At 45.1% G+C, this 144,179-nt stretch overlaps 2 protein-coding genes, 1 long non-coding RNA gene, 1 other non-coding gene and 2 pseudogenes across 7 annotated transcripts; 3 read left to right on the top strand and 3 right to left on the bottom strand.

The window, feature by feature from the left end:
• Positions 1-8,073: 8,073 nt before the first annotated feature.
• On the top strand, positions 8,074-17,361 carry LOC117025644 (uncharacterized). The gene is made up of 3 exons (XR_004423634.1): positions 8,074-8,215; positions 10,657-10,922; positions 14,741-17,361. It is a non-coding gene; the product is annotated as an uncharacterized LOC117025644 (long non-coding RNA).
• Positions 17,362-34,738: 17,377 nt separating this feature from the next.
• On the bottom strand, positions 34,739-37,355 carry RPL37A (ribosomal protein L37a). Its single transcript, XM_033113014.1, has 4 exons — positions 37,261-37,355; positions 36,759-36,887; positions 36,111-36,193; positions 34,739-34,864 (listed from the first exon to the last, which is right to left on the bottom strand). The coding sequence occupies exons 1-4, from the start codon at positions 37,261-37,263 to the stop codon at positions 34,801-34,803; spliced, it is 279 nt and encodes a 92-aa protein (XP_032968905.1). The 5' UTR covers positions 37,264-37,355; the 3' UTR covers positions 34,739-34,800.
• A 2,850-nt stretch (positions 37,356-40,205) lies between these two features.
• SMARCAL1 (SWI/SNF related, matrix associated, actin dependent regulator of chromatin, subfamily a like 1) lies at positions 40,206-94,083 on the bottom strand. Of its 4 annotated transcripts, XR_004423655.1 has the most exons (19): positions 93,815-94,083; positions 92,645-92,681; positions 91,363-92,246; positions 90,534-90,584; positions 87,219-87,425; positions 84,785-84,835; positions 80,026-80,212; positions 76,234-76,384; positions 74,588-74,746; positions 71,407-71,472; positions 63,196-63,336; positions 58,289-58,507; positions 52,492-52,562; positions 49,207-49,309; positions 47,632-47,934; positions 46,522-46,622; positions 45,518-45,614; positions 44,604-44,968; positions 43,256-44,009 (listed from the first exon to the last, which is right to left on the bottom strand). XR_004423655.1 is itself a non-coding variant. In XM_033111980.1 (18 exons), the coding sequence occupies exons 3-18, from the start codon at positions 92,186-92,188 to the stop codon at positions 43,159-43,161; spliced, it is 2,973 nt and encodes a 990-aa protein (XP_032967871.1). In that variant the 5' UTR covers positions 92,189-92,246; positions 92,645-92,681; positions 93,815-94,080; the 3' UTR covers positions 40,206-43,158. The 4 variants fall into 4 exon arrangements, 3 of the variants coding, with proteins under 3 accessions (XP_032967871.1, XP_032967872.1, XP_032967873.1); XM_033111980.1 differs by lacking the exon at positions 44,604-44,968 and having other exon boundaries at positions 40,206-43,398; positions 93,815-94,080; XM_033111981.1 differs by lacking the exon at positions 44,604-44,968 and having other exon boundaries at positions 40,216-43,398; positions 47,752-47,934; positions 93,815-94,075.
• Positions 45,232-45,305, top strand: TRNAT-GGU (transfer RNA threonine (anticodon GGU)). Its single transcript has one exon. It is a non-coding gene; the product is annotated as a tRNA-Thr (tRNA).
• LOC117025785 (tetratricopeptide repeat protein 23-like) lies at positions 60,747-62,327 on the top strand (annotated as a pseudogene).
• Positions 94,084-108,021: 13,938 nt separating the features above from the next.
• On the bottom strand, positions 108,022-108,442 carry LOC117026208 (60S ribosomal protein L32-like; annotated as a pseudogene).
• Between the last annotated feature and the right edge of the window lie 35,737 nt (positions 108,443-144,179).

The raw sequence follows: 144,179 nt of genomic DNA on the forward strand, positions 1-144,179 counted from the left end.
TCAGGCAAAGTCTCCCATCTCAGGTACAGTGGACGCCTCAGAGAAACTTTGAATGCTCAGGTTACATGGGGGTGTTCTTTGTATGCTTAGTGATATCCTTCCCTGATCACGCATGTGCCAAATATCCCCTCCCAGTTGGTACCTTGCCATTTCTCGTTCCTTAATACACCCCCGTGTGCACCCCTGTATGGACGGTCAGAGGCACCTGGGATGCTGCCTCTCGCCCACGCAGTCTGCCTCTGGCGACGCCCACCCTGACCTACTGCAGCTGACCGTGGCTCCGGCTGGCAGAGCTGTGTGGGGTTCTGGGCACTGGAAAAGCCAGCAGGCCCAGAGGCAGCCAGCATCAGGGATCAGGGAAGGAAGGGAGCTCCAGATGGAAGGAGCAGTGTGTGAAGATGCTTGACTGCAGGCCAGCCCCCCCGCGGGGGGGGGGAGAGGTGCGGGGGCTTGGAATGCCCTAACAGGTTCCAGACCAGTGGAGAAAGGCTGCTAGGAGAGGCTGAGAGCATTGGCGCACTGACCTAAAGGAACGTCTGGCATTCAGCACGTGTTCGTAAGATTTGGGGAATGACAGAGGCCCCAGGATTGAAATCACCCTCACCCCAAAATTCCCATGTCCACCCTCCAGCCTCCTGCCATGATTACCAAAGCAAAGCAGTGTTTCTTGAACAGAGATGGAAATCTGCCATAGTTCTTGGGGGCCATTCATTCAAGACCCCCTAATGCGTCTATTGCCGTCTGTGCAATGTTGAGAAGGATGGTAAATCCAACTTCAGATTTTTCTAGATGACTAGAAGGGAAAAGGTAAAACGTAATGAAGTGGATCAACATCAGAGAACAGAGAGAACTCCTCAGGAGTCTGAGAGGGTGTAACGTACAGACCATACACTCAAAAGTGTCTCAGTGTCCTTTTGTGGAAGAGACAACCACACTGGGCCTCAGTTTCCCCATCTATGAAATGGGGAGACCATTCTCAGCCTTGCCTTATTGATATCACAGAGAGTAAAGCCCATTTGAGATGCTGAAGACCTTGACATGTCGCAAGGGCCTTTCTCCCTAGATCATCTTCCAGAAGCGCGAGATGGGTACATGGAGCCAGAGCCATCTGTAACGTGCTACCAGCCTGTGTTTACCCTTTCAGCTGACAACACTTCTCCTGCTTTCAGATAACAACCTACTTTCCTCCCAGCAAAGGACCTGGCGACTCCCAAGACTTGGTGATGCCAACCACTCCAACACCAGCCTCCACTGAATCTCCCAAGTAGCAGGTGCAGACTCCTCCTGGAGGCAGGGACCAGCCACCTGCCCAAATGGAGGTGAAGAGAGAACGCTGAGGTCTGGCGTGGAGGCAGGGAAGCCTAAAGCACTTTCTCAACCTGCAGGTTTCAGTGCAGCCCTAGAGGAACCCTGGAGTCTCAATGAGGTGTCTCAGTGGGGAATGGGGGAAGGCCTGAACTAGTTTGGGGTCTCCAAGCCCTGTCTCAACTGCAGCAGCTCTGATGTTTAAAAATAAATAAATAAATACATACATACATACATACATACATACATATATATTTCTGTATATATTCTGTATATGCTTTTGTTTGCAAAAGGGGTTTTGAGGCTTTAATAATGTTTATGAAACTGTACTAATATATTTTATAGATAAAGAAATTAAAGCCGAGAGAAGAAAGATTGATTGTACTCAATATTTCTTTAGAATCAGACACCAAATTCCACAGAATTCTACCGGGAAAAGTGCCCACGATGCTGACCCCAAAGTGATGTAATATGCACATAAGTCCCATCTATCCTTATGTGCTTTTTATGTCTTTCTTCAGCTCTCCCCATTCCTTCAATTGCTAAGTACTCCTGGGATAGGCAGAGATGCTACTTAGGAAAATGTCCCCTTTGCATCCTCCGTCTAGGAGACTGCAGACCCTCCCCGCAGCTCTGTGTTGTGCCCTCCCGTCATTAACACTCTGTAATCGGTACATCTAAATCAGGGGTGTCCAAACTTTTTTCAACGTGTTTCACAAAGGGCCATATGCGGTAAAAAGCACCAACAGCCGGGCCACTCACTCGAGGTGAAGTACGTATTGCCTCACCTGGTTTATTTAAGTAAACTAAACATATTTTTGGAATTTGTTGCGGGCCAATTAACAATGGATTGCGGGCCGCAGTTGGCGCGCGGGCCGCAGTGTGGACACCCCTGGTGTAGATGATGAGCACCTTGAGGGCAGGGACCAGTTCTAATTCCATAAATCTGTGTAGACTCCATGTTAAGCACAGTGCCAATAACTCAGGAGGAGCTCAATAGATGGTTACAAAGAGGGAGGGAGGAAGGGAAGGAGGGAGGAAGGAAGGGAGGAAGGAAGGAAGGAAGGAAGGAAGGAAGGAAGGGAGGAAGGAAGGAAGGGAGGAAGGAAGGAAAATACTTCTGCACAAGCATGATCTCCTGGTTTCTCTTGTCTAACTAAGTAAGCTACCTCCCTCCTTTGCCCCCCCCCAGAGTTTATTTTCTTTTGGGTTACAGAGGGCGAATACTGTAAATTCTCTCTAAGGGGAAAGCTGGGCAGATGTACTTGGGAACATTTAAAAAAACTAGGTTGGCATTGGAGAGGAAACAGCCAATATATTTAGCTTCCCATGGCATGCCAAGGCCTTATTGAGACAGAAATAAGCACTGTAGGAGGAATCTCAATTAAATATTTTTCTAAGCAGTCAGTTCTGGGCTTTGCCTGAACATGGATATAGAGCTGGGGTGAAGCATAGGACAGAAAGCCAAAAGGATTCTGACTCATCTTGGGGCCCAGCTACTTACAACATGAAGTCGGTGATTCCAGGGGTAAAGGACTGGCCTACCTTCCATGGTCCAAAGGGCAGGACACCCTCCTTTTAGGCCCTTTCCAGACTCCCCTACATTGGAAGGACCCATCCTCTCCCCCACACCTATTCTTAAGTACCACCATATACCTGAAATATTCTTCCTATGAGCTCCACGCAAACATTTCCATTCGTCAACACTCCCTAAGAATCCTGCCTCATGGAAAGAGTGTTCCCAGAACGAGGGGAAACAATGGAATTTTGGGCATCCTGCTTATCTTTGTTAAAATTCGCAGCACTTCCACCCAGAGGCACAGGGATGATCACTCCCAGCTGACTGGGGTTTGGGGAGGGGCTCTCGTGCCAGGCAAGGTGAGGGTGCAAAACAGTACCTGGCGGTGGTATAGGCAATTCAGTACAGAAGCCAGGTCTGTCTGCCAACGCACACACGTGTGAATAATAGCAAATATCTTGCCTTTTTCATATTTGGGATAACACTGCTTTGAAAACAGCTTTTCTCAGTTAAAAGTGTATCATCAACATTTCTCTATGTCATTGGGTATTCTTTTACAACGTGATTTTGAACATCTCTATAGCATGCTCTCAGTGGGAAGTCAGACTTTATTTAGCCAACCTCCAGCTGTTAAGCATTTAGATTGTTTCCTGTTATTATATCGCTAAAATGAACACCCTCAGGGCACAGCCCTGCCTTCATTTCTAGTCATTTCTCATCATTTCCACAGGCAAGATGGCCTGATGGGTAAGAACAACGGCCTTGCAGCTGTTGTCTCTGGAGCTCAATCCCAGTGTCACCACATTTTTATCGTTAGACTTCACTCACACGATTTAACCTCTCTGGGCCTTATTTTCTTTATTTGTAGAATGAAGATTTACTTGTAGAAAGTATTACTAGCACGCACCATATAGGGTTGTCCTGAGGATTAAACAAACTATTCAATGTAAAGGGCTTGAAACGCTGCCATCCTTGCCATTGTCACTGAGAAAGTACTCCATAAACTTTGACTGATTATTACGTCTTTGGGGTTATGGTCCTTGAAGAATTTCTAGATTAGTAATTTTATACATAGCTAAGGCCTTTGAAACATATTACCCAATGTCCTCCTGAGGGATTGTGCCAGTTTACATTCCCACGAGCAATTTATAAAGACGTCGGGTCGTGCACAGTCTTCCTGCTCTCTTCTCTTAAAATACCCGGGATGTTTGCTTTCACCGACCTGGATTTCTCTGCAGTGGTAGGATTTAGCACTATTGACCCCTCTTTCTTGAAACCCTCAATTCCCTGGTTCTCTCCCTGTTTTCTGGGTTCTCCTTTGATCTCGCTGATGTTTCCTCAGGCCCAGGCCTCAGCAGTTCCCTTCTTCCTTCTCCACGTCCTCTTTCTTGGTGCCCTCATCCACTCCAACATCCCTTCAGCTTTCTAACGGACACCTCTAGGTCTCACCCATCACGAATGTCTCAGTCACCCACCTTGTGGGAGTCCCATCACCTCAAGTCTCCAGGTCGAACACCAAATCCACCGTATCATGCACCCCTTCACCCTCCTCCCCCAGGCAAGCTCCTGGTTTCCGTCTTCCTGTCACCAAAGCCTGAAACTTCAGGGGGCCCCTGACTTCTGCTCCTCCAGCATCTAAGCGGTCATCACGCCCATACATTATTTTTTCTCCGTGTCTCCTGGAGTGTCTCTGCCTTCCCATCTCAATCAAACACTATTACTCTTATTCAAACTTTTATCACAACATAGATCCTCTTGCCAACCAGCTCTCTCCTCCTGCACACACCTTCCTTTGCTCAGCTTTAACATGGATCTTTCTAAACGCCCAGCCACCCCCTACCCCTACTCAAGGACCCTGAGCAGTTCTCACTGCCTGAATGAAACCCACGCTCCTGCATTTGGTATTCAAGGACTTCAAAGACCTGATCCTACTCTGTATTTCTGGCTCTGTCTTCTGGACGCTTTCTTTCGCAATTCTCTCTGGAATGTCCATTTGTTCTAAATCCCATCCATCATCCTTCGAAGCATTCTCTTCCCTGAAGGCTTTTCTGATCACTCTAGTCCACAACAATAACTCCTTTTAGTTAGGACAGCTGGGCTACAGGTAATACTTTGAGAAACACTCAAACTGGCTTCAACCCTAAGGATATTTGCTAGCTCGCATCGAAGGAAATCTAGAGAGTAGCTAGTGGGGTCGGCTGTAGCAAACACTGCCACTAACTATCTATTTCTTCCTCTTTCCTTAAGAGAACTTCAATTTTGTTCAAGGTCCCACCTCTCCTTCACAACAATCATGTGCTCCGGGGAGGCTGATCTCATCCTTGACTTGAGTAAGTGGTGATTAAGGGCACAGGTGCTGGAGCTTGAGTTCAAAACTTAGTTTGCTGTTTTCTAGCTGTATGGCTCCTGGGCAAATTATTTAAACCTTGTATTTTCATTTCCTCCTGTATACAACAAGGATACTAATAGTACTTCTTCTAGAGCATTACAATACGTGGAAAGACCTTAGAACAGTGTCTGGCACATAATAAAAGTTGTATTATGGAGTGCTTGCTATTTGCACCCCAACTAAGATGATAAGACAATCGAAGCATTCCCAGGCCACTTGCCATTGCCAGCTTTGGGGAAGCCATGGGATCTAGTGCTCAGCACAAAGTCGTGAGGGCCATCTGCTGGGGACCTTCTGGGGAGGTGATCCTAATTCTAAAGGAGACACAAGGTTTCCCGACCCTTGTATTTTCACGACTGTGCCACGTCTGAAGTCTGAATTCTGGGACGTGCAGCCTGAGGGGAGTGGGCCTCAGTGTTGGTAAATGATGTCGTCAAGGTCCCAGACTCTTCTCTCTTTGCTCATCCCTCTGCCATGTGCTGGCTTCTTCCAAGCAGCAAGTTGGTTGCCGCAGGCCCGTCATCCTGTTCCAGGCACAGAGGGATAGAGAGAATGCCCCCTTCTGTGGCTCTTTAGGAGCGAGAGAAAGTTTCCCGTGGGCTACCGAGCACACCCCCATTCCTGCCTCATTCGCTAGAACTGTGTCACTTGCTCTTTCCTGAACCAACCAATGGGGAAGGAAGTAGGAGTTTCTGTAGGTGGGGGGGGGGGGGCAGGCTTGCTCCACTGGATGCTTTGTCCCCTAGAAGTGGTGTCAAGATGAAAGATTTCCACGCTGGGCTCAGCACTGGGTTGTAGTCCTGGCGGCTGCAGGCCAGCTGTGTGACTTTGAGCAAGTCACTTAACTTCTCTGGGTTGGTGTGCTCATCTTGTAAGTGGGCATAGTAACCCTACCTTGTTATAAGAATCCCATAAGGATATGGGGGAGTGTCCCTTGTGAGCTTGAAGTTGCTCTATAAATGTAAAGTGTATGAATTTTAAGGGGCCGTTGACCTCCTTTACAAGTTTACTCTTAGACAACAGAGCTCTAAAGCCAGAAGCCACTTTGGGAAGTGAGTGGGGAATCTCTGTCTCCTTCTTCTCGCTGTTCTTTTGGGCTGCCTCATCTCATAACCCGCCACGGGTCATCTGTCCATCTCCATCCCTGTAACCACAGGCCTCTTTTGGACTGGAGAGTCTTTAGGGAAGGAAAATGTCCTGCCTCCTTCAGATGCCCACACCTACCGGCCCCTAATTTCACTGCCAGGAGGGCTACGATGTTGCATTTTCATCTAGAAGCTCTAGGCCATCTTGCTTTTGACCCAATCTCCTGGCATCTGTAAAGGCTAGGCAGGAAAGGTTTTAGAAAGCAGCTGTCAAGAGCATGAGCCCCAGAATCAGGCAGGCTCTGAATTAGAATCTCAGGGGGCTGGTTGACCGAAGCAAATCATTTAGCCTCTGGACCTCAGTTTGCCATCTTTAAAATGAGGCTACAAATGTCTACTTCCTCGGCTGCTCTGAGAGAAGATAAAATAGGTAAACCAGTTAGCATCGTGCCTGGCACGTAGCAAGAATGCACCAAGGAGAAGCTAGGCTTTCTGTCATATTTATAGCAACTGTTGGAGGAAATGCGAAGAACATAATTCCAGCTCTTCTCTAGCACTTGAGCAGGGAGGAGCTTTGGAAAGAGAATAAAGAGATCTGCGTTCCCGGTCCTGGTGCTGCCACCATGAACTGTGTGCTCTTAGGCCGCCCTAGCCTCTCGGAGCCTCCACTTCCTCATCTATACAGTGGCAGGGGCGGCATGAGCTTACGCAGAAGCTCATGAGTCTTCTTTTTGTGGCTTCCAAGTTCTTCCATGACAAGACTTTCAGAGTCTCCTCCTGTCTATCTGATTTTCAATATTGGCTCCCAGGCCTGTCCGTGTCCCGGCATTTACTCCAGGGGATTCCTCACCGTTTCTGGCATAGACACTTGTCATTCAGGGTCTCAGTTCCCGCTCCCCACATAAGAACACAGGACATGGTGAGGCCACAAAGGAACAACAATGAAGCCATCGATAGGGGAGTCATACCACTACATTAGTGATGGCGGCTGGTCGAGACACAAAAGCAAACATCTGCCAGTACCCCAACAGGGGTCTTCCTGTACCCCAGTCTCACTGGCTGCCTGGCGAGACACAGGAAGTAGGATCCACATGATCCGCAATTCGCCATCCACGCTTGTTAACCAACCAACCCACCCCCTATCGTAGCCACGGCAGTTATATTAGTGGCTAATGGCTAACTGGTAACAGCTGATGGCCACCCAGCCACAGCTGACGGCCAACTAGCCACAGCCGATGGCCATCTACTACCCGAGCCAGCACCTTTCCACGTGAGGCCAAGACCCTGGAAACTGCCCTCTGGGACTCTGTCCCCACAACACTGAATCTCCAGATCAGTGCTGTGGCTGTCCTCTTACTTCCACCCTGGACTCCTCCTGCGTTTCTGGGAATCTATCCCTGGCCCCCACCCCCCTCGGCTCCAGGCCTTTGTGTCCTCTCTCTTTCTTGTCCCTTGCCAAAATTCCTAGTTCCCTAAGCCAGGTAGGAAAGTAGTTTACTTTGACCCAATCTGGCACTTTCTCAGAACCTCCCCTGCCTCTGGAGTATTTTTGGTGTTTGGGCAGGGCCCAGAGAGCTAGAGAATTCCTTTCCCTCCTTAGCGTGGGTCCCTGTGTTGGCATACCAACAGCCCCAAATATTTAAAGCAATCATGAAAATGAGCTCAGAGTCTCATGCCAGAGCCTTGAAAGGAATTAGGCTAAAAACAGGACAAAGGACGAGGTGAGGCTGAATGGAAAATGCCATGAAAGGCACTGCCCGGCACAGCCAGGGCCCAGAGCCGTCCTCACTGGCTTCATTCATCTGTAGCCAGGCACTGCGCGGGGCACAGGGGATGCAAAGTTAAATGAATCATCGTGCTTGACCTTGAGAAGCTCCCAGTCCAGCCAGGGAAGCGACACAATCACTGTACAGTATGGTAAGTATGGACAAGATGCCATCAAAGGGACAATGGAGCCCCCAAGGAGGGGTCATCAGCTTCGGGGGAGGTCAGGCCTGACTTAGGACAGGTGCTCACTAGGGTACCAGGCAGAACATGGGTGGGTGGGTGGGGAAACAGCAGATGCACAAGCACAGGAGCGTGAGACAGGGGGGAGGAGAGGGACAAAGTGCTCATGGTGAGGCCATAAAGGAACAACCATGAAGCCATAGATAGGGGAGTCATACCACTATATTCTGCCACTGCTTTGTAACCTGTGAAGACCCAGCCTCTCCACTGGGCATGTTTATGCACATGTAATGCACAGGACAGACCGTGGAATGACCCCAGCCTTACACTCTAACATTTTTTTAAAAAAATGCTGACAGAGATGGACACTTGGACGCACGTAGACAGAAAGTCCTGAGCAGGAAGCCTTCATCAGAAGGGGCTTTGAGTGCGAGCCAAGGATTGTGTGTGCAGGGGGTGGGGTGGTGGGGCTGTGTGTCCATACGGCAGCACCTTTCCTGTGATCAATCCAGGAGATTGGTCCCCTGCTGGAGGGGAGATGGGATTTCCCAGATCACTGGCATGATAGAAGAGAGTCAGCTTGGCAGGCTGGGAGAGCTGGCAGGCCCCCAGCACCTGGCACAGTGCCGGGAAAGGTGCCAAGGTCAAAAGTGGTTGCCTGAGTCAGTGAGCTGTGATTAAGGGAGCCCCAGGGCCTCCTGGTTACCAGGAAGAGATGGAAGAGGTAGGGCAGGCCCAGCGCCTCCTCCTGCCAGAGCACTTCCAAGTCGTCAAGGCAGGGGTAAAGAGTAGCTTTGACCTGAATCTTGAGGTGCTGGGCAGCCACAGGGAAGCCTCTTTTGGAAAGAAGTGAGCAAAATGAAAGTGATGCGAGCAAAATGATCACCAGGTGCTATAAAAAAGGAAATCTGTTATGACCAAGACATCTGCTAATAACAATGGTGTTCTTCTTCTTCATCACCATCATCTTTGTTTATTTCAATGGCTCTAACATTCACTGATCATCTGCTATGAACCAGGCTATCTTAAGCCTCATAGGCACGTAAACTTCAAGAGATTACGCATCTTTACCGATCTCATTTTCCAGGAAGGTCCAAGATGCCGTAAAACTTAAAAAGTGGAAAGTGTTAGGGGCTGAATGCGTCCCCCTAAAATTAATATGCTGAAGTCCTAACCTCTGGTACCTCAGAATGTGACTGTATTTGGAAGTAGTGTCTTTAAATGCAGTCCTTAGGGTGGGCTCTCATCCAATATGACCAGTGTCCCGAAGAGAAGAGGAAATTTGGGCACAGACAGGTGCAGAGGAAGTACTGTCATGCAGGGTGTCATGTGGGGTCTCTGGTCCCGCTCCGCACATAAACACGCAGGACATGGTGAGGCCAAAAAGGAACACCCACAGAGCCATAGATAGGGGAGTCATACCTGTATATTCTCGCTGGTGCTGGGTTGGAGACACAGGAAACAGGATCCACACGATCTGCAACCTGCTGTCTGCTTCTCTGCCAACCAACCTCACTTGTTAGCTGCAATCCGCGGTGCTAACTGCAATCCCCCTCTCTGCAATCCACAATCCACAATCCGTGCTTGCTAGCTCAGCCACCATCTGCTGCTAGCGTAGCCATGGCAGTTATATTAATGGCCAATGGCTCACTGGTTACAGCTGACGGCCAACTAGCCACAGCTGATGGCCGTCTGATCACAGTTGATGGCCATTTACGACCTGAGCCAGCACCTTTCCATGTGAGGGCGAGATCCTGGAAACTGCACTCCTGGCTCTGTCCCCACAAGGACCATATGAAGACGCAGGGCGAAACAGCCCAGGAGAAAGGCCTCAGAAGAAACCAACCCTGTCAACTCTTTGACCTTGGACTCCCAGCTTCCAGGACTGTGAGACAATCCACTTGTGTTGTTTGAGCCGCCCAGTCTATGGCCTTCGGTCTTCGCTAGGGCAGGCCAAGCAGACTCAGGCAGGGAGCCGTGGCCCAGGACTGTCTAGAGCAGGGGTGTCCAAATTTTTTTCAACGTTTTTCTCCAAGGGCCATATGCAGTAAAATACACAAATAGCCGGGCCACTCACTTGAGGTGAAGTACGTATTGCCTCACCTGGTTTATTTAAGTAAATATATTTTTGGAATTTGCTGCGGGCCAATAAAAAATGGATTGCGGGCCGCAGTTGGCCCGCGGGCCGCAGTTTGGACACCCCTGGTCTAGAGGAACCGGGAGAATGCTGTCTGCAGGGAGCACAGGGTGCCGCGTAGGGGAGCTGACTGCCACATGCCTTTGTCTTGCCCTTGGCTGCAGGGAGCCTGAGGATCCTTCAGCATCCTCAGCAGAGCTCTGAGGGTGATAGCCCCCATACACGGGGTGGGGTGCTGCAGCAGTGGCACAATTGATGGTTTCTTCTTTCACAGGACCAGTGCTTGAAATCAATGGTATGAAAAACTGGAGTTTAAAGAGATGAAAACACAAGACCTAAGACAAAGAAAAGCCGTCATAATCTTTCTACTCTACAGACCTTTATACACCAATCGCCCCGAGAGGTTGGGTCAATGGGGCAGGCCAATATTTCCACCTGGCTGGAGAAGCAAAACTGGTGCCCCAGAGGAATCCACGCTCTCACGTGAAATGGACCAGAGCCCTGAGGATGTGCCTCATGTGACATCATCAGGCTGCATCAGTAAGTAGCAGTCACTCTGTTTGGGCTCTTGGATCCCCAGAAGCAAGTTCCTTTTCACAGGCAAGAGGCAAAATATATTGTCTTAGGTTTGGTGAAACGAAAAGCGATGTATCCAGGGAGTGGGGTAGGAAAGAGGCTTTCGGGAATTCCAGCTGGCTCCTGGCACAGGTGCTGTGGAGGACCAGCTGGCTCTGGAATCTGCAGTCAATATGGAAATCACCAGAAGCACAGAAGGAGTGACGGCTTTAGTTTTACAGCATGGCGGGGCCTGAGGATGTGGGGAGAGACAGGAGGCATCCTGAAACTTTAAGAAAGTTGGGTTTCTGTGTTGAGAGCAGACTTTAAAATAGGTTAGGACAAAGAGAAGGCCTGCTGAAGACAGGGATCTGAAATAAGGAGGACGTCCTGGAGGAGGTATGCTGAGAGCTGGGCTCCAAAGGAGGAAGAAGATGGAGCTTGAAGGACAGAAGGAGGTGCTTTTTCCCATGGAAAATGTGAGAGAGAAACTCAAGAAGGTTTGGTGGACAGAAGGCAGGAAGCCATCAATGAAGAGTTTAAGCTGGAAGGGGAGCCTTGGGCAGCAGTGAGAGGGGTGTGTGTGTGCATGTGCGTGCGTGCATGTGCGTGTGCGTGCACACGTGTGCGCATGTGTGTACGTGCATGAGTCCTGGGACTTGAATGGGGAGAATTACCTGGTCACACATCTCCTGGGAGAAGTTGGGCTAACAGCGCCAGAGCTAACAGCTGGGATTTGAAGAGGGCTGGGGGAATTAATTCAGCAGGCACCTTCCCTGGTGAAGGGGGAGCAGGGAAAAAGAGTCATGAAGGAGGCCTTCTGGATTTTCAGTCAGACCTACAGTGTCAAGTTTCAACTCCAGTGATATCCAAATGCCTCGTATTTCTATTTTATCATTTCCACACTTACTTCCAATAAGCAGAGCACGCCATCTGCGCAATGTTGGGCCAAAGAAATAAAACCGGAGAGGAAATTGCACTACGGTGCAGCATAAGCAGTCCGATATGCCTGGGGCATTAGCTGAGACATGTGTGTCTTCACTTACGGTATCTAAGTGTTAACATCCTGACTGTTCCGAAGCTGGAGTTTCCCATTTGCTCTGGCTGAGGGACAGCTCCAGAACGAACCGTGGAGGGGTAGCTTTCCGGACTCACCGAGCTTCTCTCCCTGCTCCTAAGTCACGTGGCTCCCCAGTCCCTGCAAATGCTTCTCATGTGCTGACAGAGTATACAGTTCGAGACAAGACACCAGCAGGAGTCCGGGTTTGAGCAAGAACCAAATAGTGCAGCAGGGAGGCAACGCGAGATAGATGTCAAGTGATAAGGGCAGGAGGTGACCTGCCTGCTCTTCCCAGCTGTGTCCCTTCTTAGCCCTGTTGACGTGTCCTCTGCAGCCCATGGGGGCAGTGGCCCATCTCAGGCAAGTCGTGTAAACTCTTCAGTCCTTAGTTTCTTCCTGTGAAAAGCAGGCTTAGTAATGCCAACCTTGCAGGGCTGTAGGGAAGGTGAAGATGTTACATAGGAAAAGCTCCTAGCGGCGCCAGGCACACAGCATGCACTCAGGAAATGCTCTGAATGGTAGTACCAAGAGTGAACACTTACATCGTGCTTACTACATGTCAGGAATGGTTTTAGGTAGTTCACATATATGACCAACTTAATCCTTCACAACCCTGTAAGGCAAAGTCCATTATTACCTCCCCTTTACAGAGGAGAATGCTAAGGCACAGAGAGGTTCTGTAACTTGCCCCTGGTCACAAAGCTGACAGCTCTGGATTTAAACGCAGGTGGTCTGGCTCCAGAGGTTAGGTGTGAATAAACAGGTGAACTAAATCAAAAGTCGTTGTGTTGGCAGATAGATGGACAAAGAACGTGGATCCCCAGGAGCTTCAGGAAGAGGTGGGTTATCCAAGTAGCACACTGACAACTTGAAGACTGGGGGTTCTAATCCTGGCCCCCATGCTGTCCAGTCCGTCATCTTGTTGCTCTGCAGTGGCCTCACCTGCTCTGAGCTACAGGTGAAGGCTGCCTCCTTAACAGAAACAGGGACAGCATGCCGTTATTTGGAAGGTCAGACTGGAAAGGACCCGGAGATCACCTACCCCTAAGTTTATGTTTGAGGGAACTGAGAGGAGAGGGGAAGTGACCAGCCTGGGGCCACGCGGTGCCTGCTGAGACAGCCCACGTCCTGGCCCAGCACTGTTTTTACTATACCCTGTGGCTTCTTCTTCACACCAGGAAAAGTCACATCTGGAAGCTGGGTGAGAAATTATGGGTGAAAAAGCAAGTTTTAAGAATTGAATACATTGCATGGCAGATTGTTTTACAATGAGAAGGTCTTTCTTTGTTGCAAGCAAGTTCCAGTTTGAGTCAGGTGAAGTCATCAGGCCTTCCTTGACTCTCCCCTACCCCTGCTTGAAGGCACAGGGAGATCACAAAGGAGACAGGACTCTTGTACAGAACGCAGCTGCCTTGGGCCACTTGCTGTTTCCGAAACACACCTAGAGCATTCCACATTCCCGCCCAGGGACACTTGCTCATGTCATTCCCTCTGCTTGAATCCTCCCTCCCCAATCAGTACCTGGAGAAACCTTCCCCAGCTTCACGGGTGCAGCTCCACAGCTGTCCTCTCTGTGAGGCGTCCCCAAGCATCACAGCCAGAACGGACGTTCTGAGCTCCAGAGACGTTTCAGGCCAGCACGTGAGCCAGACCTGGGTGGGAATCTCCGTGCTCTGCGGGCCCCCGTGTGACCTCTGGCGAGTACCTGAACAGTCCGCCTGGCTCCATTTTTCCACTTATCTAGTGGGGATGACAATAATCCTCTCCTTGTGGGTTAACATATATTAACACAGAGCACAGGGCCTGGAGCACAATGAATGGCAGACATGACTGCCTCCCTGGGAGGTCTTCCTGCACATGCTGTGTTGATTTATGGCTGTTTGGGTTTGCATTTGATCTCTCCTCCTACGAAGATACCTATCTTGTCAGGAGCTCGGCCAAGTTCATCCTTCCACCCTCGCTGCATCCTGAGCCCTGCACAAACTCAGTGCTCAGTGAGCATGTGTTCGATTGATGTGAACCGGACACAAACAGGATGAGTTCGTTGTAGCCCAGAGCAAGGGGTTATAGCTTTTGTAAAAACCTTCGGTGACTGCCTTTCTAAATGAGCTTCAGACGTTCTGGGTAGAAAGGGAGAGTGGGATGTCACTCCCAGCTCTCATTACTAGTTTTCTTACGAATGATAAAAACAATAACAATGATCTCCACCCACTGAGGACTTCAAATAGTCCATGTCTCAGGTTCTTTGCACGCTTGGCCTCATTTGATGCTCACTAAAATCCCGTGAGGTAGATATTATTATTCCTGTTTACGGATGGGGAGACTGAGGCTCAGAGAGATTACATCACCTCCCAAAGCCCAGATGCCAAATGTACAGCTGAGCTGGGGTCTGAACCCGAGGCTGTCCAACTCCTGAGTCCACGTTCCCAAGTCCAGGGGTCTGAAAACCCTCCTGTAGTCTGCCCTGGTTTCTGTAAGGCCATTAAGCCAAGAAGGGTGTTTACACTTTTAAATAGTTGGGGGGGAAAAAATCAAAAGGAGACTAATATTTTGTGACATGCAAAAATTACATGAAATTCAAATTTCAGTATCCGTGAACAAAGCTTTATTAGAACACAACAACATCTGTTCATTAATGTATAGTCTGGCTGCTTTTGTGCTATAAAAGAAGAGTTGGAATATTTGCAAGAGGAGGCTAAATGGCTCTTAAAGGCTAAAATATTTACTATCTGGCTTTTTACAGAAAAGGCTTGCCGACCCCTGCTCAGTGCCATGCTGCCTCTTAAGGATAACCCTTCCTGCAAAGACAACTTTCTTTTCAGAAAAGTTATGCTACAGAACGGGCGCCCAGCCCTGCAGCAATCCATCTTGGTCTCGGATTCTGACGTTCCCTCTGCGTACTGAGCCCGCCCTGGGCTCTCCCAGCTGTCACCTGACTTCTAGTGCAATTTGAAAGACAGAGCTGAGGGCAACCTTCAGACTCTGCCAGGCAGGGACAGGCCAGAGCAAGCCTGGGAGGAGAGAGAAAGGGATTTAGACCCAGAAGTCAGCTTGACTGCTTTAACGCCTTCACCCCTTGATTCATGGTTTCCTGCCACATCTTGTTCAGCTGTGAACGTGCCTGGGCTCCAAGCAGGGACAGGCAGGCTGAAACCGATGAAAGTACAGGGGCCTCATACCCCACGATGTTTTAGCTGGTCTCCACCCTGGCCAGCCTGAAGAGGCCCAGCTCAGCAGAGCCGCCTCTGGGGACCTTGGGCCATTCCCTCCTTTTCCGAGCCTCAGTCTCCTGATCTGTAAAATGAGAGGTTAGCCTGGCTGTTCTATTCCCCGCATGGCCCCCACACCTGCAGAAAGCAGGTGTTCCCCTTCAGATTGCATACAAACTCCAGGAGATTCTACAACAGCCTCTGACCTTCCTGTGGGGTGAGTTCCAAAGAGATTTCACTCTTTGTGGCATTCTTTCGTTCAGCAGAAATGTTTGAGCACCGGCTGTGTGTCCATCTCTACAGAGATATGAAGCAAGTCAAAGTAACAGCAGAGCTCTGCATTTGTGGCAGGATACAAGATGTACCAGATGAGAAGCTACAGAACCATCCCAGCGAGTCCAGATTCCTCGGACAATGCCGAGTGCCCGCCGTACATTGGGCACACACGCTCCAGGTGCATCCCACCTGCGTGCGTTCACTGAAGCCACAACACACTGCTGTGGCCCAGGCAGCCCCAGGCCCATTTACAGATAAGGAAACTGAGGCTCTGAGAGGTTGCTTGAGATGGAAAGGCTGTTAAGAGGTGAAGCGAGGCTTTCACTGCAGGTCTTGTTGGTTCCAAAATCTGTGCATCCTGAGTGGATACAGGATAGGGATGTTAAGACAAATCTCTTGGAGAAGAAAAATCTTCATTCCACACTTATACAGCAGCAGAAAGAGCATGGGACCAGCAATCAAAAATTCTTCTAGGCCTACCTCTGCCTTTCAATGAGCCACACAGCCCTGGGGAGACTTTTTCCCTCCCAGGGTCTCAGTCTCCCTATCGATAAAACTCCAGAGAAGCTGGACAACGTGATCTCAAAGCCCCCGCACTCTGCTTCTCTCTGCGCTTGCTTCACAGGCATGTTCAGCTCTGGCCCTGAACCGCAAAGCTCAGCCCTGGTGCCCATAACAGCACCTTGAAAAGACAGAGAAGCACTAATGAAACTCCGTGCTTGAGCTATATGGGTTTAAACCACAAAACGAATTTTTTTTTAAATGGAGACTAAAGATGTTATATATAGATGCTAGTTCCATCACCTTGGCTTTCATGGAATTCTTTCCAAGAGTAACTCGGAATTCTGTTGAATTTGAGTGTTCAGAGCCTCCTGCCGCCTCAGAAGCGAGACACCTGGATGTGGAAAAGAAAGCTGGGAATGGGGTGAGGTGGCAGAAGGGGACTGAGGCCTGAAGGATTTAGGTGACTGTGGTCATGAGGCCCTGTGCCAAGAGCTGGTGCAGAGAAACACCGCACAGACCTTCCAGCTGCCTCCCCAGGAGCCCTAGTCTGGTTCCTATTAATTAATTGCTTGATTATTGATCATCCTTTCAATCTTATGGGCTGAAAACTAACATGATAAGAGAGGAAAAAAATAGCAAGACTATTCACAGATTTTTAGATGGAGAAGAAAATGAGGGCGCTTCTAACTTGGCACCCTTACCAAACAAAGAGCAAGTGTCGGGGAAGGGAGGTGACTTGTCAAGGCTTGCTGGCAGGGAGCTCAAGTCTTCCCTAGGCCCTGGGCCCTTGTTCTTTGGAGGCTCTCCATCATGTCAAGCATGTCTAAATGTACCCACATTGAAAGAATTTTGTCCACGTAATCTCTAAAGCATATTTCTAATTTAGCTTTTGAAGTGTTTTGACTATCAGCAATTTATTAAATTTATGGTTGCTTGTGCATCCCTGGTATTTTAATAAATATTTCTAATTTAGCTTTTGAAGTGGTTTGACTATCAGTAACTTATTAAATTTGTGGTTGTTTATGACTCCTTGGTATCTTAATATTTGTAGTCCCTGGAATTCCTGCAAAATACAAAAACCTCAACTAAAAGTTGTTTTCATAGGAAAATTTTAAATGCTAAATTTAATAGTTAATGAAGGTGACATAAGAAGTTTTGGTTAAACATATTAATTTTGATCTTGCAATTTCTTTTTGGTATCTTTTTTTTGGTGGGGGGGATTCAAAGTGTCTTAACGCCTGCAAAGCTCAGAAGTAATAGGCACTGAGAGCTAGTGACAGCAGAGGTAGAAACTCACACCCACTACTTCTGAAACCAATGCACCCTGCAGAATGCCCGTCCTAAAAGGGAAGAGAGATCTGCGCCCCCCACCCTCATTGGCACTGTCAAACAGAGCGTCTCCTGCCCATTCCCACCTGCACAGGTGCTGCTGAACTGTGGAGGTGGTGGGAGCCAGGGGGTCTAATGCCCTCCTCCCCACACACACCATTCCTGAAATAACCTGCTGAGCAAAGGGCTGCCCCTCCCTCTCTTGGCACCTCCCATGAACCCTTTTTTTGGGTGACTCCATAAATCATCGAGGCTCTGACGAAACCCCCTTTCAAGGTTTCCCAGAATCACCATTAAGTAAAACAAATGGGGGAGGGTGATGCTTCTTGAAGGCTGACCCAGACAGAAGCAGAAAGAAACTGACAATGTGAGCTAGGAACTGCAAGCGGAGGCCAGTCAGATCTTTGGTTTCCATAACGGAGCACAACTGCTCTCCTGCAGCCTCCTTTTCATTCCGCTTGAAGTTGGGGGGTAGGGAACAGAGAACGCTTTGGAGGGGCCAGGGGGGTGCGAATGCGTCCAGATGAAGGTGAGTCAAGGCTGGAAGCAGCCGGATGAAAAGCTTCCCCGTCATATCACAACTTCTCTTTCCCTTTAGGGACCCAAGGGAGGGCTGTTAGGCAAGACAGAGTGTGTGTTACACAGGTGTGGCAGCACAGGGACTGTGTGTGACCGCTCTTACTCCTACACCTGAGAGCACACAGCAGACAGAGCCAACCAATTAGATATGCAATTACCCATCCCTGCTACGTACAAGTGTCAATGCATTATTTATTGACTGCACCCCTTATCCACTTAATTAATTCCTGGACTCGCTAAATGTATAGCCTGTGTCCCTCAGGCCTCTTCAGCACAGGCCCCATGAGCAACCAGAAAGCACTGGATTGAGCTTAGTTCTGCAGTCAAACATAATAACGATAATAATAACAGCTAACACTCCCAGGCTTCTCTCTTGTACCAAGTATTTTGCTAAGCACTACAATTTTGTCTCATTTAAATCTCAGAGCAACTTGCTGAGCTAGGGATCGTTACTATGTTCATTTTACAGATGTGGACACTGAGGTTTGAAGATGTTAAATACCTTCCCCGAGTCACAAAGCTAGGGAGAGGCAGAGTCAGAAATACCCAAGTGGTGGGGCTCAAGCCCACCCTCTGGGCTAGCCCCCTCCACTGCCTTCTGATTGTCATTACAGGTCAGCTGGTGACCCATACTCATGCCCATGGTGGGAGGAGGTAAGAAACCTCCACTGGACGCGGAGTGCTCATTCATAAAGCGCCTGTCCCCAGAGACTCCATATCTCCATTCTCACTCCACACCACTCCCCCGTGGCACGTTCATGCCATGCAGCTGGAACTAGCTTAGCTTCGCATACCCTCTCCTTTGAGTGTGTAGCCACCCTATGGGGTGGGCAGGGCAGGCAGGCCCCTTTGCTCCCACTCAACACATGGGGAAAATGAGCATCACAGGGGTGAAGAGACTTGTCAAAGCCACCGCAAGCATTTGGTAGACTTGCGATTCTAGCCTAGTTTCCTAAAGCCAAAGCGATCTCCTACTGCTGGTACTGGGTATCTCACGGTCATGACAAGGAAGGGAAGGAGACTCTCCAGGGTCCTTGGTTCCATGGCTTGTTCTCCTCTCACCAGAGGTCAGAAACAGCTCTCTGGCTTTCTCCATAATAACCGACAATGGCAATTCCTTCCCAGCCTACACTCGCCCCTTAATCATCTGTTCCTTTGGATTATGCAGTTCCCCAAACTGGCCTTATGCTTAAAGCACAGCGTGCCCCTGGAGAGAGTAACACACCAGCTCCCTAATTCTTTCATCTTGAGAGAGATCCCAGTCCCTTTGGGACAGGAAGGAGACCACTGAGCTAAAAGGCGAGGGGGCAGGGGTGAGGGAGACAGCTGAGGGGAGGGGAGGAGGACTGCAGGCCATATATAACGTCCCAGTTCTGCCAAAGTTGGTCCAGCATATTACAGGCAGCCTGCTGACCTCGGGGAGCAGGAGAAGGACGCCTCCATTTTCTGACCTTTTCTTTGACCCTGTTTCTTCTCCCTCCCACTTACCTGGACCACCTCTTTCTTGTTGATCTCGCAGTGTTGAAAGGATGCCAGGATTCACTGGGGGGATCAAGGGATCAGGATGGGGTGCATGGGGAATGAGTTCTCTGTCAGAGGCAGCCTGCTGCAAATGAGGCAACCTATTTACGCAGGGTCCTCAGAGTCAGAGGCCTCGTCCCAAAGGCTCAATTCCCAAAGAAGCCCATCATTTCTCAGCGCAGCTAGCTTACCAACTACCTTGTGTGACCTTGGGCAGATTGCCTATCCTCTCCAAACTCAGTTTCCTCAATTGCAAAATGAGGCTAGTACAAGACCTACCCCACAAAACTGGCTGAAGCTCAAATGAGACACTCCGAGTTCTTTATAAATTCCAAGCCAACAGGTGTCATTATTCCTCATTCACCAATCACTTTACCCCTAACTGGCTGTTGCACACAAAGTGTTTCCACCACTGAATTGTTTTATTGGAAGAGATAAAACGGCAACACAAATTTAAAAAAACAACATGTTAGCATAAGAGAGTAGGCTTGGAGCGAGTCCTGAACTGAAGTCAACAGCAGCCTGGACAAAGAAATGCCAAGTTCTCTAACCTTTGTACCACACTTCAAAGGGCATTGGCCCCTGACTTACAGGTAACACAAATATTTATTACTCTAATGTACTTCTTTGTTCAATACACTCATCCCGTTTTCCCTGGATCTTCTCCACATTCACCAATATTATGGCTGCCTTTTAAGCAGTAACCCTTAAATTTTGAGTGTGACAAAACTATGATAGTCATTTGTTTAAAATGCCAGTTTCTGGATTTCACACCTAGAAACTCTGGGGTGGGCCCCACAAGTATGCACCTGTGGGTGACCCCAGACCCATTCTTTTAGATTAAGTCCCAAACGGCACGAACGTGTCATTTAACTACCCAATGTATTGCCAATGCCCAACATTTGGACAAGATGCTTGCTAATAAATGAGAAATACCAGGAAGTCTGAATACTTGCTTCTTAAAGAATATACATGTTGTTCTCAACACTATTTCACAACTTCAACCAGTTGCATAATTCCCACCCCGCCTTAAGAATGAAATTCCAGCAACGTCAGCTTTCCTATATGAACTTTTCTGGCTCCTTTGTGGCTCCTCAGCCCCCAGCACTCACTTTACACTACTGTGTCTGCTGACTTTACTGTTCTTTTCCCCACCAGTAGTCTCCTCCCATTCCTTGAGAACAAGGGCTTGTCCCCTTCTCTTTCCACCATCTGACCGGTGGTCAGCACTAGCTCAGGCCGGTTAATGGAATGACCCCCACAGGGAATACAATGGGACGGCTGGGTGGTAAGCACTTCAGGATGGGAGAGGGAAGTGAACCCTCTGTGATGTTCTAGTATAAAGACTTCCTCATCCTAGGACGAGCCATGTGACTGTGGGGTTGTTTTTTAAAAAATGGAGACTTTGATCTTGTCCATGGTTTGGGGGTTTTGAGAAATTATTTCAAGGACTGGTCATCAGTAGATGTTCCTTTTAATGTCTCTTAGTCTTTCATACCTGTTTGACATCTTGGGGCACGTGTTTCAATCGGCTCATGTCAGACATCACTCACACTAAGATCTTTGTTTACAGAGCAGATTATCATAAAGTGTACAATTCTTCATCAATGTCTGGCTAGCTCGTCAGGAGAGCATGCTTCCCACACTGCTGACCTCCCACAGGGCCGTGTGGCTTGATTTGGTCAAGACACATGTGCAGCAGTGAACAGCATCCCTTCCAGACAGATGCTGTAAGAACAGGTTTGTGTTTCGCATGTCCAGGTCCCAGAAGGCTGACAATGACGAGAAGAGCCCCGAGCTGACCCACAGTGGACAGAGAGGATGGGCAAGCAGTGAACAGTTTTGCTATAAGCCCTGGCATTTGGGAGTTGTTAGGCCACATAACCTGGCCTTTCCTGGCTCGTGTCCAGATGCCTGCATGTCTTTTTTCTTTTCTTTTTTTTTTTAACTTTTATTTATTTGTGTTTTTCCAGAACCCATCAGCTCCAAGTCAAGTAGTTGTTTCAAACTAGTTGTGGAAGGCACAGCTCACAGTGGCCCATGGGGGGATCGAACCGGCAACCTTGGTAAGAGCACCGCGCTCTAACTAAATGGGCTAACCAGCCGCCCCCTGCATGTCTGCTTTTTTTAATCAGTGAAAATGTTCATGCACAACTAGCCTGGTTTTGTGATTTTAAGAAAATATATTTCTTAAAAATACCTCCATGAGCCTTAGTTTCCGTTCCTGTCAAGTGAGGAAAAGAATGATAACAACATAATAATATCAAACGTTAACTGGATGTTTATAATGTGTCAGGCTGAGCACTTCAGTCACAGCCCTAGGAGGTGGTGTGATCATCATCCTCGTTTTGGAGACAAGGGGCCAGAGGCCTGGAGCGCTTAGGAAAGTTGCTCAAGGAAACACAGACACCAAGAATAACCAGTGACGGAAGGATGAAATGGCCTTTGGGAGCCTCGTCTCTTGACCTCTGTGCTGCAGCTATGGGGTCATGGCGAAGATCCTCTCCTTCTGACTCACCAGGACTGTGACATTGCCGTATGGTAACAACTACCCTAGGATTTCAATTTTGAAACCGAAACCCATTTTCACCACTGCCCTACTCTTGTGGGGTTAAGAAAATCGTTTCTACCACTTGCTGAATGTCCTAAAGGAAGGACTGGAGAACCGGAGTGAGTGCCCCAGTCCACACAGGAGGATGGGCCCCCTCCCGGGTTCAAGAGGTCCCTCCAGCTACTTCCCTCTCCAAAGTCGCTGTCTTGCTGTGTGAGAAATGTGCCGCCAAAGCAGAAAGCCTTCCTGATTTTGCCAGGTTTTTATATATGGATGAAAATCGCTTACAAAAGTGGTGGCCAGGGAGGGGGACCTCTCCTGGTGGAGGCCAGGGTGAGGGGTGTGGCCTCATCATGTGGCTCTGGACTCAAGGTTTGTAGCCCCAGGCCCTAGGGAACTTGGTTCATTTTATTCTGCTAATCCTTACAACAGGCACTCCTTAGCCTCTAAGAAAGGAGCAAGGCATAGGAGTTTTCCCAAGAGTGGAAGCCCTGCTCCTTTCATAGAACGGCGTTGGCAGAACACAGACCTCCCCTTTCTTGAGACCACTTAGACCCTGCAATAAATGGACCCTCCTGCATCCATCTCCCTTCTTCTGTTAGGCAGAAACCCAAGGCTTTTTGAAAGGTCATTTTCACTCTCTGTGGCCTGATCTCTTAATGACCTTGCTCTTGAGAATGAAAAAAAGCTCACGAGTCCAACTAACCTGAAAAGAGACTGGTTCCTTCAAAGGGACAGAAATGTCAAACCAAGGGCCTCCAGTCTCTCAGCCCCTGGGCAGTAATGGACGTCTCATCCACAAACCTGTGCCCACAACCCTGAACTCCAGAGGCCAGCTGAGATGTGAGCCTGGGGCCTCGTCCTCAGGGAGGGCCCTGAATCAGGCTCTGGCTTTGTCGCCACCTACTTGCAGGACTGTGGGTAGGTCACTTCACGGCTCTGGCTCTGCACCTCCTTCTCTTGAGAATGAAGGAACTGGATGCGATAACCTCAAAGTAGCCCTCCCAGCAATGACTCAGGATGCTCTGAGGTCTAGGATTCTGGGGACCACGTGGGCTTAACTGTCCTGCCTGACCGTTAGCAAGAACGGCGTCACTGGTTTACCTCTTCCCATCCACTCCCGCCTGCTACATGTTACTGGAAGGCTGATTTCTTAATTTCTGTTCCCTCTACCTACCTGCCCCCAAATGTCATCAGCCACTTTGTTTGGATCCTCAGCAGCTCTGGCAAAAGGACATGGCTGAATGGCTGTTGGGGTTTACCTGAGAATTTCACTCATCTGTCTTCTCCTCAGTAGAGGAGAGTCCGTAAGTAGAGTTCATGGAGACTGGGTTCCATTTTGGCATCTCTAAAGGAGTAGAGCTGAAGCACGAGAAGGACAAGACTGGGACTTTTTAGGGTCCTAGCAACGTGATTTGAGTAACTCCTTGTGTTTTTCTACAAGATTGTTCCACCAACAGCCAGTGGCCAATGGCAGAAACAGGTCAGCCTCCTGCTCAGGCTCGTCTGACCACAACCTCAGTGCCCTCCGTTCAGATGTCCCCAGCCATGTCTTCCTTTGGCCTTACTCCCTTCTCAGTATCCTGCAGTACGCCGCCTACCCCCAGCTGATCTTGGCCCTGACTCATTGGTGCTGAGTCAACAAAGAAAAGCAGACCCTCGGGCAGCTGGATGGCAGACCTGGGCCAGAGCCTGCCCGAGTGGATGGCAGGGCAGGTAGAGGCAGGGACCCATCAATCAGCCTGTCACCAAGTCTTTGCTGAGTCCCCCAAGGACTTGGTCCCCTGCCGAGCTGTATGGTGAAGTCCCAGAAGGGGAGAAGACAGGAGTCTTTATTTTAGCAATTAAAGATATGTGGTTGGAGCTGTTTCATTTTTGGGGTTCCCAAATGTGCTAACCCAAGGTCACTCACAGGAGGGAAGTTTGCATATTGCCACTAACAGCTGCCACCATGGAATTTAGGGAAAGTCGGAAGGGGGCAGCCAGGGTAGGGTTTTGAAGCTGTATTTGCAAAGCTTTGGATGTAAGATTATGTGAGCTGTTCATAAGAAACAGAGGAGGTAATGGAAATTACAGGAGGATTTTAAAGCCCAAATCCACACCTTTGCTACCTCCACTGCCACCAGCCCCCACGTTTCTCTCCTACGGGATTGCTGGGTGTGGGGCACCTCATTTGAGTAAAAGAATTGTTTTTAAAATGTCCCTGCTAAAATGAACCAACTATGCTACTCTCCTTTCTAACCCCAATTTGTACCCAGGGTTGCATTTGCAGAGGGGGCTATAGGTCCAGAACAGAGTCAGGGGCACAGAGAAGAGACTCTGGGTTGAGGAGGTTGCACTTTAGAATCCCAGAGCCCTAAGACCTGGAACCCTGACTCATTGACTTATCAGTTGTGTAACTGAACTGGGGGCAGTTATTCAATTCCTCTCAGCAGCTTCCTGCTGAGGATTAAAGCAACCTCACAGGGCCTTGTGAGAAGGGGAACAGCTGCTAGCACTTCAGTCACTTGTTAGGGAAATGGTACCTTCATAAATGGTATGAGTAAGGATGAGAATGGGAGAAACAAGCTAATGGGGGTGGGGGTGGGGGGGAGGCACCAGAGAAAACGTCTTTCTCATTCTTCTGAGTCCAGACTTGATGAGCAAAACGTATCCAGGGCTCCCTCTGCTGTCCATTCTCCGCACTCGTCTTCCTATATATCAACCAAGACACGCCCGGATTCCTTAGTCCCAGGCACAGGCTGTGCACTCGCTGGGATTCATCAGTGCAGTCACGTTCACACTGTTACCACCACCTCTTGAAAACATGGTTTCCTTTCCATTCTGTTGCTCTTCCCCTAGTTTCCTGCCTTTGTCTCATGCCTAGGTTGGCACTCCCATCATCAAAACCCTTCACAACATGCCACTCTCTGAGAACCTGTCTCTTTATCTGTGAAAAGAGAATAAAGATTCTCGAAGTTCAAGCCAATAAACGACAGAGCGGAAGATGGATAACATAACTTCTGGATCCAAAGCTCACCCTTTTTCCAGGAACATTATCCCTCTCTGAAGTGTGTCACCATAGACATAACGTTTAACTTCTCTCAGCTACTTTTTCCTCTTCGGCTGTAAATGGGGAAAACAATCAATCACATTAATCCCATGAATTTGGTGTGAGAAGGGTAGACACTGCGGGAGAAACGGAGAACTGGCAATAAGAGTACAATCCAGACTCGCTGTGATCTTACAGCACGGTGTGCTCACGTCGTGGAAAGCTGAGCATGGCGAGTGCTGAGCAAACAGGACATGACAACAGATACAGATGGGAAGGTACGCAGCCGTAAGGTCACAGCCAGCATTGTAAAATAGTCTCAACCCCAGTGCAGGACTGTCACGAGGAGTAAATGAGTTTACGCAGGTCCAGCCCTTAGAACACAGCCAGGCTCACAGCACGGTGCACGTGAATCCCAGTGAATTCTCCAACTATTAATCACAGCTTAGAAACTAAAGCAGGGAAATAAATATATGAGCTGAACAGCCTCAAGTTGATGAGTTAAAGGACAGTTGCTTGGGAGAAAAGATTAGAATAAAAACATTAGGAAAGAAGTGAAGACCCAAGTACCACCCCTATAATATTGGCCTTTGAATCTTAACATATTACACCATTTCATGTGCATGTGTACAGATGTACACACACCTCGCTCTCCAGAGGCGCCCCCCCGCCCCTGGCTCCCTTCCAAATCATATTTCCACTGAGCATCCCATTGGCTCTGCCCAGTGGTGGCACCATTAGGGCGTCTCCCTGAATTAGTGTAACCTTTTGACCTACTTTTGGGGGGCTGCGCTCTCACTTAGCTCCCCCCATTGGTTCATGTCTTCATTACTCTAGTTACTCAATTATGAAGGGCAGTGTGTATGATGGTATATTTAATACTTTTATCCTGTATTGAGCTTTTTAAAAGAGAAAAAAATCCTTGAAGACTCTGAAAATGTGGTCAGAGACCTGCACACCCTAATTTGAGAACTGCTTGATAAATAAAATCTTATTTAATTAAATATATTTTAACAATGCATTATCACTGCAGAAGAGTTTTGTTTTTCCAACTGGTAAAAATAATTTTTAATATCATTAACAAAATGAAAATACTAAATTAAAATTTAGCAGACTCTAGAAAATATACCCAAGTTCATCTTAATTACGTGTTAGTAGGTTACTTGTCCCAAAAGACCTATACTTATTAACTCCTTTTGATCTCCTTTACCTTCGCCCGCTTGATCACATTATGGAAATTTAAAAATAACGTGGTACTTACTAAACTGTTACACCAGCTCTTAACCATCTTATACTTGCCCTCAAGATGAATCTGCCAAACCTTATACTTGTCAGGCTATGTTCCTTTCTTCTAGCAATCCTGTATCACCCCCTAGCGTTATACACGATGCCTGCAGCACGATGCGTGCTGACCAATTTCTTTGCTTTATTGAAGGAACGAATATCTCTGTAGGTAAGTACTTTCCTGATTTACAGATTAGTTTCCAAAGAATGTATGTAAATCCATTGGGTTCCGACGCCAAAATGCACTATACAAACCTTCGAAGATATCTAGAGAACTACTGACTATACCGTGACATCCTATGGAGGATGCTTTCCGAAGTCAGTACAAAACCAATAGTAAATACAGTAACATACACACGACGATTACTGTTTTCCTGTTGACATTTTTAAGGTACATCAGTGTTTAATGTCGATCTAGGAAACAAAACAGTGCAGCAGACATCAGTAACAGAACAAACCACAAAGGGGTGGCTCTAATTCAGCTCGAAAGGTTAAATGTTTTTTAATGATTAGCATCTGTTACTATTATACCTTGAGCTGCTGAAACATTTCTTGGTATTTTAAGTTTCTGCTTCATAGAAATATCTATTTAGAAATTAACTCCCGTTTTCCAGCTTACAACGATCCCGGAATGCTGGGTCTTCTTGGTCATCAGTATTGACTTTGCAGAATTTGTCTGCTCTTGATTTCCTCTAGTCAGTGTTTCTCTAAGTTCTTCAATTAATTCAGTTTGCTCCTCAAGAACATTTTCAGAGCCATCACCACCTACTTACCGAGTGCTTCATATCTTCGTCAATGGCCCAGAAATGCTGAAAACTCATGTAGTTTTTTTCTGTATGTTTACCAATATTAATGTCCCTCTTTGTCTCTAGCAATGCTTTTCTGCCTTAAACTCCACTTGGTCAAGTATTAATACAGCTTTTGTTTCATGGCTTAGTTTGCAGGTTGTATCTTATCCTTTTACATTCAACTTTTCTGTAACTTTGTTTTCAGTGTGTCTATGTCCTTATATTTTTTTTTGTATCTGATTCCTTTATCTTCAGGTATGCCTTTCTTTAATCTATATTTTGTGTATGTAATCCCATTTGACTATTTTAACATTTTAATTGAAGCATCTAGTCTATTTATCTGTAGTTATTACTGATACATACACGTGTATATATGGATATGCTTAATCTACCATCTTACTAGGTACTGTGTCCTCCGAGTTCTTTTCTTTTCCCTTCCAATTGCTTTTTAATTCTTTTCCCATTCTATTAACTTGTTAGTTAATACATTATTTTCTACTCTTTTAGTATTTTTAATTACTAGACATTACAACATGTATTTGATTAGTCGTTTTACCTCTTCCCCAACAGTGTAGAACCTCAGAACACTTAAACACTATTTACTCTCTTTAGCAACCTACATGCAACTGCTGTCATACATTTTTTTTTTTTAAGTTTTTTTGGGGAACAGTGTTTCCTCAGGGACCATCAGCTCCAAGTCCAATTGGCGTTTTCAATCTTCAGTTGCAGGGGGCACAGCCCACCATCCCATGTGGCAATCGAACTGGCAACCCTGCTGTCCAGAGCCCGCGCTCTAACCAACTGAGCCATCCGGCCGCCCGTAATACATGTTGATGTAGCCCCAATGTACTGTCATTTACAGTCTACATTCACGTGTGTTTACTTACACATTTCCCTTTTGCTGACTTTCATTCCTTCCTGCATCTTCAAGTCTCTACCTTATTTACTTCCTGTCCAATGGGTGGGTCTGTGGTGATACTACTTGTTTGAAATTGTCTTCATTTCACCTTCATACTTTAAAGATACGGTGATGAGCAAAGAATTTGAAGAACTTTGAAGACATGCATCTATTGTCTTACAGTCTATTGTTATTAAGAAGTTGATTATCTTAGTGCTGCTTGTTTTTTACTAGCTGCTTTTAAGATACTACTTTTCTCTTTGGTGTCATACTACTACGATATTCTTAGGTGTGATTTTCTTTGTTATTTTGCTTAAGACTTACAGGGATTCTTGATTCTGTGGCCTTATAGTTTTACTGGTTTGGGAAAATCCTGAGCCATTATCATCCTTTCTTTTTCTTGGACTCCAATTATCCATTATTAGAACTCTTCATGCTCTCTCCTATGTCTCTTACATTTATTTGTACCTTTCCATTGGTTTTTTGTGCTTCTTTCTGGATATTTTCTTTTATCTTTCTAGTCACTAATTCTCTCTTAATCAGCATCTAACTTGTTGTTAAAGCCATCAATGGAGTTCTAATTGGTTTTTTAATTTTTTAGTACAAGAATCTTTTTTTGTAATGAAATTCTTAGTCTTGTCTTTTATTTCCTTGTCCATATTAAGCAGTTTTTTTAAGTCAATTTCTGATAACTATTATTTGAATACCCTGGGGATCCTTTTCAGTTATCTATTGTTTCCTTAGATTTTAAAAATCAAACTTTAAAATACTGTCTCCTTGTATACTTATTTTTACTTGGATGTTCAGACATCGTATGTAAAAACGTACAGAGATAAGTTGAAGCTTAAGATCTTTTTTTTTCCTTCCCCCAGAGAGGATTTACATTTGCTTCTTATAAGCACTTAGGGCACTAGTAATTCTAAATGAACTGAACCCAATCATGTATGAAGATGATTTGGAACTCATCTTTAGTCCCTGTGAGGATTTATTTGTTATTCACTTCTACTCTCAGGGTGTATGTAGACTGCTGGAGTCTTACTCCATATTGGGATCTCACCAAATCAAAGGAAGAGCTCACACCCAAGCAAGAACCAGGGCAACTTCAGGGAACCTGAGGCAGAAATTCAGGGTCTGTCTCTTAGGGTTCTTGCCCTAAGACTCAATTCTAATTAGCCACTTCTCTCTGTGTCTGACTGCCCAATTTATAAATTCCTGAAATAAATAATTCGCCCTCCACAACTACATTGAAAATGACTTGACTTGGAGCTGATGGGTCCTGGCAAAACAGTTTCCCAATAAAAATTGTTTAAAAAAAGCCTTCAATGAGTCAACTGGCCTAATTGTGTGATGTGACGTGAGCCCCACTTCCATACCTTGATGCCTTGACTCATGCATCCTGGCTATGGGGGAGAAAGCACCGCACACTGACAGGTGTTAAGGCATGTACTGCAGGACAGGAGCTAACCTCAGTGAGCTACCTCCTAGCTGGCCCAGCCGTTAGCAAAGCCTTAAGTCCATTAAACAAGCTCTCTCTAGGTGATGGGGCACATGCTGAAACGAATGATTTCCGTTTGAGGCAACTGCTGCCGTTCCCTCGCTTCTTTTACTGCCAGACTATACCGTATGCGGTATCACAGTGATGCCCGAGTCATTCTGTTAAGTCCCCGAATGGTGATGCTGGCAGACATACATAGGCCAAGACAGACAAACTGCTGTCCTTTGCGTGACGGAAGCCACCTAATGTAATCACTAGGTTAAATGGTACCACTAGTTGTCATAATGGTGTTCAGCACTGGCCTCTTGTTCCAGTTTGCAACTCTGCAGAGATAACAGTACAGGTACAGGAGGTCCATCTCTCTGAGCTCATACACAGGCTGTCTCTGCTATGACTGTTTTATTCATGGGCCTAGCGTAGTGGCTGACACCCACGGAACGGGTTACTGAATTTATCTGGTTTGGGACAGCGATACGCATAGTGTATGCTTTCTGCTGTGCATTTACATAGGATATAACCATCAACTCGACACTCATTCTAAGAGTTCTATCCAACAATTCCTGCAACATCTTTGTCACCAATCTTTGATCCTTGTTCCTTCCAACTTTGACCAGCTGGCTAACCCATTAGCCACTGCTCATGAATCAGTAAAAAAATCTATGCCCAAGCCATCTTCTTGTACGCAAAATGGGTATTACCCTAAGTTTTGCCCACTGGATTTCCCTCCACTATTGTCTTTCAGGGTTACCTTTGTCCACTTTCAGCTAATGCCAGTATAGTGATTGCATGTATCCATAAAGCACTTTTTCCTTTCCCATTAGCTGACAGATACTCCCCAATGAGGCCAACTGAATTAAGGGAGAAACAGTGAGGCAGTAGGAACATATGCCTGTATATACCTAGCCATTATGTCATTGGTATAATGGATCAATATGATCTTGAGTTATCAACACGGTCAAGATCCTTCAGGATTGTAAGTTGATAGCCCTGAAATAAAGCAACTAAAGCATACTGCTGTCCCTGTAAACTAATTTTGATTACTTTGCAGATAAGGATGAAGGGAAAAAACCACCAAGCCGGTGGCGGGTACAATTCTAGAGGTTTGCACTTGACCTTTCCAAACCTAATAGCCTTTCCTCCACTGGCCAAGGGACAAATGAAGAAACTCCCCCAGTTTCTAAGTACATATCTTCTCATTCTATATTCTGGGCATGGGGTAACAGGACAGGAGCCATCATTCCACATACCCACTGATGACAGTCCAAGACATCACATATCATTTGACCTCCAGAAGCTCCCACTCTGACCACGGTAAATGGCCTCAGGTTTCCATGGGGAAGAGTTGAGAAACAATTAAGTGTATACTTGTGGCCATGTTATAATGTTCTTCCAAGAATAATAAATTGGCAAGGTGGTTTGAGGGACAAAATACAAGTATTCCTTTTAAATTAGTGGTTTATAGTAAGTAGTAAAAATACAATACAAATAATTCCATTTTGATGTTAAGGACACTTGCCCTCCTAAAATCATAGGCAATCCCTGACTTCCTTTTGGAGATTTTTCCTGTCCTATGTACTCTTGGTGAGACTAAGGTGCCATGGCATGGAAATTAACCCATTAGGCCAAGTGGATGCAGTTTTCAGGGTTTTGGACTCTGGAAGTGTCAGAAAGACATGAGATCTGATCCCACTGAGGATTGCCTTAGTTCTTCCCATTGATAACTGTGAAAACGCCCTGGTTTCTTCCTCTTACAAATCTAGTCCCATTCTTTTATCCTGTGAAGCACTATTACCCTCCAATAAATCTCTTCTGCTTTACTTAGCTTGAATCAGTCTCTATCACATGCAACCAAAAAACTCTAGCTGAAAACAGGTGGGAACTGGGGCAGCAGCTCATTAACTTTTCCTGAAGCTTAGTGCTCTTACTTAGTGTAAAACTCAGTTCCTGTTATCATTTGATTCCAATTCTCCGAAGAAGATTGGTTCCATTTACTCTATCATCTGTTCCTTTCCCCATAGTGCTTGAGGTAATCCTATTACGTATGGTTCCTGTATCAACGGTTCCTGCTAACTCATATTTTCTCCAGACTGGAATGCTAGAATTTAACCCATGGCATACAGGTCCACATGATTTAACATAAACAAAAACAGCACAGGCAGATCAGATGCAGAAAAGCAAAATAAACCTTCCCCTTACAAGGTATAACACAAGAGCCCAAAGAAAACTTGAACCCGAGTGCTCTATCATACGGGCATGTTATGTGGTCGTGTGCATCTGCCTACACACAGGGTGATGGATTCCTATTAAAAATCTTGCTTTAGCTCCTCTTTCCCCTTAGGCCAAATACCTACCTTTAAAAAAGCTTCCACCACCAGAACATCACATCTGTTCCTCCTTTCCCATCATAATCTATCCTTTGTCAAAGGCAGTTTCCCTCCTGATTCCCTCGGTTAGCCTAACATCCCAACTGAAAAACAGAACCAGTATCTCCAAGATTAGTATTCTTCCCGCCCAAGATCAAGGACTCTTATTTACCTTGGGTTCCTCCTGGACCCCACCCACCATTAGTGAGTGTTCTGAAACCCAATTTACCTTATTTGTTGAGAGAAAAACTATCATACCCATTTTACAGATGAGAAAACTGAAGTTCAGAAAAGTAATAAACTTGTCAAAGGTCACTCATAAGAAATTTAAAACTCCCACTTATCCATGTTCCTAACTACACTACACTGACTTTTCTCATCCTGATGTTTCAAAAAAAATTTAGAAACATTTTGCAGTTCTGGGGAAAGAAAAAATAGCATTTTGATTGAAGCAGGCATATAATTCCTTTGGAACACTCTCACCAGTTCTCCACACCAGGAGTTTGTAAGTTTAATGAGGCATGCTGTTTCAACCCTGCTGAGTGGTGATCACATCTGTACTTCAGGGTGGTCAGTGCATACTGGTTTAATGAATGGTCTCTACCCTCAACTAACCCTTCATTAACTGAACCCACAAAAAAGACCTGTGTCTTTGGTGTCAGCTGTACCACCCACTCTCCTGACACTCTTTCAAGGGCCCTGGTCTACAGGGTTGACTGTGGCACACCAATTTGAGCCTTGACTCATTTTGACTACGTATCCCAAAACACATCAAAATTTCTTTTCTCTGTTGTTGAATTTTGGCCCAAAGTGCTAACAACAAAATGGCTCTTGGCTTTCCAGAGGAAGACAGTACCAGTAAAGAATTTTTAAACTCCTTGGTTCTGGTTGCTGTTATTTCAAAATTGCTGTTGCAGATGTATTATTTCCCATCTTAGTTGGGTCTTCCCCAAATCCCTTCTCAGTTCTCGGTTCCAGATCTTGGTCTCTAATCCTCATCTCTTACTAATCCTTAAAACAAAGCTTAAGTATCCCCACCCCACATCTCCACACCCAAAACAAAACTTGCAATTAAATGTGCTCCAATTTTGGCTTTGCGGTTACCTGTACATTTATCAGAGCACACACTAATATTTAGGATACAATGAGATATAAGCTTAGAATCTAGCGAAGAACACAATTTATTCACATTTATATCCCTACGCAAAGTCAATTAAATGACTCGGACTCAAAACAACTGTGAAAACAAGCCAGGGGGTGGCTGCTTTTGTAAGAGTAAAACGAAAGTGGGGAATCTTTAGTCCATTAAGATAAAGAAAGAACATATTCCGAGCCCATAAAATGTAAGGCAGCCTCGTACAGACTAGGAGCCAGAAACCTAATTTTCAGCCCTACTGCCACCAGCCGCCTCCTGTAACCTTGAGATAGACATTATTTCCTTAGCCACAAAAATATTTACTGTTTCAATAGCCTCAAACTGGTCTTTGTTCCCCATCCACTCTTCTATCACAAAAAATGTTAAAAGCAATATAAAATGTCCACGATTATCAGTCTGGACCAAGAACACACAGGTTCAAATCCCAACTCCATCATTTACAAATTACATAACTTTCTCAAATGTAAATGGGTATTGTCTACAATTCAAAAAGTTATGGGATTAAATGAGACTCAATATTCAGAATACTCAGGCTCAACAAATGTTAATTACCTCACTGCTTACAAAATTCTCATTTCTCTGCACTGCTTACAGAATCAAATTCCTAAGCAAAGTAACACAAGAGCTTTCAAGTAAGACTCCAAATTAGTAATAGAGGTTAAGGAACTTAACCTAAACCATATAGCTACCTACCTAAGCGTTTGGCTGAGCTGGTACCTCTTGACCACAGCCACCTCATGATTATTCAAAACTCCCCATGCTGATGTGGAATCCTAGCACCAATCTGGGGATTCCTGAAGACCTGTCAAACATTTCTAACAATCCTGATTTGTCAGCTCTGGTCCTACTCCTACTGCCTCACAGTACTTAATGATGTTTCACAGTACAAAATCAGTTAGCACCATTTTGTTACAAACTTCAGATCCACACATTTACTCATGAAACACTTAAGCCTACTAATGTGCAGGAATTATACTAGGTAATGAGGTTACAATAGTAAACAAAACTATTAGGGACAATAACCCTAATTAAAAACCCTACAGTTATTACTACTGGTCTAATAGGAGCTTTGCACAGGGTGTTACTTAGAGAGGTATTGTTTGTGCCAGAGCCAATACTGAAGCGAAGGGAAAAAAATCTTATGTGCACAGGCCATATAGAGCATTTAATAAAGCTGGAAATGGGCCAAAGAGAAAGATACAGGAAAACTGGCAGACAATTAAGTGACACATAAAGGTGATGAATATTAATCATCTTAACTATTCACAACTCTTAAATACCTTGAAGGAACTTCTTTTATTAGTGTGACTGTAACAATTTGAATAATTCAAGCCTGCAAATCCTTGTGTGCAAACTGAAAAACGAAGTGCAGCTACTTGCAAAATTTGTTCTGAAATTCTAATTGCTTTACACTGATTTCTGCACTGATACAATGGTCAAACAAAATACCAAGAGAAAGTATGTCATCCTACCTTTAGAAACATTAAAAAAAATATTAACTGTGATTTAAAAATAAGTTTCCACTATTTTAACCAATGTATCTCAAAGAAGTTGAATTGGTAAAAACAAAAAAGCAAAACAAAAAACAACTTACAAAAAAGCTAAGACATACCTAATCTGTAAGGCTTGTATTTTTATGTCATGTATCACTTGGCTACTGAAAAATTAGGATTTTAATTTCCAACTCTTTTTTGAGAAAGCAAAATCAATGCCATGCAAACCCGGAACACCTAATTAATAAAATTAACAAACCAAAGTAATTTTGTTACATAAATTAACCCATTTATTCTAGGCTAGCAAGGTTTCAATTGTGGAGCTTCTACTGGTCTTTCAATTCCTTCAGTCTTCTGATGGCAGACTTTACTGTGACAGCAGAAGTGGTGCTGGAAAGAAAAACAAATTTGGTTCCAACATAATTAACTATGTTAACATGTGAAATGGCTAATGAGTTTATCTGCCTCATTTTTACATTACAATCTTAATGATGGCATCCTTTAAGAGTCATATCTTCACGCTCTTGCAGAATTAGTTAGGCAATATCATGCATCTGATTTCTCAGACAACAGAGCATAAAAAACAAACTTGGAAATACAGTTGCAAGAGGCTGGCCTAAACTTATTAAAAGGCAATGAACAAAATGTCAGAAGAAACTAATAAATTATAAGATGGTACAATAAATAAGAGTTATCAAGAAAACATCTAAGGCAGTACAGAAGACTAAAGTACATTTTGGAAAGAGCTATTAAAATGACTACAAAAAATTTTACAAGATTCAGGAACTGTACCTGAAAAACACAAGCCCACCCCACCCCATATGGTGGGTATATGAATGCTAATTCATTTTACTATCACAACCAAAAGCACTCTAGCCCCCATTTTCCCTTCTACTCTCATCAAAACCTCACAAGGCGCTTATATATCCATAATTCATTTCAACATTTTCCAATATTTTACAGTGTTTCAGTTTTAAATGTAAACATTCTTCAACCACATCAGCCAAATCATTTTATATGAAGGTGGTTAATATATTAGACGGCACAAGTCGAGACAATGGCCAGAGAACATCTCAGCCTTCAGGGTCAGCAACGAATTCCAAAATTAGAGGCTTTAGCTTCCAGAAATGGACAACCTAAGAGGCTGCTCAATCAACCACCAGCATACAGAGGTCAATCTCAGCCATGACCACCTGGACCTCGTCAGGATCACAAAGCGGAAGAGATCCAACCAATACTGTTTTGAATGGCAAAGGTGTGGTGGTCCAGATAGCCTCAAGGTTCCTTGGACAGTAATAAGCCTACTGACCTCTGTATTTTCTATAAAAACTTGCAATGCATGTTAAGGTTCCGTATAATTTCAGTCCCACTAACGGACCTGTACAATATCATGACAATGATGGCCCTCCCCTAATTATAAAATTCAAAAGTAACATGAATCAGATTTTATTTCAGTAGTTTCCTTTCTATTCTTTGACTTAACTGAAAACAAACCATAACTCTCGAGTCCTGAAGAAACAAAAGCATCCCTACTTTATTCTAGTCGTTTAAATTGTTAAAACCAGCCCATGCAGCGTTAAACCTGGAATACGACATGGTCCGCACACTTTCAAATACCACAAAGAAATGGACTTACTTGTAGGTCCAGGCACCACCAGCTACTGTTTTCATGCAAGAACCACAGTGCCAGATCCCCACAGCTCGTCTCTTCATCTTGGTCTGGAAGAGACAATCAATTTCCCCTATGAACCAAATAAAAGCCTTTTACCTTACAAACATGCCGGGAGTCTAAGTTACAGTAGAAAACTCAAGTTGGCGCATTTAATTGCATTATGTGTTTCTAATACCCCTGAATTCTCTAACGCAAAATTCAGTCATCGTGCTGCTACGGCCAGGGGTTATGAATGGAAGAACCCCCTCCCCGCAAACGACAAAAACAAGACTGCTGTTAACAGTACTTTTGCACACAGTAAACATACAAGTATCAAACGAAAATCTCTAGCAACGCCACTAGACTAAACTGACAATTATTATCCACAAAGCAGGTTTGGCTCACGCTGGGACTCTCTGTCGAACACTTTACCCTTTAGTTCCCAAGCGTCTTTTTTAAAACGAAAAACGTTTTACAAAATCTAAAGTTCGCAGCAATACTGCCTCCTAAGTGATGAAACAGCATGAGCAGTTCTAACTGCTCAACAACTCAGAACCAGCAGTTCCTGTACCACAGGCCTCACTACGGAGGCCATCTCCGCTCCCCCTCCCCCCCGCCCAGAGACCACCTTACTTTGCCACAGAAAGAGCAAGTGTACTTGGCGTGCTGGCTGATTTCAATTTTCTTCACCATTTTCCGGAGGGAGGCGCCATAACGGGTCCCGTATTTACCGACGATTCCGACCTTCTTCGTGCGTTTAGCCTGGTAAGAGAGAAACCAGCGACTTTAGGACCCAGATACGGAGACCCTGTCCCCACGTCCCGGCGCCTCCGTAACCTTTTCTCTACCTCCCCAGGCCCCTGCCTGTGCCTAGCTTCCCCATTCCATCCCGACGAAACTTAGGCCCAGGAACAGTCCGGGTCCCGAAGGCTCCGTTAACGCGGCCGGGATGGACCAGGCCCCGCCAAGCCGCCCCGCCCCTCGCCTAAGTCCGCGTCCGAGACGAGTTCTGAGGGCACAGAAGCCGAGGACACAGGACAGGGCAGGCAAGCAGAGATGGGTTAGGGCGAAGAAGCCAAGACAAGAACAGATGCAAGCAGATAAACTTCTAGGCCTCACCGGGAACAACACTCACCATGTCGCCTCAAACCAGGCCGGAACCCAGAAAGGAAGTGGGGCAGTGCGCAGGCGCAGTTTAGGCGGACGAGCGGAAGTGGCGAGGGGTGGGCCAAGCTAGGATCTCAGCTCTATGATCCGGAGGTTTCCTCAAACCTGCGGCCTTCCGGGGAATGTGGCAAGCAGTCTCTCCGCCAGGTTTACCGTGATTCACAAATAGTAGCAACAAGCTATAGTGGAAGCACCTTAACCCATCCACATTATTTTACGCATAGCTCACAAAACCCTGCAAGGCTGCTACTATTTCCTCCATTTTATGGATAAGGAAAAATGCAAGTTTTAAGTGACTTGCTCACTGGCTCTTGGCTTAGAGAAGTGCTTAAATCTTATGATTCCAAGTCGCATTTCTTTCTACATTATACCTTCTGTAAGCAGCAGGCCTTGTGCAGGGGGCTGGTATAGTGTTGACTAAAAACCAAGGCTCCACTCCAATGTACTATACTAATGTAAGATGTTACCAATATGCGAAATTGGGTGAGAGTGTATACAGGTACTGTCCTTACTATCTCCTCAATTTTTGTATAAATCTAAAACTCTTCTAAAAAATAAAGTCTATTTGGGTGTGGTGACACCTAAAGTCACCACAAATCACCTCCACGAGGGCAAGGCCTATGTGTCCACCTCTGCAACCCAGGCCAGCAGAGCCTGGCACTGCTCTGTAGCGCGGATACTTGTTGAATGGAGAAATGGTACCTTGCACGGTATGATGTTGAGATGGGTTTGTAAAGGGTTTTATTTATCTGGGCTTCTTTGCTTTACAAGGTCAATCCCCTTATGTCAGAACTGAAAAAGGCTTTAGAGATAATCCAGCCTATTCTGGAAACCGAGGCCCAGGGAGGTTAAATGACTTGCCCAAGGTCATGTAGACCATAAATGACTTCCAGACCAGTGCTCTACTCTATCACAAGATTCAAGCTGTTTCTTCAGTTTCAAAGTGGGTATACACTTTATAAGATTCTTGGGAGGATGAAATAACATTTGTGAAGTGCCTAGTGGACATTTCTAAGCAATTGTTACTGTTATTGAGATGATGATGGTAAGACCTGATTTCAGTGTCTCTTGATACCTTTTCAATCCTGTTTCCTCTTCTGCCATACTCAGGGGACTACAACAGATCTACTTTCTACATTCCCTTAATAATACGCCCGTCTCTTTTCTCAATTTCTTTACCTTGGATAAAATGAACCTATTACAGTCATAGCTACTGCTACCTAAGTTTCCCTCGAGGAAGCAGGATGCCCCCACCACAGGCTTCATGTAGCCTTTGCTTCTTTAGGGTGAAGAATAGCAAGGGGCCCAGGGAGCAAGTCTCTCCTTCCCCAATAGAGAAATACACTGCATTTGGCGGTATGGGGGGGGGGGAGCTGATTCCTGGAAACTCCGCCGCCAAAACTATACCGTCTCCAGAAAATTATAAATTAAAACAAAAATGTATTCACATTGATGCAAACAAATGGGACTTGTGGAAGGAGGGTTGAGAAACGAGCACGCTAATGTTCCAGTCTGTGCTTCCTGCCAAGCAGTGGTGGCTCACTTGTCCTGGGTGAGGGGGTAAGCACGGCCAGCCTCGCGCTGGGGCAGCCCAAGCTGAAGCGAGCTCTCCTGAGCTGGATCTAGAGTCTAGTTCAGATCATCATTTAGCACATTTACCACGTCCCCACCCCGTCTCCTGCATGAATAAGAATGCAATAGACTGGCTAAAAACGAGACTGGCTAAAAACAGGAGGACGTTTCACGTTCAAAGCAATTTTGTCAAAACTGAACAATTCTTTTTAAATAGCAAGCTTGAGGGTGTGCAAATAGCACTCTCATGAATCAGCTCTCAGTGGCTTCAGAGAATTGTGCCTCTCATAAAATCTCCATTTGTCTTGTCTGTAGGCTAGTATATCTCCACCCCTATTAAAGGACCATCAGGTGTAGAGATTGTTAACTGTAATGTGTACCCATAAAAGTCTCAGTGAAAATCTCTATTGAGTCACTCCTGCTCCTCAGAAGCACTCAAAATTCACTTTCACCTTTAGAAAAATAAATACGTTAAAAGTTGGCTGCAGAGAAGAGTTCTTTTAGCTGTTGAGTCAACCAGTTCTCTTGGGGTCACATGGAGCATTATATTCTTGAAGGAAATCTAAGGTGCCAGCATCATTGTGAATTCACGTCATGCTGGTGATAGAAAGGGCTTATTCTGGAGACCCAGGCTCCATGTTGTTCCTTCACTTCCTGATGAAGGGCTCTGGCTTGCCCTTCACTGAAGTGCCTGGTGGCCACAGAAGAGCAAAGTCTACACAGAACTGTTAAGAGCCTTTTGTCCAAGCTCCACAGAAAAGAGCTGACTCAGCAAGAGGGGGAACAATGTTTGCCAAGACCAAGACCTGGACACCTAGGAAGAATCAGGTGTCTGAAATGAATTCAGCATGAGGATTCTTTTCTCTCACTTCTCTCCACAGATTTACTTTAAATGCATTCTAGTTCTTTTTTTAAATGGAGATTTCACAGAGCATTGACACAGGTAATGCAGCCATCAGGATGGGAGTTACTCTGCAACTCTTAAAAGAGATAAGATAGCTCAATATGAAACAATGGCCAAATAGTTTATGTGAAATAAGCCATTTTCAGTACGAAGAGTTGGATACAATTTTTGTAAAAACAAATTCTATGTAAAGTCCTCACTTAACGTCATTGATTGCTTCTGTGATTTTAAGTGAACAGATGTATAAGGACACCAATTTTACCGTAGGCTAATTGATATAAACAAGACTTAAATTCTTATGGCATCTCAACATTATAATGAAGATGTTGCATGAAGCGATGTTTATTCAAGGACCTGTTGTATATTTCTATATAATTGTATGCATAGGGAATGTATTACCAATGGCTCCATCCCAAATTGTTTATATTGGTTATTACGTCTAGGAAGTAGGGCCACGAGTAGGAGGGATGAGAATGTAAGACTTTCATTTTTTATTTATACATTTCTAAGTTAATTTTTACATCAAATTTATAACAGTGAAAAAGGCACTGCAGAGCAGTATGTGAAGGGAAATTCTTTTCAATAAGCGGTGCTGAGATAACTGCATATTCATATGGAAAAAAAAATTAACCTTGACCTTACCTCACCTCATGTACAAAAATAACCTCCAGATGGAATGCAGATATAAACATTAGAAGCACAACAATAAAGCTTCTTGAAGATATTACATTCATAACCTTGGGGTCATGATTATACAGGTGTTTATTTTGTAATATTTTGTAAAGCTCTAAATTTGTTTTATGAACTTTTTATGTATTATATTTCATCCCCAAACAGAGGGATTAAGAACAGAGGAGGAGTACCTGGTACTCAATTTTTAAAATCTGTTTAATGGGTCGGGGGGGAATGTGGCAGAGAGTCTTACAAAATCAAGTAACTGTTGGCTGTCATAATACCCAAAAGACTGTGCATCACAGGCCTCTCAATGATTTCCACTATGATTAGGCATCAATTCCTTTGCTGAGACCCCCGCAAGAAAACGCACAACCAAAATAAAGCATAAGGATGAGAGACTACTCCAACGAAACCCCTTTAAGCTTCCAAGCCATGTTTTACCTTATAATCTTGAACTTGGTAAGAAGTGAAACCATGGGGTAAAAAATAAGGTTAGACGTCTTTTTATCCTCTTTTCAGTTTAAATTTCACCTAAATAAAGCTTCAGAAAGCATCAAGGTTCAATAGACAAGAATGCACAGAGAAGGCAAAACTTAGCCGGCGGTGAGGGGACAGCACCTCCAGCTCTGATTCTCAGCTCTCCCTCTGGCCTAGAAAAACGCTTGTGCGAAGCCAAGAAGACACAATTAATTCAAGCACAAGTGGATCAAAGCTAACAGGGTCTTCCTTACGCTGGCCCCAGGGACAGAAATTAACCAGGGTCACTCAGGGTACAAGACTCCACTTAATGACCCTGGTAAGGGGAAGCAGAGACAGTGTGAGTGGACCTGGGGAGACTTTTAGTAAAAAATTATCCCCTTTATGGGGATAATTGATGACAGGGACAGGAGTAGAATGAGATGGGCTCAAATTTTCTTCATTCTAATTGACATTTCCAGAAAACATGCTGGCTGCTGGGGTGTATATGTCTGGATCGAGCTGCCAAGTACAGGAGGAAAAGGAGTTAGTGTGGAAATCCTTCCTTAAACCCAAAGGTATCCACTCTCTATATAAATAAATCCAAGTGTCTTTTACTGAATCACAGAAATGGCCGGATGGCTCTCTATAAATTTCAGAGGTACATTTCAGATGGTATAGTTGAAAATATATAGGCTACAAGGTATAAATAAAATTTACTTTGGAGGACCTCAGGGATATCTCAGAGAAGAGTTTTTCTCCAGAGCAGCTGAAACTGAGGTTCAATTAGAGGCCTCAGATGCAGGCTCAACAGGCCACATTTACTAAAACCACAGAGGAATAAATAGTGGTTTCAAATACAAGCACCAAATTGCAAGAACAAAGGGCAAACTCTCCAATGACAGGCACTGATCTGGCACTTTGCAGTATCACAAGGGCCATTCTGTATGTCAGGCTCCGAGGTGAATACGGCCAGGATTTGTTCATTTAACAACCATCAGTGAGTCTCCTAAGCAACAATGGGTATGTGTGTTTCAAAATCATCTACACACTTCACTTTTACTTTTGAAGCAAACCCATTGATCTATAAATAGGTCATAGATTGCCTAGCTACATTCCTGGAGTAAGGGGGAACTATTAATAGAAGTAAGGAATGAGATCCTATGATCTCATTCTCTAAGCCATTTAAAGAACCTGACCAAGCTCCAGTGGAAAAGCTGTACCCAAACGTCTCTGGACACCCTGAGGGGGGTTGAGTGAGCAGCAGGTGAGTATCTATTAGTGTCAAATACACACTGGATTTTGAAGTATAAAAAAAAAATAATGTAAAGTTTCTCAGTGACTTTTTAGTAGTGATTATACATTGAAAAGACAATATTTTGAATATATTGGGTTAAATATTACATATTTGATCCCTCTTTATCTTTAAAAATAATTTACTAGAAAATTAAAATCACATATGGGGCTTATGTTACTGGACAGTGCTGCTGCAAACCAGGGGTAAGCCAATTGTGCTCTGCAGGCCAAACCCTGCCCACTGCCTGTTTTTGTATGGCCTGAGAGTTAAATATGGTTTTTACATTTTTAAATGATTGAAAATAAATCAAAAGAATAATAATTTGCAACACATAGAAATTATACGAAATTCAAATTTCAGTGTCCATAACAGTGTTATTGGAAAAGAGCCGTAATCATATGTTTCCGGATTATCTATGGGTGATCTGGCATAACAGCAGCAGAGTCGAGTAGTTCCAACAGAGCTCTCTTGGCCCTTAAAGCCAAAATTTTTACTATCTGGCTATGCACAGAAAAAGAAACCCCTGCTCTAAACCCTTACTTTTAAATTTTTCTTCTTAGGATATGTAACTAACTATTGCCTCTCCCATGACATGATAACCTCTGCAGAGGTGCATACTTTTTCTTGTGTTTTGGCGAGTTACTGCCAGCACCTAGAACAGTGCCTGGTACGTATTTGTTGAATCAATACATTCTAAAAGTCCGTATTTTGGGGAAGCATCTCACTATTTAAAGAACATGAATTACTACTACTACAACCTACTGTCTGCTAACAAGGACCCAAGCAAACCCACACATAACGAGGTTGGAAAGCAAATGCTGATCCTTGGCCTAGTCACTTGCTACGGATGGAGACAGAGACCAGCACCCCAGTAATGCCAAGAGGAGCACAGGCTTTATAAACAAAATGTCTTCGTTTATTTTAATGAATTCCGTGATTTTCAAATGCTTTTTTTGCCCCTCTTACAGGGGAGAGGTAAAGCTGTCCCAGTTATCAAAAAATTCAAATCTCCTTTTCTTCAGGGGACTGCCTGTCAGTGTGCTTTCGTCCAGCGGGTCTTCTGCGTCCTGGGAACTACTTCCTGATGTTTCCGAAGCACTTCCGGGGTCAAAGGACTCCGCGGCCTCGAGGAACAACTTGTCGTTTCCATCTTCCTCAAAGGACTTCTGGAATAGGTCATAGATCGCCTGCTGCTTTGGGTCCTTCATCAGAGAAAGAAAAGGAAAGATAAAAGAATCCCGGTTCCAACACTGACTTCCTGCCACTGTGGCTGTGGAGAGAACACACAGGTGAGGGAAGGGACTGCACATTTCCCGTCATCAGGGGCTGTATGATGCTGTGAGCAAGCCAGCTCAGGAAACTCCTTATCACTCAGGCAACCTTACTGCCTTCCTGTCTGATCTCTTCTCTCCTGCTCTTTGGGTAAAGAAAAAAGACGAGAGAGAGAAGTGCTTGTCCTTTCAGATGGAAGCGATACTAAAGACCATTGAGGTCAGCCCCACGCCATCCACATGTCCTCTGGGGTCTTCTCATCACCTTCTGAACAACTGCGAGGTCAAGGAAATGCCACCGCGCAAGGCAGCCTATTCCACGTAGAAGTAACTGTTACTGTGCATTTGATTATGATGATGGTAACTCTACGTGCTAATATGGGCCAGGCATAATTAATGGAAGCAAATTCAAAAATCAGATTAATATTTCACTTCCCCTCTCAGAAGGCAGGGTATCGTAGTGAGACACAACCTCTTTTGCTGTTGTCTCCTACATAGGAGGCAACATTTTCTTTTTCTAGTAGTTGATGAAATTTTCAGCCCTATTTTAATAAAAAAAAAAATTGACATAATTATTGGTCACAATAAATATCGATCAACTCCATTTATATTATCTTGCACCTGAAATTCAGAGTAACTGAGGGTAAGGCCAGTATGAATTAATGAATTTCTATTTGTAACTAAATAAATAAACTCATTATCAGTAGCTGAGAATCCTTTAAAAAAAAGGCTCTTTCTTTTTACAGGTCATATAATAACCAAGGCTCTGTTAAACATTTACCATTCAACTGAATTCAACTCTCCATTTAAACCCATGATCTCCGAGTCTTAGTCATCCCAATAATTACATTCGGAAGAAAGGATTTAGCTGCTAAGTAAATGTAAATGAAAGATCGATCCTCAGACTCCTAAACCTTAGTGTCACCTATAAGATTTTGTTGATTGAACTCAGCCTCTGATGCTTGGCAATTCCACAGGAAAGACACGGCACCTCGGCTTTCTGACAAGCAATCCTAGGGCCCCTTTCTGTGTGAGGCTCAGACCTCTGTCCAATCTCTCGTTAGAAATGATTCCCCCTCAGGAGTCGCCCTCCAGCAGGCAGTACCTCCCGGGTCCTCACATTCCACGTCAATTACCTGAGCAGGTGAAAGACAAGGCTTTGGAAGTCTTTGTGCCTCTTGCTTCTCTCCAGGAGTGACATTGAAACAGAGAAGAAAGAGGCTGTGGCAGCAATTGGGCCGGAGTGCTAGGCCAGGGCAGGCTTCCTGGGCCCTGGGTGTCCTCTCTGGAGGCCAACAAACTTCCTCTCAGCATCTCTGACAAGGCCCACCTGGCCATGGAAGGATGCTCACTGGCCTCTTACCTTCCTTGATAATAAGAAGGAATGCTGGGCCGAGTTGGGAAGCTGTCTACCTTGGGATGGCTTCACAAGGCCCGTAACTGGGGGCAAGTCTCACTGTTCTGCATGTCTCAGTTCACCCTTCTATAAAAATGGGAGGCACTGAGGATAAAATGCACCGACAGAGGGAAAAATATGTTATAAAAAAGCAATACCCGATTTTGAACATTCCTTATTCTGTGCTGGGGACATGTCCCCAGGGCCGCCCTGCTGTGTGGTATTGCTATGTACTTTCTGCAACAATTCAACAGTTGCCACGGGGTGTTTTCTGTCAGTTCCTAATGGCCTGATGGAAGAGGAGCATTTGGAACCCTAGTTTTATGAGAATCTCTGAGGGAAGGTCAGAAGTAGGAGTTGTCGGGGATGGCTGGTTAGCTCAGTTGGTTAGAGCGTGGTGCTGGTAACACCAAGGTTGCCAGTTTGATCCCCGCATGAGCCACTGTGAGCTGTGTTCTCTTTAAAAAAAAACAAAGTAGGAGTTGTCAGCGCCATCACTTCTCCATAAGGATGCACAATGGATTAAACTGAGAATGCTGCAGGCTCCGGGGCAGGGCGAGGCCCCCAGGAGTGATTCATATCTTCCCCTGGGCTGGGCGGGCAGCTTAATGTCTCCCTGTGCCCCAGTGGCGAGGAAACATGTGCTGCTGTTACCTTGTGTACGTAATCAGTGGTTTCTGTCATTTCTGAAAAATTGCCCTCGGAAACCCCGGCTTCACCCAGAACTTTCATCTTCTCTTGAATCAGGGGCCTGGTGGAGAGACATGAGCAGCAGTGAATCCAACCTGCACAGACTGATGAAAATGAGACCACCCTCCCTGTTCTTGGGGCACAGCGCCCATCCTGAACTATTTGCCTCCTCTCCATGGTCAGCCACCCCATTTAGGGCTCAGACCATCAGGTTCAGAATACTTTGAGGGAAGAGGTGTAGGAAATAAATGTTGCCTCATTGCAACTAAATCTTGACCTTGGTGTTGTTTTGAGATGCCCAGCTAACAAGTCCACTAAACCAACACCGGGCAGCAGGGACGACCTGCACACCCTGAAGTGGTAAGACCCCTCAATCACAAGGCTGGAAACAGATGAGTAGTGGAAACTGAGATAATCAAGAAACTTAGTATCAGGAAGGGGGAAGTGGGGTTGGGAAGGAGAATTTTGGGATTTTTTGCTTAGATAACAGACATGAACCCGCAGCTCTGTTAATGAAGCACGACATGGCCCAGAGTGAGCCACTTTCTCCTGATGACCCAGCAGCTATAAGATGGCCTTATCATACCAACGCACAACATAAAGGGGCAAAGGGGGCTGTTACCTGTTTCAACATGCCTTCGTGGCTCGGAACAGACTGTTTTACAAATGCCATCTACATTCCATCACAGCCATTTCTCCTCCCTTGTCTCAAGACAGTGGGAAAGGAGCCACAGTCCCTATTCCCACAAGATATGCTTATGCACCCTGCAGGTCAGCAATGAATGCTGTGAAGGAGCCAAACATGGTCAAGATGAAAGTGGGAAAGTGGGAGGGCAATCCTAACAGATGTCCTGTGGGGATCCCTGAAGCCTATTGCAAAAAGCAGACGCAGTTAGAGAGCAAAGGAAATACATCATCTGTGTCGAGCCTTGCTCAACCCCAAGTGCCGGGCCAGTGGCCGGCCATACCAAATGTAGTCGTCAGCCGTGCCTCTCGCCACGAGGTAGTGGATGCCCACGGAGCTCAACTGCCCAATGCGATGCACCCGGTCCTCAGCCTGCATCAGCACCTGTGAGGCCCGGGGATCAGGTTGTTTGTAGGTGAAGGCCTGAAGCCGCTCAGCCAGCGCAGCAGGCAGCTCCTTGCCCCGAAGCCCCACCACAACCCTTCTTCCTCAGAGGACTTCACTGCCGTGTCATGTGGTGGGGGACCCAGGAGCCTCTCCCTACAAACGACCTGCCATCTGACAAAAGATAGAACCCGACAAAACACTGGTCAGGGAATTAAATCTGCAGCTGGATAGCTGGGGGTGACCTTTCTGTGTCGGGCACGGTACTAGGTACTGCAAAGGGGACGCGAGCTTTGCTTCTGCCATCAGGCTGGGAAGAAGGGCAAACCAAGGAAACGTGGCACACGTCCATTCTCCCTCTCCGTGAACTAAAACCAGTTATCTCCCAGCTAAACAAACATATTAGGAGGTAGGGTAGTTTTTGATATGGTGGACGCCCTACAACCAGGAGCACTGTCTCGGTTATAAAATGCCCTCCACCTGGAAGTCCACTCATCATTAAAGCTATCACCTATGTGTGGCCGACGACAGCAACACTATGTGAGAACATGCGAGGGGGAATAAATTCTTTCTGGAGCTCAGGAGAAAACTTAATGAGTCCAAACAAATGTCTTCCGCCTGCTGTCCCGGTTCTCAGCTGATCAGATAAGGCCAGTGGCACGATGATCATGTTCAGGGAACAGCCACAGCGGTCGCCCTGTTGTGGCCCCTGTGGCTAAGGCAGCTCACAGGGATGGTTAATAAAGGGAGCACAGGGTGGAAAGCCAGAGGGCTGGGCTGTGGCCTGGGGCTGCCACGAGCTCCCCTTTGGTGACATATATGCACCTGAGCTGTCTGTGCCCCAAATGTCTCAGAGAGAGGTGACTTCTACGATTCCTCCTAAGACTTCAGTTTCCCATTCAGTTTTCAGGCGGAGTCATCCTACTACTCAGGGTCGCTGTGAAGACCTAACAGCTACCCAACAGATGTGCGCGTCTTCACTTAAAAGAGGTTGGTGGAAAGCACAAACCTGTTTACGAGGGCTAATGGAAACAGACAGGAGATGAGACTGGCAGCAGGGACAGCTCACAGAGCCCTGTCTTCCCCACTGACACCAGCTCCGTCCTCCCCATGGCCATGCGTCCCGTACCCCTGGGTTCCAGAACAGCTCGGCGAACACCACCAGGTTGGCCGAGGAGAAGGTGAGGCCCATGTTGGCAGCGGTGATGGACAGCACGGCCACAGCATGCCTCTCGGACAGCTGGAACTGCTGGCACAGACTCTCTCGGTCTGCCGAGGACGTGGAGCCATCGATGCGGATGTACTGTACCTTCTGCGGGACACGGGAGGGAAGTGAGGTGGGCCGCCGCGGTGCCCAGAGGCTGCAGCCACGGCTCCCAGGGCACGACCACACTGCCGCTCGGCCGCGAAGCCGGCTGGAGCGTCAGGCTGGTTGCTTGGTCTTGTCCTGTCTTTCCTTGTCTTTCGAATTGAAATTTGTGTTGAGATAATTGTAGATTCCCAAGTAGCTTAGGCAATAACACAGAGCGATTCCTTGTACATTTTGCCCAGTTTCCCCCAATGGTTAATATTCTGTAAAACTATAGTATAACATCATGACCAGGATCCTGACTTTGATACAAACCACGGACCTTCCTCAGATTTCCCGTTACTTAAACTCGTGGGTGTGTGCTCTACACAATTTTATCACCAGTGTGGGTTTTCATGGATCTGCCTTCACAGTCAAGATACCGAACAGTTCTAACACCACCAGGATTCTCTGTCGCCCAGCTGACCATGTCCACCTTCCTCCTGCTGCCTTCAGGCCCTACGACTCCAGCCTACGTTTCTAAAATGTCTCATTTCAAAAATGTTATATAAATGGAGTTATACAATGTGTACATCTGGATAGGGGACACATAGGTGTCTGTTGTTTTTTCCTCTGTACTCTTCCATATTTTTGAAATATTACATTAAAAATGAAGGAAGACAAAAGGTAATTTATGGTCCGAAATTGAACCGAAAAATGAAAAAGGGGGTGAAAATATGATGTGTTTAGTTTTAATGAACATCCCAGGAAATCCCTCCAGATATTTTTCACTCAATTTAATGAGGATCATAAAACTCTGTATTGAAGTTGGCACACGGCCACGTATAATGAATAAAACCACCTTGATGGTAATAAGGAAGAACAAAAAGAAGAAAGAGGAGAGGACTGTCATACAAATACTTGTCTCCACCAAGGAGAACAATTTCTGCTACCTCTTTTCTTGTCAATTTTCTAATTATTTACACAGAATGATGGGGGACCCCCTGGGAGATGTTCCCGAAGCAAGATTTCTGGGATATCTGTACAGAGCACAGAGGAAGTTAAATGACACTGCTGGGAAGGTATTTTGACCGCACTGTGGTTCCACAAGCAAGAAGAATTCTTCAGGAAGTCTTTAGCCATGTTTCCGGAAACCATCAGGAGTGCTGACCACTCCTCCGACTGAGGAGTGAGCAGCACTCCTTTGCTGATGTGACCTCAGACTACTCAGAACAACTTAGCAGCCGACACACAAACAATAAAAGCATCCTGTGTGAAATTTCACAGGGAGCTTACCTTTCTCTCAAGCTCATTGGTAATTGCATCCAGAACCATCTTATGGTGGGCAAACACTAGAAACTTCTCTTTTCCACTTTCCAGCAGGTCCAGGATATATTCACTGCATTTGACAATGAGAACACAATAAGTTAAACCTAATACTCATCCAGTTTAGGTTAATTACTGAAAAGTGACTGTATCTGTAGCAGACACCTTCGGGGTACCTGTCTTCCCTGGCCCATTCGGTCCCTTCTCTGAGAGTACCTCTCCCCCTTTCCCGCCTGCCAGGTCACTTGAATAAAAGAAGCAAAGTTAAGAGCTGTAGGGAAGCAAGCTATTTTTTGCCAGGTGCAGAAGGAGTACTTCCATACTTTTTAGTCATCTCTCATACACAAATAAATTGAAGTATCTGCATGTTTTATGTGTCTTTGATCTGTTACTGAAACATTCTTATTACCTGGGATCATAGAAGATAATTAACAGTTAGCACTTTGCCTGCCACTCTCTTTATAATGAGTTTGCAATACAAATTGAAATGTCTATAGATCTGAAAATGCCTAGGCAGGGGATTTAGGGATTCTTGACAGTAATTGAATTTCTTCAGTAATCATACCGAAGAGATGGTCCGGGAAAGCTGTCCAGCTCCTGCCCACATCTGGGCCAGCAGTTAAGTCAGCTGTAAGTGAATTCTTTCCCGAGGCAAAGGAATATGCGGTGAAGCCTCGTCTTCATTCTCCCTTTAATTTACTTCTCTCTAATACCTACTGTTTTGTTGTTGTTGTTGTTGTTTTTGATTTCCTGCCCCTTACCTTACCTGGGGACTACAGCGGGGAGAGTTACCCAGTCAGCATACCCTGGAAGCTTCCCCGGGACAAGTGCCCTGCAGAAGGTTCACAGTCCCGTGCAGCTCACCGCTCTTGCAGGGTGGTGGGAAGGTGGTGGGAAGGTGAGCTTCCGTGGAGACAAGGAACATTTGTTCCACCAGAGGCCATCCCCACACATGGTCGTGTCTGGGCAGAGAACAGACACTGCCTTCCTCGGAGAAGGACACGTGTCAAAGGTTTCCTATTACAGTGGACTGTCCTCTACACATCTAAGAATTATTTTCAAACAACACTACGGCCAACCAGGGTATGGATTTGAGTTCAATTTGTGAACTAAATAGACTCTAATTAGCTTGAGACATAAAATTTGCCATGATCTAAGCAAAAATGTTGATTGCTACCACATTAACAAGTCGCAAGGCCATGAAATCCACACGGGAAACTCAGTCACCAGAGGCCCCCATTTTCCTAATGGCTCTCTCCCCTTTACAGCTCAGACATGGCTTTACTGCTCTGCCCTTCCCTGCGTCCCTAAGTTACCAGGCTAAAAGTATTTGTCTAACCACAATAACACTGGCTTTTGTATTGAAAGATGTCCCTTAAAATGAAAACAAACAATAGCAAAAAAGGGAAGAAAAACAACCAGCAGAGGAAATTGTGGTTTTAAGAATTATAATCTAATTTCCACCTCCTAGCTGTGTGACTGTGAGGTCCAGAGATTTTCATGAGATTTACTCAGTTTCTGCACTTAAAAAACTGTGCCAACATGACTCATTCTACTGATTTCACAAAGAGGCTGTAAATATGAAATGAGTTAACAGATGTCAAAATTGTTGGAACGATAAAGCACTATATAATTTATAACGGAATTGTGAAATAGTATGTGTGAGGTGTGGTATGGAATGAATGCTTGTGTCAAAATATTCCTAAATGGGATGGTATGGAAAGGTAGAGCCTATGGCAGGTGATGGACTTAGGGGTCTTCTCATAAAAGAGACCCCAACAGAGCACCCATGTGAGGACAGTGAGAAGAAGGCTGTCTGCTAGCCAGGAAGACAACCCTCACCAGACTCTGAATCTGTTGGCGCCTTGAAGTTGGACTTCCTCGCCTCCAGAGCTGTGAGAAACAAACGTCTGTTGTTTAAGCCACCCAGTCTACTAGTCTGGAATTTTTGTTATGGCAGCTTGAACAGACTAAGACAAGGCATTACCACATTTATTTATGAGGTGGCAAAATGATTAGATTTGTAATTTCTAAGAGACATGGTCGGTTCTGGGCCTGGCACTCAATAAACCCTGAGTTGTGTAGGTCACACGCTGAGAGAGTGAGGGGAGAGACCGACACCCCTGCCATCTGTTATTCGGCAGCATGTGAGAAATGGGTCAGTGGGGACAATTCAGATTCATTTCTGAAAGATAAGTTTCCAGGCCATAAAAACCACATCTGGAGTTCATTAGTCTCGTAACAGTACCATAAATGAAAAAAGGCAGTGCCCAGAGGGTGAAGGAGAGCTGGCCAACATTCAGCAGCCTTTGTGGAGAATCTTAGATTTGAATACTGCAGAGAACTCACTCTCTTATCACATTTAGGGGCACAGAGGGAGAGGGGAGAGGCTGGGAGACATGGAGGCTGAGTGAGAGGGTGGGGTAGGCTGTGTCTCCACTTGTCTACAGATCTCGGTCCCCACAGACAATCTGGCACCGCTCAACCCACACCAAACCCATTCTCATTGTAATTTAATCACGTGGGCCATTATCCTGCCAGGATCTCCCATGAATGTTAAACAATAAAAAAGTCAAGCAAACTGCACATCATTAGAATTGTCTCAAGTTTCCAAGAACCACAGGGATACTTGAACATGAGTGGGTTTTTCTTTCTTTAAGAAAGGCAGGCAATTGAGATTTTTTTTCCAGTCAGTGAATAATTCTTAGAAATTACTTCAGCTTTAGTTTATAAGGTGGAAGGAGAATTAGGCGTGACAATGACCCCTTGCTCGTATCTTTTGAACAAACTTTGAAATTCTCCTTTCTCTGTAGGTAAATAATGGCTGAAACATCATGTCTTTGGAGAAGACCAAAGAATCACCCAAGGCAGCTTCTCGGTCTTTCACGAAAGCCCTCAGTTTTTTCCTACAGGCTAGTGAGCACAGTTCCCCCAGTAAGAGGAAAACTCCCCCTCAGTGTTTGGGTCACCCCACCCTCCTCATACGTGGCAGCAGCTCCAGCTCATTTGGGTTAAGACAGGATCTCACAGGGACCCCAAGCACATCCTGGCAGCACTGCGGTGACAAGCCTACTCATGCCTGTGGGCGATGAGGCTGTGATGCCCTAAACCTTATATATTGAAAGTAGCTGTAATTGGAATCTGATCATTTCTTACCGAGCGGTAAAACCATTCTGGCAGACTAAGATATAGGTGTTTCTTTCAAAGACGAAAGAGAGAGACAGACAGACAGACAGACACTTGGTGACTACTTACATGACAGATGGGATTTTAGCTTCGGCTGTTCTGTTGAAGAACAGAAGGAGGGCTTCTCTCTGCTGTCCTTTCTGTGGAAAGAGAAGTCGAGAGTTTCAAGTCTCCTACTCTGAGAACTGTGTGCTAAGATGACATAAGCTTTACAAATCCTAACACCAATCACCAGAGCCAGGAGACCCTGACTTAGGCACTCACTTTAGCCAAGCCACAGGAACTGCCTGAACTCTGGATTTGCCATCAGACACATGGCATAATAGTTACTCTGTCAGCCACTGAGAACTGTTGTGAGAATACAATGAGGCAAGGAACATGAAAGTTCTTTGGAAAGGCATTTCAGGTAGGATTCACCATACACACCTAGCTCACGTGATCAGCTGAAATGCAGCCTTACTATAGCCTGGGGACAACTTACACATGACACTAACCCAACATGGTTTTGCCTCCCCCTGTTCTGCCAACTTGTGTCCATACCCAACTGACCAAGCTCACCTCCATCAAAGATTTGCTGAATCAGTTCCTACCGACTCCAACTAGTTTATTCTAGCATCATCTCAAAACCATCGCTTACGGTTTCTGGCCTGTTTCCCACATAAGGTAAGTGACTTCTCAGAAGAAACCATGTTTTCTCTATAGTTTGCATCTAAATAAATCCTAATAAAGAATGCTAACACAGGAGATGCTCAGACAGTTTCATAACGAGGTACATTGACTATCACCCTGGGCTCCCAGAGAGAAAAGATACTCTCGTTCCCATTGGTGGGGCACCATCTCCTTCCGCTAGCAGGCATGGGTTTACAGAGGCCCCCATCTTCTCGTGCCGAGGCCTATGAGGCCAGTGACTGACACGACAGCCTCCTCATGGAACAAAGAAGTGAGCCAACAGGAATAACATCTGTGGTCCAGAACTCCTTATTCCTGGGCCCTTACTAAGTCAGGAAAGCAGCCACAGCCAGACGGTACCTTAAATTATTGATACCACAGATGGTGGACAATGCTGCCTAGTCAAAAGAGCTTCTTGGCTTTAAACAGCGTCTTTCCTTTAGGTCTTGAGATGAGAAGGAAGGAAGATACCCAGGAACCACAGGAATCCGTGGGGGCACTGACCCCTTTCACTTCTACATGTATCGTGGCAGCAGAGGCCACTGCCCCTCCTGTGTGGTGACAGTAGTCCAGCTTAACAACTTAAACTTCCTGGGAACCCACATTGAAGATGCAACTCCCTGGAAGTGTATCTGAACTTCTCAGCCACAGACCAGTTTAGACGGATGAGGCTCTGGACACACAAACTTCATGAAGCCCGTTCATGTACCGTCACAGGGTCCCTTGCAGCAGGTTAGGCCCTCTAATCTAATGTAGTGCCTAGTCAGATATGCTAAAGGGACAAGCCAGGGTCCTTATGAGGGACCTCACCGCAGTAGGTGCAGCCTGCCTCGAGCAGACCGCGCCTCAGGCCCCCTCAGGCTACGATTTCCCGGCTGTGTCCTTCGGAGACTGTTGTTACTCTTCTCCTCCCTCCCACGCACATTCACTCACTCCCCACTTGCTAATAAGAAAGGGAGAGGGCAGAGCAAACAGAAGGAGAGACACGGTGGAAGGCACTGTCGGAAACCTTGCCCCAAGATTTACCACCGAGCTGAGGCGAGTATGAGGAAACTAACCCCTTTCCTGCACACGGTGGCCCCCGTGGCTGACCTTTTTGGGAATCATTTGTCAATGTGTGCCAAAGACTTCAAAATATGCCCAACTCTACGATCCAGCAACATACTCCTTAAAATTTATCCTCACGGTACCATCGGATGCACACAAGTTCACACGGAAGCCACTTTTCCAGTGTGGTATGACTTAGAATAGTCAACAATGGATTAATTTAAATGCCCAAGTAAAAATGGCCGGCCAAATTATAATACAGTCATGTGAGAACACACTATGCAGTGTTTAAATATTATGTTTTAAAAGAACATTTAACAACATGGAAAGTGTTCATGATATAGTTTTGTAACCTGTTTTCTTCCTTGCTCGGTGTATGTTTACATGATCCCAATTCTGCTTTTAAACTATACCGGGGGCGCCAAAAAAATGTATACACATGATTTGTATTCATCATTTGTTATAGGTATATATTGAGTATTACAATTTTAATACAGTTTTTTCCTTTTTTAAAATGTATGTACATTTTTTTTGGCACCCTCTGTATATATTGCTTATTACATACATAAGTTTATATATATAGTATATGTTTATATATGTATATATATAAATAATATATTTCAAAGCAAAAAATATTCATACATTTTATAGCAAAAATATGCTGATGATATATGCAAATGATATGTGCTGAAGTTATGTGATATAAAAGATAGGTGAATCATTTTTATAGTGTAGTAATAAAAATGTTACCTATGGTAAGTACTTTCTTTTATTTTTCAGATTTTATACAATAGACACATTGAATTTTTAATGTGAGAGAAATCAATAATTTTATCTTTAAAAAAAACAAACACCAAATACCTCCCCAAAACTCAGTAGACAGAATACTAGTCCATTAATGATCTCACTTCTTTTGCCAGCCATGGACCAGGAAATTTTAAATAACCTGCAATTCTTTGTTCCTGCTTCCTAGACTTTTACTAAATTGACTCAGTGGGGTTTCGGATTTATTTTTCTATGTTGGAAATTTGAATGGACTGTCAAACGGCAGAAGGGTGAACTGACATTGTCACCAGGAAGTCTGCACGGCCGTGTCCCATTTTGCTGCTTGGGGTCTCGCTGATCAAAAAAAGGCTTTAGACAAAAGATGATTAGAGCCAGCTTTGCTTAGCCTGTGAGGAGATATCTATTATTTCAGCTGAAAAGGAGAAAAAGCTTTCGTTGTACATAAATTGGCGGCTTCACCTTGGCTTCTGTAATTTAAAGCTTTTAAAAAAATGTCTTCCTCCATGTGGGAAGGTGTGAGGGAACAAAGACAAAAAAAATCAGTTTTTGATAGGTCAGCACTGCTTTGCTGGAGCCACCATAATGTGCAAAATTGCAGGGAAACTGGGCCTAAAAAGGAACTATAAAAATGGTGGGTGGAGGAGTGATTTCCTATTGATTCACAGGCCTCCTTATTTGACTTAGACCGTAAAACCATGAATCCCCATTTTAACTCCTGGCTCCGGATTCCATTGCTGGTCCAGGCTAAGAAGGAGCGTTGATGGCCACCAAGTCCAATGGCTGCCCCAGCTGACACTGGCTCCCCTTCCTGAGCTCAGTCAGTGCGGTACTCCTGAGCCGACACCCAGTGTACAGAGGCACCAACTGGTGGCTTTCAGAGTAAGAAAGGTTCTGATGGTCCATACCGCACAGCTCATAAATGTATTTTCTCCTTGGATTTTCCATTATAAAAATGAATTTAAAGAACACAAAGGAGAACCATATTTTCAAGGATTTATCTTACTATCAGAAAGAACTCAGTATCTGGCTTCAGCATCGTGCTGAAGGTAATAATCTGTACCAACTCAATTTCTCTCGTTCAGGGACAACCCTTAATTTTCCTAAGACTCCATGGAAGCAGATAGCAATTCTCAAGCATGGAACTGAGAAGAGCCTAGGTTTTTTCTCTACTGGATTCTTGAAGAATTACAGTGCAATTTAGGCTTCATTTTCATAACCTGCAAAACAGCATTAAGACTCTGGGACGTTGAAGAAGTAGAGATGATAATCACCGTATAGATGGGGTTCTTTTTTGAGCAGTTGGTACTCTCCTTATGTATTTTTCCAGCCCCAAGCCCAGGACGCAGGTCATGGCTTCCTTTTTTAGGTAAGAAAATACCAAAATATACCAACTAATTTAAGGGATTTGCGGAACTACCAAAAGTCATAAAACACCCAATATTCCTGGTTTCCATGGCTCAGGCTAGTCAATCTCACATCATTGACTATAAACTCAGAAATGCAGCCTTCTGGGAGATTACAAACTCAGAAACGCAGCCTTCTGATAGCCCTCTGCTATCATCTTTGGAAAGAGCCACTCCCTAACTTGAGGAACTATGCAAGTTGGCAGAAAGTGTAACAAATGCTTTCAAACCCTGCTGCTCTAAGTACAAAATTTCCATACTTCTATGTCTTTCTTTTTCTTTTTGGCCACATTGCACAGTCAACGGTTGCGTCTTAGCCAGTTAATAGTATTTTTGTCCTCAATTCAAAAGCCCACTTTTTTAGTTGTCTACACTGGCTGTTTTCAACATGATTCAGGAGGTGGACCAGGTATAGGTAAGGGTGTTCTTTCTCTGGGAAAGTCCCATGAAATACCGGCAGACTTAACTTCTATCACACACACGGGGACTAAAACATAGCATTTGATAAATATTCAGATCTTTGCATCTAAAGGTATGACATATCTGAATTTTTTCTATTAATCTCATATTTGCTATACTTACTCATTGGCTTTCTTATCTGGTAGAGTTCACGAGTGGGCAAAAACTAGTAGACATTAAATGTTTAAGAAAGTTATAAGAAAAACTTAACACTGAGAAGAAATTTTCCATTTATTGACTTTTTATCTTTAGAAATAAGAAAAGACCACCAAGACTGATTCTAGCAACAGAACACGCTGGTTCCACTCGTGGATCCATTGAAATATAATTTCAGGACTGTTGGTCTGTACTTCCGCATCAGCGTTGTGGATCTCTGTTTGGAAACTCCACAGCAAAAACAGATGCCTGCTCATTTCCTCCAGACCATCCAGATTATTGTATGTATGTAATACGACATAAATACAGCTTGACAATTGACCCATGCATCCTCTACCCTACCCTCTGTTTTCTTCAAAGTTACCAGTTAGTCTGGTTCATCACACGGTAAAGTAACATTTAAAAAAATCATAAATTCTGTCTCTTGTTATTTTATTTATTTTGTAATCTCCCAGAAGGCTGAGATCTCATTTAGGTCTAAGTTTTTTTATATAGGGTAATATCAAGCCTAGATAATGCTTTATGATAATGCCAAAAAATGTCAATGATTGTTATTTTTCTTGGCAATGAAAATTGCAAGGTTTGTCCCAAGAGGACAGAGAGAGCTGGTGTAGATTACTTTATGGTACTTAGCACAGTAAGACACTAACGACAGATATAAAATGAAAGTGTTTGAAAGAAATAAAACCACCATAGTGGAAAGAACCCTAAAATATAGGGGTAACAGGCTTGGATACAGCCTCAGCTCTGCCACAGAGAAGCCACAGGACCTTGGGTGAATCACAGTTTCTATGAGCCTCAGTTTCCCTGTATTAAAATGGGGATCCTGCCAACTTCCTACCAACCATATATGACTATAATTAGGAAGCAAAGGGTTAAGAGGGGTTGAAAACTCGACTTCGTTAAGTAACTGTCAACTTGTTATTTTGACTAAAGCAAATGACATGGGATGGTTAGAGGGTTAACATATCTATCAAACAAACATAGAACTAATTTCTAACAACTATTTCTACACCACGGCATTCTTAAAATATACTAAACATAAATTCCAATTTTCTTTGAGGGAGTCTGAATATATATCACCATCCTGCACTTGCCCTGGGGCTTATTTTGATGACCATCCATCAACAGTGATCTACAAAAAACTGCAAATTAATAAGAGATTTTCGAAATAGACTAAGTAGGCTGAGAAATGAAACGGGCTCACCATCCTTGCCCAGGGAGGTGGGAAGAAGTTACAGAAAGGCAAGTTCAGAGCACTCTGGGTAATCTCCACAGAGCCCCTCCCGGGAAAAAAAACCTGGTGAACACAACTTCCAAGTCCCCAGCTTCAGCCCCGGACTCACAGATTGGTTCTTGGTGGTCATTTCCTTGGCGGCGACATCCAGGGATGCTCTGAGCTTGGCACTGATCCGACCTGGGATGACCACCACCATCTTGCGCTGTTTGGCTGGGAGCTGGGACAGGACATCAGATTTGAGGCGTCGCAGCATGACCGCCTCCTCCAGCAGGAGCTTCAGCTCTCCCAGGTTGGAGGAGCCTGAATAATCCCATCCCCAGGCATGCTGTGGAGGAAGGACAGACATACAGCCCGTTAGACTTTCCCAGGGCCACGCTAACAGGGCTGTCACCTCCAGGTAGGTTTCTCTTTGCACACCCTTCTCTTCCCCTGGCTTTGTTCAGAGAACATCAAGTGGCTTTAAAGAATGAATAAAACCCCATATGCGAAACAGAAGGAAAAGGGAAAAAGAAGTCAGGGATGAAGTGAACCAAAAGCATGCATCACGGCGTTCTCCAATTTGGCACTAAGCTGTCTAGCAGCGAATGCAAGATGTCAGCAGTCTGGTGTCCATTACATTAAAAAACAAACATGACACCAGCTTGTCAGACTATTCCTGCACACTAAATACAGAAATGCCCTTCCCTAGGGCTTATACTCAAGAGTCCATCATGTAATAAAATAACGAATGCTGTCAGTAATACCTTCATTGGATTTGACTTCCAGGGATTTAAAAAGCTGTTGGTCCTCAGAGCGGGTCACACCAACCCAACCAAGAGCAATGTAATAAACACAATTGCAGGGTTGGTGGTGGGATGAAAGGGAGAAGCCCAGAACACAGGTGTTTGCCAGTCTGGCTGAAACGAGGGGTGGGCTTCAGAGTGCCCAGGCAGTCCTTCATAAACCCGGTTCCCTCATTTAGTAGCTCATGGGAGGCAGTGAGCAAGAAATGTCTACTCCCGGCCACAGAGCTAGAGGAGATGTTATCAAATCAAATAAAAACCCTGTCTTTCAGACTGATTTCTAGTCTTATAAAGAAACAAACAGGGAGCCAGGGCGTGTACGTCCTTATATTTTTAGCCACTCATCTGCCCTCCTGCCTCACCCTCCCCTAGACTGTGAACTACCGAGGGTAAGGCCGAGCCTCACTCACTTCCGAGGGCCAGTGGACCTGGTATAATTGTGGAGACGTGGCAGGGGTCCTGTAAACCTTTGTAAAATAGAGAATACAAAGAGACACTCAAAGGTGGGGAAATAAAACGATCAAAAAGTGCTTCTTTTAAAAAAATACTCTGAAATCAACTGGAAGTTCTCAGCAAATGTCTTCATGGTATGTGGTCGAAAATGAGCTCAGCACGGGCGCTCTCTTCAGTGGCTTCTGCTAACGCACAAAGCTAGCCACAAACACACACACACACACAAAACAGCCCTGGCCTACCGGCGCATTAGATAAAAATCATGCTGGGAACAAGTGGGTATCGTAATTAATTTGGATACCATACCCCGAAGTTCTAATATTATCCGCTCTTAATCTTGCAGGCGAAAACCCAATAACACCAAAAATTTTAAATTGGACTTTGGAATTATCACAATCCAACAAGCTTTTATTGAAAACTTACCATGCACCAGGCACTGGGAGAGGTGGAAAAAAAGACACAAAGATGAAGAGGGCATTGTCTATGCCTGTTTTATTGGATGGCGTGTGTGTGGGCGGGGGGGCAGCCAAAAGGAGGGAAAGGGTGAATTTGAGAACGGATTGAGAAACTGGCGCGATGGCAGGAGGAGACTAGAAGCACAGAGCGGGCAGTTTGGGGAGTAAAGGCAAAGGCCTCCACCTTGAGCCCCTCCTCTCACCAGTTGAGCATTATTACCCCATGGACCCAGGTAGTCGAGGAAGAGAAGATCCTTTTTCAGAAAGTGGATTATTTGCAAATAGGACAAAGGTACAAATCACACGTGAAGGTTTTGTGGGACCATGAAAACTATATACAATCAATCTAACCTGGATTGATCTACGGGGAAAGTGCATTACAGATGTTGCTAAAGAAGTATATGGCTTTAAGTACATTTAATAACTGAGAAATTGCCTGTCTCGATAAGAAGCTAAATATAGTTTGCAATTAACTTTGCGAAGCACTACAATTTACATTGTAAGTGCTTTGTTTGAATTTAAGTAGATGTTTTTAAAGTAATGGAAAAGTTTTATTTTCTTTTAAAAATTATTTAAAACTAAAGCAAAGCGTCTTATTTACCTCATGAACTTATATAGCAAAGCTCCTGATCAAATGGCATGGGCAAATGGGTAAGTAAGCTGCAGCCACTTCTCCAAAGCGTCAGGCTCTTCGATGTACATATAACAGCAGCTCGGTATGTTTGTGATTTTATCACAAAGCCGGAATCCTTAAGGTCTGAATTAATGAGGATTTAGAGCCCTCTAGTCCTCTGTGGCAGGGGCACTCCCCACAGGAAAGAAGCCAGAGGAACTCAGGATGTGGCTTTATTAGGGTTTACAAAGTTACAGGAGACTCAACCTGCACTTGAGAAGGGGACCAAGTTTGGTGTTGGAATTCAGGGCCACTAGAGCCTCACGGGAACAGAGTATAGGAGTGGGAGAAGTCTGACCTGGCTGTACTGGTGAGGGACGAATTCACTGCCTTGGCCTGGGTTTTGAAAACAGACATTAGAAGAGAAATTAGTGAAACTTCCGTTCTGGTTTTCAGATCATGGGTGTTCTGGAGCCTGGATTAGAGAGTTATTGGAAACTCAGGAAGAAGACGGGAGCCAGCCACACCCACTCCCCAACTGTCAGCAATGACACCAACTGGGACTTCTGCTTCTATCCATCATAGCAAATTGAGTCCCCAGCACACCAGCAAACAGCTGAGCCGTGTCCCACTGGGAGGAAGAGAGTGACGAAAGCACTAAGCCGAGGAGAAGGCCCTGGACTGTGTCTCTTCCCAAAGAGAAAGCAGCCCAATCCCAGAAGAAAGCAACGCAGCTGACTAAGGAAAAAATGAACACCCACGCAAACAAGGAGCCGGTTCGCTGGGACATCCTTTCTCAGGTTATTTTTGAGGAAGAACACTGGAAATGCGCACAGACTTTGGCCAATCTGGCTATTGCTGCCTGACACTGAGTGACCCCAGCTCAGGCCAAGAAACATGCCAGCATGAACACACTGCTGACCTGGAGGGGAGACAGGCAAGGACAGAGAGGACATCCTAGGAGCTCTGGCCATCTGGGGATAGCCTGGCTCCTGGAGATACATGGCTGCGAGGCCTAGTTCAACCTGTAGAAAGCAGAGAGAAGCGCGAAGGAAATGAAAGAATTATACAAGGGAGGCATTTGTGGGTTACAAGCCTCAGAGAAAGACCTCTCAATTGCTTGGGGCAGAGCCTCCTTGGCCATCCACAGGTTGAACCTATACTTTGAAAAGGCAATCGGCAACGTCATTCCTGCCAGGGGTGACAGGATGTCAGCTCTGACGAGTCTTTGTGAAGAAACCGAAGCTGCAGGAGGATCCACGTCCAGGTTCCTCGGCAGGTGCAGCAGCCCATTCTATCTGTGTGTCTTCGTTCACTGACATCAGCCCCCAAACTCCAGAGGCGAGTGTCTTACCAGCCAAGGATTATGCCTCGTCTGGAGAAGCCCAGCGCAGGCATCTGCAAAATTCACTGTGCAAAGTGTGGAGATCACGCACCCTGTGCATGTGACCTGTGATCTATTGGTTGATGAGGAGATCCAGTGATAAAAGAAAAACACGGGACCTTCCTCTTCCTCTTCTACCTCTCAACCTCCTTGACGCTTTCCCTCTGGCTTACAAGAGAGATATTTGTAGCAGGTAGAATTGTTATGACCTATATTCAAAAGTGAGGTACTACGGGATCTAGAGGAAAGCCAAGCAATGAATTTATCCTTCAACAGTAGTCTTTTGTTTGGCAAGGTCATCCTTTTGAAGTGGATGGCTTTGAAGGAGACATAAAGGAATCTGTGAGGAGAACAGTGTCCCATGCTCAGCTGGCTCGATAAGGTTAATGAACACTAATGAATTCCAGGGCCCAACAGGAGGAATTTAAGATTTATAAGTATTTTTAAAATGTTTATTTTCTCTGCATAGAAAAATAATCCATTTTGATGTACATTACCTTCCAGTCGTATATGAGAGAGGAAGAGAGAGGAGAGAGCGAGAGAGGAAGGAAGGAAGGTAGGAAAGAATGAGGGAGGGAGGAAGTTTTGCATCCTCCTTTTTGCACACTTGTATTGCCCACTGTCATTAAATAAACATTTTTTTTCAGTTTTAAAAAATGAGGTTTCAGAAATCAAGATTTTGGTTGCAATGGCATTTATGTCTATAAGGCTTCCGCTGCCATTTTTAGAGAACAGAAACCGCACAGATTGTAGCTCCTGAGACACCTGCCCCACTGGCACCGTATTTATAGAAATAACACGTAGGTCAGAGGCTTCCGGCCTGCCAACCAAGCACAACTCGCTACAAGGAGTCAACATTTACGAGCCGAGGTTCAGTGATGGGAACTCACCCAAGGCCGCCCGAGACCGTGCTCCCCTCTCCACCTGTTGAAAAGCTTCCTTTGCCTTTTTTGCATGGAGTATCTTCACTTTTTCAGAGGATGTTTTCATACTCCTCCCAATCCAAGTGAACTTTAGCTGCCTCATCTACTTTCTTCCCTCTGCCTAGGGCCTCGGCCTCACCTCCAGCTCGCCTCAGCACTCGATGTACCTACCCAACAGCCACTGGTCCCTTTATTGGAAAACACTAACCTGGAATCACCACAAGGGTTAAAACTAGGTGGAACTGTTCTCACCTTCCCCCGAGGACACCCCTGGGTCACAGCGGAACTAAAATCTTGGTCTGGCTCCCTGGCCAGTGCTCTTCTGATCATACCACGGCCACAGAGAAGGGACAGAAAGGTGGGTGTCAAAATCACGGTGAAGGATGAGAGAGAGAATCGGTACCCGCTTGGCATCACAGTAGCGAAGTCCAAAGCTGTGGAACTGAGGGAAGAAGGTTGGCTTGACGGCGATGACCTGAGTGTAGAGCTCTGATGGCCGCGACATGGCTGGAGTGCCCGACAGTAAGATCACCCGCTTGGCAACCTGGAAAACAAAGAGCCAGACGTGCTGAGAACACACAGAGGAGCACATGGGGAATATCCCGAACGCCCCAATGACACAGGCGCCCCAGGGACCGCGCAAGGCCCTGGAAACTAGCACGAACAGCTTTCATTCCTGGGTACTCTGATTGCTGGCAGTTCTCAAGTTTAATTGTCCTAGAACCAAGGCAGATCTAGATTCCAGAGACACTAAGACTGGACTCACTCCAGAGCTTTGTGTGGCCCACGACCTGGGATCTCGAAGCGAAGGTACCACGACCAGAAAAAAAGAGCACGCATGTCCCAAAACTTCACAGGGTGACCCCTGGGAGTAGGTGGATGTCATCCCCTACGTGGCCTTTGTAGCACGCTCTGCCCAGCTCTACGCTGGCACTTAGCACATGACACTCAATTCTGCCTTTTCTGTCTCCCTCACTAGACTGCAAGCCTCTTGACATCATGGACTAGGCTGTGTTCACCTTCATTTTCTGCTGCACCGTGCCTGGTACAAAGTAAGTAATGAAAACATGTTCGTCGTACGCTGAAAAATATTCAGAAGGAGGCTAACTAGTGTCGTGCGCACCATGGGGTCCACCCAAAGAATCCAGCACCGGAATAGGAAGTGGAAGTGGTGGAGACAGCAACAGCTTGGACCGTGCAGCATGGATTTCTGACGTTCAAGTTGAACTTATGAGCGGATAATGACACCAAGAACCAACCCTCTCTCACTCCCAGGAGGAAGTGCCAGGCATTGCCTGGTATGTAAGCCACAATTCGATTTTCCTTGGAAGAAAAAAAGACGCCATCACTAATTTTGCTGCCCAATGTTTTGAGCCTAGAGATCCCGGACTCAAGTTCACTGTGCAGTGAATAAGGACTTTCAAAGAGGGACCCGGATCCATTTACCCTAAACTCAGTCCGGGTCAGCAGTCTGTTCAGCAGTGAGTAGGGTGGAAATAAATAGTTGCTCGGTTCCAGTGACGAAGTTCAGATTGCTCACTACCGTGACACTAACCTGACCCAAGGGGGTGAGACCCAAATATCCCATCTCTTATTAAGATGGAAAAGAGGGTGAGAATAAAAAAGGAGACACTTCCCACCATATTAGAACATGTAATCACCAAAGATTACTGGAGGTAAAATTCACTTCAGCCCTGGGAAGGGACCCTACTGTGGAGCTCGGTCGTCTAGAAACAGCTTGTTAACCACTGTAACCTTGAGTTAATGACAGTGGTATAAAGCAATCACATGCAGTAAATCACCTAGGGGAGGAAATTAAGTTTCCATATGGATACACTTGCCTCATAAAAATAAATAAATAAAGGTGCAACAGAGGGAAGAAAATGATCCTTTATAAATATACAGTATATGCAATTCTCAAGGTGCACTCTTGCCCTCTCCACAGCCACCAGTACCAAATTCCATTATGACAGGAGAGCTATGAATTTCTCCAGCCATAGTTTTCCACAGTTCAATTACCCAGGCCCTCTAACTTCCTGCCCGGTTTAATGCAGGCTCATTACAGTAACAATGAGCTTCTTGAATGACGTCTGTAGCACTGCTTGCCTTGGCTCAAGGCAATTTCAATGAAACAGGGAAAATGAGAAGTCTTATCGATAAGAGAGAATCGGCCCATCATCCCAAACCTATTCCCCGGTCTTTGCGATAGTTGTCTGGGGCTGAGCCAGGGCAGCGGCTCCCAGGTCAGGTGACGGAAATTCACTCCAGGGTCCTCTGTCAGGTACTTAAAGGGTAGAATTAACACTGAGCCAGTTCTCCCACTTGCTGCCCAGACTATGGGGTGATGGAACCGTTGAAAATGGACATTTGTGGGTGTTGGAAAGCGGAGGCAGCATTATGGAAAAAGAAAAAGGCCAGCTTTAAAAAGAAACAGAATGGTGTCTCGTCTATTATGGGCTGACTTAGCCTGCTCTGTGCTCAGCCCTAGGATGTTTATATTGTCAACACTGCCACACATAATACTTTTACTCATGCCCAGCTACACATGGTTTATATGTCACCCTCCACCTTTGAGAACTTCCACTGCAGGAAAACATAAATGCACAAAACTGTATAAAGGAACACTTCACAGTTAACTCCTCTGTCTAAGAAGAGAAAGCAACACCCAAGAAACGTACAATGGAACAATGTAAAAATTCATTTGTTTGGTCTGAGAGAAATTATGTGATTGACAGGAGCAGACATTGTGAGTCACAGGGGCAGACGACCTTCAAGGCCATGTTCAGTTGCTTCAAGGGTCACAGGTGGAAGAACCCCACAGGCTGACAGCGGGATAAGTTGGTATATGTAATTTGTCAAGGAAAATCCAATGGAGTAATTCAAAGTGATAACTTACGCACAGATTTTAAAATACGAGCCAGAGAATGTTCTATTGTAGAGAAAAGCCTGAAGTTGTTTTAAGTTCAGACAAGAAGTGGTATGGGAATTCTTCATTACTTTCTTCTGCTGCCTCTTTTTTTCCCAACTGAGCTAATAACTTGCTTTACTGAATTATTCTGATTGACTATAACATATGTCACCAGGACCCCAGACTAGGAACAAAGTCATGCTCCCCAAATCTTAGTGCCATTCTCATACGCAATATTATTGTGTAAGAGACTGTTAGCATGAGAACTGCTATCTTTAGGTCAGGGTTAACAGCCCCTAGCCTGAAACAACATAATTATAAAATTCCAGGATGTGGGCAGTTGCAGCATGGAGACTAGAAGTTCTGTAGCTTATCTTATACTCCTTATAGCTATGCAAGTTCTATAGCTTATCTTATACTCCTGGTCTCCTTGTCCTGTAGTAAATCTTATACTCTTTGAAGCTATGCAAGTCCTGTAGCTTATCTTATACTCCTGGTCTCCTTGTCCTGTAGTAAATCTTATACTCTTTGAAGCTATGTAAGTCCTGTAAGTTTATCTAGTACTCTCAGAAGCTATGGAAAGCCTTGAAAATGCTATGTAACCCCTTGGCTTTAAGTGTTTGGGGTCCTTGTTAAAACCCGCTGCGTCGGGCAGAGACTCGGACCCCAGCTGGCTGGAAATAAACCTCGCTGTGTGACTTGCATTATTGTGCGGGTTCTCTGTCTGTCTGAGGGGGACAATTCCAGACCTTAACAATTGCTAACAGTACTCTCACTAAAGTTGACACTACAGGCAAAGTCCCCTGTGATTTAGAAACGGGACGTGAGAAGGCAGGTGACACCAAAGAGAAGGTCAAGCCTATACCACCCAAGTGTCCCAATACTCGGCAGCCCTGATGTGGCAGAGACATCGGAGCTACGTTTCAGTCCGTTCAGAAGTCAATACAGAATCTTCAAAAATAAGGACAGTGGCAAGCACAGGTTGGGGACAAGTCGCCAAAAGTACACAGAGGAGGAATGCAGGATGATGGCCACTCCCCAGGAAGCACCAGAAGAGTCAATACCTGAGGACTAAGTGAAATCCAAAGCTTGAGAAGAAGAGGGAAAGGTCAGCGTTCAGGAGGAATCTGGGGACTGGCGTCTGGGGAGAAGATGGGATTCTGTCCTTCACTCACTCTGCTCCTGAGATGCTGCTCCCGTGACAAACAAGCAGAACCAAGACAGACGGCACGATCATGACCACTGCTGACCAGAGGTGCCCCCAGGATCAACACAGGGCCACGGCCAGTGAACGGCCTTTCGGAGCCTCCGATTAGGTCAGTATATGTCACATAAAAATGGTTCCTTCTAGGTTCTACCCTTTCCCCACAAAGACACAAAGTTCTAGTCACAAGTCTGGATGGCACTGCTTTTACTAAACTGATCTGCATGATAACCATAGTGCTTTCAAGCTAAGTGAGTATCGCTGCTTTGATAGAAATGGCATTCTGATGCCACATATCAGGCAACTAGTTCTTGGGTATAAGAACAGACAGGATGAAGGCTGTGACTACAGGTGTACTGGTTGAAAAATGCCAAAATGTTCTGAGACTACATCAAAGGATATAATTATAGCTGATTACAGTTATGCCATTTCTGACCTCCAAGGCATGCAAAAGACTTGCATATCGGTATTATCAAGATAGCACACATGTTAAAATTAACACTAAAGTGGGTATTTTTTTTCCCCTCTGGAAAAAAAATAGTCTATTTTAACTTAAGTATAAGATTCCAATCATCTCATTTTAAGACTGATTCTGTGATAAATTGAGAAAATTTACCAGAACAGCTGGACCACAGGGACTTCTCCTATCGCCTGGTCATACTGGGGTAGAGAGCAGACCCCCCAGCTGACACTACTCCTCTCCCCTCTGGCTTGAGGGGCAAAGAGCCACCTGTCCTAGACACAGAGGAACTGGGTTTTCCACTCCCCGCTTGTATACCGTAGGAAAAGATGATCACTGTGGTACTGTACGTAACAGCCAAAGCCTGGGTACAAATCCATCAAAAGGGAACCTGCAATGCATATTATGACAGACTTATATACTAGAGTCCTAGTTGTAAGACTGAGGTCAACTCACCTGGAATGAGGTGGAATGATTCCCAAGAGACACTATTAAGAGAAAAAAGGAAGGTGCAAAAAGGTAGTTGTCGTTCACTCTAAGAAGGGAGAAAGGAAACATACATGCACATACTTATGTGGGCATGGGCTACTTTTTAGAGGAAAATCTGAAAATCTGGTAACTACAACTGCCTTTGGGGAAAAAGATCAAGGGACTAGGACCCAGAGGCGGGAGAAAGTTGTTTTTCACTGTATACCCTTCTGTAGTACTTGATTACAGCATCCATTTTAACTATTTTAGTGAAAACGGGAAAAGCTCATCCATTTTAGACCACTATTCTCACCTCATCTAGCCAATCAATAGAGAGATAAAAAGGATTCTGCTCACACAGAAAGAGAAACAGTTATCAGGAAAGGATTTATGGGATTCTGGGCGCTTTTCCCTCTAAAGAAATAATCGGATACTGCTAGTAATGTTATAATACTTGGTTAACAGTAAAAAGCACGGTAAATAAAACACAGCTAAAGGAAACCCGAACATATATCTCGTTGCTCAAAAAGGAAGATCACTGATAACCTTCAGTGCTAGAGTTGTGTAGAGAAAATGACCTTGCGATTCAGGCTGAGTTCAGTTATGAGCTCAGTGAAGATGGTTATGCCTGCACAGACTGGACTTCAGAAGCATCTAGCAAAAGGTTAAATTATGACACAGCAATTCTGAGTGCAGAAATTTGTCTTATAAGGACAAAGTATGAAAGTTATGAATAGGTGGATGGTAGTCACTTGCAGAATTATATGTAACAGCAAAACAATGTCTAACACTAAGGGTTCAATTACGGAATGTATCCATGTAATAGACCACTCCGAAGCCATTAAAAATTATGATCTTGCCTTATACTGGTTAGAAAATAACCAAACTGTTAACAGTGGTTTTCACTGTTGGGGAATTTAAAGGTGATTACAAAGATGTTCTTTATAGCTTTCTGTCTTGCCTACTACATTTGTATATAAAAATAGAACCTTGCTTAGTAGCCCAGGCAAATGCTGCTCTGGGAAAAGAGAGCTGTCACACTTCCCAGGGGACAATGACACCACTTTCTTATCACCTAATCCACATGTCCAACGCATGTGGCTGCTGTCGCCATTTATGAACCCCACATCTTCTGGACATGATCTGGCCTGGCTATCTCAAAGACTGCATGGCATAATCTCACTACTTCATCATGCACATTTGCTGAAAAATCTTAAAATATTAATGACCAGAAAACAGTTCTAAGAGATGCACAAGTCAGAGGAACAATTAAGTGGTAATAAATTAGGTCCTCATATAGGTTTATTTTATTATGTAATATTTAGGTGTACAACTTTCTAATTCGACATCTGTGTACACTACAAAGTGATCATCACCCAAAGTCTAGTTACTATCCATCACCACACCACTGACTCCCTTCACCCCTTTATAAATGGCTTTTTAAGGCATATTTACTTCTCAACTGTCTTATTCCAAACTATTTAGATTCATTTCCTTAGATTACCTAGGTCAGTGGTTCTCAATAGAGATGGGGAAGAGTGAATTGCCATCCAGGGGATGTTTGGTAATGTCGAGACAATTTTGGTTGTCACAACTCGGGGGTACTACTGGCATTTACGGGCAGAGGCCAGGGAAGCTGCTAAATGTCGTACAAAGCACAGGACAGTCCCCACACAATGAAGAATTATCCAGCCCAAAGTGTCAATGGTGCTGAGGTTGAGAAACTCCAATCCAGATGAAAATACAGCAGAGAGATGAAAGCCTCGGTTAACAGTGTCACACAGAATGCCTCACCGCCACCTCCACTCAACCCTGCTGACAGTCCAGCATCATGTGAAGTTACCATTATGGAAGAGAATGGCTTCAAGACACCCTCATCAATAGGAGACTATATTCACGGCTCCTATTTTAATGTTAATTCATCCCAGTTCCACAGCAAATGCAGAGTAATATGTACTAGTTAACAGTTAAAAAAGAATTCTTTTAAATATGTCACTTTGAGATACACCCAAGATATTAAAGATGTAAACGCTGCTTTAAAAGGTCGGGCTCAGGAGCACACATTTCAGAAACCAGCGTGTGGTCCAGCGTGCTGATCAGGCAACAGCGGCATTAACAAGATCATTGCTAAGAAGCTTCCCTACTATATCTTTAATGACATAATCTACCCATTCTGTAGTTTCTTTTGTCTAAACAACCAGGGGTACAGATTTTAGTTATGGCTACAAAACTGGAATCACGGTACCCAGGTGTATTAACATTTTTCAAAAGAAAATATATTAAAGCTTCCCCAAAGGAGGGTCACCACTCTGGGAAACACATCTAAGTGTGTCCATAAATGGCCCCTGACCTATAAATATTTATGGGTAAAATGAGCAGAGGATCAAGGTTTTTAAGTAAAGAACTTTGATTTTTAAATTTGGAGCCTATGACATAATCCTGCTTTGGACGGTGTGTCATATTACTTGTTATTATCATATTACTTGTTATGCCTAAAACAAAACAAATATGAAGTGAGTAAGACACTTGTGTGTGTGTGTTGTGGGGAGGTGGAAAAATCAAGTTCATTTTCAAATGCTAACAAGCTTCACTGACATTTAGCATATTTGTTTTCTCTAGTTTGTATACAACTTAAAGCTTCTATTTTAAACAATAAAATAAAAGCTGCAGTTTTAAAATGCTGGTGTAACACAAAAGCTGCTTTAATGGAATGGAGCACAACATAAACACAGACTTTTGCTTGCTCCGTCTACTCAAACCGAAGTCAATTCCCTCAACATCTCATCTCTGAGATTTCTACCTTGTTACGAGAGAAAAAGCTACTTTTCTAATTGTACTATATTTCCCCCCAATATTTAGAAAAAGCTCACTACAAAAAGATGCAAGAAAATCTAGGGGCCTTCCCTCTGTCGGGACACAGGCACAGGCATGGAAGTGTGTGCAGATGAAACACGGAGCTTACACATCATGCATGTCAGAAGAGAATACTTTTACATGAAGATCTGAAGTGACACTGTATACACACCCCCACCTGCTCTGAGGCCAGGACTCAACCAGCCAAAGTGCTCAGGCACAAGTTGGTGCCCCAAGAAGAGGGCATCAGCTTACACGGCACGTCTCAGCTTTGCCAACGCTTCTTGCTGATACCCACTGGCCTGGTTCTAAGCCTGTACAGCTCATATCCCTCAGCACCATGGGCGTTCTGCCCCAGAAGCGACTTGGAAGACAGGCAGTTTCTCCTGAGCTGTTCAGGACACGCTGCTGGAGGTCGTCCCTCTGTCTGGTCTAGGAGGAATCCAGGAGGATGTGGATTGCCATCCCAACCTGGCCTGTGACCTTCCACAGGTCTTCACCTTTTGAGAGACAGACGACCGCACCGGCCACGAGTTCCTCAGCAGGACGTCAGGAAGAAAAAGGAATCTAGCACCCCAGCCCTAAGTCAATGCTAAGTCACGCCCACAGCCCCGGATTGGCAGCCCCTGCTCTCCTTGACCTCTTGGCAGCCTGAGCAAACTATGCAGGATCTCAGTGCGGAGAGGGCTCAGGCTCCAAGTCTGTGCTTGGCAGGACTTACCTTGAGGAGGGGCATAGCTGCGCGACAGCGAGCAGTCTTAATGTTTTTGAGGAAGTGAGATTCATCCTGAAAAGAAAGTCACATAGGTGAATAAGGTCAAATGCTGAGTGGACGGAGACAGAGCCCAGGCAAAGCGTGGTCCTGGCACGGCAGTGAATTGAGGATGCTCCCTCAGCACTTTCTCATTCCAGGAGACAGTGGTGGGCCTGTGGTAAGGACCCAGGCTCTGGAGCAGCTTCTCCCACTACATTCTGGGCAAGTCAGTTTTCCACCTATAAACTGGGGTTGGCGACTGCCCTGCCCTACTCACCTCACAGGCTGCACTGAACAAACTGCTGAAAGATGGCTTCTGCTTTGTTAAGATACACCTGACCTTTGCATGGCACTGAAGCAAAGTGGGCTGAAGACCTACTGTGTGCCCTGCCCTGGGACTCAGCCCTCACCCCCAGGGGTTCTCTGTACAGGAAGGATGTCAGCCACACTGACAACTGATCAGACGATGCTATAAGTGCTGTCACTGAGGCAGGTGTGACCAAGTACTGTGGGAACTTGGAGAAAGGAAGACATGACTCCTGACTGCCATGTTTAGAACATGGAGTTTGGTTATTCATAGCTCTGCATTCTGTGCATAAGCAAACTAGAATATGTCATATTTCCAAAGCCAAATGAGTAACTAATATATTCTTAGTATGTAGAGAGAAAATTTCTATTTTGGTATACAATTTAAATTACTTGCTATGTGACCTGTCAACTACTTGACCTCACTATAGTGTCAGTTTCTCCATCTGTAAAATGGGTATAATTCCAGTACATCACGTATTGCGTTGTCCTGGATCTTAAGCGGGGTCACACAGATAAAGCCCTTAGAACAGTCCTGCCACTTAGTAAGCACTTAGTGGTATCAGTCACCATAGGATGGGAATACCGGGGAGATCCTAGCTCAGTCACTAAAGATGATCTATAAGAAAACCCCCCTGCTTCCATTTCAGCTAAGATGAACTTAAAAAGAGACCTCAAAAACACAATGTAGGGGAGTGTGAGATGAATCCCCAAATGTCACTGTATCTACTCCCAGAAACCTGGAGTGTAACATTCGTACTCCTGTCTGATGATGAGCCCCTACGACAGCCAAGAAAAAGGGGTTTATAGAAAGAAATAGCACAAAGTCCAGAGTATACGGAAGGGAATGGACCCTTTTAACCAATGGGTAAAAATGCACCACAATTATAACGAACCACTATTATAACTCACCACAAGGAATGGCTTGTATCTTCATATACAAAAGTGTGACATCTCAGAACTGTCACTTTATTCCTTTCTACAACATTTCTCTGAAGTCAGAAGAGGACAGAGATCTTAATTAACTGAAGAACAAACTGTCAATGGTGGTAAGCGGCTTGCCAAAAATCATATGGCAGATTAAATACTGAGTTGGACACAGAAAGACATGAATTCTAAAGCTAGATGCAATCCAGCTTTAATCACTGACTCTCTATCTTGCCAGCTTCGGGCCTATGGGCAAATTATGTAACCTCTCTCATTGTCAGTCTCACCAGCTCTGAAATGGGGATAATGTCTGCCTTAGGGGCCATCGGGAAGATCAGCGATTATAGGTGAAATACCTGATACAAGGAAACACTCAAGAAATGAAGGCATCATTCCTCCTACACATCGTAGAAAACCATCGTCTTCACCCCGGAGTACTTCTTTCAATGTTTTCATTTCACATGCATGCTAATATTTTTTCAAAGCCACACATGAATTTGTGCCAAACCAGACATGACTCCTTCAGACTCGTTACCCTTTTAGTTTTGAAACAAATAAACATTTAAGTTTGCTTATGCTACGAACACAGTATGGTCCTCATGTTCAAATCATAATCATAGATCCCCGAGGTCAGGACCTGTGACTGCTCCTTCCCTTCTCTGAGCTCCCATGATATTTGGTCCACACAACTGTGAAAACACTGCATCACAGTCTGGTGATCTGTGCACGTGTCTGTCTGTCCTACTGGACTGCGGTACTCTGGAGGGCAGTGGCTGACTGTCTTTTCTCCACACCCTAGTTCATAGTACTGTGTAGGGCATAGAGCTGGCACTCAATTGTTGGTTAGATGAACACAGATGGATGCACCCTCCCCGGCCTCCAACAGCCAGCCCCGTGCTGGGAAACCCAAGGCACAGAGTCTTAATCTCGTTGACCTATGCGACTCAGAGGCTCTACCCTTTTAGGGCCTCCTATAAACTCTTTCCTTTCTCTACTGGTAGAGAAGATATGCACTCTGACTTTGAGCATCGAGAATTCTCCACTGCCAGTCGACAACTCTATTTTTAAGAGAAGGAAAATACCACTGGCTCTTAAAGTTCACACATTTGAATCAAGAAGAACCTTTCACATCGTCTGGAGGCATCAGGTTTCACTGTTTTTCCAAAAAGAAAAATGGAGGTAAACATCCACTGGAAATCATCCACCACACACTTCACCCCTGAATGTCTGTCAGCGGTTCCCTGGCCTGGGGCTGGGAGAAACTGCACACCTTTCCTAGTTTTCACTTCTGAGCCACGCCACACACTGAGTACTGATGGAGGTGCCAGCACCAAGTCTTTTGAGAGGCTAAAGGAAGGCAGGCCAGTAGCTGGAAGACATGCCATCATATACAGGAGCAGGACTCAAGTAAAGCCATATTTAAAAAAACAACTTAGAGTAAAAAGTACTTTCTTTGAGGTTAGGGGGAGGGAGTGCCTACATATTGACTGGAGAAGAACTTATTAACTGTTTGAACTCCATGTCTGAGACACTCTGACAAAAGGGCCCAGGTGATGGCACATGGTCTTGCTGTCCAGGTTGCAGTCACTGGAGCCCGGGGCGGTCTGGAACCCATGGGCTGGCATCTATCCATGCCCTCACATTGGGGAGAGATGGGCTAGCAACCCCCAGTGCAGACCTAGTACGTCACACTTTTCAAAAAGCTCCCCAGGAGATTCTAACATGTAGCCAGGGCTGAGACCCGCTAATTGAGAGAGATGAAACATCAGCTCCCCACGAAATAAAGACAATGACTTCTGTTCTCCTAGAGACTGAGTGGGGCTCCGTAAGAGTACAGATATGAAAGTTCTCGGGGCTTTTAAGAAGAAAGTTTCCAAGGAGATAAAGTCCTTAAAGATTTTGTCAAGTCACTTACTACGATGACAACTTTAAAAGGGGTTTTTAGCTGTTTTTCCAACTTGCTCAGAAGGTCAAAACTGACAATGTTGACTAAGCCAGTGGTCAGGCGGTCCTTGCCGGTCACCACGACATTGATTTGGTCTGGGCTCAGGGACGGCAGCCACTGAAGGAAGGCCTGGGGATGACAGGAGAGAACAAACCAAAATGACGATCGAACCCAGCAGCGCCAGCCGTGACCCCAGCCAGCCCATCAACTGCACTCTCTCCGTGTGGACCAACGTTAATACTCCCTGAAAAACAAACTCGCTCTGTGTCCCTCCACGTCCTCCTGCGTTTGCTGTAACCCTGTCCCCACGAACAGCAGCCACCTCCATCTTCCTCATCCATCCACTCCCCTTCACTTTCCACTAACAGGACGCTTCCCTCCTTCACGAGCAAGTGCAGTCAGAGCAGTGACTTTGTGGTGTCTGTGGGTATCCTTTTTGTAATCTCTAACTAGATGGCACGTTTCTATAGGGAAAGAATGTGACTGTTTTAAGAGAAATTTTATACAGGAATTTGTAGCAGAGCTTGGTACACTGACGGCACTGATGACGATGAAAATATTTATGTCCGTATTTTCTATAAAGCTACCTGCTCTCTCCAGAGAACTTGCCATTCCTAGCCAAAGCCAACATCTAGAGCCAACAGAAGGCCACCAGGTGCCTCCATGTCAGCGTTCAGATGCTGTGCCTGGGCCAACACTATTCTGATACCAGGAGTGCTGGCTCTTTCTCCAGTCTCATCGGACCATGTGACTCTTCCCCAGAATTTTTGAGGGTTCTGTGGGAATCTAACACACACAAAATAAACCTGTGTTGAATCACTAGTTTCTAAAGGTACTAGCAGAATTCAGGTCACAAGCACAGGATAAAGGTGCAGCATCCATTTGTAAAGTTTGGGATTCTCTTCACTTGGAAGGGCGTGCCTGCGCACACGGCTGGCTGACGGGCTGCCTCTAATCCAGGAGCAGCTCCCAGGGGCTCAGGAAGAGGCCACGGTCTGAGGAAGCCAACACCACCAGGAATAGCATAAAGCTGGGAAAAGCTGCAGACGATGAACTGGGGCTTCCTTCTACTTCAGGGATTTTTATTCCTTTCACAGAAGCACTCTGGTCCCTGGATTTATGGCAGACAAAGCTCAAGGCTGATGATAATACAGCTGAGTGCACGTCAGAGTCTTCAGCCATAAAGGTACCCAACACACAGCGAATGCCCTGCCCTGCCCACACCACCCTCCACAGAGCGCAAAAACTCCGAGCCAGGAAGTCGGGGGACGCGACGTCCAGGCCCTGCACAGCTGCTCAGCAGCAGTAGTAGTAAGCGTAGAGGTTGACCTCTTTGCGATTCCGTCTTCTCATCTGTAAAAGGGATTAATATCTAGTGTGTCTACTACACATGGCTATTATGGGATTACCGAAAAATGAAGGAGGTCAAAACAGTTTGAAAATTCAGTGTGGTCCAGATGAGAGGTGCTATTAGCAGGGGTGCAAGAAGAACTCGGGAAGTGTCTACTGATGGACTGAAGCAAGCCAGAACACAGACGCCCCTCAGGCTGTTATTTGATTACTCTTACCCTGAGGGAAACTTTCTTTGTTAAAATCACAACACAAAGAGAACCGACCTGCTCCCAGGTGAAACGCACAGACGATGGCACCACCACCAGCAGCGGCCACTCCTTCCGGTAGAAGGCGGCGATACAGATGGCCTGGACCGTCTTCCCCAGGCCCATGTCATCAGCGAGTAGCAGGCGGCCTCCTTTTGCTATGGCAAAACTGAAAGCAGACAAGGGAAGGGCAGTGACACAACTCATGTCCCAGGGACACGAGTTACCTGCCATCACGCCACCACGTACCAAGCGGTACATACGGCCCGGTGTGGGCTACCACGCCAGCCAACACGGGCCCTGCTCACAAGAAGAGGCCTGCTCCCCAAAGAGGGAAGAGCAGGAGCCGATTAGGGGGCAGAATAATAATAATTTTAAAAAGAGTCAAAATAGGGAAAGTGTGAAATGGTGGCCAAAAGGTAGGCAGCAGCTCGATAAGGTAATTAGGTCATGGAAGCCAAGGGAGGCAGTTTGTAAGAAGGGAGTCACCTTCAGCCCAGTGCAGGTGAGGCCCAGGGGGATGTGAAAGGTGGAGAGCGGGAAGAGTCTCTAATGAGGGCCAGGGAGGGGAGCAATTGTTTACGTGAGAGACCTGCCTAGAAGGGGAGGAAAGAAAGAAGAGATGGCGGGCTCAAAATACAGCTTTCTGAAGACCAGAGAGGGTGTCGTGTGCTAAGGGCAAAGGGAAGGAGGCAGCAAGGACAGAAAGTTCTGGAGAGGGGGAGGAGGAGGATGGCCAGAGGAAAGGGCGGGCAGGCGTTTGTCTGAGAGGGAGCAGCACGCTCAGCCAAGGTTCGCACTGGCAGGCAGCCTCCAGGGTCCCACGGCCTCCAGTGCGACAACTCTTGCTAACCATTGGTGAGTGAGGGCACATTGCACTCCTCTGGAGCCCGACTGGCCTGGGTTGGAACCCCGACCCCACCACTTAGATGCTGTTCAACTTGTGCGAGTCAACTAAGCTTGTGCCTTGGCTGTGGGTGGAAATCACAGGACCCAGCCCTAAGACTGTCGTAAGGATTCAAGAAATTCACATGGAAAGCGCTTAAAACATGCTTGACGCCTTCGTGTTAAGTGCCAGGGGGAATGTTCCTCTATTACTCCTATTACTCCACAAAAAGGAGGAAAATAACCGAGATGCAAACAGTAAAAATGTCTCGCTCAAGTCACCTGATGACTCAATGAAAAGTTAAAAGGATCCTGAGTGCCAGATGTCTGGTCTCCTGTTCCAAACACCAGCCGTCTTTCATCTGAATTCCTGAAAAACCGATCATTTGCTCAGACACTGGAGAAGCCAGGCAACTGGCTTTCTTTTGTTCCTTCTCACACAGTAAAGACAGAGAATGTAACCTCTTCTCATTAGCAGCTGGAATGGCTGACAAGAATGCGAGGCTGCATGTGACTTTTCTGAATTGCCTGGAAAAAGCATTTCTCTCCTTGAAAGGCCCGCGTTCGACAAAGGTGGGAAATGGAGTAGCAGATCTGTGGGTGGCGTGTGGCCAGCATGCCCGGGCTCCCAGCGCATGGAGACAACAGGTGCTGTGTCCCGGCACTTCTCTGTCCTTCCAGCAGCCACAACAGCCCACCCAGTGAGAGGGGTCATCCCTTCCAGCAGCCCTCAGGCCGTGGCCACCATACTCCCTCAGTGGAAAGGCAGGGTGCCACCTCACCTCTCTGAACAGGCCCAGCCCCTCTAGGCACACCTGCCTCGGTTAAATCTTTTGGACCATTTCCGGGATCAACCCACGACTCAGACAGACGCAGGGAGGGCAAGTGTGAAAAGACTTATTTTTTTTACCTCCCTTTTTGATTTACGAAACGGACGCCCAGGGCAGACAGGGAGCACCCAACCCAGAGGGCCTCCTGTTTTGGCCTCTTGAGCACAACCGTTTATAACGCGGTTTAGTCCATCTGGTCATTCTCAAAGCAGAATGGACCCTTGAATTTCATGGTCTTTCCTTTTTCCCTGCCCTGAGGTAGGTTGCCCAGCTGAGGCAGCAAATGACAAAAGTCAGAACAAAGAAAACACCGGGATGATAGAGAAACAATCACACAGCTGAATGCCATCCTCTACAGGGTGGTTTGGCTTACCAGAAGAAACACTGCACTCATCATTAGAAAGCACGGATTTAAGCCCCAGTTCCACTTTTGCGAGCTGAGTGTCGTTAGGCAGACGGCCGTCTTTCTGAGTCGCGACTCACTCGTCTCTTGAGAGAAACCATTTACTTAGTCATTAGTGGAAGCTGATGTATATCGAAAAGATTTTGCTCTGTAAGTTTAAGGGAGTTTTTGATTGTAGTTCTTACATATGAAAACAAACAAACAAACAAACAAACGTGGAACTGATAGCCCTCTTGAGAGAATAAAAGATAAAATCTAGATTTAATTAGAAAGTGTTGAAGAAGAAAAAGTATAAACACTGCTAGCACTTTCAGAGCCATAGAGAAAAGGCTGGAAACTGCCGGCCACGCTCCGCGCTGACGCACACGGCCCTGGGAAGCCTCGCACACAGAGCCGCTCAGTGGAGACAGGATGAGCCGGCCTGGCCGGCACACACCACACGGGCCCAAGGATCTCTGCCGGAGCCATGAAGAACTTGACACTCCAGGCAGGGTGGACGAGCTCTCGCTCAGCATTAATGAAGGAGCCAGATGAAGAAAGAGCAAAAGAGAAAACCACCCTGAGCCCGAGTAAAAGGAGGCCCAAAGGACATCACAACAGATGAAGGACTGAAATGGCAAACAAAGCGTGTTACTAAGAGGAGGGAAGCCAGAAGGAAAAGAAGAAAGGGTACGGGCAGGTCGGGGGCCGTGGGACTGCAGGAAGGTGTGACTGTGCCCAAACCACACAGAGAAGAAAATCCTGTCCGAGACAGTAGCCAAGCTTTAACCAAAACACCACAGGAGGCTGCACGCAGGCAGGCTGTCTTCACTTGTCAGTGCCATTGACCAGTTAGTTCCTTCCCTTGCTCAGGACTCTTCTCCAACCACACCACCTACTAACAGATCCAGCTTTTATTATTTTTTTCTGGATGGATTATCAAGACCCGCTCTTTCCTCTTCTCAATCTCCCATATTGTCACCAGAAAGCAAATCAAACCTGTGATTTTGCTTCTCCCAAGAAACTGGAAAAAGGGACAGGTCAGCACATGGGTTTATCTTTTTTCTTTCTATCACAAGAGCGCCCTGACTTTCTGTTGGAAAACTACCACCTCCCACTCTCGGTTCAGGTAATTAGTGTGGGGCAGGCCCCCCCGCCCCTTGCCCAGGGGTAGCCTATCACCCGCGTCACCAACAGGACCTCCAAGGCCCCCGGCCCCAGTGACTGGCTGGTTCCAGCGTCAGCACCAGATTTCACACATTTCAGTGGTGGACCCATAGGAAAGGCATGCTTCCACTGGGCTGCTGAGCTGATGGGTACGAGCCAGAAACCCCTGGCAGCCACAGCTGCCACACTTGAGGAGCGTCTGGCTGAGAACAAAGCAAACCAAGAAGAGAGGAGAGCTGAGAGATGGACAGAGTCCTGACGAGAGCTTTTAGAGACCCTGGGTTTTCTATTGCACGCCCCCTGAGAAATCTCTTTCCTTAAGCTAGTGTGAGTTGGGTTTCTGCACACCGGTAATACGGTCCTGATTAAAGCATGGAATTTAAAATCAATGGTTACAATCAGACTTTGGTAACTGCACAGCTGGCTGTTTAATGCCTAGATGCTTCTAGACGCCTGTGAAAGACAAGAATTCATAAAAGAAGGAGTATCTGAGCCCAGCTGGTGGTGAGTGATGAACTCTGAGCAAGTGGAGGATCAAGAACTTACTTGACTCCAGCTCTCTGAAAGGGCAGCAGACTAGACACGAGTTTGGGGTCCACTCTGGAGAGGTCTGCCTCAGGGATGTCTGCCGTGGGACAGAGAGACGTCTTCTCCATCTGAGAAGCGAAAGCCAGGGTCAGTGTCTTGGGCAGAGGACTCAGCTGAACTTGTGGAAGGCAGCGTGCCCTTTCAACTAGGAAGGAGAACAGAGGCATGTGAATTGGAGTGTTATGTCCAAGAGATCTCGTGAAAAGAGAAGGGGCTTCAAAATACAAAGTTCAATGGCTGAAATTCTGCTTCTTCTCAAAAAAGAAACTGGAGAGAAAATCAGGGACTGACAGATGTATCCCAGAGAACTAGTTTTCCCTCTCTATTCCTTAATTTCTGCAAATAAGAGGGCAATCAGTAATACAAAATTGCTTTTCTACACTATACAAACACCGGAAAGAACTATGAAGTGTTTTCATCACCCATATTTTTTTAACCTACAGTAATTTTAAAAATCATCCTAGTATGCCCATTCCAATAAATAAGGACCCATATTCTTAAAAACAAAAAGATCAGCCCAGAAAAAGCAAGACTTAGAATGAATAAATTTTGTTTCCATTGTCGTTGTTTTATTTTGGTTTCGATGTTTGAGAAGTCAGAGAACTCTAAGTCACCTGCTGGTAACAGGCAAGGAAGCACTGTGCTCTGTACAGAGAAGGCGGTAGGTGTTTCCGAGAAAGACAAGGATGGATGGTAGTGCTATTTACAAACAGAGGGCCGAGTCCATGCAAAGGCCACATATAGTGTAACAATGCATGTGGCCCTGCACCCTTCTGACTCTTTCCATAAAAGAATAATGATTTCCCCTTGAGAGGTGAGATTTACAGTAGTGAACTCAGTGGTGAAGCAGCTAGAAAATCCATTAGTCTGGAGGTGACCTGCTAGCTCCCTACTTATCCTCTAAAGCAGGTGTTGGCAAGTGAAGGCCTGTGGGGCAAATCGGCCTATGGCCTGTTTCTGTAAATAGTTTTACTGGAACACAATTGTGCCAATTTGTTTATGGTCTACGGCTGCTTTCAGGCTACAATGGTGAAGTCGTGTAGCTGGGACAAAGACCGCATGGCCCAGAAAGCCTAGAAGATATACTATCTGCACCTCTACAAAAAAGTTTACCACCCCCTGCTAAGCTCAAAGTCTAAACTATTGCTAAAAGTGACCATGACTCTGACTCTTTCCATTAAAGTTTATATGTAGGGGTCTTTACTTTCCTTCCAAGTGTGCTGCTGGTTCCAGACCTCTATCTAATGGATGGGGAAATCTCTTCCTCTAGTCAGAGGCCATGAACCCAAGTGGGAAAAAGAAATTACCTGATATCTCCATGGAAATGAAAGCAAATTCATTTCATTGATTTTGCTCTTTGAAAGAACTGATTTTAAAATTAAAGAGGGGGGAAAAATAACTTAATCGAGAAACAGAAAAAGAATAACCCAGAGATACAAATAAAACATACACTTGGGGGGAGGGGCAGGGAAAAACAAGTTAAAAAATGACCAAGTTAGAGAAAAGATGCTAGACCTAGAGATTGGTAGAAGTAGCAGTAAACTACTAATCACAGCCTGCTGTCCTATGGGTTGTAGCTCTCTACATGTTCCTCCTTTTTAGTACTGCCCTTTGAAAAACCTAATTAGAAGAGTGAGCATTGTTTACAGGTCCTCAATCGCTCTTTGTCCTTTATATTTTCAGGAGCACCCTGGAGAATCACGGTAACCAACTGAGGGGACAATTATCCTCAGGAAAGAAAAAACTGGGTATGTTTCATTTCTACCCAATATTACTTGAAATTGTAAGGTTGTTCGTTCTCCATTCCATATGGTCATGTTTTTCCTTCATATCTTCACAAGGTATTACAAAAGGCTTTTGCCACACCATCAACTGGCTACCACTGCAAACACCGGTGTGCCAATGGAGGGCTGAGCCATCTACTGGTCCCTTAAATTGCTTTGTGTTTTCAATCCATTTAAATCCATTTCCGTCCTTCACTAAATATGTACCAGCTATTTCTGGAAATAGTCTGCAAGAACAGAATCACCAGGATAAAGAATTAGGTAAGGCTGACAGCTTTAATATAAAAGAAGACTGTCCATATTGACGCAGAAATACATTTTATGCCTCCAAATTAAATGTGAGCGTGCTGATTTCTGCACACTTCAGGAGACTGCACACTCCATGTGCTTTCAGAAACCATTTTCATTTTAATCCTACTGATCTTCAGAACTCACCTGATGAAAACTAAGAAATGGCTGATAATCCAGCTGGTGTGAAATGTGGTGCTTTATAAGCATTATGTTCTTTCAGCCACTCAAGAGGAAAAAAAAAAAAAAACTGGTCTCCTCTGTTTCCTACCAACTGTCTCCAAAATCCTATGCTGCTAGGTCAGCCAACTGGGTGTGTTTCTGAGAAAGCCCCCGTTCGCTGTCAGAGACTGGGGCTACTGTCCTTTCCCCAAGGTGGGAGCTGACAGGAATGTACTGCCTGGCTCCTGAGTCATCTAGAAGTTGTTTCTGTGAAACGGCTCCTGGACAGCCCACCACTGATCCATGCAGCAGAGCAGAGACATGCATGTTTTCAAATAGCAGCTGACGAGACGAAATCACTGAGGGGGATACAGAACACTTCTGGATGTGGCACTCAGGGGAAAACAAAAGGCCTTATGCCAGTTTCACTACGTGGAAAGGCCTAAAGTCACTTACAAAAGAGAGAGAGGAAAAAAGCTCTTAGAGTCCCCTGATCTGGAGAAAACAACTGCCACCATGTCATCAATGAGCATTCGTATACTCAGAAGGTCTTATTGTCATTTTTAATTAGGCACATGTTCATTAGCTCAGGGTCAATAACCTAGTTTCACACACGAGGAACCAGCCCGAGGGATGAGGAGAGGCGCAAAGCTCCCATTTCCTGTCCGCGCATGGTGGGATCAGAGCTAAACCGGAACTGCGGCATCCCGAGATGCCCGGTCTCCCTGGCCGCTTAGTTTGTGCATCTGACTTCTACATTCCCAAATGGATCACATTACAAACTCAAAAATCGCAATTTCAGTCTGATTTTTGTCACTGACTATCGTGACACTGGGATGCTCCCAATAAGGAAAAAAATGGTTTCCTTTCTCGGGGTCCAAGCTTTTCCCGATTTATGAGCTGGGGGGAGAATCAGTCTTCTCTTCCACAAGACATTATAATCACAAGACAGCATGTAGAAAAGCTATCTGAACCCTAAAATCGAGAATTCTTAACTCCAGATCCATGGTATAATTAATACCCAATGCAAAACTTTAACTGTGGCCATTATGCGTATTTTTCTGGATGAAGACTCCATCATTTTCACCAGGTATTTCGAGGAGCCACAAAAGAGCTGGAATCATTATATAACCATGAGTCACAGTTTTTCAATATTACATTCATCTGCTAATGCTGTAAGTATCCTGCTTTTTGTCATTCCATGGAAGTCAAGTCTTTATAACTAACATATTTACATGTCTTTCTGTGGTCGAAAGACAAGGGGACGAGAGAGAAAAATTCACTCCTTATCGCTCATCAAAAATTCAGCTTTGGCCAAATAGTTCACCCTGAGTCACAAGTTCCGAACAGCAGTAGCCATGGAGTCTCAGATCGACGTCAGCCATCCTTTCTGCTTCAGCTAGTGTTTCCTGACACCAAGTATCTTATTGTATCCAAACTTAACCTTGAGTTTGCAACAAGTCTTTCCTCAAGGAATTAAAAGCTCTTCCCTTATATTTAACTTCTGGTAGTAGGGCAGATATGGATTAAAGAGCCCTTTCTTTATCAAGGGACAAATGGGACCAGAATGCTGAATCATTTACCTGATATTGCATAGTATGTCATATAAGGAGACAAAGGAAAGAAACCCAGCTTTTCCCTCCTCCTTACAGCCCGGGCCTGGTGAGCAAGAGGGCCAATGATTTTGAGCTCCCGGGCTGGATCATGTCTCTCCTGGCCTGACTGGTCCCACCACTGCCTGGGAGGCCCACCAAGGCTTCAGGTGGGTCAAGGGGGAGGAACATCAGCTGTGTCAGCTGCACAGGCACAGCAGAACCATGACAGCTTGGCAGGCAGGTGACACACTAGGATCCTAGGACAGGCTAGGCTCTGACCATGTCCCCCTTTGTCAGGCACATTAGAATGTATTGCCCCACTCAAGCAGGGCACAGAGAAGAAAACTGAGGAGCCCACACTGGCTTCTCCTTCTTGTAGTTTTATCTGTACACATATCCCTTCCCTTGGTCGGTCTCCAAAGTGCTCACTAAAAGCTTTCGCACCCTGGCCTAGGCTTTCGCCTCTGGTTGCCTCTGGTTGATCGTCTGGTTCTAGGAGTAAATTGAGAGGCTCTTCTTAGAGGGAGTCTAAGTAGATTCCTACTGAGCAATCCTCGCTCACCTCTGGGCCCCAAAGCCCACGTACCCTCACTTCTAATACTTCTGTGATGGGTGGGAGGTTTCACGGCCTCAGGAATCTGACTGGTACCGCTTCTCCCTGATGGAAGAAGGGGCCCTGTGTCCACCTGGGCTGTTGTAAAACCACCATCTCAGCAGACAGGCACGCAGCTGCCTGAGAACACCTCTGCCTTTACTTGTTCTGCACACAGCATGGGACGTTACCACAACGCAGGGAGGAGGAGGTTCTTTTAAAATACATCCAACTTAAGGCAGGTAATTAAAGCTTGCCGATAGCATGATCTAAAACAAGCAAGGTGGGCATCTCACTTAGTTTATTGTGGTCTTCCAAGAGAAAGTTCCATTTCCTGGTCTTGACGTCTGCAATGAGAACAAACAAACAAGCAAACATGATACTCTGCCCTTTTGCTACAGCCCCACACTGAGTCTTCCCTGGTTTCATAAACCTCCAGTGAGCTCGGGGGACATTGCTGGTCCTGTGCCTGGCACTGGGGATACAGAAATTGAGGGTACCTGCCATTGAGGTTTTCACAGGATTCAGGACGAAAGACAAACGGTCACGGCGACAACACTGGGTTGTAAGGGCGGTGACAAACTGTGCTTTGGGGATACGCGACGGGGGCTAGCCCAGCAGGTCAGAAATGCCCTGAATTTCTGAGATCGGGGGTAACAATTATAGCTCACACTTACTCGGCGCCTCCTTTAAGCCAGGCATGATGCCAGGAGATTCACACGCACCTCCTCCTCACTATGCTCTAAGCTGGGCGCTACTTCCAGCTCCATTTTACACATGGCAAACACGCTGCACGTGGTAGGAACAGTCACACAGCCTACGTCCAAATCCCGGTTCTGCCACTTCCTGGATGTGTGTGACCTTGGGCAAGTTGCCTAACTTCTCTGTGCCTCAGCTCTCACATCTGAAAAACGAAGCTACTAAAGCCTCTGCCTCACAGGGTCCTTGTGAGGATTATAGGAAATTTAAATATAAAATGCTTATGAAAGTGTGCCTGCGACAGTGAGCACTCAAACTAAAGCAATTTAAATTATGACTATTGTTATTATTATTATGAGGCCATCTGGTTGGGATCGTATAGCATAAACTACACACAAAATTAACTAAAGGGTAAGCATCTCACTACCCAACAATGGCTAATTACCTAAGAAAGGTTACCCTCCCTACCAATCTACCTTCTGAGAAAATCAAGAAAACTTCAACTTGACAAATGCTTTCTGAACAGCAAAACTTAATTCTTCCCTGTATGACCACTGGAAAGCACGGTGGTCAGGGAAAAAGCATTATGGACATAGTGGGTCCAATTCCAGAGAAAAGCAAGGTAGCCTAGGTGCAATCTGACAGAAAGCCCCAACGCTGACAGACTACTCTTACTGTGGGAAGAGGGCAGGAGACTCTTCCTGACAACAGCTTGAGCCTGACACTGGCTGAGCAGCAAAGGGGAAGTCTGCAAATAGGAGTGACGGCAAAAACTCCAACTGTGGGTTTGGATGTCTGGGTGTGGGCAGGACTGGGTGTCGCTATTTCAGCTGTGTGTATTCCCACAACAGCAGGCTGTGTCAGGAGTGTGATTTCAAAGGTCACACTTTTCAGAAGACCCAGGTCATCTGAGATTGCCTGTGAAGGGCCACCCCAAGCTGAAGCCGAACTTCAGAAGGGGGCAGGAGAGGCAAAGAATCCTGGCCCTTGTGTGAGCAGCTGTCTCCATGACTCAGGCTGAGCCTCGCACATCCCCTCGAAACCCTGCTCCCTGGCCTGCTCTTACCAGTTAAAACTCTGTACATCTAAAGGATAAAAATGTAACAGGCAGAACCGTCTTCCTCCTGAAGGAGCCCCAAGCCCTTCGATGAAAGCTCACCGAGCAAGTAATTCTACAGAGGCTTCTTCCACGACATTGCCTGAACATGATGTTTCAAAGGCAAGAGGTGTTAAGGGTTTGCTTTCTCCTTGCCAAGGGAAAGGCTACAACCATTTCAAGAATGGGAATATTAATCCATAAAAGCCACAGTTTTGTAAGACAACACGACCCAAGCTAAGAATGAAACCCAGGAATTCAGAATTCTAAAACTGACTTCTGCACCTTATTCCAACAAGGCAGCTTTTGAAGAACCTCCCCCAAAATAAAGCAAAACTGCTTAGCTTTGGGCAGGGGTTGTCAATCCTGGCTGATTACGAGACTCACGGAAAGATTTTAAAAATACCACTGCCTAGGCCCACCTCAAACCAATTAACTTGGTGTCTCTTGGGGGGGAGGCAGGCATCATATTTACTCGGGGGCAGGGCCCAGCAGTCTGTGTTAGCAAGCCCTCCACATGGCTCTGGAGCATGTTCAAGTTTGAGAGCTGTTGCCTCAGTCCACACAAAGGCATTTATTTTTATTTTTAGGGTAAGCATCTGTTTTTCAAGCTTTGCTAAGGACAAAACATAAACAGGTAGATTTAAATGGCTGAAGCCGGAATTTACCTACTTTTACCAAGAAGACACTGACGAGGGGACTGGGGAAACTGTGGGGTCTTCTCTTTGGGAGACCCTTAAGGTCAAGACAGGCCCCACTATGTGTCCCCGACCTGGCACAATGTAGGTATCACCGTTCTACAATAAGAGGAGCAGATCCAGTGGGTTCTACCAAGAAAAGCCGTTTCTGAATATTGAAAGAGAGAGAAAAACACCCTCCTCTGACATCACACACCACTATGCATCCTGGGAATCAGGCAGAGGCCAGTAACTTGCCGTAATTTCCGGAATCCATCTGTTTAAACAGTGTGATCAGCTCTTCTGAATAGTTGATGTCGGCTTCGAAGCGGGCCCGGGAGATGAGCATGCACTGCCCTTTGACAAACCTAAGGGAGGAGGCTGAAGGCAGGCTGGTCTGCGCCACACTGCTGGCCCCTTCCAAAGGCTGCAGGGCGACCGTGCGGAGGCGCTGGGCTGCTCTCACTGCCAAAGAAGAAGAGGAGGACAGAAGTGACAAGCTGGGTGACTTCCACGTGCCCTGGGACGCACAGGCAGGCCGAGGAGGAGGCAGGGCCAGGGGCAAGGCGGAATTTTGTCCGGCAGGTGGGCAAGAAAAGGCACGGCTGGACTGGCAAGGTTTGCAAGAGCTTTAATTGGGGCTTTGGGAATTTCAGTATTTGTTAAACATAACTCTTCTGCTCCTTAAGTTTTCAAATTAAAACACTTAGAAGTCAGAAACTAAAAGGAGGAATAGGGATCTCACCACAAGGAGTCAATTTATTAGATAATTTCTGCTGCTGTGTCAGAGAAGCCACTAGAGTCAACACACCAAAAATCACCCATTTAATCCTATTTCCAGGCCACTTCTCTGCTTGGAGAACAAGGGAAAGAGACAAAGGACTGTCAGGCCACAGGAGCACAGTTTTGTACCTTATTTTACCTATTACTGATATATTTTACAGGTTAATAGATTTGACTACATAAAACTAAACTGTCAAAAAACACAAACTGAATTGAAAGGGAAAACTACTGAATAAAGATAATTCCAAGAAAGATAAACAGAACTCAAACTTAAAAAATACCAAGACCACAAAAGTAGAGATGTCTCTATCAAGAGAGGGGGGAAATGGCTATTAAACATTTGAAGAAACGTTCAACTCTACAAATCATCACAGAAATAAAAAGACATTTTTTTTTACTTATCAAACTTAAAAAATGACAAAAATAGATATCTGTATTGCTAGTTGGGAACAAAACCTTTTGGAAAACAACGTGGTAATATATAGCAAGAGCCACAAAAAGTGATCATAATGACTCAACTTCTAAGAATCTCTCCCAACTAACAATCGAAAATACAAAATTTATGGATAAAGGTGTTTCATACAGCTTTAATGTGGAAAAAACTGGGAGCAAATTAAAACAGACAAAAAGAACCTGAAACTACTATAAAATAATAATGTCAACTGTAATTGACAAATTGAAAAAAAGAAACAATAAAATAGAAGAAAATGATTTCAGCAATTTATGACACACTCATACAATGGAATATCATATAGCCATTGTTTTTAGGAAGAAATTTTGGAAAAGGCAAAAATACAAAAAAACAGTGTTAAGTTCCACAATATGAAATCATTTTTTTAGAGGTCAAAGTGGTCCAATAATGGACACCCACATTTTCATCACTCAGAATTAACTGTTAATATTTACCATTAAAATAAAAACGCAATGCTGGAATACTAAGTGAAAAAGGCAAGATAAAAATTGCATTACATATATAAAATTTTGTATATTTTAATGCATAAATAAAAGGGTGGAAGGAGCAAAACCAAAATGTCAATAGTGGTTAACTGAGCGGGGAGGTTATGGGGGATAGTTTCTCTTTTTTGCACATTGATACACTTTCCATATGTTCTACAACGAGTATGTGGTGGGGTTAAAAAAGCAAAATCCGGAGGTACACCCAAAATGACAAAAAGACTGATAGAGACTGTCTTTACATATTATATTGATGAAAAGTATAATCTACTAAGAAGACACAACAATCAGGAACCTACCTGAAAATTTAAAAAGAAGGATAGGTGAACACACAATGTAATTTATAGATGATGTGATACAGAATTGTACACCTGAAATCTATGTAATTTTACTAACAATTGTCACCCCAATAAATTAAAAAATAAATAAATAAATAAATAAATAAAAAATAAAAAGAAGGATAAATGCACAAATCCATAATCATTTAGACTATTCAAGATATAGCTTGGTGGACAGCAGATCAAGTGTGCAAAACACTGGTAAGGAGCTAAACAATTCATAACCAGTAAAATTCATCTAAAACCTATATAGAGACTTTTGTGCCCATTAAATGGTTTTCAAAAAATATGTGGAGCGTGACCAAAAGCAATCACACCACAGAGAAAACCTAAATGAATTTGCAAACGCCGAAGTCATACAGGTCACCATGCATTGCAGACAGAGAACAGGAGTAAAAAGATGATAAAACAGATAAAATCATGACAGTGGAATTCACTGGTTTAATCTGCACAAACATGAAAACCAGGTGTCAAGACCTGTAATTCTCACCCAGAGGATGGGCTCTACCCCTCCCAACACCTTACAAATGGATTAAAATAACAGTAAAAATGAGCCTCCCAAAAAGGTCACCAGCAGATACCAAAGAAAAGCATACCACCTAATACCATACGTTTTAAGAGATGGAGGCCAAGGAGAGAAACAGGAACTTCTGCAGGGAGCTGTCCCATCAGCCCCCAGGAACTGTACTGGTGCTCCAGAGAATTCTACTTCATGTCCCAAATCTGTGCAAGAGTGACCTCACCATGCATCCTCATCTTTTTCCTTTTTGAATGGGGGGGAGGGAGGGAAGAAAGGGCATAGAAATAGCTCCTGGGAGAGATGAGAACACGCAGGGAAGAGGTGCAGGCTTAAGGCATCAGGAGGTGACAAACTTTGGTGTAGGACAGTCAACAAAATCTCAGAAGACAGAGTGGTGTACGCAGGGTCCCGACGACATCCTGACCTGGCCTCCCCAGACCTGGCCTTGGCTGGAGCCTGCCTGGGTACTGCCCTGCACTCTCGAGTCAACTAGCCACTTGGAGAGTGCTATGAGGATTTGGGCTGTCTGTTGAGACGTAAACCTTCCTGGGGGCAGGGGCTGGCATAGCTGCCTGTCATGGCTGGAATCAGCAGGCCAGTGGGAACATGTACTCTGAAGTCAACACTGTCTGGGATCGAATAACAGTTGTACAACTTATTGGCAATGTGACCCTATGTTAGTTACAAAGCCTCTCTGGTCCTCAGTTTTCCCATCTGTAAAATGGTTCTTCTAAGGAATAAAAGACTTAGCTTATGTAAGGGGTTTAGCACAGCCTGGAACGTAGCAGGCTCCATTAAGTGCCAGCTTTTGTTAACATTATCAGTGACTTTTACCCAAGGAGGTGACTCACTAGGCTGGCCATAGTGAGAAGGAAGAACACTGGGATGGGGCCCACAAGCGAGACCACGTCGGCTACTCCAGAGAAACTTTTCAATTCCGGTATTTTCTGCACGAGGGGTGACGAGACACCTACTTACTCAGGGCACTGTAGTCGTTCATGCTGAAGTTCCACGTCTTGGTGGCAGGATCTGAAATGAAACAGAAGTACATGGTCTATCCACAGTAAGGTTGATGACAGTTGTTATGATTTGTACTTGAACACTCAATAAAAGCTGAATGAACGAATGAATGAATGTATGCTACGTTCAAAATGGGTGACTGACAAGCCCCCACTGATTTACAAAATCTTTGTAGAGGACAAACAGCAAATATAAATAAGGATAATGCTATTTATATGGTGAAATTCAAGTCAGGCCCTGGGATGCTAAGGGCTTTACCTAAGAGGGCTGAGGGCAGAGGTGGGACTAGAATCCAAGTTCTCTGAGACCCGGTATAGTCCGGCAAAGCTCAGGTATGAGAATGAGTGTGCACGGAGGCATGGCAGAGCTAGCTAGCTACATCCTCGCTCTGCCCTTCAGACAAACCAACCTGAGCATGATACTTCACCTTGCTGAGTCAGTTCCATTGCCTTTAAAATGAAAACATCTACTTTCATCAAAAAATACTTGTTAGGCTTAAGTGCTACAATGCATATATAGCACCTGGCAGCGGAGCTGGCCTCTCGTTACACATTCATCCATTCTCCATATGGCCATGCAGCAGCCCCCAATTTTGGCAGCTGTTTGAAGGAATGTCTATGACAAAAGGAAACACAGGCTAAAATAGAAACATGTTAACAACTGGATGGACAGAATGTGCCAATGAACCCTCTTCATATATATGAGGAACTGCTATATTAAAAGAGACTCTAGAAATAGAAAACAAAACAAAACGTCCACAGAACTAGACTGAATGAACACTCATTACCGAATCTTCTGCTGGGCAGACTCTTAAACACAGCAATAAGCTCTGCATTGTATCCAATCTGCACCTGGAAACGGTCTCCATTCCTGACACATATTCCCTCCTGGGAGCTTACTGCTTTGGGGAGTGAGGCCCCCAATTTCTGTTGGAGTCTTCCCTCTGTTCTGGGCGTCACTTGCCCTGAGCCATAATGGACATCAGAAATGTTCTGCCCGGAAGTGGAGGGTTTCGCGGCCGTGGTCTCTAATTCAGGATCCTTGGGAAGCTGTCCAGAGGAAGAAGCTGGTGTATCCTGGGAACTCTTTGCTTTGGCCAAAGACTCATGAGTTGTGTTAGCAAAGGGTGTCGATTTGGTCCCGTGTGAAGCCTGAGGATGACTCTGACCTAACTCATAACCTGAGAGCTGCGGGATGGAAACTCCTGGAGGACTTTGTGCCAATGGCGGGGAGATCCCAGTGAGAGGCATTTGACTTGGTGGGCTGTGGTGTGGGCAGGCTGTGGACATCTCTTCTTGCCTCTTCCACATCCCTTCTGCCTGCTCTGAAGTACTAACATGAACACTGTGGGGATTATGAGGTCTTTGGTCACCAGGAGATGAACTACTGGGATTCTGTTGCTTGAAAATGACACCATGGCTCACTGGCTTAGAAGGATCCCTGGGCAGATTTTGGAAAGCGCCTGGCTTGGACTGGGAAGGGTGGGTAGTAATGGAGGAGCCTGAGCCGGCGTTCTGATGCTGTTCTAATAATTTCTCGGCTCTACGGGCCAGAGCCTTTTGTCGATTCACTTCAATCTTTTTCCTCTGCTCCTCTGTAAGAGGCAAGGACATTTTAACAGGGAAATGCTTATGCAGGAACGGCAATCTTTAATCAGAAACGTGGCAAAAGCTGAGGAAGGAAAAAAAAAAAGATTGAAATACACATGAAATGTATTTATTTTTTCTGTTCCAAACTTGATCTTAAAAGCTTTTGTCCCAGGAAATACACAAGGAGAACAAAAGGATATATTAAACTTTCTTTTATAATTACAAACACACACACACACACACACACACAGATACTAAAACAACGACCCTGACAAAGAGCAAAAAGCAAGATCGAATCCAAAGCTGAAGCAGTATTTCAGTGGCAATATTTTTCTCTCTCTTATCCCCTAGACAAAGTGTGTTATCAGATCCCAAGGAAATTATGCAGTGGAACCTAATTCCATCAGATAACGAGAAAAACAACATTTCAAACTAGAAAGGACATGGATTAGACCGACATGGATCAAAACAACTACATACCATGGTGTGATACTTGCTAACATAGACTCTTCCCAACCTGGAAGAAGGAAAAAAGCATTAGCCTCGCAGACTGCACACTAAATTCACCCCTTGAAGTCAATCCTCTTATCATTCCTGGCAAACCAATCTGCAGGTGGCCAGCTGCAACCCAGAGCGCAGCTGGCCTTACGGCCTGCATTCCAAAATGCACTAGTACGGAGCAACCCAGTGACTCTTGGAAAAACAAGGGGGAAAAAAAAAAAGTAATACATGCTCAGTGTTACGAATTCAGATGCTACATAAAGATGTAATGATGAGTAAAATTAATCTGTAACCTCACCATCCATCAGTAACTACTGTTCAGAGTTTACAGTATGGTTCTGATTTTTTTCAATTCATATCCATAGACACATCCCACGTATTTGGAAGATGTTATGTATTTATTACAAAATAGGATGATTATATACGTTGTGTTTTGTAGCCTGCTTCTTTACTCAAGTCATTTTTCTATGAGCTGAGCCACTTTTGCAATATTCTAGAACCAGGGAAGTTGGACACCAATTTCTCTGGCTGCCTTGGTTCAGACTAAATAGCCCCCACCCATGTAATAGCATGTAATGCTTATAATGCTGACATAGGGGGCACTCCAGAGCACTCTTTAGGCCTCTGAGGAGCCTGAGGGTTCAAAGGTTTCCTTCCTGCTGCGATTCCCTTTGGCCAGAACCCCAAGCAATATCCCCAGAGACTTTCCACTTCCTCCAACCAGCAGCAGTTAGGAAAGGATTGGGAAAGGCTTTATTCCCGGGGTACAGATGAAGCCCTGAAGCTCCTTGAGTAACTTTCCCACCAGGGCTTTCCAGCAGCCCCGAACTCTCCAGGTCTAAGGCCTGAGGCGGCAACTGCTTCCATTAGCCAGGGGTAGCAAGACCATGGGATGAAGTCCCACTAATTAGCCCCAAACCATAAAGCCATTGCACCATACGGAGGCCTCTCTTCCTCCGGTTGCTGGGACCTCTGTTTCTACCCCATTTGGGGGGCGCGCCTCACTTCCGCCCCGCAGTAAGGAAGAGCCACGCTCCATTTCCATCCCTTAGTATCATCTCCACTTGGATTCATCCTTCCCCTTGGCTCACTCCCTGCTCCAGGATGGCATTTGGTCTCGTCCGCCTTCCTCCCAGTCTCCCTTCTCACCCGGTAAGGCCTAGAATGCGAGCCACATTCACCGCGGACCCCGAATCCAGGCGCGTCTCCAGAGGCCGTCCGAGCCAGATTACGCTTCCGGTGGACCGTTAGGAACCGGCATTCGAGCGCGATCAGTCCGCCAGCTTTACTGCAGCGGCTGGGCCTCAAAGGGGAAGGGTGCTTGGTCACCGAGGAACTACACTTCCCAGCGTGCAACGTGACCACAGTTACGCCTCAAAACGTAGGAGTGATGACCCCGAAGACTGCATGAGTACTGGAGTTTCTTCTGGGATTTGTAGTTTGGGCCAGGAGCCTGGCGAGCATTTGGAACGACGCATAGTCGTGGGCGGGGCGAGGCTGAAGGGACGCACCCTGGGAATTGTAGTCCTCGGTTCCCCCAAAGCTTAAGCCCAGCACATTGAGGTTTCCAAAACTGGAGTCTCGTTGTCAGAACGGTCTGCAGAAGGCATCGCAGACGGCCAGACTGATTTGGTAGTTGATAATAAAAAGTATTCCCTAGGGTATCCATTCCTGGTGTTGATAACCTTGCAATTTAAGTTCCCATCTCAGGAACAAAGGCGAGTTGGCATCATCGTCGTCATCATCAGGCATTGTTCTGAGCATTTAATGTAAATCATCTCCTTTAACCCTCACTACAACTTTATAGAACACACATTATTGGTATCCCCATTTTACAGATGGGAAAACTAAGGGCTATTCTATAACTTTTTCAAGGCCTTGTTAGGCGATTCGTGATCCTGAATCTGAAGGCTCCCCCCACCCCCAAGAACAAAATTAGTAAACTGATACTATCGGAGTCAGATTAACCCATTTCTGAGCACTAGCACCCTTTTCCTTCCACAGTCAACTCCAGTTTACACATTGGTGGTAAATATAATATTCCCCTATAGTCAGTCTACATATGAATGCTATTTTGTTTTCATACATAGCTTATTTAAAAACAAATAGGTAGATCTCTACTTAAGGATTTTGGAAAATGGTCAAGACATATTGTTAAGAAAAAAAACAAAGCACAGCAATGTATATAGTTCAATCCACTAAAAAAATTTCTTACCTATAAGAGTATGTAAACTTACAGAAAAAGGTCTGGGAAGGAAATTAAAAAACTTACCAAACTCTTCAGGATCAGGAATATATAGTTTTTTGAATTCTTTGAATTTTCTTATAATCATCATATAGAACTTGTGTAACTTTTGAACCAGTAAATCAGTTTTGTTTTGTTTTTTTTTTTAAATAACAAAGATATTGGCCTGTCTTATTGGACTTGGCTGACATTTAATATTAGAAAGTGTTCAAATCTCAGCTCTACCCCTTTTACTGGCCACATAAACACAGTGACTGTGCCGCCTTGTTCTCATCTGTAAAGTAAAGATGGAAAACAGTACCATCTTGCTAAATCTTGTTGTGAGAATCTCAAAGCAAGATGATATGGGAAAAGCGCTTAGTGAACTGTGAAATCTCAGAGCAGATGGGAGAGGGATGTTGCTGTTATTTGAGATAAATCTTCTTAGGTCTTTCATTTCTCTACACCAGGCACCCATTTCCCACTATGTAATATGAACAGAAAAGGATGGACAACTTTTCCTGTCCTTCCTGTTTCCCACAGAATCAGTTAATTTGCTAAGAAAGCTGGGTGCTGTGCACTTCACCCATGCCTGCCATCAATTCCTATGACAGTCACTTCATTTGGTTCTGCTCAGTCGTCTCACCTGTGAAATGATATATTGCCCTATGGTATAGCTAAAAGGGCATATGGATGAGTGGACCTTGGATCCTAGAATTCCTATGGATTCATGAATCGTATCCCCCAAATCCCAATTTGGTAGGTCTGGAATTGAACTAAAAGATGTGATTACCTTTCTTGCTGTAAATTTCTAAGAATGGGAAATTTACATAAGAATTTAGTAAAAAAAAAAAATAACAAAAACACCTTCAGAAAGTAAACTAATTGGATACCACTCAATATTCATCTCTGCTTTGCCAACAGCATCATTTATTGAGGTCTTACCATATGCAAGGCTTTAAAAAAATAATTTCTATACTTCCGAAGTTCTTGAGAAAACTTACGGTGAAAATTCATTCATTAAAAGGTTTAAAGACCTGGAAGAAAGCACAGGAGCCAAGAAATGAAGGGAGAGGAGAGGAGAGTTGGAGCAGTTGAGCTCCAGTTTAACTTGGAGCTTCCTGGCAGCTAACGCAAAAAAGTCAAAAAGTCGTGCAAAGCCTTCAAATAAACAGTGCACAGCTGAAGCTCCCAGGGGATCAGCTGGGCAGTCCCAAACTGGTTTGAAGTGTCACCTGGTTGCCTTAGAAATAGTTAAACAAAAGGACAACGTGATGAGTATTTTGTAAAGTTAAAATATTTAAATGATTTATAAAATTATATAAATTACAATTATATCGTTACATACAGTTAACATAAAATGACGAGAATTTGTCTCATAGTTTTTAATGTTTAACTGGCTTTTCTTTAGTAAAGTTGTGATGGTTATAAATGCCTTTATTTACCAAGGTAAAAAAGTTGTTTTCCCCTCCAAAAGAATCCAATAATGTTTAGTCTGTGAAATCCAAAAACCTGGCAGACACAATTGTAAGGTATTCCAGAGACGCCTAAGACGCAGTTCCTATCCGTTGAAAAGGTTACAGTATTTGCAGGATAGAAGACAAGCAGCTAAAATTGTCAGATTTAGCTAACGTCCCAAGATATCCGTCCCAAATATGGCATGGCACATGCTTATACTAAAAAAGTGTTTGTTGTTTCTCTGAAATTCAAAGTTAACTGGGTGTCCTATATTTTATCTGACAACCGTGGAAACAGTCCACTTCTATTATCAGTGGCTCAGGACTCAGTTGAGCAGCAGACAAATAGACGTTGATACAATAGATAGATGATTCACAGATATATTAATACATCAAATTTTACAGCTGGAAGAGACTTCAGAGACTATCTGGTTTTAGAGGTGAGACCATAGAGGCCAGATCAGCTGCTAGTCTATGGAGAGCACTTTTGTGTAGTATAAAAACACACCCGGAGAAGTCAGCTGGGCCCGATGTCACACCTCAGGCAGAGAGGCCTGCTGGAATGGGGAAACTCAGTTGCAGTGCAGGGCTCGTTCTGGACACTAATTAAACACACCTCTAGTTGTTGCACGCTTGCCCTTGTATGTCTGGGCAGCTACACCAGATGTAAGTCCCTCTCGCTGGAGCTTCTGTGTTAGCAATGTAGGTGCGGGGCTTCCCTCTTTCCATTTCTGATTCCCCCGACAGGGCTTGGCAGCCCTTTGGGGAGGGAGATTGGACAGCCTCCTCAAGGGCACGCCGGCACTCAGGTTGATTACATCCAGAGCACTGTGGTCAGATTCTGGAGCAAGTGCAAGACTTTGGAAGGAATAGGTGGCTCTGCTCTCCTCAGTGCCTTCAGTGGGCCCGGTATTTGCATATCCAAAGCACAGAGGAGCAATGAGAAAGTTTATAAGCCAAGAAATTCACCTTCCTGAGTGGTTGTTCCTTTCTGATGAATTTAATAGCGTTGAGTCTGACACTTCCGTTTTTCTCCCTACTGTCATCTGCCTCCCCTAGGCCTCCTCCCCGCCTCCCAACTCTAAATGCGTTATAAAGACAGAAACTCCAGTATTATTTCTACACGGTGCATTCCATAGTTCGGTGGGAGGGTTCTCCAAGCGTCTTAATGTCTCTGTTTGGTCTTGGTGACTGTGATTACTTCACAAGCCTCTCTCACAAATCTGGCACATTTTCTACTGAGACAGCTGGCACATCCTTTGCCAAAAGCACCCCCTTGACACCCGGCTCCAGTTTTCTTAAACCTGTAAAATTTTCATTTTTTTTCTGTTCCTCCAATATGTCAAGTTCCACTGTATTCATCCATTCATTCATCTATTTATTTAACAACAATTCAAGGATCTACTATGGGCCACATATTGTTGTAACAGTGAATAAGAACCCCAACATTTCACCCTTTCTTTATAAAGCTTATAGTCTAGCTGGGGAGGCAGACCAAAAAAAAGGAAACAAATAAACTAAATGATAAGGGCTTGAAGGACCTAATCAGAGGGCCCAAGAAGAACTATTTCAGAGTGGTGAGAAATGGCCTCCTTAAGGGGAAACACTGGAGCTGAGATCAGATGGGAGAGAGGAGGTAGTCATGCAAATATCAGAGGGCGGAGGGCTGTGAACCGGAGGCAAAGGCAGCACACTGCACTCAGGCAAGAAAGAGCTGGCTGGGTGTGTTTGAGGAACAGAAAGAAGGCTAGTGTGGCTGCAGGGTGGTGTGAGAGGAAGAGAGGGGCACAAGACGAAGAAGCTGGAGAGGCAAGTAGGACAGATAATTTCAGGGTCCTGCAAGCTCTGAAAGGAAGTTTGGATTTCGTTCTGAGAGCTGTGGGAAGCGCTGGAATGCATTCATGCTGCAATGGTGTGATCTGATGTGTGTCCTAAGAAGGCTGCTCTTGCTGCTGAATAGAGCATGCCCTAGAGGAAGGCAAGTGGGCCCACGGGAAGGACTGTTAGGAAGCCATGGCAGGAGTTTGAAGAAGAGATGACGGTGGCCTGGCTGGATTGTCACTTCGGAAAGATGCTTGGAGAGAGACTTCAGAACCACATCTCCTTCTCAGGAAGCCTGAATGTATGAGTCCAGCACACACACACACACACTCAGAGCCCCATGGCTCACCTCCCATTGGCCCGCCTCCCAATGGACAGGAAGGTGGCTTAGAAAGTTGGGAGAATGAACTGAACTTTCTTATGAACTGCTTTTTTTTGTAATATACTAGGCAGCTTCTTCACAGAAGTATGCATGAGAACAATTACGTTCTTTCATGATAATTGATGGAAATCAGAGTCAAAGAAGAGCTAAGTGGCTTGTTCAAGGATATAGATAATACTGGAGCTCAAACTCCATCTCAGATGTTCTATTTCCTACTCTTCATCCAGAAGTTCCTACAGCAAGGGGAGAGTCACCAGACTGTGCTCAGGATTCTACTCTTGATACAGTTTTGTTTTTTTGTTTTTTAAGATTTTATTGGGGAACAGGACTTTATTGGGGAACAGTGTGTACTTCCAGGACTTTTTTCCAAGTCAAATTGTTGTCCTTTCAATCTTAGTTGTGGAGGGTGCCGTTCAGCTTCAAGTTGTTGTCCTTTCAGTCTTAGTTGTGGAGGGCACAGCTCAGCTCCAGGTCCAGTTGCCGTTTTCTAGTTGCAGGGGCCGCAGCCCACCATCCCTTGTGGGAGTCAAACTGGCAACCTTGTAGGTTGAGAGGACGCGCTCCAACCAACTGAGCCATTCGGGAGCTCAGCGGCAGCTCAGCTCAAGGTGCCGTGTTCAATCTTAGTTGCAGGGGCACTGCCTACCATCCCTTGGGGGACTGGAGGAGTTGAACTGGCCCATATAGGAATCGACCCGGCAGCCTTCGGAGTTAGGAGCACGGAGCTCCAACCGCCTGAACCACAGAGCCGGCCCCCTCTTGATACAGTTTTATCCATCCCACGGGAAATTGCCCCAGTGGTGACACCCCATTTGTGTCTACAGATGGGAAAAGTTAACGTTGGATTGTCGTTAGCTTGGTGCAATATCCCTGAAGGCCACCAGGGGGAACGTAACAGTCCATGAAAGCCAGTCAGTGTTACGGTTACCTGTCCCTGTCTGAGCCCCTTTACCTCTACGTTCTCTATATTTATGCTTTGTCTCTTTTTATGCCTTTCTTTTTAATTTTATGCTACATTTATTACTTTTTAAATTCTTTCTTTTCCTCTTTGTTCCTTGAACCCCATATCCAGCCTGCCCACATCTTGGAACTAAAGCCATTTTTAGTAGTTTGTTGTATATTGAATTGCTCCTGGTTTTCAGTTCTCAAAGAGTACAAGTGAAACGCTTTATATTTCCTGTCCCTAGCCTTTCCCCACTCTCGTATGTTTGATTTTTTACTTATATGGCCATCAATTGTCTTCCCCACTTCAAAAGGAAAAGAAAAAGAAAGGGGATCTACTCCAACCCTAATAAAACGTAACATGACACAAACAAACAAAAGGTCATTCAATTGTTAAGGAATTTCAAGAGAAGGGGAAGATTTAAGAGACCTTGAGGGCTCCATCCTGTCTCCACTGTAACTAAGACAGCATCTAACTAACCATCCAAAGTGTGGGGTTCTTATGGATACAGGAAAAGGCCATTTGTTCCTTCCCTGACTCCAGTATTTCACATTTCTTACTGTCAGAAGATTCTCCTTAGGGTCCACTCCAAATTCTCTCCAAGGTCAAATTTGTCCTGTCCACAGGAGAAAGATATATGGCGGGAGCTGCTAGCTAGTTTATGTTTCTGTTGACTTTAGGGGCTTGTGATCAATTCCTTCCATGGAGACATGCTGCAAGCTGCAGGCTAAGGAGTTAGGGTGGTGAGGACAGGAGGTTGACCACCTGCTACAAACAGAGTTATTTACCTCTGCATTAGATAGAGGCACACGCAGACTAAGTCCGGGAGAGGGAACCGTCTCATTCATCACGAGGATAAATTATCCTAATTGAGCGGTTAAGAGAATGAATGCTTTCTAGGTAGTTTACAGGAAGGGACCTCCTACTCCTGGATGCAATAATAGAAAACCACGGGCCATCAGATCCATTTGGGAAACAGCATTAGCATCCAGTCCACTCACCTCTTTGGTCCTCCAGCACTTGTTTCCAGGAAATCAGCTCCCTCTTAGCAATCAGTTCAATATTCTTTCAGGTTTTATTTTCTTTTTCTCTTGTAAACTTCTGAAAGAGCAGGGTCTCTCTTCTTAACCCTACTTGTACAGCAAGTGGTGTGTAGTTCAGTAAGTATTACATACTCGAGCCTTTTAGACTTCCAGCACGAGTCTCTACTTCTGCAGGGTGGAAGTAAATCCTCCCCTTCCGCTGCCCATCCTGCCTTAAACAGACAACTCCAGAATTCCTTCTCATCGCCCCCTCCAGCTTGCTGCAGGCACATCCTTCTCTGCTGTAAACAAATCAAAAGTTATGTGCTTTTGAAAAATGTAGAAGTTCTGTTTCATGCTGTCCATTGGAGAGATGGCACTTAAAAGTATTAATTTTAAAAACTATACATTTGTTGAATAGGCAATGCATTCACGTGATTCAAACTCCATATACATGCAAGAGCTCAGCAGTGAACTGTTTACTTCCATCCGGAGCGGATTTAATGTGAAGTTATATAAGCTTTGCCTTCAGGGATCTTTATTTGCATAGGGCCGTTCAAGGTCCTGTACCTAATTCCGTATTCATCATTTTGTATTATTTTTTTTTCTTTAAAAGCTCCCCACCCCCCAAATTGTAGGAGCTTCAGTGCCTGCAAGACTTGAATCTGCCCCTGCCCCTGTCCCTGACTCTTGGTCACCTTATTCCCTCCCCACCAGGCAGCCCGCACCATTGCTTTCTTGTATATTTTTATGGATATTTTTCATGCACATTTAAGTAAGAACATTTTTGTCCTTCCATGCTTTTTATGTGTGGTAACATGCCATACACACTGTTCTGCCCTTTGCATTTGTCTTAAAGTAAGTTATTTTCTTTATATTTTGGTTTCCTCGTCTATAAAATGGAAATAATTGTGCCCATCCCAGAGACTTCCTGTTAGGATTAAATGAGATAATGGAAAGCTCTTACCTTATCGCATGGAATATAGTAAGTTATTATTCCATTGTTCTTATTAAAAATACGCTACAAAGCTATAATAATGAAAACAGTGTGGTACTGATAAATAATAGCCGATGGATGAAATAAAATACGAAGCCTCTGCAACTCAGTCTTTATTATTTGTGTGCAAGATGCTGTTGTCCAGGAGTGGAATACAAACACTAGAAAGAAAAAGTTTGTCTCAAGGAACTTTAAGTCTAGGGGAAGAGAGAAGACATGTGTCAAAAACAGAATACAAAAAGAATAATTGCTATGGGGATTGGTGAGCTTCTTGCGGCTGGAGTGCTGGGGGATGGGCATACAAAGAGTACAGAACCAGGAAGGCTAAGCCAATGAAGTGGGATCTGAACTGGCCTTGGAAGGATAGGTAGGAATTTGACATCCAGAAGGTGGTGATTACAAGGATGATTCAATTGGACGGAATTACAAACACTGAGGAAAATTTGGTTAATTAAATGAAATAACGTTTAAGAGAGAAACTTATAGATGGACAGGATATTGTCCAGAATCTGGCGTCCTTTCAACAAGTCTGAATGAATAAGGGAGGGCCAGGAATCCCTAGGTGGGGGGTGTTATGTGGACTTAGATTGAATTTGGCATCTCTAACTCTCAACTGCAATTAAAGTGGGGGGGGGCAGCGGCGTATCAATATTAACAAAACTAATCCCTCATGAACAAACTCAAAATCTAAATTTTTAGCTAACACTTTATCAATAACACATTCTAACTACATCTGAGGTTTTGAAAATATGCCTCTGTATGATAATTGCTATAAAACAGATTTTAGTCACAGGGACTATATTGTACAGAAGACATAGACAGCTTATTAAAGAGTATCATTTGATTACAACTACAGTTCCAACAATGCTGGAAACAATGGGTGCCCCCCCCACCGCTCCTGCCAAGCGGCCCCAATATATCAAGTGTATAAGTAACATTACGTATGCAAAATGGTCCAGAGGCCATCTAACCATTTCCAAGGCCAGATGGGACTTTGGGGAAACTGAGTGCCAAGCCACGTGTCAGATAAAATGGAGCTTATATCTTGATCCCAGAAATTCAAAAGCCTTATGGTGAAGTCAGCTTCCAGACAAACACAGCGCCCAGAGAAGAACCAGCTCCCCAAGGCTCTGTCATGGGATTAAGCACATTTCAGACATGAAGAGAGAGAATGGTCCTGAAGCTGGCCCACCCGGCCTATGTGGGGTGGGCTGCATCTGCCCATCTGGGACCTCTGTATCCAACTCTTCCTCTCAGTCTAGATTTCCCTTGGCGCCCCCAATGCTTGCCCAACCAGTGTGTGCTGCTTGTGTGATCAGCAAGTCATTTAGGGAAAAGCCTTTTAATTAAGAGGAGAGCAACACATTATTAAATCAGATTCATTTATTACCCTGCCATCTGGCCAGAACTCTTCCCAATCCCCTTCTCCTCTGAGGCTGCACACGCAGAAAAAGAGACAAAGAGAAGGGAAAGAAAGGGGACCTCTCTCTGCCTGAACTTGGAAAGGACACTTGGCCCTTCCCAGAAGCAGGGTGAGGGCTCTAGGAAGATTTCTTGGCATCTTTTCCATACTGTAGAAACTGAGTCTCAGTTTCCTTGCTTAATTCAATGCTTGTACGATGCCGGGTAAAATGGCTGGTATAGTGAAGCCACTAGGGAAATGTAAGTTGAATCCTAAGAATTAGGAGCTTTGTTATGAAGGTGGGTGGTGAGGATGGTGGCAATCACGGTGGCAGTGGTGGCAGGAGTGAGGCAACAAACATTTCCTCCTGGTAAGCTCCAGCTGGCTCCCTTTCTGTTGTGACCCAAAGGATCGTTTCCTCATCCTCTCCTCCAAATATCAGGGTTGCTAAGAAAATCCAGGTCCAATTCTTGAGCCTCCCCACTCCAAATCTGGATGTCAGGCATTATCCTAAGGGAAATGCCGCTGGAGACTTCCATGTCTGCTTTGGGCATGATAAGAAGACGAGCTGAGAGAGGCTTAGAGTTGAAAGCCTCTAGGCTAGGAAATGGAACTGAGGGTGTACTTCAATAGGTAACAGCTAAAGGAAGACTACACCAGGAGACATAATGAAATAGATGCTAGTTCCTAAAAGTGCAATTACCACACATGTGACAGCTATGAATGAAGACTAGTACAGGGACATTGGAGACTCTGTTACCACCAGAAGCACTGGTGTAAGGGACTGTGATCTCCTACAATAGGGAACAACTCCTGGTAAAGCATTGAGCAAAATAAAGTATAATCTTCCTGTAATTTACATACGTAGTAGTTCCATTCTTAGTGTATACTTAGTGTGTATTGAAAGCCTTTAGAAAGTTCTTTTGTTTACGTATAAGGCAAAGTTACATTCTGAAGCTCTGATGATTATAAATAAGTTGCCAAACCTATCGATATCTACTGGGACATTTGAAAGTTGTGCGCAGCATGGGGGAGGGGATATGCAGGATTATGCCACAGATTGCAAAAGAGCAAGCTGCTCAGGTCCCAGCCTCCACTTGCCAGGAAGGGGACCTCTGTCCATCACTGGATCGACCCAAAATGCTCCCTGGGGGGGGTGGAGAGGGGGATGATCCCGAGCTACAGTAACAATTAACATGTGAATCAAATTAAACTAAATGTAACAAAATTAAATGACAACCAAGAAATTTTAAATGTAAAAAAACAAAAACAAAAAACTCCCTGAGATAATCAAGCACTTTCAGACTGGATATTAGATGATATGAAAGAATTTCTGTTCATTTTGCTTGCTATGATAATGAAATAATTTTACATAAAAATACAGACAAACGTGCTCTACAATAATGCAAAAAAGCAAATCTCAACAGTGACCATCGGAATACAATACCTCTACCAGCGTGATAGTAAATATTTCTTAGGGTGGCTTCTCAGCTCACAGAGACTCACTCTTCTCGGGGTACTTCCTCCATACAATACTCAAAGTGAGCCCTCAGTTGTGCAGTTTGTATCACATACCCCCTCCCCCACAATGGGGGGTTGGTCTAGGTGGGGTAGGGCACACCTGACCCAATTCGAGCCCTTCAGATGCTCCTTCACAGGGACTTGGCATTTTGAACTGAGATATGAGCTTGCGCTGTGAGAGCTGAGTCACATTATAGCAACTCCTAGAGAAGAACCCTGTACTGCAGGTACAGAGGTCTCCAGATCCTGTTTACTACCCTTCTTGGGGTTCGGCAATTCAGTCCTTCTATGGTTTCTATGAGACACCACAGAATCCGTCCGCACATTTCCATTTCTCTGTGCTCACGCCAGCTGAAGTTGACGGCTGTTATTTACAACAGAAGAATCTTAGTAAGATGTTTTCATTCTGGAGACAAATAACATGTCAGGATTTACAGATTAAAGACTGACTACCATAGATCAGGTCCCTTGGAAGCCAGAATTGCAGATTATTTGGTTCCTCAATGTGGTTATATTTAGATAAACCCTTCAAAGTGGGATGCAGTTGAATTTGGCAAATTGTCTGTCTTTGCACATGTTGGCAATGATCATTTAAATAGAATAACTGTGGTAGCCAGCTTCCAAAAGGGCCCTCAATGATGCTTGCTGCTTGATAGTCACATTTTTGTTTAGTCCCCTCTCACATTAAATAGGGCTGACGTGTATAACCAATAAAATATTTCAAAATATTGTTTGTCGAATATGACTTCTAAGGCCAGGTCATAAACGATATTGAGGTTTTCACCTTGTTCTGTCTGGGGTCACAAAGGGGGCTAGTCCATATGTCATGAAGATGCTCAAACAACCCTATGGAGGGCTCGTATGGTGAGTGGCTGAAGCCTCCTGCCACCAGCCAGCCCCAGCTTGCCTGCCATGTGAGTGGGCCACCTTGGAAAGTAATTTCCCAGCTCTGCTCAAGCCCTCAGATGAACAACAGAGCCCTGGCCGGTATCTTGATGGCAATCTCAAGCCCGAACCACTGAAATGGTGAGGTAATAATGTTTGCTGTTGTTTTAAGCCACTATGTCTTGAGATAATTTGCTACACGCCAATTGATAAATAGTCCAAAAAAGCAAAATCATCACAATGATCTACAAGACCCTAGATGGTGTGCCTTCCTCCCCACCTCCGCTTTCCATCTTTGACCTCATCTCCTAGCCTTTGCCCTCTCTTTCATTCTGTCACAGGTACACTGGCCACCCTGATTTTCCCTGAACATTCCACGCAAACTCTTGCCTCAGATACTTCGCATTTGTCGGTTGCTCTGCCTGAATCATTCTTCTCCCAGACATTAAATCACTTGCTCCCTCACCTCCTTCAAGTCTTGGTTCAAACTTACCTTTTCAAGGAAACCTTCCCTGATCACTGTATTTAAAATTAAAACTCTTCACCTCACTTGACAATTTCATCTCCTTCTTCCGTTTATTTTCTCCATAACCTTATCGCTATTTATCATACTATATATTTTATTAATCAATTTCTTTATCTTTAGCTCCACAGGGCAAGGATTTGTTTATTGCATCCTTAGAGTCTAAACAGTGCTTAGTACACAGGACACTTTTAATAACTGTTTGCTATATGATTGAATAAATAAACTTAGTTAGCTTTGAAAAAAAAAGAAACGTATCATATGGGTTTCTTGTAGAAAAGTTAGAAACTATGGTAAGCCTTAGGAATGAAATAAGAACCATCATCTGGAAATAGCCAGTGCTGACATTTGCTATGTATCCTTCTTGACTGCTCTCATCAATGCCTTTTGAGTCGTAAGGAATGGAAATCTACTCTGGCTGATCCAAACACAACGATATTATTAAAGGCTGCAGTGAGCTCCAGGGAAACCTGCAGGGTACAGAGTATCTCTGGGCCTCAAGGGAACTAAACTCCAATGGACACCAAGACTGCGCTCTCTGGCTCTGTGAGGCCTTGGGCCTCCGTCCATGGCATCTCTGCTTTGTCTCTCCACCTGCTCCAATCATCTCTCTCTGAAGACCACTTTCCTTTGCTCATTCATTAGTTCACAGGTGGTCCTCTTGTTTACATTGTTTGCTCTGGAGCTTCCATGATTTTTCAGTCTTAGTGGCTCAGTCTTTCACTGTCCCAGATCCAAGTTCCAAAAAGACTGACTGTGTCAACTGGGGCCAGGCAGCCTCCTCTGATAGACAGGGTCAGAACTCTGTATTACTTTGCTAGGGCTGTCATAACAAAGTGCCATAACCTGGGTGGCTTAAACAACAGAAATTCAGTGACTCTCAGTTCTGGAGGCTGGAAGTCCAAGATCAAGGTGTCCACAGGGTTGGTTCCTTCCGAGGGTTGTGCCTCTCCCTTATGTCCTGCTGGTTTGCTGGAATCTTTGGTTTTCTTTGGCTTTTGCTGCATCACCCTAATCTCTGCCTTCATTTTCACATGGTGCATTCTCTCTGTGTGCGTGTGTTTGTGTCCAAGTTTCCTCTTTTTATTGGATTAGGGGCCACCTTAATGACCTCAAATTGATCATCTGCAAAGACCCTGTTTCTAGATTAGATCACATTCACAGATATGGGGGTTAGAACTTCAACATCTTTTGGGGTGACGCAACTCAACCCGTGACAGTCACATTGAAACAGTCAGTAGATTTGCACCTTTAAGTGGCTTTGAGTAGCACAAGCAATGATATTTGTCTGGTACCAACTTTGTTTTCTATGTAAATAAATATATTTTGTCTTGCAAAAATGGAATCATACTGCATATTTTCCCCTTACCAATATATTGTGAAAATATTCCATGCGAGTGGCGTATTTCACCTTGTTTTAATGGCTGTATCGTATTACACAGTGCAAATATCATCATAACTTATTTAAGCAATCCTTATTGTTAGATTTATTTCAATTTTTTTGTTATTTTGTCCAATATGCAATGAATATCTTTGTATTTAAATCTTTGTGCACTCTAATAATTATTTCTTTAGGATCAATTCCTAGAAGCAGCATTAGTTGTTCAAAGACTTTTTAGTTGTTCAATGACATTTTAAAAGCTTTTGATATATATTATCAAGCTGATTTCCAGGAAGTTTGTTGAGAACACCTGCCTGTCTCCCAATATTCTTGCCAGTATCCAGTAGAGTATGTTTGGTCAGCCCAAGTCAAAGAGGTTACAAAGTTTTTCATAGTGGTTTTTAATTTCTATTTTTGGACTGAAATTGATTATTTTCCACATATTTATTAGTCACATATATTTCGTGTTTGGGGGAAATTGCCCATTCATTTACTTTGCCTAGTTTTCTATTGGACTTAACTTTTTCTTATTGATTTGCATCAATTTTCTACCTTAGCGATATTAACCTAGTATATGTTATAGCTATTTTCTGTGGCTTCAGTTTTATTATTTATTTGTACAATGCTTTTGAAATACAGAAGTGTGAACTCTATCAAATTTCCTTTGTGGTTTCTCTCAATCCTCTTATGCTTAGAGAGTTTCTCCATCCACAGAGGGGATAAACACTCATGTATATTTCTTTTTTTCTTTTGAAAGAATTTTATGGTTTATTAAAACACAATGTGCACACAAGCTGTCTATTCGTTTTCTTCCCTGTGCAGCCGGGCGTTGGGATTGGTGACTCTGATGGCCATCTGGGCTGCTCTTTCCACAATGGCTTTGCGGTTCTTAGAGGAGACATCGTGACAATCTCAGCACAGTAAGATTTGTTGCACATCAGCAGCACTTCAAGCTCCTTGACGTTGTGGACCAGGACCTCCCGAAAGCCACGGGGCAGCATGTGCTTTGTTTCTTGTTACTCCCATCACCAGTGTTGGGCATCAAGATCTGGCCCTTGAATCTTCTGCGCACCCTGTTGTCATTGCCTCTGGGTTTCCGCCACTTACTCTTAATTTTGACATATCGGTCTGACTGGTGCCAGATAAACTTCTTGGTCCTCTTTTTTGTGATCTTGGGCTTCGTGAGTGGTCTGAGGGCAGCCATAATACCAAGTAGAAGATGAATGCCACCTCCGTGGGCAGCACAGAGGAAGCCATGTGTATTTCTTTTTATTTTGTTTCCTCAATGATTTGTACGTTCCATTAAAAATGTTGCTTTGTATGCTCTCATTACTCTGATAGATTAAATATGGCTGCAAATTCTTGGCTCCTCTTACCTTTGAGAGGAGGAGTCTAATTCTCCTCATGTTGAATCTGGCTTTAGTGACTTGCTTGACCAATAGAATGTAGAAGAACTGATAGCCTGGGAATTCTGAGGTGAGGTCATACTCTTTTTGCACAGGCTAATTGAGTCCTGAGTCTCCATGTAAGAAGTCTGACTACCTTAACCACCATGCTGGAGAGGTTATGCGTTAGCATTTGACCATCCCAGTTGAGTCCAGAATTGTAGCTGTTTGCGCCCCTGCAAACCGAGTATCACCAAGTAACCTGTCAACAGTATGTGGAGCAGAAGATGAATGGAGCCCTGCTCAAGTCTTCACCCATAAACTCATTATACGTAACATATACAGTTGTTGTTTTAAGCCACTAAACGGTAGGGTAGTTTGTTATGCAACAATAGATAACTGGAATATTACCTTTTGCCTAGAGTATTGTAACGGAAGCTGTGAGATACAGGAAAAAGCACTGGAGTTGCAGGGAAATGGGAGAGTCAAGAGCTTCAACAAGAATATTCTCATCAATTGGTAATGACTGATATTAAAAATAGCAAGGTTACAGCTGACATGTACTTTGAAGCAGAAAAAAGGCAAATCAATCCCAACTCTAGCACATTTTGAGAAAAAGCTTTTTTTAAATAATTGAAATCCATGGAGCATCTTTGATGTACCATACAGAGCGCTAAGCCATTGACACAGGTGTTCCTCATTTAATTCTCAACAGATTCCCTGTGAATAGCTGCCATTATTGTCCCGATTTATAGACAAGACAATGGAGGCTTTGAAAGATCAATAACATGCCCAGGGTTGCAGAGCCAGAACTAGGATTTGAATCCCTATGTCTGAGCCTGTACACTTGGCCACAGGACTCACCTCCTTTTCAGGGTGATGCTCTGATATTACTTGCAGAAAGTGCCCTTTTGCCAACGGACAAGTCTGGATGCCCTCTATACCCAGATATTACCACTTAGATGCCTCTAAGTCTATAAAATCAGAGGGTTGAGCCAGACATTCTCTAACCTCTCTTCCAGACCTTATAAGCCTGTGGTTCCTAAAATTGAGCTGTGCGCCTGGCAACATGGACAATGGAAAAGAAAACAACCCAGGATTCACATGGCTTTTCCTACCCAGCATCTTTTGGTCCAGACACTGGGAGGGTTGGGGTAAAGTCACTTAGGCAGGAAAGTCCTGAGGGGAAGGAGGACCTTATGAAAGAAAGCACCTCAAATCAGAGTGGCCTGAGCTGAGAACTCTCCATCCCCTGAGACCCTGAAACCATTTCAGAGAGCTTCCCAGAGCTTTACCCATGTCAAGGAAACAAGCCCGTGAGGTTGTTTCACTTTGTCTTCTCCTGAGCTATTGCTCCAGCCATCTATCCTCATGCTGTTCCTACTGGGTACAGCTGCTCTGGGACAGCCACTCATCTCCTTCTCTGGCTTCAAGGAGGGGACGCTGCTCACTGCTCTGCTGCTGGGTCTCAAGGCTGGGTCTAAGCCGCTTCCCTGAGCGAGACAGCATCCCTGAGGTAAGCCTGTAAATCTTAAGGAGACTTTTCTCTCAGTCTGGGATTAATGGAAGAAATCATGAAAACTGAGAGTTATCCACACTCTTGCTTTGTATCAGACTCATCCTTCAGGTCTGTTGCCTTGTTTGGCTCCTGGCTTGCTTCCATTGACAAAGGGCAATGCTCCCCTGCCTCAGCAAGCATTCCCACCAGAAATTTCTGGGGACACTGTTCTCGGCTTTGAGGCACCAACAGAAGATATATTCTCCTACACCCCTCCCCCCCCAGAACAAATTCTTCCCAATGCAAATCCTCCTCCTTATATCCGTATGACTAGCATCCAGTTAAATTCATGCCAGGATGACTGACAATGGGACTACCCATTTGTTCCAAGGACAACCCCTCCCCATTCTCCCACCAGGTGTGTCTGGCCCAGATAAGACAATCACAGAATGGTTGGACATTAATCTGTTCTTTCAATCCGGTTCTCCCAGTCCTCTCCACGTGTTCTTTGTTAATGAATGAGTACATGATCTGACCCGATTGAGGTACTCACCTGATCCACCCAATAAGGCCTACACCAAATGTCTTCAGTATTCAGAGAGCTTTCCCTTCATGCTAGAGCCTATAAATTCTTAGCTCAACTTCCTCCCCTCCTTTGACTGTTTTGTGTTCCCTGAACCTGAGATCATTAATCACTCTGCCGCCTGCCAGGCTCTTCCTGTCAGCAACTGTTCCCTCTGACCCTCCCTGTGGTCTCTCTCCCTCACCCCAGCCTCTGACAGAGCAGGATAAAGGCTCACACCTGTCGGACTGGGGTGGACAGAATCAATCAACAAGGTCATGAATCTCTCCCACTGCCCTTCCCTGCACCCCACCATTTCATCCCTCTATTTCTCAAGTGCATGCTAGGATTTTTAATTTCCTTCTGGGATTGGCCAAGGGGAAGTGGTGGCAAGAAGAAATGGAAAAGAATTTAGGGGACAGCAACAATAATTGGAGAGCCCTGCAGGGCTTGGAAGCGCTCTGATGTCTGGCTGCAGTGAGCACAAGGAAAAAAGTTCTCCAACTTGGACCCAGATTTCTCTTTTACAAAGAGAAAACCTAAACAGGAGTGCAAAGAAGGCAGAATATGATACTTTGCTTGTAGGCCTCTTTGCCTTATTTTTATTAAAGCCTGCTGCCTAATTTCTTCAAGGCCCTGGCCATATGGGCATGAATGAATTGTGTGACTGGTGTCTCAGTAGGGGGCAAAGTTGTAAAGTAGGCCATTCTTGTCTTCTCTGAGCACCTGGCAGTATTATCTCTTTGTGCTGCTACAAGAAGCAGACACAAGGGCCTCCCTTCTACTCCCAGGAAACCTGCTTTAACAGTGACCTACTGGCAAACATGCTCCATCCTTTGTCATCTAAAACCTTCATGACTCTAATGGTAAGAATTGCAGGCCTGATAAGAAGGGAGGGTGTCCTAGGCAGGTGGGTAGAGGAGATATTTTAGGCAACCAGAACCTTAGAGAACCCATCAAATCACAGAGGCCCACCCACTCCACCTGTGTGTCAGCTTAAATTTGGATTCAGTTTTTGGTGGCACAAAAGATTCTGTGCCTCCTGCCACTGGGAGGGCCCATTCTCCCACACTGCTGTCTCCAGTCCTTCTGCCCTGCAGCATCCAGCTGGCTCCCACTCAGCCTGAAGGAGAGCAGGCGACCGGACCAGCCTCGCCAGACTGGCCATCTGTCCCACCCGAGGTGAGGGTCCCGCCTGTCCCAGTTCTTTCCAGAGCTGCTGACACAGCTGCTCCAGGAAAATGTGTGTGTTCTGTGGGTGCCACTAATGAGATTCAGATGCTGGAGAGTAGCTTCTAGCACCTCAGGAAAGCCAGGCCAAGTGCCCAATCTCTGCATTTGCTGTTTTAGAAAAATGGGACCCAGAGTCAGGTAGGTAAGGTGAGGGAGAAGGAACAGGGGTAGAAAAGTCAAGACACGTGGCTTCTGGTCCCTGGTTCTGTCGCTTTCTAACTGTGTGACCTCAGTAATCATCTCTTCTCTGGTCTTCAGTTTCCTCCGCTGTTAAATGAGAAAGTGGGATAGGATATATCTAAAAGTTTCCTTTTACTCTTTCCTTGTAAAGATCCAATAACTTCCAATATGATCAAATATATGCATGGAGCATATAGACAAAATCTACAATGAGTCAGTGGAATTTGAAATTGTGACAACTGTTTATATTTGAGGCCCATACTTTCCTTAATTTCATTAATATTTTAGGCTGAAGTATTTTGTTATATTTGGGAAAGATGAGCTGGGGGAGAGTGGGTGGTGCCTCATTTCTACTTTAGTTGCTGGTATAGACACAGCCAAAAGGGTTCAGATTAAATTGAATACATCCAAAGTACTTACATCCAAAGTACCAAAGGTCTTTTGTCTGCTCTGAGGTGACCTTCTTCTGCTAGAAGCTCGATTCCTATTTCACCTGTATCAGTTAGGTCACTTTTTATTGCAAGGGACAGAAACCCAACTGTAATGGATGAAAGCCAAGCAAAGAAAATGTGTTGTCTCACATGTCTGAACCCCTGTCACTAAAACACATTTCTTCTCCACTCAGCTCTTCATTCTCTGTATTTACTCAAGTGTTATGATTTCCTTTTGTGATCACAAGAACATCCAGAAACTCCCAGCGTTACATACACTCATGTTGAGGTCTACGTCAGTTGGGATAATTCGAGCTGCAGTCAACAGAAAACTGACACAAGTTAGCTTAAACAATAAGGAAATCTTTCACCTCACACCCGAAGTCCAAAGACCTAGTGAGATCCAGATTGGTTCATTAAGTGCCTCAACAAAGTCATCAAGAAGGAAGTTTTTCTACTCTTTTGTTTTCAGTACCAATTCTCTCAGAATGGCTTCCCTTATGGTGACATAATGGCTGTTGAAATTCAAAGCATCATATCTACACAATGCAGGAAATAACTAAAACTACCTATTCCTCCAGCTCTTTCTTCAGAAAAGGAAATGTTCCCCCAGAATCTCCTCGAAGACTCCTAATATCTTGTGGAATAGAATTACCCTTCCTGCCCATTCCTCAACCAACCACTGACAAGTGGAATAAAATTACTAGGATTAGCTTAGACCAGTGGTTTTCAACCAGGGAAGATGTTGTCCCACAGGGCCATTTGATAATAGCTAAAGACAGTTTTTTGTTGGCACAAATGTACTGGGGAGTGCTACTGGCATCTAGTGGGTACAGCTAAACATCCCAGTATGGATGGGGCAGCCCCTGACAATAAAGAACTGTGGTCCAAAATGTCAGCAGTGCTGAGGTTGAGAACCCCTTGCTTAGACAATCCAGTAGGGTAGAATGGCTAGTTGAGAATCAACCATAATGTCTTCTACAATGTTCTGTCTGGAAAATAACAGCCATTGCTGTCCCAGTATTTCTAGCAAAATCTCATGATAGTCTATTGGTCTGACTGCATCACATGTTGATCCCTGAACCACTTACTGTGTACAGAGAATGAGCTGCAATGATTGGTTTAAGTCTAGGCCACATGTAGCACCTCTGAGCCAGGGATGAGTCAACTCCACCTGAAGACATGAGCTGGGAGTGGGGGAGGAGAGCGTGATATCCCAGAAAGAACTGGGGATGGTCATGAAGATGAGGTGAATAGACGCTGGAAAGCAAGACAGCAGATGCCCCCCGCTCCATAGCTCTCACCAAGAGACTACAGGGGTAACAACTGTGTTTGTACTTGGACTCCAAATAGCAGCAGCAGCAGCGGGAGGTCAATGGGATTGTCTAGGAACACTCTGGCTGGTGCCTGTGAATTGCTCATTCCACATGGTGGGCAGAAGTCCTGTGGCTTTAATTACCTCTATCCAGGCAGCACTTTTCACCTAAGGAGAGGCTGAGTCAACCTGGCAAAGTGAAATCAGGAGGAGCAGAGGAGGGGGAGGAGAGGAGGAGGTGACAGCTGAGAAAGGGGAGGGGGAGAGAGAGAGAGAGAGAGAGAGAGAGAGAGAGAGAGAGAGAGCTGGAGTACAGGTGTGTTGTGTGTCCCCAACCCCATATGACTTCTGTGCTGAGCTCCTGGGACTGCATCACTCGGCCCCTTTGTCTTCCGGCTTCCGGTTGGCTTTGGTTAATGGTTGGCATCATCAGGAGATAAAAGGGAGAGAGGGAAGAGGAGATTCAGATATGTATTCCTCCTGATTCTGCCCTGATTTGCCCTGGTTCTGACACTGTCTCTATCCCACTATGACTAGCACTTCTGTTAGGTGGTTCCCCTTCCGTAGTGCTGCTTTCATTTAAGCTTCACATCACTGCCTCCTCTCTTTGCTTCTTCGGGCCTAAAGGCGGCATTCACTGCACGATGTCACCTTCTTGCATGATTCAACACTTCCCATTTGTTCCCTCACTTTTACCTACACATTTGTATATAGCACTTTCATTAGAAAAACTCTGAGTATGTTGTCTGGTCCCCCCAAGGACCCTGACTGACACAACAGGCAGGTGACAGGTACAAGATCCACTCATGCCAGATTGTTGTGCCAGGAGTCACAAGCCTTGATCCCACCCAATGTTCCTAAAATGAGCCTAAAGAATAGCCACTCACACTCATTCCTTAGGACCTAGCCTTCTTGGGAAGCCTAAAAGTTAAATGATGGATTCAAGGGTTTATTCTCCCTCTCTCTTTCCAATCCCTGCTAACCTATTTTCTCCATGGTCTAAGCAAGTCGAAAGTGTGCCTACCAGGCTATATTTGATAATGGTGATTACCGATTTTTGAACACTTGTAAATACATAAACTCTGCCACTAACTTTATATGCTTTATCTCATTTAACCTGCACAAAGCTTATGAGTTAGATGCTACTGCTTTCCCCATTTATAGAAGAGGGAACTGAGGCTCAGAGAATAAAGTAACTTGCCTAACATCAAACAGCTGGTATGCAGCTATGGTGATTAATACCAGTGGTCACCAGTATTTCTCCTTCTCTTCTTCCTGGGTATGTGGAAAACTATATTTCCTGTCACTCTTTGTAATTGGAGAGAGTCTTGTGACTAGTGTTGCCAATGGGTTGTGACTTCAAGTGACAAGGTACTTCTTTTCAGAGCTGGCATGTGATTTCAATGTTTGATTTCTCTGCCTCCATAGTCACATAAGCATGTGTTGAGATAGGAGGTAGTGCCATAAGATTCAAGCAACTTTAACTGCTGAGCCCCTACATAAAAGCAGTTGCCTTGCAGAGTCACTCCGACCTGTACCGACTTGGTGGAAAGGCAAAAGAAACTTTTATTGTGTCAAGAAAGGGAAATAATGGTACTGTTATATAATAATGGAAATAAGTGGTACTATTTGTTACTGTAGCATAACCTAACCTATCCTGACTGAAACAGTGAAGGAGCTGGGATGAAAAACAAATATTTTTGAATGAAACAGTACCCTTAAACACTGGACGGTACTGCTTTTCCCTGGCTCATTACCAAGAAGACTCCTTGGATAAAGCTGTGGCTTGGAAACGACCCAAGGCTTTGAAAGGGGACCTGAGAAAGAAAAGTGAAATGCATGAGGACTCTTACTAGAGAAATAAAAGAGCTAGGAAAGAGATTGGTAGAAAATAATACCTATCTTTCCTTTGCTCATCATATCAATAAATTAAAAAAAAAGAAAAGGAAAAGAGATGCTTTAGAAAACTTTACATTATAGTTAGGGCCTCCAGGATTTTTGCTCATGGCCAGGAAATTAATTGTGGCTGCTTTTCATGGAAAATAATTTTGCAGCCCATCTCTAGGGAAGCATAAATGAGAATACTCTCTGCTTCGGAAGGGAAGTTCCAAGCTACGGTCCTTCTGCCTGTAAGCAGGACAGAATCTTCATTTGGGTCAGTGCTCCCTGTGTGGCTTATCTCTTTCATGGTTCAATAAAAACAATTTGTTGGTTTAAGATTGTTTATTAATCTTAACCACCTTCTCCTTTCAGCCTTCTATCACCCATCACTCCCAAATCCCAAGGACCGACAGGCCACGTTTTTCGTATCTAAGTTTGGAAAGAACCCAGGTAATGAGGCCAGTGTCCCCATATCTAAAGGCACTTTGTGTAATAAATCACAGTCCCCCAAGGTTACTAGGAAACCTGTCTTTAAGGGGATTCCATTGGAAACCAAGGTGCTAAAATGACCTCATTTTCTTTACTGAAGAAGATAATACTTTCTATTGAAAAAGAAAAAAAAGATGACAAAGAAGGTGGCACTTATTGCCCAGGTATTCATATACCTATGGATGAGAACACAGCGCCTGGTCTTACCCATATTTGCACGCATCTGTACATGGGTCCCCAACCTGGGAACAGCTATGAGAAGATTTGCTAATTAGCATTATGTTTACACATTTATTGTCAACTATAATTACTTGTTTATTAGAACAGAGGCTTCCCTGTGTATTATAGTCATTATGGTCTGTCAGTAAGAGACAATGTTCTCGAATTTCACGAGTATGTGTGAATTGCACAAATATTGCCAGCCCTACCTAGGACCAACTCTCAATGAAAATGTTCAGAGGAGATAATTCCCAAGAAGGCATGGGATCTTATTTCAGTTAATAAGGAGTTATCTTGCCCAATAAAATTGCAAACATTCTCCCAAGCGAGGAATCTGCAGCCAACTCCTTCTTACTTAGCACTCGTCCATGTTTCTCTTCAGTATTTTAATGCTTGGCATTGTGCTGGGCACTTCTTTGGTATCTGTGTTCTCATTTCATTCCACCACAACCCTCTAAGGGTCCCATTTTCTAGATAAGGAAACTAAGGCTCAGAGAGGTCAAGGTACTTGCTCTAAGGGACATGCCTAGGATCCATATCCAGGCCTTTCTTACTAGAAACCCCCTGCTTTGTTCATTCCACAGACACACACTCACACAGCCCTCTCACACACACATTTCCCACATCAGTGAATTGGAAGAGAATGCTGGCTGGGCTGGTTTTTCTGGGGTACATACCTGCAGGGGTGTATATAAAGGGGAAGTATTAGGATTCAGGAACCAGGACCGGGAAGAGGAGTCTCAACATTAGGAGAGCAAAGCAGAGGTAGGACAGCATGTTAGGTGGGGGCTGCTCCGGTGATGGAAAGAAGTTGTGTCATTTGCTGAGGCAGTTAGAAAACATGGTGCCTAGCTGGGGATTTGGAACACCAACATTTATTTGTTTGATTGTCATGGATGAGGTTGGACAAGCAGGACATTAGAAATCATTAGTTAGGTCTCTGATTATATTTAAATACGTTTTGCTTTTGCAGATGATTTGGGGGCAGAATTTGTGGCACATAAATGATTCTGTGGCACATAAACGACCCCCAGCAAGGAGCGGGGGTCACCACAATCACCACGGGAATAGCCATCCGTTACTGAGGGTTAACTATGTGCCAGCCACCATGTGAAGGGCTTTACACTAATTTTCTCATTTAACCTTTACACTAATTTTCTCATTTAACCTTTCTGTCACTCGATGAGGTTGGTTCTATTTTATTTGCAGATGAGGAAACAGGCACAGTAAGGTCATGGAAAGGGGCTACGGTCACATAACCATGAACTGTCAGAATTAGGACTCAGTGTCCCACCCTCGTTGCACTAAAAAACTCTGAGACACACCACATACTAACTACCAACCACCTAACTACTACCGCCACCCTACCTAACTATACCGCCCCCCCCTTTAAATCTGGGCTCTGGTTTATAGGAATGTATCTTGAATTTCAAGAGGCAACTTCCTGTTTTCCTATGTTTTTATTTTGAGGTGTTTACTTATACCCAGTAAAGTGCAGCAGATCTTAAGTGGATAGCTTAATGGATTTTCACATAATTATATCCTCATGTACCAGCTCTCTATATCCATAAGTATATGAATCTGAAAAGGTAGACATGATAAACATTGCAGGAAGTGTAGGTACAATTTAAAAAATCATCTCTCGGTAATATTATTTAGAACATAGTGATACAGCATGCCTGTGGATAGTACTATAGACATCTTGTTATAATTCATAGACCCCCAAGTCCCTCCTGTTTTGGAGGGTGTGTGAATTCAGATGCTCAGAGTGTGTGAGGTACAAGGTGGCATAAACCAAAATGCTATGTGCCTTTCTTTGTGTTTATATTAATTTCACGTTATACAGCATACACAGATAAACTTCTGTGCTTTCCCCATAGGGAAGACTTGACATATCCTGTGAATTTCCCAGGAGAAGGAAGGTATGTAAATTCAAGGCTTTATTATTGCTAGGTATATATCTAAAAATCAATATTTCTATCTGTCTGGCTATTGATCTACATGTGCACATTGGGTAGCCATTTAAAACAGGCTCTTTTAAAGCCATGTTGCATTAAGTGGGCTTTCTGTGAAAATGGCTTACGTGCACATGGTTGAAGTTTGTAGGGAGTGGGTATCAATATACACACATGAACTGAGGGAGTTTGTGATATAAATACAAATTACATTTCTATTGAGGACTATGTATATATGTGCCCATATGCATCGTAGACACCTATACTTCTATGATTGGTCACATGTCTCTGGATTGAGATGCTATGTCACCAAAGAGGGTTGGTCAGCAGAGAGCTGTGTCCCCATGAGAAACAAAAGGCCTCATGGTCTGGGACCAGATGTGAAGAGCCTGGGGACTCTTCAGCTGAGACCATCTCCCCCTTTGTCCCAGCCTGACTCTGAGCAGGCAATTGTCCTCTCAGCACAATTGAGAAGCCGATTCCGTCTTTCATGAGGCCGCTGCCTCATTGCAAGCTTTTTAAATATTTAATAATACCATTTGCCTCCCCGGAAAAAAGAGCTCAGAGGAGCCTGCACAGTCACGGGTACAGGAGGTGGGCAGAAGGGCTGTGGCTGGCGCAGGGCAGGCTGACCGTCATTCCCCTCCCCTCCAGGAGCATCCCTAAACTGAAAACCCAACAGATGTCTCTGGGCTGAGGATGGGGCAGAGAGAGGAGGCCACACAGGTGGTTTCAGGCACCAGTCAGGAGCCTTACGGAGGAAGAGGAAGTGCTGAGTATCAAGTGACCAGGGCTTACAGTGCAAGGGAAACCAGAGGCTTATTTTCCATTCACATGTAAGAGTTTGGCTCGAATTCAGGCAACTGTAGTGTAGTTTGTAGAATGGTGAAGCTAGCACGAACCACCTTGCTTTTCTAATCCCAAACATTTTACAGACTGGAAAACCGAGGCTCAGATTATAACCAATCCCTGAAGTCATACAACTAATTACTGGCCAAGCTGTTTATATAACCCAAGACTCTGTTTCCATTCTTGGAATGGTTAACTGACGCTGCAGTAATAAATGGAGCCACATTCCCCATTTCTTCACACACTAAAACACAATAAAAGCTTATTTCGCCTTTCCTCACCACTATTTCCCTCCAGTCAACACATGTGCTAAGTGGGTGTAGGGTAGACGTTAAGGAAAATTTGCCTTTATTGGTTAATGTGAGCTTTTCTCTGTTTGTTTTTTGTTCCCTCACATGAGAGACTCCATGTGAGGTGATGGTTAGCTTTTTGGTTTACTTTTGTTTCCTTGGTTTGTTTTTTGTTCCCACATGAGAGACTCCATGTGAAGTGATGGTTAAGTTCTGTCTGTTGACTCTTTGTTCTCTCACATAAGAGACTATATGTGATTCCCAATGAATACAAATTTTGAGGCCGAATTGTAGGGTAGATGTTGAGGAAAATTTGTCTTCATTGGTTGATGTGAGTTTTTACTCTAGCTACTAGCTTTTGTCTGTTCCTGTATGTGAAGTGATTTTTGTGTTGTGATCAGGGGTTGAGTAAATTCCCCCTTTGGTCTCATTCTCCTGAGCAGGGAAGATATGAGATGATGTTTGTTGTTCTGTCCTCGTTGTGAGGTGATGGTTAGCTTAGGGTTAAAGAAATTCTTGATCAGGGGTTGAGAGAATCCCCTCTTTGTTCTGTCTCTTTCGCCCACATCAGCAGATGAAGTGAAGAAGTAGCTAAGTTATATCAGGACGATGACAGGCACGTTGCCAGGCTTTGGAAGACCTTGGGCTGATGTCCCAAGCAAGAACAGTAGACATTGCTTATTAGGAGGAACTGGCCCTTCAGTGGATGGGCAATATTCATATCAGTAACTGCCGGACCCTTCCAGAACTGGCCATTCCTTGAGAGGGGAGGCAGAAACATAAAACTTGGCTCTGGGTGCATCTAAAGAATATATAAGACAGATATATAAGGTGGATTGATATTGATTGATTGCTGTTTCAAGAAATTGCTATTCAGAAGATTTGCTGTTTCAGGACTGCTTTTCAGGATTGGATTGTTTCAGAGTAAGAGATCGGAACTTGCCTCAATGGACAGTAGAGACTTCCTTTGGTGAATTGTCATCATTCTAGCATCTTTTGGAACTTGTATGTAACTTGCATCTTGCAGTATCAGAAGACTACCTAACTTCCAACAACTACAACAATACCAATAGCAGCACATTCTTGGGAACTAGCAAACAGTGGTGTGGGAGACACCTGAGTTTCTCTCAGCTGCAGACCTGGCAAGGTTTTGATGTATGATTTTTCCAGTGCTATTCCCCACCCTGGTTTGGTGAGCTTGTGACATCTACTTGTAACTAAACTAATAACTGTAGTAGTTACTATCCTATAGAGCTTATTACTGCTTTTGGATACTCCTCACTGATGTTTTGTATTTAGCCAAGTGATTTTGATCATAGTAAACATGTGTTGGATCTCTTAAACTTATTAGTATGTGTACTCCTTTGACATGGCATTGTTATCAATGTATGTAGTTTAGTCTTAACCACCTTTACTTTCTGACGTTAGCACATTCTATTAATTGCCTTTGTCTTTTGCTACTGCATATTGCTAAATAAATTGATTAGATATTGATAAACAAATTAATTAGCCCCACTTTAGCGTGTGTTCCCCTCTTCCACCCCTCCCCCACTCGTCATTACAGTGGGTCATTCCCTATCTCGTTACTCTGTTCGGTTCCTTTATAGCACTTAACACTTTATAGCACTTATCACCATATGAAATTAACTCATTTATTTGCCCACTTAGGCAAACAGTTTTCCACACTAGGATCTGAACTGTGTGAGAGCAAAGACTTCATCTGTCTTGCTCGCAACTGAATCCCTATAACCAGGAATGGTCCAGACTCCAGCAGTGAAGGCACAAATCTCTTCTCTGTGCCTTTTCCATGTCACTATGTTGCCTCTTTTTGATATTGATTTGGAACTTGCTCTTTATTCACTTGTTTCTGGAGAACAATATCAATTCATAGCAGGGGAATGGCCAGCCCTGCTCCTGCGGTGGCTGATAACTAAAGGGTGGGGTCCTGGCTTTGAACTTTATCTTCTAAGCCAGTGTTCTCTACTGTGGAGTTCAAGTGTCACCTGTTTCAGAATCACCCAAGGAACTAGATGAAAAAATATATACCAAATCCCATGATAGACTCTCTGGAGGTAAGAATCTACCCTGGAATCGGTGCTTTTAACAAGCACCCAAAATTTGGGGCATGTAATCAATAATGTTGTAAAGACTTTGTAGAGTGTCCAATGGACACTTGTCTCATTAGGGAGATCACCCCAGGGATGATGTAGATGCCTGATCACTGCACTGTACACCTGAAGCTGAAGCTGAACAATAATGAATGTCAACTATAATTATATATATATATATATTTACAAGAAGTGGAGTACAGCATTAGGATTAGAGATAGCGGAAATGTAATGGCTGTTGCGATGTTAGAGGGGTAGTAGATGGGGGGAGGGGGGTTATCACTGTGTGAGGGATATAAATGATAAATGTCTAACTATTACATTGTTTTGTACACCTGAAACTAATAATAATAATAATAATAATAATAATAATAATAAAAGCACCCAAGGTGATCTTTAAGGCACACAGACTTGAAAGGAGCCCACCAATTAAGAAAACCAAAATACTTCTTTTCCCTGGCAAGCACTCACAGTTACACTTGCATTGTCTTGTGAATGATCAAACTCTGTCTGAGGTGAGTAGACTACCTAGTGAATGAATCACCAATGGCTGTGTCACAAATTGCCCAAAACAGAGTGCACTTCTCACATTTGAGGACACTTTTCCTCACTAGAAACTCTTTGAGAAGGATGGGGTAGAGTGACATGAGTCAGGAGCAGAAATAAGAGAGGAAATTAAAGTATATTTCCAATTACCCCTTATTAGCGGCTCAGTGAAAGGCTTAGCAAAGGAGGAGGCTGGGATCCTGGTTAATATGGGGCTGTAATATTGCTCTAGATTCTTATGGTCCACAATTGAAAGAGGTCTATGGCTGGGAGGAATGATAACTGTGGTGACGGTCAGAATCCATTCAACAAATGTGGACTGAGCATCTACTTCATGCCATTACTGAGCAAGGCACATGGGGTCAAAATGGACCAAAAAAAAAAAAATTGAAAAATCCCTGCCCATGGAAGTTCAATTCTAGAAGAGGAAATGGAAGGAAATAATATTTCTCCTAATATTTCTTCCTGAAAACTACTCTGTGGAGCCTCTTTGAAGCATTTTCTTCTTATGAGTTCTTAGTCATGAGGGACTGAGACTTTACCAGGTCTGCAGGTTCACTGAGAGGTTCCCACAACTACCTCTTCCAAGACTTGCAGATGGATATCTACTCAAAGTGCTTACACGCTGAGAACTGGACTCTGACTGAGTGGCAGGTGTCTATCTCTATGTATGTGTGTTGGGGTGGGGGCTGTGATAGTGTACAGAGACCTTAAAATAACTACATTTATCTCATAGTTTCTGTAGGTCAGAAACGCAGACACAGTTTAGATGGGTCCTCTGGCTCAGGTTCTTTCATGAGGCTGCAATCAAGATGTCAGCCAGAGCTGCAGTCACCTCAAGGCTTAACTGGGGAAGGATTTGTTTCGAAGCTGACTCACGTGGTTGTTGGCAAGAATCATGGGCTATTGGACTTCAGGCCTTGGGTCCTTGCTGGCTGTTGGCTGGAGACTGCCTTCAGTTCCTTGCTCCCTGGGCTTCTCCATTGTGCAGTTCACATGGCATCTGGTTTCCATCAGAGTGAGCAAGTGAGCAGAGTCAGAGAGAGAGTAAGAACGACAGGAAAGTCTTTGTCTTTTGTAACCTGATATCTGCAGGGACATCCCATCACTTTTGTTGTATTCTATTTATTAGAAACAAGTCACGAGGTCCAGCCCACACTCAAAAGGAGAGGATATTGGTACAAGGGCATGAATCCCAGGAGGTAGGGATCATTGGGAGCCCTTTAGAAGCTGCCACCACGCTTTACCCTGAATTTTGAACTATCTTTTGACATAGCACATAGTATGGCAAACAGATGATAATTGTGTGGGGAATCTATGTGACACCTGGAAATCTAATTTAAAAGGCCATGTTGCATCGTAAGAACAGCATAGACTTCAGCTTGAGAAAGGCTTCAATTAGCATCTCACTTTGGTGTTCACCAACTGTATAACCTTCGTTTCTCTGAGGCTATCCTTTTTTTTCAATCCAAAAAACACGTGGAAAATACCTACCAACTAAGGAGTTTCAGACGTCAAAAAACAAAAACAAACAAAAAAAAAATCACTTGGGCAAGGCACATGTTAAATTGCAGATTTCCAGGTTGCTCCCCAAGAAATTATTATTCATTAAACTTGGGGTGGCCCGCTCAAGTTTCTATTTTTAATAAGTGACCAATTGTTTCTAGCTACATATGAAAAAGATGTGCGGCTCAGTAACTTGAAGAACAGTAATTCTGTAATAACTATTGAGAAACTACATATTTGAAGAGAATCAACTGTAATAGAATGGAAAGCAAACTATACTGAAAATTAGAAGATGTATAATATCTAGCCCTTGTCTAATTTGTCTAACATTTTGCTAGGATCTCAGGCACAGCGCCACCTAATCTTTCTGGACCTCATTTTTTTTTTTTTTTTTTTTTTTTTTTTTTTTTGCCTCTGTAAAATGCCTTCTAGCTTGAATACTCTCTGTCTAGGTAAAGAAGAAACGATAGCTAATGCTAACATGGGATCTTTTTTTAGGGCTCCCCTGGTTGGAAAAACAAGTGCAATGGTCTCCATAATGTCTTTTCTGAAACTCTGCATCTCCTAATATTTCTTCCCGAGAACTATTCCTTGGAGCTTCTCATTCCTCTACTCTTCTAATTTACATGACCCCGGCATCTCCGTATGTAATGAAATACACCTGAAAACAACCTTGTTTAAAAGAATAAATCTATTAAGGAGCTGAGAACTTTCTGGCGTGAAATGAAAAATATTGATTGCTTCTCACCTGTTAGCAGTGAAATCCCATCCAGTTAATTAACCTGCTCAGAGATAAAGTTTATTTCTGCCCTTCACCTTCAGCTCCAAATCTTTCAAGTCATTAAAACAAGTACCTGGTCAATGAATAAATCTTCTCCCAGAGTGCTGTTCAGGGTCTTCTACGATCTAGCTACCAGCCTACCTTTCTGACTTTACTTCCAGCTACTTACCTTCAAGTACCTTCCACTCCAGTCAAATGGAAGAACTAAAGTATTCAGCATTCCCACTGCCAGAAATATGCTTCCCTCATCTGAATTCTATGTATTTTACTTCAGTTCAAATGTCACTTCTTGGAAAAGGCTTTCCTGGAGTTTTGGCATCTTTACCTTCCCCACCTCTCCTAATTGCCGCCAAGCCAAAGGCATTAATTACCATCTTATTCTAAACACTCCCCAAACTTTGTATACCTTTGCAGTATTTATTATTTTATATCTTCTATTATAATTACATGTATATTTATAGTACTAGACCCTTGAGGATGCAATTGCAACCAATTCATTTTTGTGTTCCCCACATCTTCCAACACAATGCCTTGCCTATGATTAGTGTACAGTAAATATTTTTGAGTGCTTAAATGGCAAACCATTGATTTAACATTTTCTTTATTGTGCATTTACTCTTGGGCCTCACAACTGCTGTTTCATCATCAGCATAAGGAGAATCTAACTCAGTGAGGTGCTTTTCAGGATTTACATTATATTCAAAACAGAACTCTCAAGGCTTTCAGTCTTTCTGAAGACAGTCCTGTTGTTGCTTCCCATCCTGAGCAGCTTTCTGTTTGTAGAAATCTGTTTGCTTTCAGGGGAAAGGTTGGGAAAGACAGTCCTCTTATGGATATCCCCCTTTTCTGTGACTCTGAATATAGGCTTTATGGTTTTTATGGTTTTTCTATCTCTCGTCCCAATTTACTTGCACGACAAACTTGGAACTAGTATTTTATGAGCACAAAACTCTGATACTCAATTTTAGTTAAAGTGCATATTCAGTCATGCAGGAGAGCACTCACATGTCTGTGTGTAGCTTGAAGGGGAGAACTATGGTGGCTTCATTGAAGCAAAAAGGCCACTCACTCATCCACTCATTCATTCAGTGTCCATTTTCTTGATCACTCACTGGATGATACAAATATAAATACTGGTCCCCGCTTTCAAGGAGCCCTGAGTCTTCTAAAGGGAGATGAATATACGATGAGATCATTATCATAGAGTGTGATTTGCACAATGGCAGAGGCAGGCCCAGGGCGTGGAGCACAAAAAATTTTCTTTGAGAGCAAATGGATTTTTTTTAAACAAAGAAATTCCTTGTGTAGCACAGTGGTCATGCTGATACCAGGAATGTACATATTATTTGTAGTTATTAATGGCATCAGCGTCATCTTCACATCACTCAGTTGGACCAGGTCTCAGCAGCCTTGTTGGGCGCTGAGGCATGATTCAAACAAGCAGCCACACTGGGTTAACCAAGACCTAGATTAGGTCCTTGCTTCTTAGAGCTGGTAGGAAAGAATCATTCAAGGAGATGGCTGCAAAGGGGTAGTGTTCGTATGACTCCTAGTGTTGAAGTTAATGCCAGTGATACTTCGGTGCAGGTCTTTTGCATGCTATTCTGTCTATGGTTCCACCATTTCTAAAGACATGGCCACAACTGTGTGGATGATGCATTGGGATAGCTTGTCCAAGTCTATGACCCTAGAGGTGAGTGAGTGTGTGTGGTGTGTGTGTGTGTGTGTGTGAGAGAGAGAGAGAGAGAGAGAGAGAGAGAGAGAGAGAGAGAGAGAGAGAGCGTTTATGCAGAAAGGCTAGAAAGCAATGTCACAAATACTGAGTATTTGTACAGACCACTTTAGGTTTTCTTCTTTTCCTTGTTCTTCACATTTGGCAACTAATTTTCTACTGATTTCCTACTTTTCTGCTCACTCAAGTCTCCTTGAGAAGAATGGGGTAGGATGGCATGAATCAGAAGCAGAAACAAGAGAGGAAATTAAAATCCATTTCAAATTATCTCTTGTCAGTGGCTCATTGAAAGACTGGAGATATTGGTTAAGAGGAGGCTGCAATATTGCCCTAGATTCTTATGGTCCACAATGGAAAGAGGTCTATGACTTGGAGGAATGATAACTATGGTGACGGTCATAATCCATTCAACACATGTGGACTGAGCATCTACTTCATGCCATTACTGAGCTAGGCACAGGGGGTCAAAATGGACCAAAAATGAAAAATCTCTGCCCCATGGAGCTTCAATTCTAGAAGAAATTGGCAAAAATGGTGCTAGCATTCCCCTCCTTGTGGGAAACATTTCTTTCTCATGCGTTCCTAGTCATCAAGGATTTAGTCTCCATCAAGCCCCAACATCAGAGTGAGAATCACAAAACTTTCTCTCTTCCAAAGCTTGCAGATTGATATCTGCTTAAAGTGTTTGTATGGGCAGGGAAATGGACTCCGGTTCGGATGCAGCCGTCTGTGTAGGTGCGTTGAGGCGGGTGGTGATAGCGTACCCTGGGAAGAAATTCTACAACCGCACTATCCATTGATACTTTCCAGCCAGGGCAAAATGCACGAGTCTGTACCTGAATCGCGCCCATCCACCCCACGCCTTCCTTCCTCTTCCTCCACTTTACCACCTCCTCCCTTCCTTCCTAAATCCCTCCCTTCCCTTTCCCTTGGTCCCTCCCCAACCCCTACCCTCGCCCAGTTCTTCTCCCCTCCTTTGGCTCCCTCTTCCTCTAGCTTCTTTTCCTCTCATCTCAGCCGCTTTCCCTCCTCCATCCCTCCGCGGCGTCTGCGTCAGGCCCCCACTTGCGTGACGCGCGGGGTCTGGGTGGGAGCTGTCCACTAGCCCGGGGTGCTGAATGCGGCGGCGGCGGCGGCGGCGGCGGCGGAGATAGATGAGAGCTTTCTCCGCTCCAAACCTTGTTTCTAGTCCTCGGACGGTCAACTCACAGCCACACCACCTCCCTTCCAGCACCACCCCTTTGGGAACTGAGCCAGAGGGGCAGCAGTCGCAGCGGCGGGTGCTGGGCAACGGCAGAAGACGAGACAACACCTGGCTGCAGCCTAGAATCTGATTTGCTTCCTTTCGCCTTTTATAAGAGATATATTTATATACGGTTTTGGGGAGTCGCGAGGACCGAGCCGGAACCAAGTGCTGGCTGCATCCCACCTCGGCCACACTGTTTCGTTTCCTCCTCCCCACCTTCAACTGGCACCGCAAACAAGTCTTACCTCGTTGAATCTGCGAGGAGAGGTAGCAACAGCGAGCCCAGCCAGCCAGAGGCAGCGGAGAGGAGGGAGTGGCAGGGGTGGGGGCGCAGAGAGCCCTCCGAGGCCGCCCTTGGTGGGGATAGCGGGGGCAGAGCTGCCGTGAAGACCCGGCAGCCGCCCTTTTCCGCCCCCACCCATCCAGAAGCACTCTTTCCTGATTATTGGAGAACCGAATTATTATTCTTCCACTAGTATCATTTCTTTTTTTATTATCCCCCCTTCTGACTCCCCAGCCGCCCCCACCCCTACGCCTGCCTCGCCTCTGGTTGCATGGCAGCGGTGCCCCGGCGCGGGGGCTCAGGGCCAGCCCCCCGGGAAGGAGGAGAAGGAGGGGGAGGATCATGAAGGCTGGAGTCACGGCCGCGCTGGACGGCGAGCAGCAGCCAGAGGACGAGCCGGAGCAGCCCCCGCCCCGGAGACACCCGGACGCAGACCAGCAGTCGCCACCGCCTCCACAGCAGCACCGGCGGCCGCGGGCAGACCCAGAGCCTGAAGAGGAGGGCACAACATCCCAGCGGTGCAAGAGGAGGAGAACGCGAGGTCACTCACCCGCCCGGAACTGCCCTTCTCCCGGCCCTTGCCCCTCGCCCGAAGAGACCTTTGATGGAGCCCAGGGGAGGGGGCCGCGGATACACAGACTGCCGCAGGGCTGGGCTGGGGGCTGATACTATGTAACTTCGCTTTCCCGGGTCCCTTCCTACACTCCCCTCTTGTCTACTCCTTCTCTGTGCTCCACTGCCTCCTCCCCCCACCCCCTACCCACACACACACACCCTTCCTCTAGCCAGGATCTTAATGCTCAGGAAGGAGGCGGCTCTGCAAGGGTTAAAATAGCTTCTTTATTCCCCTTTCTTTCCTCCTCCCTAGTCCCTTATTTCCCCACCTTATTCTCCTAATTGGCTTTCCCCTCTTCTGTGTAGCCCTTTGGCTGCAGAGGCAAAGCACAAGCCCCTTGCCCAATTTCACCTGCAATCCCTGCCTTCCATCCTACTGCTCTCTTAAAAGCAACTCTGGTGCTTCTGGGGGCTAATTGCCCCAGTTTTCTGCCCAGGAGAATTAAAACTTCTCACAGCCTCTGCTACACACCACCTTACCTGACCCCCACCCCAACCAATCTCTTGCTACTTGAGGAAAACAATCTTTTCTCTTTTGAACATGCAGTCCTCAATTCTTCACTGAGCTAGTTTGCTCTAGGCCCAGCTCAGCCCACTCCAAATTTGATTTATAATCTACCCCACCCTTTCATATAAAAGAAAAAGAGATTTCCCACTGCCTAGTACTTTGAGACAACCCAATAATCCTCTTCAGGGGAACTTTCTAACAATTAGACCTTCATCTCAAGGCCCTAACAGTCCATCCTCAACATTTAAAAAATTCTCCTGCCCCTACTGGTGCCCCCAGGTCAAAGGCAGAAAGGAGGCATCCTGAGCACAGCCTAGGGTTGGGCTAGGAGTGGGGGTGGAGGGCAAGAAAACCTTTCCTTTTGTTGGGCTTTCCAGGTGAAGTTCAGAATCAGTGACTTGTGGTTCTCAGTCCTGGGGCAATTTATTTGCTGCTTGGAGGGAGTCTAAGAGGAGCCAGTGAGAAGGCAGCCTCCCCCCATAACACAGATACGCTCTGGAAACCCCCAAAACCATCCTATCTTCTTCTGCAAAGACTACAGCTGTCCCTCCTGGGCTCTCTGCTTCCGCTGGGCACATGCTGATGCCCCTGAGCTGGCTGCTTTGGTGGTGGTGCTGCTGCTACTGCTGTGCCTGGTACGGCTGTGGACTGTGCACCCCAGCTCCCCAGATGTTGCACCACCAGGGTCTCCTCAAGTGCCGCTGCCGCATGCTCTTCAATGACCTGAAGCTTTTCCTACTGCGGCGCCCCCCTCCAGCGCCCCAGCCCATGCACGGTGACCCCCAGCCCCTTGGTTTGACAGCCAACAACAACACCCTTCCGGCTCTGGGTGCCGGGGGGTGGGCAGGCTGGAGGGGTCCTGGAGAAGGGGTTGGCAGGGAGACCCCTCCTCTGCCACCTCCACCACCTTTGCCGCCTTCTTCTGTGGACGATGACTGGGGTGGCCCAGCCACAGAGCCACCTGCCTCGCTGCTCAGCAGTGGCCTCCTCAGATGACTTCTGTAGGGGAAGGCTGAGGATCGCTACTCAGTGGGCAGCAGCCTGGACAGTGGCATGAGGACCCCACTCTGCCGCATCTGCTTCCAGGGGCCGAACAGGTGAGACCATTTTCCCCTTTTCCTGCTTCCTTGTGGTATTTCCAGATCTGGCAGGTTGCTACTTGCCTACTTGCCCTGGGGAACCGATATGTTGTCTCTAATGTGAGGACTATAAGTTTTAAGGGCTCCACAATGGTGTTTCTTGTGCCTTAAGCCAAGAGGTGTCTGGTTTCTGGTGGGTGGCTCAGTTGTATCTCAGTTTTTGCATTTTCCTTCCAGTGCTGGTATCTTCAATTCCACGCCACAATTCCATAAGTGTCCTCAGAATAGAAGATCCAGAACTCAGAAGTAATGAAATGAAGAACAACTTGGTGCTTGTTGCCGAGAAATACTTTCATCTGATTTGCTGTTAGTGACATTTTCCCCAGTCCATCTTCAGTCCTAGATTCAGACTTCTTCCCTCTCTGAAAGTGTGCAGAGATCGTGTCCTCTTACCCTGTTCTCATAGACTGAAACCCAACAAACCTGTGCCTGGTCTTTCACTTTGAGACTACCCCCTCCCTTATTATATTGCATCCTCACAGTGTGTTTTAGTCACTGCAGAGGAAGTAGAAAGAGATTCTAGGTCCAAGAAGACTACACAGTTTGCTAAGACATTTCTTGCAGACTCAAGTTTTTCCTAGGTTGAAATCAGGTAGGTAGATGGGACGAGAGTGAGTTTAAGGGATACAGAGAAGTTAGTAGGGAATCTTGTGATATCTATTCCCCTTCTTAGGCCTGCAGCACATCAGTTAGAATGTCTCTTAACTCTCCCCATCCAGAATAGGGGATGGCAAGTAGCTCATCCTTGGGAGGACCACAATCTTCCCAAGTCCTGAGGGGTTCCCCTACCCCATTCATTCAGACTTTCACAGACATACTCACCCAACCCCTTCCAGCTCCACTTCCAATCTAGCGTCTGCAATGCTGGACAGCATGTGCACATTCCTCTAGAGTCATACAGTATGGAAGCACTTTCCACAGACTTCCAGGTAGGAAAGGTTCACCTGAAAATCTGATCTAGTTAGTGATGCCGGAGAAAAGAACCTTCCATTGCACCCTGGCCAGGGTTCTGTGGTCCCATCAGCCACTTCTTTACTGGTGTCCCAGAAGTGGAGGGAAGACTCTTCTGGGGGCTCCTTTAACGAGAGGCAGTTTCAGCAGGATGCCATGCTGGCTGGTGTTCCTGGGCAGCCCTGGTTCTTGTTGAGGGGCTTGCTCTGTGAGAGGCAGGCTTAGCTGACATTACCATTCATGTTATCTCTGCTCTGCATGGGGAAAGCACTTCGGGGACAGATGACGATTGGGGCCACTGCCGGGGTATTATTGAGGGCGGGACAATGGAGATCTCAGTGTGAATAAATGTCTCTGAGAGGCTGAGGACTGGATTCCTCCCTCTTGTGATGAGGATTGCCTGAGGTCCCAGATGAAGTACTGCCCAGAGCTGAAGACCTCCTGTTAGGCGAGAAGGTCCAGGGTCTTGCTCAGTGCCCTTCTTTCAGCCCTTCTCCTTACTTCTGGTGCTGGGCCTCCAACAGAGACACAAGGTGGAGTGGCTTGGCTGAGAGAAAGAGTGATGCCTCACTTTGAGGTGTGCCTGGTCAGCATCTTGCCCCAATCAGGAGCCTCCTCTGTTCCAAAAGAAGGAATTATTTAGCTTCTGAACTTCTGAAACTATTTTCCTTCTCCCCTATGGGCTGGCTCAGGTCTGCATGTCACAGGGCCTGCTGGGAGTGTGGCTTCTGGCAAGAGCACCCTTGTCTGTAGAGACAAGACAGGCTGTAGGAGCCTGTTCGTTCTGGATGGTATTTCACCTGCTGTGTGAACTTCAAATCGCATCGTGCCTCTGGGCCCCTTTTCCAACTACTGTGCATTTGAGACATCTTTTCTGTCCCCTTCCTTTCCTTATATGTGTTGGCAGGATCCAGGAGATAACGAACATGAAAATGCCTTGAAAGAGATTAATATACAATGATATATATATTTTGATCATGGAAAAGCAGTATTTTTTTGGAAAAAGGAAAAGAATGAGATCCTTAGGAAAGGTGTGAAACACCTCCTGTGATGCAGCGTTTGGTCGGAGGGTAGGAGCTTTCCTTTCTTGTTTCTTAATTTTGTGAAGTGTCATAATAAAGCCCTGAATTAAAAAAAGCTAACACCAATAAAGAAATGGGCTCTATTATTGTGTGGGAGAAATAGGATATCATGTCGGCACTAGGACTGGATCAAATCAAAACCTTCCTGCCTATGATGATTACATTTGGGGGTTTGCTTTATCTGTGCAGGAGCCAGGAAATTCTAATGCGACTGGGTTATAGAAGTAACAAGAGTAACGTGGGTTACGTGTGGGGAACACATTTTCTCACTTTTGCTCATTTTTCTCCACAGCATTTCAGGAAAGGAGACAAAAGGGGAGGAGATAGGGAAAACTTTCTAGAGAGGGAAAGAGGGGCAGAGGTGTGGGGGAGAGAATCTGAGGTTTGTGTCTTAGTTTCTGTTCAGGGAGAAAGCTGTCCAGCAGTTGTCCACACGTGGCCCTGAAAGGAGTGTAGACAGTCTAATCTCGAGGGCTGAGTGTCTTGGATTTTTCCTGCCCAAACAAAGGAACCGAAGAGCTCCCCAGTCATTTGCCACTGGTCCAGGGCCTAAAAGACTGCCAACACAAAGATATGGTCTCTTCCTGCCAGCGGCTTATAATGTATGTGCTGAGGGGAAACTGAAGCATCCAGTTAGTGCCACATATCTATGAAAGACTTCGCATCCATTCATTCATGCAGGCGTTTAGCAAATATGTATCGGGCACCTACAGTGTGCCAGAAGCTGTTCCAGGTACTGAATATCCAGGAGTGAACAAAGCAGGTGAGATCCCGGCTCCCCTGAATCTGACAGTCTAGAGGAGATGCCGAAATAGACAAATAAACTAGCAGATAAAATGATATCAGTGGTGTTGAGGCACTGTGAGGAAAGTGAAAGAGGATGGCTGTCCATGGGCACTGTATCTAACGTAGCTGCGTCTTTCCCAAGACCACCCTTTTGGTTCTTGGCTAACTCATTTGCTTAAGAATAAAGCTGACACCGAAATGATGAGAAGGACCCAGCCACGCACAGGTCTGGGGGAAGAGCATTCCAGGTGGAGGGAACAGCAGGTTCAAAGGCCTAAGTGTGAACAAGCTTAGCACATTTGAGAAAGAAAAGAGAGGAGGAAGAGGGAGAGGGACGGGGTGTGAGCAAATGCTTGGAGAGCCAACCTGGCTCTGTGCTGGAAAGCTGACCGAGCACACAGTCTCCCCCTCTCAGATAGTCATAGTCATCCTGGACAGGGGTCCAGGATCCACGAGAGTGTGGGGCGAAAGCCCAGCCAGCAACACTCCACTCTGCATTTCTAGCTGCAGTAGTTCGCTCTGAGGGACAGCAGGCCATGGTGGGTAAGCTGAGACCTCTGAAGCCAGATGGCCCGAGATTGAGGCCTGAACAAGTTGCACAGCCTCTCTGGGCCTTGGGTTCCTCCTTTGTAAACTGGGATGATAATGATAGTCCCCACTTCAAAAGGTCATTCTGAGCATCAGATCAGTCAACACACTTAAAGCAGCCCGGTCACAGTGTGGTGTCATAGTTGTAGTTGTCCTCGTCTCAGAAGCAAGAGAATGTTCCCCCCGCCTCACTTAGGAGGAAAAATGTGCCTGGCTGCCGGGCTGGCAGGAGGATTGCTGTGATTGTGGTCGGGCGGTGGTGGTAGGTTGTTCCCTGTGCACTCACGATACTCTAGACGCAGACTGCTGTGCCTCTGTCTCCATCATCAGAAGTCTTCATTAAGTGCCTACCAGTGCCTGCAGCTCTGCTGAGCAGGGTCTGGACACACAGGGCCAATGTGGCCCTGCCCCCTGGGAGTTTCACAATCTAACCCAGACATCACAGAGGCTGATAGAGATCAAGAACACAGACAGGGAGTCGCAGGTGAATCGCAGTAATATCGGGTACAAGAAAGGGATGCATGTTGAAAAGTGACTAGCGTGTGGGGTGCCGATTCAGAGAGACAAGCGGGAAAATTTGCTACCTTTTCTCCAATTAGTCAGAGAAAGCTTCTCTGTTGCTGCTGAAGAGCCAGTGAGACGAAAGAGACAGGCTGAGTTTAGACAGCTGGAAGGAGAAGAGATGAGAGACGCGTGGATACCTTGACAAAGAGGTGAAACCACCTCCCAGGTTGGGTCAGCTGTGGAGCACCTGGAGGTGGGCACAAAGGTGAAATCCACCACAGCTGTTGTGATGGTGGTGGGGGCACCTGTTTTGGACCTAATGGAAAGCAGGAAATGAGTCTGGAAGAGATGAACAGGCTTGGTCTCTCTGTCTTATTCTTCCTGGGGTTCGTTTCCCTGGAGCTCTGGGTTCAGAAGGGGCAAGAATAGTATAGAATATTTTAGTCGGTGTTTTGGATTCTTGGAGAGGAAGAGAAGGGCTTTGGAGGGCTCAAGGGGACCTGGAGACCCCAATGGAGATCAAGTAGAGCATTTTAGAAGAGACCCAAATGGTATATTATTTTTCTCAGCACTGTGCTTCAGTTTTCCATTTCTTTGTATGATCATTTAATTAATATCTGTCTCCACAAAGACTAGACCCCATCCCGAACAGTCATGGACCCTTGGGCAAGAATATAGATCGAGGCTCACATACCATAAGCTAAGATATTTAAAAATAATAAATCCAGCTAACAAACTATTAAACAAAACACACTTTATCCTTCTATCCTGACAACTACACCTTCAAACATCCTGGAAGACAGGTTTGAATTTGGAACTGTTAGAGTCCTCTGAATCCCGGGCCAGCCAAATGGGGATATCTGGCCCTTAGTCTACAGGACGCTCTGATTCTCTTTCCACTGCTGGCTCCATCCTTCACGATGATGAGTCTTGGACACATGTGTGTGGAGACTCCAGCTGGCTTGTCCAAGCTCTGTTCATACCACCCCCCAAAAGCTGCCTCTTGCCCCTCTCCCTTTGAACCTGAAGAAAAGAACCTTGAAGGTTCAGGGAGCAGGCTCATGGCTGAATAGGCAGGAATTCCAGGGTCTTAGGTCATCGGAGCATGTTCTAGAAAAGGGGCGTGACTCCTTGACCCTGTACACTCTTCACCCTATGGGAAGGGTGCAGCTGAGGAAGGGCCAGAGTGGGGCCCCCTACAGTATGGGACCCTCTTGTCTGGGTCTAAGGGAGGCCCTACAAAGGGCCTATAAGATTCCTGGAAGCAGCCACGTGTGTATTTGCTCATCATTGGGTCATCAGCTCCCAATCCAGTGCCTGGCACCTGCTTCATGCTCTATAAGTATTTGTGGAATGAATGAGCCTCTAGACTTCATCTAATGTGCAGCTCCACAGGTAGGGGAACTGGGGAGAATAGGCTACAAGGGAAAAACATACTTGCTGATATCCAATGCTGAAAATGTGCTGTGCGGCAGCAGGCGCCCATCTGCTCTGTGGTCAAAAAAGGGCAGTGCCTTGGCCAGTGATAGAATCTCCAGAGAAGCCAACTTGGGTTTTGATATTAGATAGCACTTTCTGTCCAACCCATCCCAAGATAGTATAATCTGCTTTCGAACGGGGCACAAATGGCTGACTGGGACTAGTGAACCTCAAGACCCCTTCTGAGCTTCAGAGGTCTCAGCTTACCCACCATGGCCCGCTGTCCCTCGGAGTGAACTAGTGCAGCTAGAAATGGAGAGGAGAGTGTTGCTGACAGGGCTTTCGCCCCACACTCTCGTGGACCCTGGACCCCGGTCCAACCTGAATGAACGGCTGAAAGTAGGAGAGTGTGTATCAGCTTTCCAGCACAGAGCCAGGTTGGCTCTTGAAGCATTTATTCACACCCTGTCCCTCTCCCTCTTCCTGTCCTTTCTTCTCTTTGTCAGACGTGCTAAGCTTGTTCACACTTAGACCATTGAACCCACTGTTCTCCTCCACTTGGAATGCTCTAGAAACAACTTTCTCTAGAAAATTATTAAAATGAGATTGCTTGGGGGTCCAGAGAGAGTTTAATATAATCAGAAAGAGAATGAGCCTGCACCCCTTTCTAATTCAAAGGGTCATCTCATCCCAGAATCTGGTCTCAATGTATATAGCATGTGGCACGGGCAAATGTGTCTTCAGCAAAAGTCACAAAGAATAGCGTCTGTCCTGTGTTCGTAGAAAACCCAAGTTGTTGGCAATCATGTGATTGCTGCAATAATGAATTTGCACCACGCACATACCACAGTAGGAGAGCAAACACTTCATGAAGGATAGGCAACAGATGCCATCATGGATCTAAGGATGCCGAATTCTCTCAGAAAAGGGGAAGCCCAGTTACCCCACCCCCAGAGTCATGACTGGGCTATTTTTACTTTCCCATCCGGGTTTTTCCACCATAGTTTTTCAGTTCCTACTTCAGCCAGTCCTGGTCTTATTTAACCTAGAAATTCCAAGGACCCTTTCCTCTCTCAGGGTTCTCTGATTCTTTATCGGGAGATGATGTAAGGATGTTCCAACCCCACCATCGGGTCCCTGGCTATTTCCCAGATTTAGCTATTATTTACGTGTACACACATGCACATGCAAACACACAAATAAAACACCGAATGCATCTATCTCACTTCCACAGACAGAATTAGGGATTGGAGGAGGGGAGACACCTGGTGACTAGGCAGTTGTAGAGTGAGTCTCACTTCAGTCGTCTGTACACCCGCGACACAGTGTGCACTTTGGAGCAGTGCTTCTTCACTTGCCAGTTTGAATCTGCTTGTGGTGGGTTGTCTAATTGATTGGGTGTGGCTCCCAGCTGAGTACCCCGTACAGAGAGTTACTTAATAAAGGTGATAGGGCAGGAGTGAAATATGCATTGCTAAAGAGCCTGGGAGAAGAAAGGAGAGACACTGGAACTCTCTCAATCTCTCTCTCCCCTACCCCCCGCCTCTTTCTTTGTCCCTCCCTCTCTCCTCTTCTCTCTCTCTTTCCCAGCTGGTATGTTGGAGAAGCCCAGCTGTGGCCTGTGAGTTGGGGGAGGGAGAGCAGTTTCCAGGGGGTGGGTATACTCGAAGGAGTGTGGGAATGAGCGAGCTGCTTCTTGTTTGCTGGGAAGGAAGCCAAGTTGGAATTGAGCCCGGATGTAAGGGAGCTGGCAAGTGAATGGTGTGTGGCCAGAGCTGTACACCATCCCCCTCCGAGACGTATCATAGGGGAGTTAGAATCTACGTGTGCATTTTACATTTAGTAACATGTGATACTGCCTTCTGCATATGCTAAAAGTAAAAAATGGGGTGCACATGGGACTGCCTGCCTGATAACAAAACAGGCAAAATTGAGTAACTTACAATTTGAGTTCCAGGTAGATGCAAACCATAAAAAAAAAGGCTCTGCAAATATGGACTCTGTCCAAGCACACGAGGGAGACCCCAGTCTTTGACCCAGCTCATTGCTCTCATGAAGATTTCTCCAGGGCCCATGCTCAGAGGTGTTGAGGAGGATAAATCAAATTAGTTTCCTACTTTATGGAAAGCTTACTCTGGATGTGGTTGAAGAGAATCAACATCAGTTTCTCCAAAAGAAGCTTCTTGAAGCCACCCCAGTGGCTAGCAGGGGGCTCTGGACACCGTAGGGGCTCAGCGTTTCCGAACTACTAATGTTGATCTTTCCCCCTCCCTCCTGGCACGTGTTCATTCCAGATGAAGAGCGCTGTATCTTAGGTCCCTGGTGTAGATATGGTGGAAGGTGTATTTGTGTGTGTGTGTGTATAAAGTAAAATGCCAAGCAAAAGGGATATGGAGGGTCCCTTGAGACCCCTTCCACCCCGTGAAGCCTCATTTTCTTATTCTGTGATGACAAGTACTGATGGCGCTTGTCCTGGTAATCACAGTGATCGCTATTCTGTCTGGAGACCACTTGGCCAGGAGAACTTCTCTCATTCTATTGCAGAATAGTGGGAAAAACAGAGGCTTTGAAGTCAGAAAGACAAGGATTTAAAGCCCAATTCGGACCCTTCCCAGATCGGTGATCTTGGGCAACGTACTTAACCAGTCTGGACCTAAATTTCATTGTTTATAAAACAGGAATAAAACACTGAGCTTGAACACTTGTTGTACGGGCGTGGGCATGCTGTATTAAAGCTCCAGGCACACAGTAGCTGTTCATGCAGTGGGAGCAATATTTACCCCATTCTCTCAGTGTGGCTCAGAGACCTGGAGTGGGGCCCCCAGGTAACACGCTGCCTTTCCTACTACCCTCTCTTACTAGAGCCTTAAAAGATCAGACACTCGCACAAAGGCTGTGCTTTGACGGCAGTAAGCCCCCCGTTGTTTTTGTGCCTGACACCAGGGATGCAGGTTGAGATCCAGGGTCTCTGTCGGGCAAACTTTTGCCTCAGCACTGCATGACTCAGCTGAACCTCTGTCTTCTCCTGCCTGGGTCCCCCAGTCCCAATATAGTTGTCTTGCTCCATCTCCATCCCCGTCGTGTTCCTGACAGACCTTGATTAAGCAGTGTTCTTTGCCTGGCACGAGCTATGCAGCAAGACACTTTCCTGGGCTCTGGGTCCCAAGAGCGCAAGAGCAGACCATGCATCCCGAGGAGGGTGTAGAGGAAGTGGCAGAAAACACTGCTCCACATGCGATGACAGCAAGCTGTTTGCATCCAGGGCACTAGACTAGTGTTTCTGAAAGCCTGGGGTGGGATAGGTACCCCAGATAGACACAATATGAAATAACGTTGCTCTGCAAGTGTTCTCTTTCCATTGTTCTCTTTCTAGTTTGCTCTCATGCTTTATGATTATGTCCAGGATAAAAAAAAAAAATCACTGGAGTGATAACCTGTCTTTAACACCTTTCTAACACTTGTCAATCTCCTTTGTAAACAAAGAGAAAAGGCCTCTGGCTCAGAGCCTTTGGATACACAATAATATCTAACTAGAATTTGTTCATCTTGTTTTGTTTGTGTGTGTCTATTCTTTGTTTTTAATTAAGACTTTATTTTTTAAAGCAATTTTAAATTTGAAGCAAAACTGAGGTGAAACTACAGAGTTCCCATATACTCACCTGTGCTCCTCCCGCCACCCTCTCTCTCCCCAAACATCAACACTCTGCAACAGAATGGTGTGTTTGCTACAATGGATGAACCAAAATTGACATGTTATCATCCAAAGTCCATACTGTGTTTCCTGAAAATAAGAGCGGGTCTTATATTAATTTTTGCTCCAAAAGATGCATCAGGGCTTATGTTCAGGGGATGTCATCCTGAAAAGTCATACTAGGGCTTCTTTTCCAGTTAAGTCTGACTTGGGGGGAAACACAGTAGTTTCCATTGGGGTTCGCTCTTGGTGTTGTATATTCTAAGGGTTTTGACACAGGAGAATGCTGTGGATCTAACATTATAGTGTCACACAGAGTAGTTTCACTGCCTTAAAAATCTACCCATTCCTCCTTCTGCTCCCACCTGGAACTCCTGGCCTTTTCCAGACTGTCATATAGTTGGAATCATACAGTATGTAACCTTTTCAGATTGGCTTTTCCCTTAGTAATATGCATTTACAGTTCCTCCATGTCTTTCCGTGGCTCAATAGCACATTTCTTGTTAGCACTGAATAATAATATTCTGTGGTATGAATGTACCACAGAATGTCTATTCTTTCTTTGGTAAATGATACCAATTTTTCATTTATGGTAGTGACCATAAATAAAAAAAAATCTCCTTTATAAATAAATCTGTTGAAGTAAAACTGGGAGATAGAGAAATTTGTTAAGTATAAAGAAAATAATAGTATAGATGGTACATGAATATGTTGAAAAGTGTAAGTGACTGAAGTTTGGGTAACTCTGAACTGGGCTGCACACTAGAGTAGTTCGGAAACATTTGTGGGCCTCAAGAAATGGCCAGGAAGAGGGAAAATGCAGAGTTGCAGGCCATGTTCCCAGGATGGTGCCCCGGAGTCTGCATTTTCAGTTCAGTTTGGCAATTCCGAGGTCGGTGATCACTTCAGGAACACTGTATGAGACAGCATTGTGAGGAGGCAGCTAAATGGGGAGAAGAAATGCCTCCACCAGACCGGAGCTTCCCAGACAACAAGGAATAGGGGTGTGGGTACTAGAGGAGGCGGGAAGACTTGGCTGGGAGGGCATAGGACCACGTGACGTGGAAGTGACATATGTCCCTCTGGGTAGGGGCAGGAAAGGATGCCTGTTTCCTCTCTCCGACTCTGTAAGTTTCAGATGGGATAGCCACAAGATGGAAAAGTCTAACCCACGTGGGACTGTCACATGAGGGAGGCGCAAACTTGACGTGTGTGAGGACACTGAAATTTGGGAGTTTCACTGTTGCTCTGCTCACGTTAATTTCCCTGGCTAATATAATCATTAATTCCCACTCCTGAATGATGCTTAGAGGGTATTCTTGAGCGAAGTCCAATCAGGGTGCTCCCCGGGGAAGCCCCAGCATTCCAGAGCAGGACAACAGATGGTACACAGCTCACTCCCTCACAGCTCACTGAATACAAACAATGAAGTGCCGTTTCAGCTCAGGAAGGACATCACTGTGGCCTACACCTCACTGGCTGGATCTAAAAAAGTGGCTCTGCCTAATAGCAATGGGTGAGGGGAGTGCCACCCTCCTGGGTGCCTGGAAAGAGAGGAAATCCAGGTATGGGTGAGCTCTACACGCGTCTCTCTCAACAGTATTGGGACCTCCCTCTTAGGCTTGTTATGAGGGTTAAATGAGATTACACACGCCAAGCATTTAGAACACTGCCGGACCCAGAGGAAGTACTCAATAAACAGTAGTTTTCTTACTGTTTCCTCATTCGTAAAAGGAAGGGCTTGTACTCAGGAACATCCAAGGCTCTCCTTGTTCTGTTGTCCTCTTCTCTGCCATATCATGGAACATTACTTGGGGCTGGTGTAGACCCCACTCCTCTATCTATTTATAGAGTAAGTCTCCCAAGGAGAATGGACTTTGAACTGGCCTTAAAGATGGAAATCAGGGAAAGAATTTGGAAAATGGGAAATGAAGACTGTTCCAGGCATAGGAACAATGGAAGCAGAGACTCAGAGATGTTTTTGGAGAAAATTAGCAAAGTCAATAAGAATATGGGGCCTCCATGGCCAAGTGGACCTGCTTTCAAATCCCAGTGTTGCTGTGCATTAGATGTGTGACACTGGGCAAGTCACTTACAGACTCAGACTCCTCAGTTCTCCCACTGGAGAATGGGAAGGACAGTAACAGTATCTGTCTCAGACGTTGTTGTGAGGCTCAAATGATATAACACAGGCAAAGCTCTTGGCAGAGTGTGGAATGCAAGCAAACAATACATTCGCGAACATGCAACCAACATTAAGTCTTGAGGTTGTTATCTGACCTCACCAGCTCTCTATTGTCTTCAAGCTTTCTTTGAGAATTTCTGCATTGACGTGTGTATGACCGTGGGCTGCTAACCTTAGGAGAAGCTGCCAAGGTATCACAGGGGTAGGTGAAACTAAATACCCATTAAGTCACAGATCTACGTACTATTTTTCAAATATATGTGGAAGCCATTGCGATGAGCAAAATCAAAGGCCTCCTTTAGTGTTGCGTCTCGTCAGTAAGTATGGTTTTCTCAAGCAATAGATATTTAAAGTACAACTATCGTCACTTGAGGGTTTGTGAAACTAGAAACATTAAAAGGGATCGAAATTGAGGGACATCCTACAAAACAACTGGCCAGGACTTTCCCGAAGTGTCAAGGTCATGAAAGATGAAGAACAGTGGGAGAAATATCCCAGATTGGAGGAGTCTAAAGAGATGTGACAATTAAATAACAATGTGTGATCTGGACTGGATTGTGGACCAGATAAAGGACATCAGTGAGACTGTTGGGGACATTGGAATAAGGTGTGTCAGTTAGTTACTAGCATCACATCGATGTTAAGCTCCTGGTTTTGGTCACTGTACGACAGTTCCATAAGGACGTTATCCTTTGGGGAAGATAAGTAAAGGGTTTATGGGAACTCTGTGCTATTTCTAAAATGTTTTTAATGGATCTGAAATTATTACAAAATGAAAAGTTTAAAATAAAAATAATTTAAATGGGAGGGGTGTTCTCATCCTTGGAAAAATTGGAAATTCCAAGTATAGGCAAGAGAGCATGGGTTTTGGGGTTAGAAAAATTTGGGTCAGAATCCAGGCTCTGGCACTTCCCAGCTGTGTGGCCTTGGGCAAATCAATTAAAGTCTCTGAACTACAGTGTCTTCTATTTGTAACATGGAGCAAATAAAAAGAAACGCTTCATAGAATTGTTGTGCAAATTGAAGTGAACAGCACTTACTCCATTCAGAGCACGAATGGGGCTCCTGATACACAGTAGCTCTCTTTCTGGCCTCTCCTTCCCTGTCTATCCAAGGAGGATGAGAAAACAAGCCTCCCACATTTCTCTAGGTCTAAGTACTGTGTGCTAAGTGCTTTGAGAGTGACCCCTGAGCAGTGAACAGTGTCCAGTTACAGGAAAGTTTCCCCAGCATGGGATCTAAAGCATATAAACAGAGTTTTCGGCAGCAACAGAAACAGTGCTGGCCATTGTGCCGTGTTCTTTAATACCTTATAACCTCACACCCCAAAAGCAGCACTTTGGCACACTGAGTGAGTGTGGGTTGTATATTTTGATTCTTCCTGTGGCGATCCCTCCAGGGCCCACAGATTTACACCTCTGTGGAGTAATGCGCAAGTAATGTGGATTTTCGCAAGTGCTACTTGCGAAAGAAAAGCTTCCTAGTGCTGGGGCTCTGAGTTCTCCAATATGTTAAAAACAGCTGCCCCATCCAGGCAGCGGAGGTGAATGACGGCAGGTGTGCGTGGGAGGGCAGAGGTGTCTGCTCCTGGTGTGTGTGTGTTGGTGGCTGGGAGTGAGCAGGAAGCCTGACGGGGAGGGAGTGGCATGTGTCTGCACAGGGAATACAACGATTTAATACCTAAGGAAAGGGCACTCGAGGGTGTTGGTCCATTTGGCTGATCCTACCTTTTGCAAATCTTTGTTCCAGAGAGAGCCCAGAGGGTGTAATCTTTGCAAAGTCAATGCTGACATTTTTGCAATATGCGCTGCCTTGTTTCTTGCCTCTGACATCCATTAACTTTTTGCCAGCAAAAACTAAAATACTCCATAAACCAAAACCCAAAACCAAATAAACAAAAATTGTTTGGGCTTTGGAGGAATATATGATATGAATTCAAAGGTTCTTCCCTTCCTCACCAAAAACACATAGAGGTTCGTCATGATTTAAATTCATTTTCATTCTTCCTGTGAATGTAATTCAAGTGAACAAGTGCTTGTGTGACACGATGGCTGGAATTTGCTTCCAAATAGTCCGGTTATTATAGATGATACAGGACTGGTCATGTGTTTAAAAATGCTGAAATTGGCTGATAGGTACATGGTTTATTCTACCACTTTCTCTACTTTTATATGTGTGTGAAGTTTTCCATAACAAAAAGGTATGGCATATTGTTTGGTTAATACAAATGTTACAAAAATACAGTTATTAAACAGATTTTACGAAAGGAAAGGTGAAACTAGCTGAGGGTGGACAAGATAGCTTTGGGCAGAGTGATGCCAAATCAAAGACAGGCAGGACCCAAGCGTGTCCCACTGGGCCCTTCATCAGTTTTGCTCAATGAGTAAAATTAGTCTGATGACTTCTTCTATCTCCAAAGGTCATGATTTAAAGATGAAAATATCCTGTTGTCCATTTCTTTCCTCACCCACCTGGTCTGATGGTAGCAAAAGGAGAAGTGTGACCATTCATTCAGCAGACATTGAGTGAACACAACTGGGTGCCAGGCCCTGGAATGTGGAGATAGGATGGGGAATTCAGAGTCTAGTGCAAGAGACAGGTGCAAGGCTCATAATACCAGCATGGGCCAGGGAGCTGTGTCCTACACAACTAGACGGAGAAAACAATGGCTTGAACCAGAGTGGGGGGTGGTGGGGGAGAGGTGGAAGAAGTGGGGGGGGGAAGAAGAAGAAACCTGGGCATAATCCTTCATTCCTCTTTTTCTCTCCCTTTACCCTTTCTCCCTCATGGGCATTTTTCAAGAACATATTCTATTGCTTTTACTTGGTAAATATCTCTCCAATCCAGACATTTCTCTGGATCTAAACTGCCACTATCTCAGCCCAAGCTCCCCTCATTTCGCCCCTGGGTTACTAGACCTCTATTTTGACTCCCTGCTTTCACTCGTATTTTCTCCATTCTGTTCTTTACAGAATTGTAGGGTGATTCTCCATCCAAAT

This window comes from Rhinolophus ferrumequinum, chromosome 8, assembly GCF_004115265.2.
Source record: "Rhinolophus ferrumequinum isolate MPI-CBG mRhiFer1 chromosome 8, mRhiFer1_v1.p, whole genome shotgun sequence".
Lineage (NCBI taxonomy): Eukaryota > Metazoa > Chordata > Mammalia > Chiroptera > Rhinolophidae > Rhinolophus > Rhinolophus ferrumequinum.

Excerpts from the sequence above, each read along its gene's own strand:
- RPL37A (XM_033113014.1), bottom strand. Across the intron at positions 36,194-36,758 it reads CTTGCTCTTTCTGTGGCAAA|ACCAAGATGAAGAGACGAGC; the intron begins GTAAGGTGGTCT and ends TGTCTCTTCCAG. Across the intron at positions 34,865-36,110 it reads GGTGGTGCCTGGACCTACAA|CACCACTTCTGCTGTCACAG; the intron begins GTAAGTCCATTT and ends TTTTCTTTCCAG.
- SMARCAL1 (XM_033111980.1), bottom strand. The coding sequence starts at position 92,188 with ATGTCCTTGCCTCTTACAGAGGAGCAGAGGAAAAAGATTGAAGTGAAT. Across the intron at positions 90,585-91,362 it reads TCTGCCCAGCAGAAGATTCG|ATCCTGCCACCAAGACGTGG; the intron begins GTAATGAGTGTT and ends GTTTCATTTCAG. Across the intron at positions 49,310-52,491 it reads GCTAAAATCCCATCTGTCAT|TGAATATATCCTGGACCTGC; the intron begins GTAAGTAGTCAC and ends TGTCAAATGCAG.